Source organism: Dysidea avara, chromosome 15 (genome assembly GCF_963678975.1).
Source record: "Dysidea avara chromosome 15, odDysAvar1.4, whole genome shotgun sequence".
NCBI lineage: Eukaryota > Metazoa > Porifera > Demospongiae > Dictyoceratida > Dysideidae > Dysidea > Dysidea avara.
In genome coordinates this window covers 12702543-12830028 of record NC_089286.1, presented here as the reverse complement: position 1 = coordinate 12830028, position 127486 = coordinate 12702543, and the positions used below count along the sequence as shown (strand labels likewise).

Here is a 127486-nt window from a genome sequence, read left to right as displayed (position 1 = left end):
ATCATGCAAGTTACAGAATGCAAAAACACTATTCCAGTACTGAGATATGAAGTGAAGAGTGAGGGGGTGTAGTCTGTGCCCACATGCCCTGTTTTCGCAGGCCCAATCACAATTTCTCAATCTCAATTATTAATATGGAAGGAAATCACAACAACATAGTGGTACAAACACAAATGGTACTGGTACAACAAGTATAGTGCAAATAAACAAGATTTGTAAGCTAAAAATAAATTTCCAATTATTATTATTATTATAATAAATACACACACAGTTTATTAATGACTGGTAAGAGTCAGTTTCAGCTCAAGCGCTATCCAATACCTGAGAGCTGTAACACGAGGCAAAGTTGTACCAAGTAGAGCAAGCCTTTGCAGATGCAAATATTTAACGTTGTGTAAATCGAGCAAGTCAACGTACTGGGAAAACTTCTTAGAAACTGCACCAAAAGCACCAATTACAATTGACGTAACAGAGGTTTTCTTCTTCCAAAGCCTTTCATGTTCAATTCTAAGATATTTGTCCATCTTTTCATTCTCCTTGGATATGATGTAGCATCTGCTGGGATAGAAACATCAATGAGTTACACTGTCTTGACCAATTTATTAATCACTACTATGTCTGGACAATGGGCAGGAATCACCTTATCAGTCCAGATATTAAAATCCCATAAAAGTTTTACTCATCATTTTCTATAACAGATGGTGGGCGGTGATTTCAACTGGACTCAGTATGATTCAATCCAAACTTTGTACACAGTGACCAGTGAACATGCTTTGCAACAATGTTATGTCTTATAATATATTGAGAAACTGCCAAAAAAACTGCAACCACTGACTAGATGTTCAACTGTTTCATCACAGCTTCCACAAAGGCGACAAAGAGGTGAAGTAGCTGCAGAATAAACATATTGCATAGCTCTAGTTGAAAGGGCCTGATCCTGTACTGCAATTAAAAGACCCTCTGTCTCGTTATCAAGACACACGGTAGTGTGTCGTGCGGCCCAAGAAGCCGGCGCGCAACCCTGTGAGTATATTGACAAGAAGAAAGAAAACGCAATTTTCACACCTCCGTAGCTCTGTGCTGCCTTGATGAAACAAGACAAATTTTGCTGTGTAGATTCCCTCCACCTTCAGCACTCCACATTCCAAATTTGAGCGAAATCGCTTCAGGCATTCCTGAGATATGTGACTTCAAAAATTGGCTTAGTTTCTTTGTTTTTTTTTCTTCTTATTTTTCTTCCTCTTTTCGCACACTTACAAAAACTGCTATAAAACGCGAACGCGTTATCCAATTGCCTTTAAATTTGGCACACAGAAGGGGGGTATAAAGGTGCATCTCGGTACCAACTTTGGCTGGAATACCATACACAGGCAAAGAGTTATGAGTGATTATGCACGAAAAATAACACCAATATGTTGTCACGCCTACAGGGTAAACCGCGTATGGGAAGAAGCTGAAAATCGGTGGGTGAATAGGTTAACTATTGAACCTCAAACCTTTTGTGGTTTGAAAGAAATCGAACTAAAAACCAGGAAGATACAGCGAAAAAATCAACAGTGTGTAACAATTACGCAATCGAGATTAGCTAATTTTTAATTTTATTATTATTATTATGCTTGCCACGCCTACCAGATAAACCACCTGGGGTAATGCTTTGAAAATCGCTGTACAGATGGAGATATCATCTTAGAAAGGCTCTTCAATGGTGTAGAAGAATCAGACTTAAAGCCACGGAGTTATAACACGAAATCCAACTTGGTGTAGCAAGTGCGAGATCGAGATACTCTAATAGAGCAGTCATCCTAATAGAGCAGTCACCCTAAACAGAATTCAAGTAACCTGTATAGAGATCAGCTACAAACAAATCACCCTGTAGAGAGTTCAGCTACAAACAATTCACCCTGTTCAGACATCAGTTAGAAGAAGTTTTCTTGTAGAGAGTTTAGTTACAAACAAATCACCCTGTTGAAAGATCAGCTAGAAGATGTCACCTTGTAGATAGTTCAGTTACAAAGAAACCACCATGTAGAGAATTCAGCTACAAACTAGTGACCCTGTAGATACATCAGCTAGAAGAAATTACCTTGTAGAGAGTTCAGCTACAAAGAAACCATTCTGTAAAGAGCTCAGCTGCAAACAAATCACCTATACAGAATTCAGCTACAAACAAATCACCCTGTAGAGAGATCAGCTAGAAGAAGTTACCTTGTAGATAGTTCAGCTACAAACAAATCATCCTGTAGAGAGATCAGCTAGAAGAAATTACCTTGTAGATAGTTCAGCTACAAACAATTCACCCTGTACAGAGCTCAGTTAAAAGAGGTTTCCTTGTAGAAAGTTCAGCTACAAACAAATCACCCTGTAGAGAGATAAGTAAGAAGAAGTTACCTTGTAGATCGTTCAGCTACAAACAATTCACCCTGTAAAGAGATCAGCTAGAAGAAGTTACCTTGTAGAGAGTTCAGCTACAAAGAAACCATCATGTAGAGAATTCAGCTGCAAACAAATCATGTATAGAGAGTTCAGCTACAAACAAATCTCCCTGTAGAGAGATCAGCTAGAAGAAGTTTCCTTGTAGAGAGTTCTGCTACAAACAAATCACCCTGTAGAAAGATCAGCTAGAAGAAATCACCTTGTAGAGAGTTCAGCTTCAAAGAAACCATCATGTAGATAGTTCAGGTACAAACAAATCACCCTGTAGAAAGATCAGCTATAGAAGAAATCACCTTGTAGAGAGTTCAGCTACAAAGAAACTATCATGTAGATAGTTCAGGTACAAACAAATCACCCTGTAGAAAGATCAGCTATAGAAGAAATCACCTTGTAGAGAGTTCAGCTACAAAGAATCTATCATGTAGAGAGTTCAACTACAAACAAATCACCCTGTAGAAAGATCAGCTATAGAAGAAATCACCTTGTAGAGAGTTCAGCTACAAAGAAACCATCATGTAGAGAGTTCAGCTACAAACAAATCGGCCTGTAGAGAGATCAGCTAGAAGAAATTACCTTGTAGAGAGTTCAGCTACAAAGAAACCATCATGTAGAGAGTTCAGCTGCAAACAAATCACCTGTAGAGAGTTAAGCTACAAACAAATCTCCCTGTAGAGAGATCAGCTAGAAGAAGTCACCTTGCAGGGAGTTCAGTTACAAAGAAATAAACCATGTAGAGAGTTCAGCTGCAAACAAATCACCTGTAGAGAGTTCAGCTAGAAACAAGTTACCCTGTAGAGAGAACAGCTAGAAACAAGTCACCTTGTAGAGAGTTCAGCTAGAAGAAGTCACATTGTAGAGCTACAAAGAAACTACCATGTAGAGTTCAGCTGCAAACAAATCACCCTGTAGAGAACTCAGCTACAAACAAATCGCCCTGTAGAAAGATTAGCTAGAAGAAGTTACCTTATAGGGAGTTCAGCTATGAACAGATCACCCTGTAGAGAGTTCGGCTACAAACAAATCACCCTGTAGAGAGTTAAGTTACAAAGAAACCACCATGTAGAGAGTTCAGCTGCAAAAAAAATCAATCACTCTGTAGAGAGTTCAGCTAGAAGAAGTCACCTTGTAAATAAACCACCCTGTAGAGAATTCAGCTACAAACAAATCACCCTGTAGAAAGATCAGCTAGAAGAAGTTACCTTGTAGAGAGTTCAGCTACAAAGAAACCACCATGTAGAGAGTTCAGCTGCAAACAAATCACCTGTAGAGAGTTCAGCTAGAAACAAGTCACCCTGTAGAGAGATCAGCTAAAAACAAGTCACCCTGTAGAGAGTTCAGCTAGAAGAAGTCACATTGTAGAGAGTTCAGCTACAAAGAAACTACCACGTAGAGAGTTCAACTGCAAACAAATCATCCTGTAGAGAGTTCAGCTAGAAGAAGTCACCTTTTAGAGAGTTCAGCTACAAAGCAACCACCATGTAAAGAGTTCAGCTGCAAAAAACTCAATCACCTTGTAGAAAAATCGGCTAGAAGAAGTTACCTTGTAGAGAGTTCAGCTACAAAGAAACCACCATGTAGAGAGTTCAGCTGCAAACAAATCACCTGTAGAGAGTTCAGCTAGAAACAAGTCACCCTGTAGAGAGTTCAGCTAGAAGAAGTTGCATTGTAGAGAGTTCAGCTACAATGAAACTCCCATGTAGAGAGTTCAGCTGCAAACATATCACCCTGTAGAGAACTCAGCTACAAACAAATATGCAGTGTAAAAAGATCAGCTAGAAGAAGTTACCTTGTAGAGAGTTCAGCTACAACGAAACCACCATGTAGAGAGTTCAGCTACAAACAAATCACCTGTAGAGAGTTCAGCTAGAAACAAGTCACCCTGTAGAGAGATCAGCTAGAAACAAGTCACCTTATAGAGAGTTCAGCTAGAAGAAGTCACATTGTAGAGAGTTCAGCTACAAAGAAACCACCATTTAGAGAGTTCAGCTGCAAACAAATCACCCAGTAGAAAGTTCAGCTATGAACAGATCACCCTGTTGAGAGTTCAGTTAGAAACAAGGAATCCTGTAGAGAGATCACCTAGAAGTATCGCCTTGTAGAGAGTTTAGCTACAAACAAATCACCTGTAGAGAGTTCAGCTACAAACAAATCACCCTGTAGAGAGATCAGCTAGAAGAAGTTACCTTGTAGGGATTTCAGCTACAAACAAATCACCCTGTAGAGAGTTCAGCTACAAAGAAACCATTCTGTAAAGAGCTCAGCTGCAAACAAATCACTTTTACGGAATTCAGCTACAAACAAATCACCCTGTAGAGAGATCAGCAAGAAGAAATTACCTTGTAGATAGTTCAGTTACAAACAAGTCACCCTGTAGAAAGATCAGTTAGAAGAAGTTACCTTGGAGAAAGTTCAGCTACAAAGAAACCATTTTGTAAAGAGCTCAGCTGCAAACAAATCACCTGTACAGAATTCAACTACGAACAAATCTCCCTGTAGAGAGATCAGCTAGAAGAAATTACCTTGTAGAGAGTTCAGCTACAAAGAAACCACCATGTGGAGAGTTCAGCTGCTAAGAAATCACCCTGTAGAAAATTCTGCCAGAAACAAATTGCCCTGTAGAAAGATCAGTTAGAAGAAGTTACCTTTTAGAGAGTTCAGCTACAAAGAAACCATTCTGTAAAGAGCTCAGCTGCAAACAAATCACCTATACAAAATTCAGCTACAAACACATCACCCTGTAGAGAGATCAGCTAGAAGAAGTTACCTTGTAGATCATTCAGCTACAAACAATTCACCCTGTAGAGAGAGCAATTAGAAGAAGTCACCTTGTAGAGTGTTCAGTTACAAAGAAACCACCATGGAGATTTCTGTAATCAATATATGTGACCGGATTTGCGAAAAGGGGTCTTCCACACACATCCAATTCCATAAACGTTGGAGACCATAACTCAGTGTTCAAGTAACATATTAACCTGAAAATTTCACCATGTATTCAGCTATAGTGGTGCTCACCACTGCCCAATTATCAAGGCAATAGCTCTTTCCAATCTGAAGTTATCAATTGTCAAAGTTGGCAAATTGGATGTGTGTGGAAGACCCCTTTTCGCAAATGCGGTCAAATATGTATTATACAGTATATGTAATTTGTACATTTACTGATAAAATATTTAAAGTACATCTACTTCATCTTTTCTTTTTCCTGTAGTAAAGAAAAAAACGTAGGTTAAAAAAGTCCCAAAGCTGGTATACAAATACAAAAAGAAATGAAATCTAATCCAAAACAGCCAAGCTGTAAAAAAAGTGTGCGGCCCTCAGAAAGGCTATGGTGAAAAAAGATGTGAAATCCAAGGTGGCGGCCAAGAAATGGCTGTGATGGTAGGTTAATGGTACAAATTTTAATAATGACAATTTAGGTAAATTTTGTGAAGCGGCACAAAAATTCACCTGAATTGTCTTTATTAAAATTTTTACCATTAACCTACCATCACAGCCATTTCTTGGCCGCCACCTTGGATTTCACATCTTTTTTCACCATAGCCTTTCTGAGGGCCGCACACTTTTTTTACAGCTTGGCTGTTTTGGATTAGATTATTATTATTTGTATCACTATTACTAATTACTGGTACATTACAGTTGTTACTGAATCAATAAAGATCTGTTGCTGGTTATTATTTGATTTTCACACAGTATACAACTGGAATAAAAGTCCTATAAAAAACCAAATACAGTAACTATAAAGTTACATTTAAATAACGTCTAATTAGGTGAACTGATGACAACAAAACAGTCTTTTGTATTGTCTTCACTGAAGTAGCTTGTAAACCAATAGTATTCAGACACTTAGTCAAATTATTTATTTATTGAATTAACCAAACCATACATTTACAGAGCTGAAAAAAAGCATTAGAGATACATGCAGTTACATTAATTAACTAAGCAAGTATCAATGTTAATTGTAGATGTTAATTGTAGATGTTAATTGTTACTATTATTATGATTATTATTATCACATAGGTGATGGACCAAGAGAAGCAAATGTTAGTGCATATAGATCCATAAACTTCTAATACAGAGGAGAACATTCTATCAAAATTCAGGTATAGTGTATGATGGTATGCAACTTGATGCTATCTGCCACCTTATGTACGCTAATTGCTGTACCACTTTTGAAGTGGCTAGGAAATTAACACTGCTATGGTAGTTATGTTTCAGTAGTTGACTTGAAACAATAAAACTTTACTAGAAGCAAAGTCATGTAAAAGAGTTCCAGGAAGCTTTGCATCATGCAGTATGGTAAGACTTGATATCACGGACATCACAGACTTTCCACAAAAGCAAAAACCAGCTTCACAATTGTTGTATTGGTTTTTGCAGAGTACACTACCATGCACTATATACCTCATCCATTTAGAAAAGTTATGGCAAATCAAACTGGATATTCACATAGTGCTATGTTTACATTGCTAACCTTCAAAACTGGTCTGTCAACAAAACAATTTAGCTAAAATTAAACTGGGCATCATACATAGTATCAGGAGCTCATGAGTACAAATAGCTGCTGCCTTCAATGTTTATTAGCACCTACATAGTACTATCCCTGCCAATTGTCGAATAAATATTCTGAGCCTGCAGTAAACAAAATAATGAAATGCATGTCACATACAGCGTTATTCCCTTATATTAGCCAGAATTATTCTTGTAGAGACTTGTGTAAGTGTTGTTTGTTAACTACTTAGAGCATATAAGTACTATTAACTATTACTTTTGTAGGAGCATTGTTGACCAGCATTATTCAGAACACAGAAAGACAATCACATGGAACAATTGGAAATACTCCATAGATCAAGTATATGTATAATGCTTTTTCAGTAACTTATAGTATGCAAACAGGAATTACCAAGACAAACATTGCGAAGATAATTTTGATGGGCTGGAGACAACCAAATGTGTGTACTGTATATAAATGCAATAGCATGCATGTGATAATGTAAATGGACAATCATTGAGGATGCGTATAAGCGGTCAAATTTTGGAAAACCACTTAATACAAATTAAACTTTTAGGTATTGAACAGGGTAGCTTTTGCAAAGATTGTGTTTATAAAATCTGAAGGTGCACTGTTAAAACAGCGATGTTCATAGCACATGCTCGTCATGTAAGTAGCACACGAACACTTGTCACATGCAGTTTGTGGGATTCACGCCACCTGCAGTTGTGTACTGCTAACACGATGTTTATGTGCTAATTACATACTGCTTGTGATTAGCACGTGCCTTTGTTGTTGGAGAAAGGAGGTGACAGCGTCGTCAGAGCTGAAGACGTATTAACTGATTCCCAAAGGTATTCTGTACTAAACTAGGTACATCCTATCAATTTTGGTTGTTTAGTAGTTTTGCGCATTGTTATATCGATGTGAATGCCTCTTCAACTTAATCTTATCTTACATGCTTGTAGATAAAAAGTGCCTTGCCATTATTAAATACCATAAATACAATACCTATTGTATATTATCTATGTTAGGATAGAAAAGATCAATATTTGTTAGGTCATTTTTTAAGAAGGTCATTATTTAGAATAACTGTTGGTAGAGCCAGTTGTTGTTTTCTTTATCTGTGGAGTGTGTAGCTACTAAATTGTTACACAATCGTGTGGGCTGGGTACTAGTTGCTGTGTACCTATCAATGTCACACCCACCGACCCCAAGCTAGGTCAGGTAGTGTTTGGAGATTTGTAACCCAAGGGTAGAAATTTAAATCAGAAACTCATACCTGCTCTAGGAGGATTTACCTGTGTTCCTCCCTCATGACACACAGGTGTTGGTTTACTGAGTACATGGGACTGCACTTGCTTTTGTGTGTGTGTGTGTATGTGGCGTGAGTTTGTAATGCACATGCATGCATAGATATACAACTCCTAATAGGGATTGGAAACAGTGTTACGAGCCAGAAATAGGCTTGTTTCGAATGTTACTGGTGGTTTCCGTAATTTGTATCGTATACTAATTTAATTGTCCCCTAGTGAGGTTTTAAAGGTTTAGTGAGAGTGATTTAGAACTTAAGAGTGAAGTGTGCTACCATCCTACTATCTTTGTTCCACAGCTTGGCATTAGATTAAAGCTTGAAATACAAATGGTTACACTAGACAACAGCTGTGCAGAGTTAGGAGTACAGAAACATGACAGTACAACAACACCTAGCCAAGGAAATACACAACGTTTAAACTAGAGGTGTGGCTTACAAACCATACTGTTCAATTCTAATGACCAAAAGGGTTCTAAAAAGCCAATACCAGAAGGTGTACACAGCTGCTACAGGAACAGAAGCGTACCTTGGTGTAGAAGCAATACCGAAACAACACGATATGGCAAGTTTCTTCTGTGGGAAAGGCCAGTCAGTGACTTCCACCAAAGCAACTTGTATCGCTCAACCTTAGAAAACTTTCATATTCTATTAAACCCCCACTGATAGTCTACAGTAAAGAGGGTGTGTGGTGCTGTTTCCAATCCCTTAAGAGTCGTATGTCTATGATGCATGTGTGTGATTGTGTTGTGCATGCATATGTGCATGTACACCCTTTGTGATCTATGTCCGATTGCTTGCATGATGTAATTGTGGCTGTGGAGCTTATTAATGATTGTTAAGACCACCTGTGAAACACTGATTTCCTCATGTGGCTCATCAGAAATAGATCAATGGATCAATAGATCAAATAGATAAATTTGTATTCTCTACTTATGGCTCATTAGAACATGTTTCCATAGGCGGTCACCAATTCACTATTAATAATCCTTGCTTTTATCTCACAGCCACAAACAATTGTCAGTGTTGGTATGGCTCATTTACAGGTTTACTAAATCACTTAGTCACCTGACATGCTCACTCAGTCACCTACACATGTTCACTTAGTAACCCTCCCTCAAGCAATTTTGTACATGATAAATAACTATAACACGAAAGGCACACTGGAGTACTTGATAATATTGTAATACTCTTCTTCACCATGTTCTGCGAATAATTCTGGACAAATAGTAAACTAAGTAGCGTATCTACTGTAGTTCTAGCCGTTACTCTGGTAACCATTTGAATAATTATTTTTGTGGGCACTGTAAGAAGAAACAGTTCCGCTGTTCCCCATTGCTTTTTCACCCCACCCTAATGCTCTGGCTATAAAGGTGCATACTTTAAACCATAGTCTAAATAAGTTAGCCATCACGACCAATGAGAACTAAGTGATTTATTAACTCTTCTGGCCCTTAGTAACACCCTTGTTGTGCTCAGGACGCTACAACCTCGGTCCATCAGGGTTACTAATTCGCTTAATTCCCTTGGTCTTGGTGTCTAGCTATTATAATGTAACAAAGTAACCTACAGGCGTGCTTTATTATTTGGGCACATGAAATGGAAGTTTGTTTACTTTGGCAACCTTTTTTAGGTTAACAATTTTTATTCTGGTGTGTGTGTGCTTTGTGTATTCTCTCACTGTTTACCTAAAGTTGTTCTGCATGCAGGGCTTACACCAGTATCTGTTGATTTACTGAAGCCTTTTTTAGTAGCCTCTGGTTTGAGACACTGCTGTATAGTGGTTAATAAATGACTAAATATGTTTACCATAATTAAATACTTGCAAATAATACTTTTTTGAGGATGAACAGAAAGGTGCAGGAACTTGCAATAAATAAACACTTTGTTTTGAGCATGTTGACACAGCACAATGAACACAAGACAAAAGAGTCAAGCAGCATTCCAGCTTTGTATTAACTTTGTGTACTGGACATGTTAGTATTTAATCAACTATTTGTAAGTCAACATCACTCAATACATGGTATTTAAACGTTATGAAAAATTTCCTGATTAATCTAATGTCATAGCTTTGATAAACGGATAGTGGATGGTCATCTCGTAGGTGTTCTATTTCACTGATGTTGATGTGTGATGTCTTTGTAATTTCATACGCATGATAATGTGTATTGAAAACTTCTGTGATAAGTAGTTGTGTGACCAGATATATCTTTTTGTCCACTGAAATTATTTCAACTACCTGCCCAAAAGTAGGCAGGTCTTGATTATAACCCACCACTACTGCACAAGAGGGCTTGTATGTTGTCCCTGTGACTTCGACCCAATTCAATCTACAAAACATACAAAACATTTTTAACTACTGTAGATGTGACCTTATTTTCCTTTTCTGCACATTGGTATTTATAATAAAAATCAAGGAAGGGGTCATATCATCTACGGTATGTGAAAAATTCATGAAAGCATTGCAAAGATAATGCCAATTTACTACCCAACACATCACTGTGTCTCGGATGTCTAAACTAGAGGTTTTGACTTCAGTATTTCATAATTAATGCTATGAACTTTAAAGGCAATAACCTAGTTTTTAACGTACGTAACAGATTTGAAACTTTCTAAGCTATTTTGTTGGTGCTCAATAATGACCAAACAACAATCCAAAGTTACGGCTACGAATTGTCAAAGTTGGCAAAATGAATGTGTGTAGAAGATCCCTGTGGTCTTCGATCTCTTTGAAGCTGCCATTAACAGGGTTGGTGGGGAAAAGATTTTGGTGCTGCCATTAAACCTTAAACCTGCATAATCCAGAAAACTGGATCTAACACATGTGTCTTAGACAAAGCACTGTAACTTTCAAAGCATAGGTCCTATTGCTATACAATTTACACTATTCTATTAATGATGTAATAAAGATTAAAATGGTCACTAGGGTTTTATTCTAATTCTAAACTCTCAGCACAAAACTTGCCATGTAAGCAGAGAAATCTAGCTATCTTTATAAAATTATCCACAACTCGATGGTGGCAATTTGAAATGAACTTCTTCATTAAATTCTCTGTCAGGCCATATGACTCACGTGATTAAACCCACTATTGAAAGTAAACAAGAAAACCAATTCATGCAATTGCACATTGCCATCCTTCAATGCTTCATATCAATTAAGTCTTTGTAATTGTTTAACCACCCAGTGAACAGACTTACAACCAACATTTAGTTTTAGGCTGTATGAGTTAAATTACCCCAATTAAAGCTGCCACGAATGCTTGTAATGTATAAATATGCATTCCCCAAAAGTTCTATGTGGATTTAAGAGTTAAGAGAATGAATCTACTCCTTTGTAAATTGGCCTGTGTTACGGTATGTGTGCTGTGAAATTGCTACTTGATGCAGTATATAGGTATATCCTCATAGCAAACAACTTTGATCGTGAAACTTCACAGAAAGAACCCTTTTACTTTCAAAAATAATTTTTCAAATTGCTTTTTTTTTCTACTTCTCCATGTGCAGAAAGGGATGGTTTTTCAAAATAGGTCACATACATACGAGATATTGTGTTTACTTGTTAATCGGTTTGTCTGCAATATTTGGGTTGCTGTATTTCTCTATTAAAAGATCTTTGTATTGTAGATCATCCATCTCACAAGAGGTTACTGTAGCAAAAAACAGTTGATTACATGATCATAGTGGTACGTGCTTATTTTTATTGATACTTAGCAGCCAGAATATATGACACACTACACGCACACACACAACACACACACACACACTACACACACATACATACACTACATAACAATATACACATGCACACAAATGATATGCTGTGTCTGCATGTGCATAAATGATACACTTGTCAATCAATCAGTCAATTAAGTGATGTGCCTTGTACCTGGACCAACTGCAGTTGGTTTGAAGAGAAAATGCAGTGGGTCTGCAAGTTTGTAGCAGATGTATCACTGATGGTGGTGAGCCAGTGACTTGGCAATATTTATAAAATTTCCCGTTATCTTAGCCCATCTCTTGAAGTAGCAGTGTTTGGCCTCGTAGCGCATACACCACATCCTTACTGGAGGATCATATCTGCAACATACACATAATTACTTTTTCCACTCTAGTTTAGGGTAATGAGGTGATACCCATGATTAGTATTCCATTCCTCAGGTCTCTAAAATACTGTAGCACAGATACTCAGATTTGCACATAAAAAGTAGGTTGGTGTGGTTTATTTAGAAACACAGTGCAACAATGACATGCAAATTTATGTGTACAGAGAAAGATGGTCCCATTTCTTACAGTAGACTTGGTTGTTAGAACTAGAAGAAATATAAGCATGTACATAGGTAGTGAAACCTGTCTAATCAGGTCACTGCATAAAGAGGTCACCTGTCTAAACTGGCCATTATAAAAATCCCCACATGTGCCAACTGTGTACAAAGTGACCTACTTAATGCAGCCACCTCCTTAATGAGGTCAGAAAATTTTGTCCCAATGATGACCGGAATAGACAGGTTTCACTGTATCACAAAAATGTTAGATCAATAAATTTGATCAAACAGTAGGTGATTTTTCAATTGTTACAACTTCAAACAGTATTGCTCAAACGCTAGACAGCCTAATCAGCTCATTCAACTCATAATTTTGTCTACAACCAGTATGATACTACTTGTTTTCATCCTTACTGCCTTTGTACATGCCTGTTATTTAAGTGATATACTGCATGTGTGGATAAACCTGAGCATTATGTTTCTTAAAGGCCAAACTTTGGTTTGTGGTCTATGACTACTTTATGGAGGATATTCCAGCCACCTCTCTATAAAGGTCAAACGTTCTCAGCTTGAAGGTGTCAGATAGAGAGATGAATTTCACATTGCCCAAGTTCAATGTTGGAGTAGCAGTAGAAGTTAAGTATACTGCTCCACAAAATGACAGAGTTCAGTTTGTTCTAATGAGAGATTCTGAGAATTACATGATTAATATTGCTGCTCGATATAATACCAAGCAACTTCATGTCAGTATCCCCAAGGAGTTGGAAGATGTGAGAGCTAGTCTGCCTCATGTCGGACGAACAGTTCATTGTGACGTTTTCATCTTCACCCTGGTCATAGGAAGGGCCTGGAAAACAAAACTTGCCCAGCAATGAATTCGTCTGTTCATGGAGAACCAGATAGTGCAAGTTGTGCATCTCAATAGAGGACTGCAGTCATAAGTCATGACCATTTATTGAAGCGCCTGTAGTTAATTAATTTTCTGTAATGCCACTGCACAAATCGATTTTTCTGTTGCTACCACTTTGTATCACTGTAACTTAGAAAGCTCTTGGCTTCTACAGCTGAAATTTTGGTTGGCCATTCCTTTGGTTATCTAGATGAAAAAATGTAATAAAATAGCGTTCAAAAGATGTGCTAACATGTGGGGTTCTTTCTAATCCAGTCACAAATATTAAGTTATATACAGTAACTCACTGGATGATGTAATGAGGAACATGTACGAGATGGTGGAATTTAGGTGTAAGGCGTTGATATGGGTATAGTTTGAAGCATGCATGATGCTCCTGGATCAGATCCCTTAAATATCCAACTATATCCATTGTTGTCTCAGGTGCACTGAAGTAATCTACCAACTCAATCAGCCTCAAGAAATTTATCCAGTAAGGATTATCCTTAGGCACCAGGTCACCAATGATTAGGGGTAGTAGGCGTAGCAAACACCATGTTTGAGAGGCTATAATATACAATAACAATCACAACATAAAATCTGCACAGTATATCATAGTTTACAGAATATATGTATACTGTACCAGCCAGAAACCGGTATTGTGCTATCTTCTTTGCAGTATGGTAAAAAGCAAGTGTATCCATTCACTAGACTGGACTACTGGACTCAAGTTTTTTTTCTTTCTTGCCTTTTATCGCCAGACTTAACTAAAATAAAGGTCTTTTCACACTACAGTCGAATGCGCATCGAAGCCGGATCAAACGATTTCACACCTGAGCCGGATTGACCACAATGCGCATTCATTCCAGTTTCATGTCAATCCACTTCGAGAGGTGAATTGGCCGGACTCAATGCGCATTAGCAAGAGGCGCCGTACAGTCTCCTGATATCTCATGCAAAGCATGGCTATTGCGCCAAGACTAAAGCGACAGCATACCTAGTGTTATACTCGGCTTGTGGAAGTGATATGGTAACCATGAGTGAGTGTAGAAGGAATAGCGTACTCTTCTGAAATCATCGTGCCCGGTACAGGTTTCCTCTTAAAAATTAACCAGCTTCTTGGCACCCAACGTTTTGTAACTGTACTAGCAACATACTTTGCTGCGAATACTTTTCTGACTCCAAGGAATACGAAGAAGGTAGTACAATGACTGACGCCATTTGCTATGACGTACCAAAGGACCTTGGAGTGCAAGCATTGGGAAATCGGAGGTACTTGCTCTAGCTGTTTGAGAAAACTGAAGTACATGTTGATGTATCTCAAGTAAGAATTGAAAATGAAATTTTGTTGTATGTACATTATTATATGCATACCGCAGTGCAGAAGTATCTGAACTTGAACCTGAAAGTGTAAATACATGTAAATAGCAAAATACATTACTTAAATTATCTTACAGGTAAACAATCAGCCAGGACCTTCCAATGATCCCACTGATCATCAAGGGAATACTGTCCTCATTTTGGAACACCATGACACAGACATTCCGGACCCGTTTCCTTTTCCAGTGACCTATGGGTCAACAGTAGACATCGCATTAATGACAGGTCATGAGTCATGACTAACATAATTCAAAAACCTAAGTTTAAGTTTATGTTCTTTGTTTCCTATAAGGAAGACTCGATATATATTATTTGATAAAGCTTCTACTGAATATTCTTGAGCAGGAACATGGTGCTTATTCAATTGATCTCAAGAGCACAAAATTGTAATGAGTTGGCACTGTGTAACTAACTACTTGCCATGGTAGAAGTTTTTGGCCTTTTTCTAACAGCAACAAATGAGAAAAGAATGTCTATTGATATTAACAAAGATTTGGATGATTCAGATGGTATATATATATAGTGTACATACATGAATTGTTATGAATTTCATATTACTCTACAGCTGGAAGCTTAACCATTAAAGTTTTGTACAGCCTAGTTCACATCTTAAAAGATCATAAAACCAAGCCGAACCATAAAAAACTTATGACGATTGTCCCGGTAAGCCACAAACACACACATGCACAGACACACACACACACATTGCACATATAGCAAAGGCACATATCCCAAATACATAATTACATTTGCATTTTAGATTGCTGTTAAGCTTGATGATGTTGCAGCCGAGGTAGAAGAAGCAGCACCCACTTTAGTAGTAACAGGAACTCTTAATGAGGTGAAAGAGGTGGGTGTTGTGGTTGAGCAGGCAATGCTGTTCAAGTGCACACCAGTGGAGGTTCCAGTGTATTTATTGGCAGCATACTATGCATATAATATGCAGTACCCAGAAGGGCTAGAGAGCTTTTATATGTTCTTGGAGCACATTGTGCTGGAAAAGGCCCCTCCAAAGAAAATGCCAGCCAACTTGGCTCACTTTATAACTTATATACATTCACTATAAAAAACAGACAACAGATACATAATATGTATCAGTTTATAATACTTACTGTATGTAATCAACATGGTACACAGGTATGTATGTACATATGTATTATGAAGAAAGAAGATGTGTGAACAATTCATTGTTGCAATGGTGATGCAAGAGACTGCTACTCTGTTACAATAATACAGTTTAAATATTTTTACAATGAATAATACACAGATTTTAATGCTATAAAAAGCTTTCATCATCGAGAGAATGTGTAGACGAATTTGATGGCCATTTCAGTAGCCTCGTGCCCACCCAGGTTTGTGCTAATGCACAAACACCATCTGGTGACAATGTTCAAGTTTCTTGGGCCCAGAAGTGCAATCCAACCAAAATATTGGCTGGCCAATCAGAATCAAGGAGTTGCATAATTGACAAAAAACAGTGAAAAACCATTTGAAAATGGTCAGGAATAAAGTAAAATTCAGAATAGGGCCTTTAATAGATGCAATCTCTTCTATTAACAGTATTAGTAGAGGGTAGTGTTTCATTTCTGGTGAAACGTTGAGTCATGATTCCTTGGCCTTATAAGGTGAGATCAGAAATCACAATGTGACAAACCTCTTGAATAAACTAGGTCAAAAGTTTCCAATAAATGGCTTTAAATTGTTTGCTTTTTCATCTACTTCCAATACATTCATGCGATTGTGCAATTCGTCGATTCTGGTTCCACTTAACTGCATAGCAATTAGCCACAACAAACAAAATAATAGTTAGACACCAAGGCCAAAGGAACTAAGTGATTTAGTAACCCCGATGGCCTGAGGCTGTAGCATCCCGAGCGCAGCGAGGGCGCTACTAAGGACCACAGAGGTTACTAAATTGCTTAGTTCCCGTTGGTCGCGGTGTCTAACTTATTTAGACTATGGTTTAAAGTACATACCTTTATAGCCAGAGCATTAGGGTGGGGTGAAAGAGCAATGCAGAACGGCAGAACGGTATCTTCCTGAAGTCCTTACAGCGCCCACAAAAATAATTATTCTACCGGTAACTAGAGTAACAGCTAGAGTTACAGTAGATACGCCGTTTAATCTACTATTTGTCCAGAATTATTTGCAGAGCACAGAGAAGAATTGTATTACAGTATTATCAAGTACTCCAGTGTATCTTTCGTGTTATAATTATATTTCAAGTACAAAATTTCCTGAGGGCGGGTTACTAAATGAACATGTCAGGTGACTAAGTGATTTAGTAACCCTCTAAATGAGCTGTACCATAGTCTAATTTAAGTTAGCATAATTATTTTATAGCATGTAATTCTTAGTTCCGGACATTTCTGAGATACATATGTACCATTACTGCCAGAATAAGAGAGGTTTCACTGTACATTAAATAAAATAGTTTCATTTTAACAGAACAATATGCCATGCCACCATTCTATACCCATATTTACAGCTCAAGGATGGTTGTGATCCATCAGTTACCATGCTAGTGAGCAACAATCATGATAATGATAGTACACTATTGAATCCAATCAGTGGCTATTACAATATTCCTAGTATAATAAGCCCAGGTTTTTATTTTCTTCCCAGCATTTTTGACCCGGCCTGTAAACGAATAGGGCCTTTATTCAGACCAGGAGTTTATTTTGGATTGGTCCAACCGATGCCCGGTGTTTAATTAAATTCACAATTTCACATGGTGGTAAGTGTTGAAAACAGTGATACAGTGTGTTGACTATATATAAACACATGTAGTCCAGGCTTAAAATGATTGGAAAATCAAGACACACAGTAGTGTGTCGTGCGGCCCAAGAAGCTGGCGCGTAACACCCGTGAGTATATTGACAGGAAGAAAGAAAACGCAATTTTCGCACCTCCGTAGCTCTGTGCTTCCTTGATGAAACAAGACGATTTTTGCTGTGGACATGCCCTCCAACTGCGGCACTCCACATTCCAAATTTGAGCGAAATTGCTTCGCGCATTCCCGAGATATGCGACTTCAAAAATTGGTTCAGTTTCTTTTTTTTCTTTTTCTTCTTATTTTTCTTTTTCTTGTCGCACACTTACAAAAACTGCTATAAAACTCGAACGCCATATCCGATTGCCTTGAAATTTGGCACACAGAAGGGGATATAAAGGCGCATCTCGGTACCAACTTTGGCTGGAATATGATAAACAGTCAAAGAGTTATGAGCGATTATGCACGAAAAATAACACCAATATGTTGTCACTCCTACAGGATAAACCGTGTATGGGAAGAAGCTGAAAATCGGTGGGTGAATAGGTTAACTATTGAACCTCAAACCTTTTGTGGTTTGAAAGAAATCGAGCTAAAAACCAGGAAGATACAACGAAAAAACCAACAGTGTGTAACAATTACGCAATCGAGATCAGCTAATAAAAAAACGACTGCTTGCCACGCCTACCAGATAAACCGCTTGGGGTAATGCTTTGAAAATCGTTGTACAGATGGAGTAATCATCTTAGAAAGGCTCATCAATGGTGTAGAAGAATCAGACTTAAAGCCACGGAGTTATAACACGAAATCCAACTTGGTGCGGCAAGTGCGAGATCAAGATACTCTAATAGAGCAGTCATCCTAATAGAGCAGTCACCCTGAAGAGAATTCAAGAGATCAGATAGAAATAAGAAACCTGTATAGAGATCAGCTACACACAAGTCACCCTGTAGAGAGATCAGCTAGAAGAAGTTACCTTGTAGGGAGTTCATGCAACCATGGAAAGAGATAGTTCAGCTAGAAAAAATCACCTTGTAGAGTTCAGCAACAAAGAAACCACCATGTAGAGAGTTCAGCTACAAACAAATCGCCCTGTGGGGAGATCAATAGAAGAAGTTACCTTGCAGAGAGTTCAGCTACAAACAAATCTCCCTGTAGAGAGATCAGCTAGAAGAAGTTACCTTGTAGAGAGTTCAGCTTCAAACAAATCACCCAGTAGAAAGATCAGCTAGAAGAGGTCACCTTGTAGAGAGTTCAGTTACAAAAAAACCACCATGTAGAAAGCTCAGCTACAAACTAGTGACCTTGTAGAGACATCAGCTAGAAGAAGTTACCTTGTAGAGAGTTCAGCTACAAAGAAACCATTCTTTAAAGAGCTCAGCTGCAAACAAATCACCTGTAAAGAATTCAGCTACAAATAAATCACCCTGTAGAAAGATGAGCTAGAAAAAGTTACCTTGTAGAGAGTTCAGTTACAAAGAAACCACCATGTAGAGAATTCAGCTACAAACTAGTGACCCTGTAAAGACATCAGCTAGAAGAAGTTACCTTGAGAGAGTTCAGCTACAAAGAAACCATTATTTAAAGAGCTCAGCTGCAAACAAATCACCTATACATAAATCAGCTACAAACAAATCACCATGTAGAGAGATCAGCTAGAAGAAATTACTTTGTAGAGAGTTCAGCTACAAAGAAACCACCATGTAGAGAGTTCAGCTGCAAAGAAATCACCCTGTATAAAATTCTGCCACAAACAAATTGCCCTGTAGAAAGATCAGTTAGAAGAAGTTACCTTTTAGAGAGTTCAGCTACAAAGAAACCATTCTGTAAAGAGCTCAGCTGCAAACAAATCACCTGTACAGAATTCAGCTACAAACAAATCACCCTGTAGAGAGATCAGCTAGAAGAAATTACCTTGTAGATAGTTCAGCTACAAACAAATCACCCTGTAGAAAGATCAGTTAGAAGAAGTTACTTTGTAGATAGTTCAGCTACAAAGAAACCATTCTGTAAAAAGCTCAGCTACAAACAAATCACCTGTACAGAATTCAGCTACGAACAAATCACCCTGTAGAGAGATCAGCTAGAAGAAGAAACCATTTTGTAAAGAGCTCAGCTGCAAACAAACCACCTGTACAGAATTCAGCTACAAACAAATCACCCTGTAGAGAGATCAGCTAGAAGATATTACCTTGTAGATAGTTCAGCTACAAACAAATCACCCTGTAGAAAGATCAGTTAGAAGAAGTTACCTTGTAGATAGTTCAGCTACAAACAAATCTCCCTGTAGAGAGATCAGCTAGAAGACATTACCTTGTAGATAGTTCAGCTACAAACAAATCTCCCTGTAGAGAGATCAGCTAGAAGAAATTACCTTGTAGAGAGTTCAGCTACAAGAAACCATCATGTGGAGAGTTCAGCTGCAAAGAAATCACCACTGCCCAAATTTCAAGGCAATAGCTCTTTCCAGTCGGAAGTTATCAATTGTCAAAGTTGGCAAATTGGATATGTGTGGAAGGCCCCTTTTCGCAAATCCGGTCACATATGTACATCTAGTTCATCTTTTCTTCTTCCTGTAGTAAAGAAAAAAAACATAAGTTAAAAAAGTCCCAAAGCTGGCCATAGGCTGGCTTTGGGGTATACAAATACAAAAAGAAATGAAATCTAATCCAAAACAGCCAAGCTGTAAAAAAAGTCTGCAGCCCTCAGAAAGGCTATGGTGAAAAAAGATGTGAAATCCAAGGTGGCGGCCAAGAAATGGCTGTGATGGTAGGTTAATGGTAAAAAATTTAATAATGACAATTCAGGTGAATTTTTGTGCCGCTTCACAAAATTTACCTGAATTGTCATTATTAAAATTTTTACCATTAACCTACCATCACAGCCATTTCTTGGCCGCCACCTTGGATTTCACATCTTTTTTCACCATAGCCTTTCTGAGGGCCGCAGACTTTTTTTTACAGCTTGGCTGCTTTGGATTAGATAGTTGTATCATACATACTATCTGCATACATTCGGATTTGTCTGGACTACTCACATGATTACTAATAGTAGTAACCTTTGTGATTCAGAAGGCTCTAAACTCAAGTATGAAAAAACAGCAGCAACAAAGGAAACAATTAATGCCATTAATAGTGGACTCAATAGCCCAGCCCTCTATTTACGACCAGGCATTTATTTTCCAAAGGTGCTGGAAACCCCCCAGCTTATAATTGAGACAGGCATTTAATTGAGTGTGGCTTTTATACGAGGATATGTGGTACACTTCATGGATCTGCTATTGGTAAAATCATTATGCATTAATTATAGTTGTCATCTTTGTTGTACACGTTCTACTGGACTTTTTACCGTTTCCTTAACTTTAACACTATCGTTTTCTCTGTTATCCATGTTTTTAGACATGTCTCAAGTGTCACTGTGCTTGTCAGACTGCACAACAGAAATGGACCATTACCATGTAATATTGAACATACCATGGCACTAGTGAGATCAAGGTAATGGCCGACATCCCATTTTTGGAATTTACTGATGAAAACAGAAAATTACCAAATAAAATGGAATCGGCCATATGGGATAGGGTCTGACCTATTACCTAACCAACCACTGACACATGTAGCACATTTGATAATCACTGTTAACACATACACAACACATTTTGCCATGCACCAAATGTCAAGGAATACATGGAACTCACCAGGAGGCTAGTTTGGTCCAGTCTTTCGTTGCCAGCTCAGCCTAGCTATAAAATTAATAAATAAAATGCATTACAGCTAGTAATCATATACTAGCAGTAGTGTACACACACATTTTCAACCCAGATTGCATAGATCAGGTTACTACCATCACCTCAAGAGAGGGGTTTCTATAGGGGATATAATTCACCTATTGAAATATTTTTTCGTTCAGCAATCAAAAGCCCCAGGGTGGGGCGTGTCGATGTCAAATCCCCAGTAGGTGTATGGGGACCCCGGGGGTGGGGCTTGATATTGATAGGTATATAATGACTCACTACCGCATGCAACAATTCCTTAGACTGGGCAGAGTCTGAACTAGGAGTGGTGATAAACCTTAGATATTACACCCAGTGTCTCTGCCATAACTAACAAACTGCAACTCACCGAGCCGCCCGCACCTTCAATCTCGGTCACATTTCGACACGTGTGGTCAGTCAGTAATCATTGTAGTGATGTTCGTCGTCACTGCGCAACCTGTCTAATAACACTAAAATAGTGTAATTGTTAGTATGGCATCTTACTTTACTAGAATAATAGAACGACACATCACCATTCCCAGCATCAGCTGTTTGTCGTTCATATAAATTAATACACATTGGCAGTTGACAAAATTTTTGTTGTTACCTTGGTGATGGATTATGGCGGTATCACCTTGGTGATGTATTTTGGCGGTGGTTTTGACGAAAGTGGCAGCTTCCTTTCGCTCTTCCTTTCCGAACATAGAGAGGGGTAGAATTTACCAATGAAAGTGGCGACATGTTTATTAGGGTTTATAGCAACGGCGCCTTGGCTAGTAGACGAGTTTTGGCGAAAATGAAGAACCCACTTCAAGCCAGTCTTAAACCCGTAAGTACAACAGCTTTCCGAATGTGTTTAATATATTTTCTTTACAGTTGTGTTCACAATTTAGTCCCGAATCAGCTGGAAAGAAGCGTTGAGCGAATTTGCGAGATATTAAGGACAGTACAGCCAATACTTACTGGCCTCTACAGATTTGAGAAACACGTCTGCTAAGAAAAGTGTTACGAGCAGCTACACTGAGGTACTGAAAACTGCTGTGCTATATAACTGCTTACATCATCTACCTACAGCTACTGGGCAGATTCTACATGTAATGATGTCATTAGGTAAACTGGAACCAACAGAATCAATATGCCAGTGGCACTGTATAGTGTCTTGGATAGTTACTATTAACCGCAGATGGACACAAGTGCTTTATGCAAGGTAATCACATTGCTTGTGTGCCACATTAGTTTACACCTTGAACTATAGGTACATCTGAAGGACAATTCACCTGTGGATTAAATGGTACGCAAAGTATTTCATTGTGACAACTGATATTCAGTGTTGTCCATTTAGATCAAAAATGACCATTCAGCATCAATGTTAAATTTGTGGCAGTCGCCTTCTGGTTGGGTCATCTGACAAGACATCTCATCTTCTAGTGATAGTGAGAAAGTCTGGGATCATGAGAATGCCCAAAGTTGTCTAGTGAAAACTGCAGTGTCACATATCTGCCTACATTATCTACTTACATCTACTGGGAAGATTCAACAGATGTTACTCAAGAATTATTATGGTACAATGAATCAAAATTGTGATACAGTGATTGATAACTTTCATTAGGTAAAGCGGAACTATAAACAGAATCAAAATTCCAGTGCCACTGACACACTTGCTTTATGTAAAATAATTACTTGTATGCACAACCACATTAATTTACACCTTTAACTATAGGTATGTCTGAAGGACAATTCTCCTGTGGATTAAATGGTAACAAAAGTACTTCATAGTGACAACTGATATTGAATGTTGTCTCTTATAGATCAAAAAATGACCATGCGGTGGTGTAGCAGCATCAGTGTTGAATATGTGGCAGTTGTCTTCTGGTAAAACATCTGGGATCACCTAAACATCTGGTTGGGTTGTCTGAAAAGGTCATCTAAGGTCATTCTCTGGTGAGAATTCCCGAAATCTTGGAACATCTTGAGAGACTTGTGTCACCTACAGCATACAGAATTGTAAACAAATTATATTATGTTCTGTGTATTTTGTAAACATTTGAAGAAGAAAAAATTAATTGTGGGAAACAGAGAAACTGTGTAAAAGGAACGAGGGAAGCATGCTTGACTCACAAAAATTTTTATGTGTGTAACACAAACAATAAATGTGTGCATACTACATGAAAAAATGTGTGTTATCTGTGGTAAATATCCCACATGAAAAAACTCGTGATATACACATGACTGTTTTAACAGTGTGAAGCTCACAATACTATATTGTTTGCAATGTAAATGCACATATTTGTGTGCGCACTGAAGAAATTGTCTTCTTTACCCCATAAGTCCATTTTGCATTGTCAAATATGTTTACTACATCTTACCTTTGTTTAGTATTGATTCCAGCTGAAAAAGGTTTGAACATTATTATTTTGTTGACGGTAAAATAATAGGCATTAACTTTATAAATCTTTTATCAAGCTATGATTTAACAAAAAATATAGTGTAGAAAATAATGGTTTTCCAAAATTGGGTCACAGATTGTTTCAAACTTGTACAATGCAGTTAAGTTCTTTGATGCTTGTGCATGTATATTTACAGGCTGATCAACTATCCATAAGACAATACATAATAAATGAGCTAATGGCAAAGAAGTTGATAATGAGCGACAGCAACAGTGGTGAATAACTCTCCTTAGGGTTAAGGGTTAAATGCTTGTAAGGTTCTTCCAACCATTTAGCAATCAATGGAGACACTGTGCAGACCTTAACACCTTGTAAGAACAATATATTGGTGAGATTAAATGATTTAAAATTTGATGTAGCTCTGCTTTTTTAGAATACAGTAGGACAAAGTATCTAATTTTTCCTGTTTAGTTGAGTGTAGTACTACAATACAAAAAAAATTTAATTTAATTTTTACCTATATAGATCCACCAAGAAATGAGTAATAATGTCAGTCACCCAATAGTATACTGCATAATGTGCATCAATCTCATTAAGTTCTACAGTACAGAATACAGTAATAAACAGTACTTTATATGCACCTGTATCAATATCGCTAATGATGAAACCGAATAAATACAATACGTATATTGGTACTACTGTAACTGGTGTACCTTATAATATTATAAAAAGTCAGTATAAGATTTATACACATTGATGCTCAATCAATCAATGCCTATTAGTAATATCTAAAGTTTATATCTGATTGTGACAAGATTGTATCTATAAATGTAAGATATTAATGATAAAAAATACATCCATTTACAAAGCAATACTGTCTCACAGTCAGGTGGTGATAGGGTTAGTGTAGTGGAGGGAGTATCTACAGATCTACAGGTTGCAGGTGCGTACAATATATATAGCATTTTAACATAATTATACTGGATAATGTAACAGTTTAAATCTTGTTCATGCATGTTTAATTGTACATGATAGCAGAAGATTTTGAGCAAGACAGTAGTGATGATGAATGTAGAAAAGGGATGTCAGACCAGGACTTAGAGACAAGCAGCATTTCAATACCTGAAGAGAATTATCTGAGGGGTTTGCTTAGGGGGAAGAAGATATCCAGAAGAAATGTGGTGATTGCCAGTGTCCTGGGTCGAGGCAGATCAACTTTTGCTGCTCGTGACTTTGTTGCAGGATCATTTGTTTGTGAGTATGCAAGTGTAGTCACCACCCCTAACAACAGTACATGGTCTGAGGATCGAAATGCTGCCCTTAACATTGGTTCCTACTGCCTTGATGCCACCCTAGATGGCAAATGTATTACATTTGATGCATCAAGTAGAGTTAATGACCCAGGAAGGTACAGTGCATCATATCTTTATGTTATTTGTAAATTGTAAACAGATGATTGTAGTGTAAGAAGTGATTAAAGATATTATTTAAAGTCATTTTCAACCAATGTTATAAAAAAGAGCATGCACTAGCCACCATGGATATATGCAGTGATTTGTACAGTGTGTAAATCTTACAAGCTTTAGTCTGCATGGTGCATGCCCAAGAAAATAGCATAGTAACTTCAAATTAATAGTAAAATTATTTTGCTGTCACTAAGTCGAAAAGACACAGTTTCAATCACAATGTATAAAAAATGTAACTGACTAAATATGAACTCTTCCTTGGTAAATTATACAGAATCTTGTTATTATTAGACTTTAGCCAAGTATGCTTTGAAAACACAATTGAGCAGTGCACCAAATTTGAGCCTATTATGTTCAAAATATTACTCTTTCAAATCAACAATATACTCAATTATGAATTGTTTTCTTAAGTATATCAGCATTTCCGGATTGCTGTATTAGAGCAAGTAATTGTTCTATTAGAGTGTCTTGATCTAATATGTTGCAAGTATGAATACCCTAATGGTAAACTTTCAGCCCAAAACTTGATATTTCAGCAGCAATGTTTGTGAAGAAACATACATACCCTATATATACTTATATAAATGATTAATATTTATAACATGATTCGTAACTTAAAGGTGGTTGCTCCTATCACCTTGCAAAAATTGTCACTTGCTTTTCCATTAAATTCACCAAGGTAGATGTGACTCTTATGATTAAATCCACAATCAAACCTAACATATGGTAAGAATATGGAATTGCCAAAGTGCACATCTCCATCCTTCAACACTTCATAGCCAGCAAACCTTTGTAGTGACAGTATTGATTTAAACTTCCTTAACAGTTCAATCAATAAGTTGATTTAAGCTAAAGAATTCTGAAGGAGTCACATTATCCCATTTAAGATTGCCAAATGTGTAACAGAGGCAACTTCATTTAGGTTGGGATATGCATGAGTGATGTATCTTAATGTGCATTCTAGGAGGGATCTGGGGTATGTCCCTTCCAAATTCTTAAGTATACTCTCTGAAATTGAATCAGAAAGCAACCTTAGCAATTTATTAGAATACTACTAAACGTGATGCGTACACCAAAATGCTACCTTTAAAACTCAACCAGGAGACATCTTGCAAGACAAAAACCACTTTACAAAATACAGTAGTACTCCATATAACATAAACTACAACATTAACACTACTTTCAGGCAGCCGGATGCAGAATTTATTTAAAAATCACCAAACTTTGAAGTTCAGTTTGCCTCACTGACCATGGCCGCAAAGTAACAACAGGTCTTTTGGGGTTCTGACAAATGTGTCTTCTCTGTGCCTTGCCTTTCCTTTTATCGTACATTAAGCTGTTCTTCTTCATGAAACAAAAGTTAGTTTTCTATATCAACACTTTCCTTGAGCAGCATTTGACAACATTATTTAAAGTGCTTGAGCTACTGGACACATGTAGATACCTGTAACTTCACAGTAGATTGATGAATTGTTCATTCACCATATCTCTTAACAATCTTCTCTCACTTGACTGTACCACTTACTGGTTTAACTACAGCTCTTGAAGGCTAGAGACTGACTCAATAATACTCTAATACAGCAGTCACTGTAATAGAACAGTCACACATTCACTAATAAAATAAACAAATTGGTATATTATCCAAGCGGTGAAAAGTACTGAAACAGGAGATTAATGTTGATATTGCAGCATATCTCTGTGAGAAAATCCCTACTTTGGCATTGAACAAAATAATTGTTATAACATTCCAATATAGAAATTTTCTTACAGAACTTTGCTGTAATACCACCATTCATCTCTAGTTTCAGTACTTTTATTGCTTGGATCCCTACTTCATTTTTAAATAATCAATTTAAAATGTTTATTAGCAGTCTGACAATTGTATTGTAGGGTGACAGCTCTATTAGGGTACCTTGATCTTGTGGGAATTATATTAGTACACGTTAACCTACACAGTCTGCTTCCTAAGAAATTTTGCTTATCTAAGAGGGTTGCCATTATTTATTTTATTGCTGTATTAATTTATTAGAATGACTGCTCTATTAGTGTATATCGGTGTCAACATTTTATAGCTGATTCACTGGAATTGCAGGTAGCTATTAAGTGTAATAAAACTAGCACAATTGTTTCTATTGCCCAAAGATAGCTGGAGTAATTTGTAGGTGACTACGGCCCTCCATAACTTTTTGGCAGGGCTACAGCCCCATTGCTTACTCCCTTTTCCCCTCTATTAGTCTTTGACATAACTTCCTGCATATATCATACTATGCATGCACTTAATTATGACATTATATGTATTGAATGAAAGGGAAAACCTCTATATGTGACTGGGCCTGCAAAAACAGGGCATGTGGGCACATGAAATTTGCCTACTTTTTCAAACTTTCATCATCTATATATTTTTTATTCTACTGTGCTATGGTCATGAAATTTTTTTGCTTACATTAAACATTTAATTGACTTTATACATAAGGTCACAGAATAAAAATATTCTATTCCAGGCGGAGATATGACTTGTTATGTATAAGGGTGTAGTTTGTGCCCACAAGCCCTGTTTTTGCAGGTCCGGTCACATATTACAGCAAAAAGTGGCCAAAAATTTTGGCTCCGAAAATGTCAAGTTCTGGCATGACGTCCCTATCAGGATGGTGACATTTCTATACGAAAAACATACAATGAACACACAAACTAATGAAATTTATAAAACGTACATTGCAGGACTTGCATCGGTTGTTGTCCGTTGTGGCGACATCTTTCCATGTAGGAAAAACAATGAATACACAAACTCAGTAATGAAATTTATAAACGTACATTGTAGCCATCAGTGAGCTAGAGTGAAACTCAGCAGAAAACCGACTAAACTGTTACCAAGGTTACAACTCTAAAACTTCCCATTTTTTTTGTTTGAAAACTTCGGGAAGTCGGCAGAAAAAGATCATGGAATTTAAAATTCGAAAACTGAAGGAGGAAGTTACTACTAGATACGGCGATAAATAGGTCAGATAAGTGTACTAGTACTGTAACAAATTGCGTGCGTATGAATCTTTTCCTTTTTATAATAGTCCCAGATCGTAGTGTATTTAATTTATTGCCACTCCAAGTAAATTCATTGTTTCGCCTGCTGCTAATACTCTTCCGCATGGTTTTATTCATTATGCTGTTATCTGAACATTTTATTCATTATACTCACGTGATTGCATAGCATCTACCAATGAACTTATATTATTTAGAAGTTCACTGTATTTCAGTGATGCTCTTAACTTACTACTGAACATTTCCACTGTATTCTTACCTCCAAAAGCTGTTGTGTGAAGCATGAATTTTGAAAATTATCAATTATAGCAATAATGAATTTTGAAGAGGCAGGGTAAATTGCCTGCGACAGTAGTAGCACTGGATAAACAGCCAGCTTATCGTGTGCTTTATTAAGTTTAGAAACTAGCCAGTCAAAAGGTAGACTTTCATTAAGTTTGTTACAACACGACCCATTCCAGGTGTTTAGTAACACAGGACAACTGAAAGTGCTAGTTCACTGGGTAGGCATGACAGCATTATGGTATAGTCGAACGCTTTGCTTTGCATTGTGCGTATGTGTGTATTGTTAGTGATGTATTGATAACACTTATTACTAGTCAATTGATACCGATACATTTTAGGTATTTGCTAGATACTAAATTGATACATGTTTACTTACAAGTGTTGTTCACAAGAAACAGATTCTGGTGAATGGGCTGATAATCTTATATATATGTGAGTTGAGTATGTGCAGGGTATGTGTGTGTAGTCTGTGTGGGTGCATGTGCAATGCACTTTTCTATACCACCAATATGAGCTTTACCTGGTAGTAACTGTTACACACAAGTAATTGCTTAGAATCGTACTGTACGGTGTGAATGGAGACTGCTTAACTTTATTAGTCGTGCTATACAATAATTTCACTGCTAGATTTTGCTTCAGTTTTGCAGGTGCCTTGTGGCCTTTGCTACAGTACATGTATTATAAAAACTAGTAAAGCACTCTTCAACACTTTGATACTCCCACGCAAAGTACTATATATTTGCTCATATGGTACAGTTATACAAATACCTGTTATTTCACTAATACAGTGTAGTACAGTAATGTCAGAAATGTTATGAAAACAGCCACACTCAAACAGCATAATTAATCAAAAAGTGTGACATGGAATATACTGTAGTAAAACTAATCCTACCAGTGTGCTTCTTGTGTATGTATTAAGTTGTGTCAGTGCATTCTGCTCTGTTTCATACAGCTGTATGTATATTGGTAGGACACAATAACAGCAAATTGTCATTTTATACTTTCAATTACGTACCTCATCTACAAAATTGTTTATATTAAAGATTTATTCAAAAATATTGTTCAATTACATTGCTTTGTGAGGAGCTATCTGATGGAACGGGTGTGTTGGAATGATTTGCTTGCCTTTTGCTTACAACTATACTGCAACATTGGAGGGAATACTAAAAATGAAATATCAGAAATTAAAGCTACAGATTTCATCGCATCTAATCTCAAGACACGAGCATGCCTTGCTCAGAGACTTTGCCAGGACAAAACCCTGGTAATTTTAAAAATGTGACAATGGGGCAGATAATGTGGTCCAAAATAGATGTGACTACTGTATGTAGCAGATGAACGTAATCATCTGCAAGACCCCATCACTCAGAGAGAAATGGATAGTGTTCCACTAGTATTCTGTAATAAGATAAATAAATATCTCCTAGATCTCTAATGACCAACTTCTAGGCAAAAAGTCAGTAGACTTGCTCTCCGCCAAAGTACTCCCAACTCTGTGTGCAAGGATGGGAAAGAACTGTTATATTACCAGCCATTGTATCTGTCAAGGTCATAGAGGCTTTTGTTGTATTGTAGATTGATTCTCCAGCTAGTGTCAGTAAGTACTATAAAGTTACTATTTGATATTGAGCAGGCAGGTGGCACGAAACTATTTATTTGACTAAACAGCAATGAACTAAGAATGCTTACTGACACCCAAACACTAGTGCCAGCTTCAGTCATTGCTCAGGCTGCCAGACTGAAGTAGAAATTAAATGTCCGCTAGTATAGCTGCAGGTATAGATCCCCTTGTGTTATTGCCTACTCAACTAATGTGAAATTTTAAATTACACTTGTATATACACTTGTGGAGACATTTTTTTCCTTACTTTGGCCCCTTTTCTGTTACACCTTTCCAGCTATAAGTCATTAAGTGTAAGACCTTGAAATTAGTTTAGGTATATAATCCTAAGGCTGCAGCACATGTTGCTGTAGACCTTCAGTGCTGGTCACTGTAAAGTGTAATATACGTCACATACTGAAGGTCTTCAAACTCTGTTGTAACCAGGCACACATACTGAAAGGCGTGTGCCTGGTCACTGTAATTGTGTCAAAAAATCATGTGTCTGTCTCTGTTTATATTTAATGCCCATCAAAGCTTATTAGCATGTGATTGCCCACTACAAATAAGTATTTAACAAGCTTACCTTTTGTGACTAGTTGCTACAATTGTTCAGGTGGCACAGTAAGCCATGCCAGCAGATGAGCTCATGAGCAACATATCTTTTGATGTTTACAACCTTGTTTGATATTATAATGTACTTTTGTATACGTTCATCCTTCACCTGACTTTGGAGAAACAGTAAAACCTGGAATACAAAATAACAGATCAGCGGAATAATCGAATAAGCCAAAATTAAATTCTATAGCTTATAGTAGTATTTGTACCCTCTACAGCACTAATACACTCCACTTTGTAGTAACTCCACTGAGAATGCAGTCGCAAAGACAGTTGAGAGCAACAATAGACCAATCATCACAGTAATCTTTACATGCAAAGTAATCACTGTGTAACAATCTAACTACTCTGAACTACCTTACACTACGCTTCACTACACATTCACTATAACACTATAAGCTCTTTTACTATCCTTGCTTATATCAGCTGTCACACACGAGTAACTGCATGAATTTATTAGTTGTACATATATAAGGTGTTAAAATGAATAGAGAGTTATCTTTATTTGGCTGAATTAAGATGTCTTTGACTTTTCCAAAAACTGGGAACTCGTTGTCATAGTAGCAAATTACCATGTATCCTATGGCATACTTCGTCCCTTTAACTGTCACAAATCTGACCCTACAATAGTTGCATATCTCTATACAATAAAGAAATTATTGCTTTCTTACCTGTGCAGTATGCTATCTCTGTTGCAGTAATGCCCATTCTCTAAAGTATCAAAATATTCTAAACTGCCTGCAACCATTTGTGAAACTAAAGTTGAAATGAAAGTGGGCACTTAAAAACTTTATATGAGCACATGTACACATCACTGCACACACTTGGTAAAATACATAGCAAAGCAATGCCTTTGGTTACCATATACATGACCATTTCTACAGAAGGTACACCTGTAGCAGTGCTGCTAAGGTCACTTGTGAGTAGGACTATAATGCCTCTCATATTTTCAAGGTAAAGCTATAGGCACCCAAAATGAGATATCAGGTTGGCATTTGCTTTCCCAGCTATGTACTTTTACAATGAGGTGCTCATTTGCACACAGTTTTATGTAGACATTTTGTTATACCTTTTCCATGTGTTGCTTGTGATTTAAGATACGTAGAATTGTTAGCCATCCTATAACAGATTTGCTTTTGATGGTGTTGTGCTAAAGATTTTGGAATATTGATATAATTTTTGGCTACATGAGCAACTTGTTTCAAGTAGCTGTGCTTAGATTCATATCTCATGCACCACACTCGAACCAGTGGTCCACACCTACGTAAAGTGTCATTAATGTGTTAGTATATATGCATACATTAGTAAAGTATACCTGCGCATATATGAAGAGATATGAAGGAGGTAGTGTAATTTTGGGGTGAACCGTCTTTCAGGGTACAGCTGACGAAAGTCTGTTAGGAAGTCTTCAATGAGGGTGCCCAAATACACTGTTGTGGACTCAGTTGTGACTGGTGCAAAAATATAGTCTGTGATTGTCATCAACTCAAGATAATGATTCCAGTATTCATCACCTTCGTCAACTAAATCTCCAATTAACAGTGGTAGGTATCTAACTAAGCACCATGTTTGCGATGCTAAATGTATTCGTATAATATTTAATTTAAGTGTATTATACTTATAATAATACCTGATTGCTTGATGTCACTGGCAGTTAAGAAGCCTGTCTCTTTAATCTTGATTGGTTTGTTCATTGTGTCAATGGGCCCATAGCAAAAGGATTCAATTCTCGTGTTTAGTATTGAAAGCTGAAAGTAGGACTTTTCGTAGATCAGTGTCTTGAGCAACATTAACAAAGACAACTGCAACACACCTTCTAAAATGTCATGCATTATGTCAGGTGCAATGCTGTCAGTCACGTGAAAAAAATTGAATTATTAAGGATGGAATTCCTCCTCACTCCATATGCAATGGCATCACTCTTTTCCAAAGGGTTAATGTCATTGTCTCCTGAAGCCCTGTCATCATTGTTGTTTAAAGGTCCTTTTAGATTCTTACAGTGTACATCATTATGCACTTTACGAGTTCTCAGCTGAAAATCACTCTCCTTAAACTGTAGTGTATGTATTGTATGTGTACATGTACACTGTTATGTTGTGTGGCATACTTTTGTTTGCAGATCATCATCTACAGCCATGCAATATCTACATTTCCTGTAAGCAGAATGAAGCTGTTTGAATCCCCCAATCAAACAAGCAGCAGGATTATCAGCAGAGACATTTACCAAGGTGCCTCGACATTGTCTTCTCTGGCCATTGACGATGAATGCCACACCATTCTCCTATAGTGCATATACATAGTAAGCGTATGTATGTGTGTATACGTATTTGTATAGACATCCTTTTCATATTGTTACCAAATTAACATTTTATCAGCTATATACTGTACTTTTTCAATAAGGTACAGTGAAACCTCCCTTATCCGGGCCTCTACTATCAAGGCCTCAGGCCTCTTATCCAGGCAGCCCAAATTAGTTACGTAGTTTGTACAAGAATGAATTAGACAAAAGCATATGCATTTTACATATGAGCGTATGCATTTTTAATCCTACTTTAGCCATACAATACAGCTCATGCATGGCTAAAGTGGGGATTAAAATGTATATACTCAGTTTTTGAGTTGCGTTTCATCTCAACAGCTTGTTTCAGTGCTTTTTATTGTTGCAGTTCCTACTCATACTGAAAACTTTAAATTCTTGTTCTGCTAATAATAACTAACACCTGATAGCAACAACAACATTATTTGTATTGTTAAGTCAGTTACTTCAGCAATGGGGGTAACGCGTTACTATTATTACTTTTGTGGTAACAAAGTGATAGTTACGAACATTTCTAAGATACGGACAGTGGTAGATGCCAGACTGCCCGGATAAGAGAGGTTCCACTGTATCCATTTACACACAGACAATAAGATACTCACGTATACTGCTACAGTGAAACCTGTTAGTCAGTACACTTGCAAATAGGGACACCTGTATAATCTGGACACTTCGTAGTGGTCCCAGCATGTAAACTGACCTGGACAATTTAGTTGGTCCCAAGATGGCCTTAATACACAGGTTTCACTGTATGTGTGTATGGCATACCATGTGCATACAACATTTTCCCAAGGGATGTAACCTGATTACAAATTGTGTGATCCTTATATATGAAATTTGCGTACCTTGAAGATTTGTGTATGTTCATGTGATTGACCATTAATGTATTATTGTTTTATTTTTACCTTCTCAAGCTTGTAAAGAGCATCCATAAATGGCTCTAAAATCACATCTACTCCATATTTTTCTATGAATGATGTCCTGACCACTGCGACCAACTGGATACTTTGTAGAACAGACCGTACTGGATACTTTGTAGAACAGACCGTAGAACAGGTTTCAGATTACTCAGTGAATAGTAAAACACTCCTGCATTAATATTGATTGATGTAATTGAATTTGATGTTTGATGTACGTACCAATTTTGTGCCGACCAGCTTTTGTTCCCAATGGATTGCACAACTCTAAATCATCATAGTGAAGATGTATTTGAAATCCACATGGGTCTCTTTGAAACAGTTTATGACTTTTATATGCTGTCCCATCACAGTAGTCCCTTAATTTTCCATCTGTGCTTTGATTATTGGTGTTGAAAACCTGCAATAACATGCATTCACTACATAACCTGATATGCATGTAGCGGGGTCGTTAATGATTACTGCAGTTAAGTAAATTAAACAGGGCTCACACTTTGTACAACAGAAAATGAAGTTCCAATATTGCATAGTGGCGAGTGGGAAATATTTTGTGGATTGTCACTATCTAGAATTTTTGAGGGGAGATTTTTGAGGATAGTTGGTTGCCTAATACTTCCAACTATACCATTCTGATCCGAGTTATGATAGCTGCACTGAAATTGGAGGGAAATTTTTTGCCGAGAGCTGCCAACCTTACGACAACCACAAAAAAAAATTTCTCTCAAAAATATCCTGCTATATACAGTAGTTCAGGCAAACAGTTATGAATAGTCAAATGTTCAAACTACCAGTCCTGTGTACTGTGTGTACCTGCTCTTGCACTATGTCACAGTAAAGCAACCTTTGGAGTGACTCAATCAGGGAAATGTCATAACAACAGTCATTCACTTCCTTTGATATCCCAGTACTAGTTTGGTCATAATATGTACCCAGCACTCACTCTGTTGGTTCCTATAAGCAAGTGATTAGTGAAAGAGTATAAAACTTTATTGCTTACCAAGTAGTGCAGTTCTTCTCTTATGTACTTGTTCTGTTGAGTTTGTGTTTCAAGATTTTCAAAAGGATTTACCACATTGTTGAACACTGTATTAATGGCAGTCCATTGCTCTTCGCTTAATTCATTCTGTATAAATCACCATGTAATTTTTCCACTACAGTGCCAAATAATGTTTGAACACCATCCATCACACCCTATCACTGTAAACAGCTTGTTAAAAACATACCCTTCACTAAAGAAATACAACATTGTGAGTGACTGATAATGCGACTCAATTAGTAAAACTATCATTGGTGGCCAATTGTTTTAGCTAAAATGATGCACTGCATGCATTTAGCTTGATATTTTGAAGCATTCCTGAGATAACATCTACCTGAGCAAATCCCCCAATTTGTAAGTTAATTGTTGTCCCATGCATGTGAAATTACTACCTGTCATACATCTCTCAGCAAAGCTGAAGAGGCTATTGGTACAAAACTTCACAAAAAGAAGCTTTATTTGCTTTACTTAAATGTGCAAAAGAGTCATATAGTAGTTCTATCGTAATACTGTGTGTTATGCAGATTCTTCAGGAATTTGATACAGTAATGGAAGATAATATGAAATCGTTCATCATGGAGGCTTGGGCATCTGTTCGTGACAAAAAATATTAGCAGTAGCCACAACAGAACAAAGCAATGAACGTGTGCAGAGGATGCTAAGCATTGCAGGAAATGACATGAGCGATGGTATGGTAAAGCATTGTCTAAATCACTATCACATTCTACTATGATCATAGAATGCAAAACACTGGCAGCACTTTGTTGTTTGGTTTATCTTGTGCCAGATACAAGGACAAGGCCTGACCACAATTGCTTTGTGACATTTGTAGCGTTATGTTGATAGCCATGTTAACATTATAAAACATGTAAAACATGTATTTATACAGGAAAATGCTGATACCAAATCTGAGGCTTCTGGATTGCTCGTTCCTCAACCATGCATTATGGTCCGAGGGTCAATGGCAGCACCAAAGGATGAATTCCTTTGCATAGAGAGGGGAGTAATGTGCAAGCTCCCAAACTGCAATGAAAGTCCATTGCTTCTCTTTGCCAGCTTCTACATTTTCCATATGGAATATATATACTCACGGGTTAACTAATGTGTACACCTTTTTAGAGTACACCTTACTAGATAAAGCTTTACCAAAGGATGGCAAAACGAAGGTGAAACATTTTTTGGCTCAAATTGCTCATCATGAACCCTGAGTGACCCTAACTGATGCGTTGATGTATACACTTTATATTTATGACAATATCAATCGATCGTTAATAATAATGCACGTGATCTTAATGCATGGAGGTCGTATCTTTCAGCCGGAGTACGATTGGATTCTAACGTCTATCATATATAAGAGATAAGGTTATGGTTCGCAACTGCGTAAGTCCTAAGTGTTGTAGTGTTATACTTGCGGTGAATTATTCTTGGTCGAGTGAATTTTCAAATTAATGCCGCCCATCTAAAGAAATGCAATCAACTTCAGTCGCCCTGCCCTGGTGATTCCACCGTCTCATTGTGTAACTGGATTATTATTATTATTTGTGTGTGTTGTGCAGAAATCAATGTGGCTGTGATTTGACAAAATGTACAGAGTAGTTTTGATATGGAAAGTGTTGAGCTGACTGAAGTCAACCATAAAAAAATATATTGGGGCTGGATTACTAGTTTCGTTTGCATTGTTCTAAGGCAGTAGCATCTGCCATGAGAGTTCTATCTATGATCAGAAAGTTACATGTCGAAGGAACTATTTTTTTGTATAAGACATATTTGGAATTTTGATTGGGTCAGGCAAAGTTGATCGCTAGTTTCCCGTTTCAAGATTTTCAAAATATCATGTGGGCAGAAGGTCATTATTCATTATGGCTAAAACCTTGAAGAAAACACTAAAATAAACCCACTATTACAATAATGAAATTATTGTGAATATTTGAATAATCCATGTGGTAGAAATAACCATATAATGAAAATTTTGTGGAACTTCTATTAAGGCATGTGGGCGGAAATGGGAAATTAGCAATCAACTTCGCCTGGCCTTAACTGTGTGATGTGGTATACTTACTATCAAGATGAACGATGTGGTGATGTTTAATAAACCTTTTAGTCATTGACCACTGAATGAAACATTTAGCTAGCTCTGTGTCCCATCAGCATGACTCCAATTTAAAGGTTACTTATTTTAAGTGAACAATTAGAATTGATCATGAAGTATAGCTAACATAGTTTTGTACTGATGTGTGTTTTCTACAGTGGTAGTTTCTGTTCACATCGTGATAAGCTCATTGTAGATTGTTTGTTCAATCCGTCTGTATTATTAGGCTAGGGATGCAGCACAAGTTGTTGTCAGACCTTTCAGAGCTGAGCCTAGAATAATGACAAGTAACTGGATTGTCTATGCACACATTTCGAGGTGGGATGTGTTGTATATGGCTAACATAGTGAGTGAATCGATCATTAGTCTTAGCCTTGAACTTGTAAAAATCCCTCAAGCCTACGTAGATATGAGGTGGGGATCTCGTTTGGATGAATACAAATCAAGCCTTGTGCTGCTGCTAATCTGCTACTTTCCCTAGTTACAGTTTTCTTTACACTATTTTAATGTCACATTAGTGATATTAGCCTAGTAGTTATTTAGTCAATTAGTCATCAACCCACACATTAGTAATGAATGTTTAAATGTTAATTCTAAATCAAACAATGTTTTGTTGTTTAGTATTTGTTCTGTCTACTGATCTCTGGAAAATAATAGAATCTGTATTAAGACAACAGAGGAGGGTAGCTAGCTGTGTACCTACACTTTTTAAAATTGTTCATAAATAATTGCCTAAAACCTGACAATTCAAATTCACCAATCGATTATGGGAAGGCACACAGCGCTGGAGGAGGGTACTATCCACCCTTAGATTCCATCAAATTTCAAGGTGAGTTATTTACCTCAGTATGTATATTAGTCCTTGGCGTGTGGTAGTTGGTATTAAGTTGACAATAATAGGCCAATCATACATGCAACTTAACATTAATATTACAGTGGTCATTATAAAGAGGTGGTCTTTGTTTGGAGGTGCTGTTAATTTAGTGATGACCACTAGGTGAAACTTTCTAACACATTCCAGTCCAGTCCACCATTCCATTCCACTGATGCCCCAAGCTGCCTGCATTGTTGCTTGAGTCCGAGTATCTGCAGTCACCTGCAACTGGCCTCAATGACCTGTGACAGTGGTAGCACTGGATAAACAGTTTACTTCAGATACATGTATGTTTTTCCTGTATTTTATTAAGTTTAGAAGTAAACCTGGCAGTAAAGGCACAACTTCATTTGTTATAACATGACCCATTCCAGGTGTTTAGTAACACAGGACAAAGTATTAGTTCACTGGATAGGTGTGACTGCATTACCATAGTCAAAGGCTTTGCTTTTGCATTGTGCGTGTGTGTGTATTGTGTTGTGCTAGTGATGTATTGATATCACTTATTACCAGTCATTATGATACCAATACATTTTAGGTAATTGCTAGATACTAAATTGATGTGTTTTACTTACGAGAGTTGTTCACAAGAAACAGAATGGGCTGATAAATGTGAGATAAGTTTGTGTAGGGTATATGTGTGCGTAGTCTGTGCTGGTGTGCATGTATGTGCGCATGCATGTATGTGCGCGTGCATGTATGTGTGCGTGCATGCAATGCACTTTTCTACACCATCAGCAACACTTATCTAGTGTGACTGGAGACTGCTTAAATTTACTAGAGCCATGCTATATGCAATACCACATGCATGTAATGAAATACACTACAAGTTCTTATAAACAAAGGTGAAGACTTCTTAGGATGGAATGTTGTCACTAATAAATTCGGGCAGTTACTCGTGTGTGATGGCTGGTATAAGTAGCTGTAGCAGAAAGCACTTATAGTGTTGTAGCGATTTTGTAGTAAAGTGTATTAGAAAGTATTTTAGCTTAGTTAGATTATTCTAGAGTGGTTAGTTTTGTGCTAGTTCTATTTAAAGATTGCCCTGAGGATCGCCTTAGTGATGCTCTGTGGAATTGCTACGAGGTGAGTATTGTATAAATGCTATAGACTGTATATATAGTAGTAAAATATTAAGAATGTAATTTTCGCTTATTCCGCTGTTCCGTTATTCCGTATTCCGGGTTTTATTGCTTCCCGAAACTGGGAATCAGGTGTCTTACTGGTAAGACACCCGACAGTTGTTTACAACCACAATGTGGCCTACAGTAATGCAATTAGCCTTTTGTGGACAATTAGTATTTCACACATCAGTAAACACCATGCGATTGTGAGCAGATTATTACAAAGAAATTACACTCAGGTACGCTGTTATCGTGGGTAGCTCAGCGGATTTATAGACCATCGTGGTACACTGAGCCATTAATTCAGTTTGTGGCCTTCGCCATATTAAAGCACGCTCTGTAGACCATGCAAGACAGCCATGTTGGCACTGGCTATTCCCAATTGCTGCCATTCACACGTACCTATAATGCCTCAAACATACAAACCTTCAGTTATTCACGCTTCATGGCTTGCGCGCGAGCTTGCGCGACCACATCTTTTGCTCGCTCAAATACCCTAGGTGTTTACAATGGGAACTCTCTATACTAACTCACTGCTTCTACGCCATTGTCTAAAACACTTAGACACTCACAATAGGCGTCTTCGAGGATTTAAAAACCATTATTGACATCACCTCAGGTTTTTAAATCCTCGAAGACACCTATTGCGAGTGTCTAACTATTACGAAGAGGTCACCTTGTAGAGAGTTCAGCTACAAAGAAACCATCATGTAGAGAGTTCAGCTACAAAAAGATCACCCTGTAGAGAGTTCAGCTAGAAGAAGTCACCTTGTAGAGAGTTCAGCTACAAAGAAACCATCATGTAGACTCTGAGAGTTAAGCTGCAAACAAATTACTCTGTAGAGAGTTCAGCTAGAAGAAGTCACCTTGTAGAGAGTTCAGCTACAAAGAAACCATCATGTAGAGAGTTTGCCTTTAATACACCAAGAGTTTTGTGTGAAGTGATGCATTAAGAATTGTTGCACGCTCCTACAATGACCTCATAATTTAACTATCAACAAGCCACCACCATGCATATTAGCATAGAAAATAGTATAAGAATTGATGTATCGCCTGGTGTTGAGTTCTTGTGCACACTGCATACATGGTTAGACAAGCTCGCAGCGGAGTTTTGAAAATATACACTTCAAACCGAAAGTTCAGGTGACCGCCACCTTAACAAACAAGTATGGAATTTTCAACTAGAGTAGGGACCATAGCACATCAATAAAAAGTACTGAAACAAGCTAGAGCAGTGCACAATATTAAATTACAGTAAAACAATAAGAAGTGTTATATTCCTACTGTGCTTAAGATACCACAAAGAAGAGCACAGTAGAGATATAACACTTCTTATTGATTTAATATTGTGGACTATATATATAGCTACTCAAACTTGTTTCCGTACATTTTATCAATGTGCTATGATCCCTACTACAGTTGAAAGCTCCAAATTGTTGTGTACTTGTGGTTACATAGTAATTGTCTAATCACTGGTTTATCTAATTGTGACCAAATCTGTAAAAACCAAACACAATCATGGGGAGAGGAGGTGGCCACTGTAAGATGGGTTATCTCAGCAGCAAATGACCAAATGCACACTGTATGGCTACAACTACTGTGTTAGTCCCCCCTGTCGAAAGATGGAACATCTTGGCAGGTGGCCACTGTAAGATGAGTCATCTTAGCGGCAAAGGACCAAATGTATGCTCTGTATGGCTATAACTACTGTGCTGGTCCCCCTGTCGAAAGATGAAACATTTTGGCAAGTGGCCACTGTAAGATGAGTCATCTTAGTTGCAAAGGACCAAATGTATGCTCTGTATAGCTATAACTACTGTGTTGGTCCCCTTGTCGAAAGATGGAACATTTTGGCAGGTGGCCACTGTAAGATGAGTCATCTTAGTGGCAAAGGACCAAATGTATGCTCTGTATGGCTACACTATTGTGTTATGGGACCTAAAATACATTGATAGATGATGCACAAAGGGCTTAATCTAGGTTTTACAAAAGTTTAAGGCTTAGGTTCTTACCCCCGTAGTACAAACTCTCTAAAGCACTGGAAAGAATATGTAGTTGTGCTACTTTTTTCACAGATCAGAGTAGTCCACACGAGACTAGTTGTGACACATTATATCTCACCATTTATTGAATTCCCTGGGCAAGTACTTGTTCTCCGTGGTATAATATTGTCCATAGACTTAACCACCCCACCGAATATTTCTTCCTGCTTCATGGTAGTCACATGCAGACATATCTCGTGCCCAACAGTGGCCGGCACAAAATCACGTTTCACTTCGCACGCCGCATAACCAGATTGCAACATTAGCTATATAGCTAACTATGTGAAATAGCTAGCAGTTGTATTGGCTGTTGCCATGCAACCTTCAGAAAAAGTCACTAAAAATGTGAACTAATACCTCTGTCTTATTCTCAGCAGGAGCTCAGTTGTAAGTACCAAAGGCAAGTGGTGCTTCTGAGTTCCTGGCTCAGGTATACATAGATCCCTATACACTAACTTTAATGCTTCACCTCTGATACATGCAAAGCTTACTCAACACATTATTGTAGGTTTAGTCATCAACAAGCATGTTTATGGCTTTGATTTATGTCAACATCACCAGTGACCAGAGACATGAAGTGCACTGGCAAGAAAAATTCATTTAATACCTATGCATGTGACCTGTAAACTACCAGTACTGCATGTTGCTGTGTTTTGTGTTATATATGTGACTGAGAGTGACATGAGGTGCATGTTTGTCTAGATGGTTTACTATAGCTATATGGGCTGGGTGCATATTTAACATTAGCCGACCAATATATTTTTGCTGATGCCAAAGCCATCAACAAGTTAGTCTGGTTATCAAGGATGTTTATGATCTTACATAATAAAGCCATTGACAGTGGGGTTACTGGTCAATAATGAGCAACACCTTAATGACCTAAGCTATTCAGTAGAGTGATTTGAATGGAAGTAAATGCTTTAGTGTAGTCTGTCAGGTCAGTGTTGGGCGTAAATAACAGCTTCAATGATGATGATGCATGTAACTGAGGTGCATGTTTGTCTCTTACTGAAGATGGTTGGCTACATGCAGTGCATTAAGACTGACCAACATATATTATAGTAATAGTTAATCTTCTCTTTTATGAATTGGTTCTGCCCAATGTGGCATCTATGCAAACATCAATATTATTGTTATAAATTAAACTATTATTAATAGGCTTTATAGTGTTACAACAAACATTATTGTGTATAATTACAAGTTGTGGGAACGCATTAATTATAGGATTTCCACTATAGGTAGTTGCCACTATGTATTTGAAATCTAGGTTTGTGAATGTAGCATTGACTTAGTAGTGGTTAAGCAACTGTTTGGCAACTCCTTCTTGGCAACCATCTTTACTTGTTGACAACATCTGATCTAATTTGCTTTATAACCACAAATTGAACTCTCTGCCTTATTGACCCATACAAATTGATACAACAGATCTCCTGTAGGTAATATAGACTGGGCAATATGGTAATGTTGTGTGCCATTTATACCTCAGGTAGTAGTGTCCTGTATTTTATACAAGATGAACACACAACCTGAAGTGACATTTTTAAGGTTTGCGTAACTATGCATGTATGTGTAAATGCTTCTTGGTAGTTATACCACCTTCTAAGCAAGCAGCAATTTAAATTGTTACTGGTTGGTTTGAGATAAGGGGTGCATGTAGCCAGCATTGATGTATATTTTGTATTCAGTAGTGAGGTACACAGATCACCCTTCAGTGATCTTCTTGATACATGCTAAAGCCAACAGCAGGTTAAACGTAATCATCAACTATAGAGTGTTTATAACTTTGGCTGCATGATTAAGCCATCAAAAGCTGGGCTGATACTTGGTCAAAAGTCTACAAATTACACCAAGGGTGAATGACCTAAGCTATTAGCCACCAATTATACTCTGAATCCACTTTAGTGCTGTCAGTCAGGTTAGAGCTGCTGCTATGTGTAAATAACATCTGTATAGTGATTTTTACCACCCTTGGTGTGGATATGGTGAATAATCAACTTTATGTATGTGATTCCCAGCTCAGCTTATGAGTGATAAACATTTTACACACAAGCACTACACTCATTGTAACACACAAACCAGACAAACAAATGATACACACATGTATACAGTCACATGCAGTCGTGCACACAGAGACAGGATATTCAACACATGCACTATCCAGTATTGTACACTCACACAAACTAGATGGCTACACAGACGTAATTGCCTACCACTACACACATAAAACTATAATAGTATTATACTATGTACTACACTTTTGTTTTCATTGTTAGTGAAGCAAACTTGTAGTGAAGCAAACTTGAAGAACATCCCTATGCTTGCTTGGTCATTTACATTTCTATAGCAACTTTGCATGGTGCTTGAACTCATGTATACTAACTTGTTGACAAGTATTTAGTTTATAACCACTAATTGAAGCTATCTGTCTGATTGGCCCATGCAATAATGTTTTTTTCCTGTAGGTCTCCGATATAGGTAGACTGAGTAATACATTTGTTTATACATCACTATAGCTGCTTATCCTCAGATATAATGTCCTTGTTGTATAACTATATTCTATCCAAGATGCACACACAACTTGAAGTGACATTTTTTAAGTTGTCATGGTGATGCATCATGACTGAAGATGTATACGTCCTATCAACTAGTGACCATGCTGTAAACAGGTGAAGACACTGTATAAATAAACAAATGCCTGAAAGGTAATTCACATGTCTCTGATGGCTAGATAGATATCAGTATGTATGCAGTTTGAGAAATTAAATTAATCAGTCAAAGGTTAGGGAGTTTTAAAACATGTCAATGTACAAGTCGGTTATCCAAGTCAGTTCCTTTTATTCACATCATGTTCTGATGGTGGCCTATTTTATATAATCACTTAGTTTTCCTGCATGCAGGTATAAACTGACATGTAGCACTTAAGTCTTCATCCACTTCAAATCTTTAAAAGTATAATGTGCTACCATGTACTATGCAGTATAACTAGTCAGAGATCATATCTACCATTTTAAACCCAGTCAATAACAGTACACTAGCGAGTGAGTATATAGCTGCACATGATTGGTGCATAAGAACAGATGGCCAGATGACCCCTACATGGGGCGAGATCAGTCCAAATGGCCACATGCAGGCCACAACCATAATTGCCACACAAGAACAGGTGGCCAGATAATCAAGTTATGACCCCTACATGGGGCCAGCTCAGTCCAAATGGCACAACCCAGCTATAAACAAAGGATAAAGTCATGTGAAAAGTCATGCCAACAAAAAAAGAGGCAGTCATGAAGCCACCAAATAACATAGACTCCTACATATACTGTATACATCTTTTCTCACATGAAGTGGCTTTTAATTTTGTTTGTTATGGCAGCAACAATGTTACCCAAACACCACAAACTACAATGTATCAGACCGGCCAACATGACAATAATAAATAATATTCACTTGTCAATTAATTATAGTTTAATACATGTACATGCAAACATTAGTTAATATTGATATACACAATGGCTAATGTTATGGGTTACAGTTAGCTGGCTGGTGCATTATAGCAGAGAATCATCATGTATATTGGAGTACAGTTACAGCTGTTGTCCATCATAGTTACACCTGTATGTATAAGCAAAAGTATGATATCATAATACATGCACTCTTACATGCACATCACCTTATTCTCCCCAGACTGATGATAGCTAGATGTACAGATTAATAAAAGGCTTATGCCAAACTGATGAACTGTACGTCCCGAGAATGTTTCTTGGATGTCATGCATAGCTAGCTACATACAAAAGTCAAGCAATGCATGTTCCTACACTATAGCTAGCTGCTATTATGATATGCAATACAACTCAATTATGCATGTAGACTAGTAGTTAGCCTTTACTATTTTTAATGACAATGTTTCTGAAAGCGGCCTAGGTTTAGGTGTGTATGTACCATCAGGATTCATAATGAATCCATTTGGTGGGGACCTCTGTAATGACAACCTTACCTTAAGAGGGAACACAATTTTATGTCCATAATGTGAGCCATCACTATCATCTTCTTTGCTAAATTGGTCCCACCCTTGCGGAAAGTAGCTAGGGTCAAAATCGTTTGAATACAATTTCTTGTTATATTCCTTAAACAAAAACTTAAAAACATCAAACCTAAATGGAATTGTACAATGTGTGTGCTTGGTGCAGTAAGCTTTTAACAACCTATCTAATTCAACACACAATAGAGCTACATACTCCCTAACTATGTCATCCTCGAGACTTGGATGATTGTAAGCCCTGCATGAGTATAATAAAAAAAATAGCCACATTATATTGTCATAATTATTGCCAGTACCTTATCAATCCTGGTTCTATGTTTCTTCCTGGTTCCCACGTAGCCTCTTGTAAGAAACAATTCTTCCAAAATACCAAGTACTCTGTAGATCTCTGTGTGAAGAACATGACAATACATATATTACAGCTATATCTGAGGCTGTACCAGCGTGAGAATATCATTGGATGGTGCAAGATTTACTCGCCAGTCAATGTATTGTATCTTGTCATTTGCAATATTATTAGGAAGAACAAACATCAGCAGCGAGGGTAAGAACTACATATTAATTGATACCTACTGTGATATTAATTTTATTAGATCTTCACACAGTGGCTATCATTAAGGCAGAGGAAAATTACGACAATTTAAAAGCTGGGTTTCAGAATTGCTTCATTGAAATAAATCAGTTTATAGAAAGCCCTGAAATAACAACTGATGGAGTCGATTATGAACTGATTTTCTATTTATGCAGTGACTACAAGGCATGGAATATTGTATTCAATAGACATGTATAATAACCTCGTGTGTCTCCTAACCTTAGATGCTCCTTACATTAATGGGACTAAAGCAAGCCAATGGTACGTTTGCATGCTTGTGGTGCAACATAGACAAAGATAACAGGTTACAATTACACATTATTTGATGTTTTTTTTTTTAACTTCGTTAATGTTATCACAGCATATTTCATACACAAATACTGACTGTATTTATTCCGTCTATGTTTAGGTGTTGGAACTAATAGTCCAAAAATTCTACCTTGGCTCAAATAAAAACAGACCACAGCCCCAAATAGTGAATAACATTAGAGTCATTTATAGATTTGAGGTTCGTTTTGTCTCGTTATAGGGACTTTTTTTAAAATAGTTGTTCCAATACTGAATAAAGACGGGGGGTTAGTATTGGAACACTATTTTTGCTGTGTATGAAGGCACAATACTTCTTTCCAAGTTCAACAACGAACCATTGAAGCTTTGGTGAGTACTTCATCAACTGAATCAGAGAAGGAGCAAAAGAAAGGGCAGTGCCAGCCTCCCCTCCTACACATCCCACTGTCCAATGTCATCCCAGATGAGCTGTGCATCACAGATGTGCTAACCACGAATTTAATTCTTGGAGCAGTAGCATATGTGACCCAATTTCGGAAAATCACCCGTATGGGCACAAATGAAAATGTTCAGGAGAAGCATTTAAAAGTGGTTTTATTGCATTAAAATATAGCTATATCACTCACCATTTACGATGCAAAGGATGGCTGCACTATTATACTTCTTCGAGTTACAGAGACTTTTAACTAGTGCTGTAAGAATCCATTCCATGCGTTACACGGAATCGCTAACAAATGGTCCGATTTGTTCTTGGCGGTAAAAGTAGCTGTAATGGCGGCGACAAAATTGTCTGGGAAAGGAGGACAAAAGCTTTTAGCTGTGCTAAATTCTATGGCTGGCGACGGGTTGTCTCTTCTATCTGAAGACCTTTATCAGTTTGAGGCACTTATTGATGACTACTTTGATGATGACAGCAGAAGCGAATTCGGAAGTGAATGGGGAGAGGATGAGGTAAATTCCTGGAATTATTTCAATACATGGTTTATTTAAAATACAATAGAATACAGTGCAAAGTATTAGTGATGCTTATGTTGACGAAAATGAAGTAGATGGCTATGATAGTGAAGGTACAAGATTATAAGAGACATGCATACAGTGTGTATCAAAATTATAGTGAAACTTTTAATTATATATAGCAAGTTTATTTGAAGAATCCGTTGATATCTTTCTGCCTACACCATCAGAGGTGCGGACTTCTGTTGTGTGCCGTAAGAGTAGCATCAAGCAGCCACCATTACAGCCACGGCCACAGGCTAAATCTGTTGAGCCCACTGAACACAGCATTGTTCAGGAGTCCCCTGTTGATGTTGATCAGCCATCTTGTCTTGATCATTTGATACTTGAACAGTCCTACTGTGAAGAGCCATCTCTTCTCAGCCATTCGTCATCTGATGAGCATGTTCTGGTAAAGATGCACTACCTTCTAGCACAATCATGATATCATGATATTCTTTTTTGTCAATCATTAGGCTCCATTTACGAGTGATCATATGGACACTGATGTAGCTGCTAGTGATGGAGAAGTACAAGAGCACAATAATGCAACATCTCCACAGCAGAGAGCAACACAGAAAAGCAAACAAATGCGACACAAACGTGCATTGAAAACTGATCATGAATTATGTGTCGAGTTTTATGAGAATACCTGTGGGTGTTCGAAGGCTGATGGCAAGCCATGCAGCACGCTGTTTCATTTGGACCATTATGAGGAATTGCGTGCCCAGTCCTACATCATGACACACGATGAACTTGATGATGGGATCCCTCATGACAACAATGCACAACCAGGAGGACACTGTTACTCGTAGCAGGCACAAATCTGTGAAGAGACAACGTGTGACATCTTGTTTCATGCATCATGGCTACAGTGTACGTATGGCAACTTTTGGTTTCCTCTATGGTGTTGGAGAGGGTAAGCTTAAAACCATCAAAAAGTGTTATCTCATAAAAACACTAAAAGGCTTCCACTTAAGGCAACATCTTGGGAGGATAATGTAACTTTCCTAAAGTTCATGGAAAATTATGCAGAGGCCAATGCTATACTATTACCTGGAAGAATCCCAGGATACAAGCGTGACTACCTGAAGCTCCTTCCATGTGACTTGACTAAATTATATCAGCTATAACACAATGGAAATATTACAGTATAATGTAGAACACAAAGTTCAATGTTTGATTACTTCAAAACTGCAGATAGTGAACAAGATGGCTTTAATTAGAATTCCTTTCAATATAGTACAATAGACAAGAATATCGAAGATCTAGCATTCTTTCAATAGGCCATTGAGGAGGAACTAGAAAGGCCAATGATTTCAAAGCTAATTGAAAATATTCGAAGCTGTGGGGTCTCCTTCAAAGTATATCCTAAGAAAAGTGGTGAATAAAAGTTTACCTCATTGGTTGGCAATGATAAAAAAAAACTACTTGAAAAGTAGCCAAAAAAATTGGTGGATTGTCAACCCAAAGACTATTCAAATGATATCAAAGCACTTTGGGAGGTAATTGTACATTGAGCTGCTTTCACACTATTATTTATTATTCTATAGGGCTTTGCAAATCTCTATGAGACTATCGAAGGAAGTCTTGTGTCAGTAAATACACCTAGAATTGAAAAGATGGTATGAATTCTACCAGCTATTGGATGTTTAATAGTATACTGGACAATCTATATAGGGCAGTGATTGGGTAGATGATTTTTTAAAGCTGAAAAAAAATGTGATGGGTATCAGCCAGGCAACATAACTCCTTATATTCACACCCTTGTTAAACATATTCCCGGCTTCATTAGAGAACACAGGTCTATAATGTTGTTTAGTTGTCAAGGTAAGCTGTGTGTTGTGGCATGAATAATGGCTTACACATTGCAATTGATATAGGAGTTGAGAAGTTGAACAATGACACTAAAAAAAACTATTTTAGAAAAAGCAATAGGCACAAGCCAGCATCAGATATGCTAAAAATACAATACAAAGCGAATTCATTAAAGTGCCATGAAAGAATAAAACGAGCCTACACGTAAGTCATCATTAAATGTACATAACAACATAACTACATAAATCTGTTCTTTGATAGAAAACAACGCGGCACAACAAAGAGACAAAGGATGAACAATACCAATTAATTAATGAACATTATGCATGCTCAATTTTGTTATTATTACTGTGTAAGCCACAATTTTAACCCTTCGAGGATCAAAGTCCAATATATTGGACGCAAGTACATGGGCTAGTATAAGCCTCTTTGTTGCAGTTCATGAAGTGTCTTATCTGTTTGGATCGTGTATTCATGACAGTTGTTCATTAGGTAGTCTACATGCCCCCTTAACTCATCTTGCTGCCCTGCAACAGGGATATCAAGAATCGGAAAAGCATTAGTAGACAACAAAGGGTTAGGGCCTCTGTAGCTTTCCAAGTTCATCTGCAGCTGTTTATCAACGTAACTAACTGTGTAACTATGATTACGTAATGTAATACGTAGACACTTGCCCCATCCAGCTACATTTCCTTATTTAACGCACACAAGATAGCATGGTGTAACGTGCCTGTGTGTGGAATTGGACTGGTAGAAAATTAATAATCACTTCTCAATCATTCGTGCCACGGAGCTGTACAACCATACACAGCCTTCCTGGTTGGCCAGGGTTCCATCAAGAGCCCAGACTGCTCGTACAGCTCGCCACTGCTTTAAAAAAGCAGCCAGCAAAAGCAGACCGGTCAACTGTGGCAGTGAAACTTGATAGTGCATTCATTAAGCTTTGTGTTTGTGAGAAAAAATCAAACTTCCTGTCTTGGGTGATAAGAATGGTTTTTGTAGATCCAGTCACAAATGGCGATGTAAATGCTATTGTACGTGATTGCCTTGCTACTTATTGGTAGACATGTACAGTTATGAAGAATCATTGATAAAACACGATCACATCAACCACTGATCATACTACACCAAATGGTTTTTGGTAAAAGTCCATTTTATAGCAACTAATTAATCACTGGAATAGTACAATATTATGTAATATAATACGCATGCAAGTTCTTAGCGTTTAAAATACATTCATCCATGCCATGTCTGCTAACCTTAGAGCTGATCATATATTTCAGTAGCACTGTTCCAGCCATCAATTTTAAGAGCAAAGGGCTTCTGGCTACAACTATGAATTGCAACTCGTGTAGTGTTCCCATTCATGAATGGGTGTAGGCTCAGTGTATTGCAAGTGACTGTAAAAAGATACTGCAAGTTGATTAAATGCAAACAAAAACATTTCGTACTGAAAAATATTAGAGGTATACCAATATGGGTTTTGCCATTTTCCAATATCCATCACCTAAGAAACATATAACCGATAGTCGATCCGATATTTACAAGGCACAGCTTTCAACAAACGTAGCTAGCCATGGATAATAATATTATACCTATCTATGATCTACTGTAGCTCTTTTTTTGCTATTGGACTATGTTTGTGGTATGGCTTCTATTGTGCAACCCAGACAATTAAGCACTGCAAATATTTTTACGCTTGCTCCATGTGTGACTAAAGTCTTGTAACATTCCTGCCTAGGTAAGTTTTGAATGGTTAAGTACATTGCTCCTACAGAGTATTGTGCGTGTTTGAACGGTTGGAACCAGTCAACATTCAAGCATAGTAAGTATGAATATGGTGATGTTAAAAAGCTTGAGTACACATTCCTCCATATCTGGCCATCATATATATCACCAAGGTATCCTGAAGGCATGATATGCTGTCTTACTCTCCACTGTTCAGTCATTCAAAAAGCCTGGTTTTGATACCAATTGTTGCATGGAAAGACATAGTGGATAATAGCTGTAGGTTTTAATTGGGACAAGAATTGGTTGTTGTTTATGTATAGATGTTTTAAGCACTTCTGTATTGCAGGGCTGTCTACGAGAGTGGTGAGGATGCTGAGGGTTCTTTACATGGCAGCAACTCTTTGCCAGTTGGACTCCATTAGCTCTAGTTTCAATGCAATTCTTGTAAGTGTATCTATTTGAGGTTTTCTTTGACAGTTGGACTCCATTAGCTCTAGTTTCAATGTAATTCTTGTACGTGTATCTAAGACTGTACTTGGTTTATGATGTTAGAAAGTGTACTGTTGCGTTCGATATACAATCATTTAACTGTATACACGTGACCATTCATTTGTCTCGCCCCAGACTACCAAGACCTGCTCGTTTACAGAAAGTAACAGTGATTTACACGGCACAGACGATGGTAGAATGTCTATTTCATCGTGAGCATTTAATAGATATTCTAATGCACCTGTCAATGTCAAGCACTACCTACCTACCCCAGATAGGGTAGCTGAAGGCTATGCTTGTGTGTAGTGTTTGTGTGAGTGTGTATTTGTTAATTGTCTGATTGCAGCTTGCTACAAGCTCACTTCTGACCAATTATTGGTTTGCTGCAATTTGTTTAGCCTCTATTTAGGTTGTTTTGGGTGGGTAATAAATCTCATATACTCCACCTTGCTTTCTAATATACTCCACGCCTTCAGGTACAATATAACATATGCTCAAAATCTAGGTTTATCCAATCGCTATGCATTGTTCACGTGCAGTAATTTAACGAACGCTATTACTTTGTCACGTGAGGACGCATAGTTGCCATGACACTAGTATTATCGCAAGAAAACCAGCCGCTTTTGCTGAGCCTACAGCAGAAACAGCCGTAGATGAGGTAAGTAATCTGAGTGTAATGTGAAATAGAATCTAAAGCAGTTACATGGGCACAATGTGGAGTCTATGAAATTTACAAATTCTCAGGCCCTTAGTGGCGCCCTTGCTTTGCTCATGCACTACAGCCTGGGCCTTTGGGTTTGTAAATTTCAGACTCCACATTGTGTCTATTGAAGTGAAGTAGTAAAATACATTCAAACACACCTGATATGTGTCACTTATCTGACATTTTTAACACAGTAGGTTCTTAAAAGAATATTCTGAATATTCGTTCAAAATCTGAAAATAAATTCAAATATCAAAAGTCTCTGTTTGAGTCTTACTTTACACTAGTGTAGCACCAAAATGCATGTTTCACTTTTGCCAATACAGATTTTTTGCCTACAGATATGTCAATACATTACCAATATCCTTCAAATCTTCAGAAGCGCCTCAAATCTTCAATATGGTGTCATAAGTAAGAAAGGAGGAATTGTTGACTGGGGACAGTCACTTGGATGAACACAATGAGCCAAGATTCAATTCCGTACGTCATTGTATCAGTAAGTTATGATGGTTTATGTAAGTACCTGTACATTCTTTTCCTAGACATATCAATTTATTTGCTCATCTGGCTGTCTAGTGCTGTATTTCCAACACTACTTAACTTATGAAGCTGAAACTTAGCTAGTCCATTCCTCTGTCCCTGTAGAAAACAAAGAACAAATAAAATACATGTTGAAAATTGTGCGGATATTGACGGTTTTCTAAAATTAGGTCACATGTTGATATCACGCAAGCCTTTAACAGTGATGGATACAGGGGGGGTTGCAATGGTTTAGCTGAAACCCCCTCTGAGAATAGTGTGTGCCCCAAATTTATTGATGACTCGTTTTATAAAAATTTGGGATATCTAAATGATCAAGTTCTGCCAACAGTTGTTGGTATTCTACTTTGTTCTATCAACATTGTGGATAACGAGACAATGTTGGCCAGACGTTTTTTCTGTGGAATTTGCTACATATCAGCCACTAAGGAGCCAGCACAGCCCTGTGATCTCGTCTCTGGACTCCAATCGTGGTCTGCCTCCATTTAGAGGTCTAACTAACCCTTGCCCACCCCCACCCTCCACCCCTTTGTGAGCACTCGTGATACTACTTCACTCGTCCAACAGCTCAGATTTTCTACCTTATTTGGTGGGAAACTCTACAAGTACTGGAAGTGGTGTAAATTTCATACGCGTGCTTGCTATCCTTGGAGAATTATGTTGGCTTGAATTCTTTAAAACAGTGTATCTTGAAACCCCTAATGTGCAATTTGGATCGTTTTTCCAAAATCCAGTCACATTTGGTTTCTTATGAAGTTTTATCCTGAAAATATTAAAACTTATTTGCATTCCTTTAAGAAGCGTTCGTAAATTGTCACTAGTGGTACAGTGCTTGTTTTCCTTGATCTAGTTTTATTAAGACGTAGTACCAAGATCATGTAGAAATGCACCAGTATAAGATTGTAACACAGATCAAGATGGCAGTTGTAATATATTAATGCTTCACAAGCTACTGGAACTTCTAGTAGAGCTACAAAACATAAACAACAGTCACAGTGGACATCTAGACTGCAATCATACTTCATTGATTGCTGCGTTTAGGTGAATAAAACACATTTAACACTTACAATCTTTTGTCATTTAAGAACACCACAAAGGAAACCTTATATTTTAAGTCTTTATAAAGAGCATTACGAACAAAAATCACCAAATCCAAAGGTTAAAGGCTTGAATAAATAAGTTGATGTCTGCCACCATGTGTGTAGACATTGATAACAGCCAATGTGTGATTGGAAAATATAATTAATTAGAGAAAGATGATTTTAAACGGATATTTTGGGAACAACAGGTAACATTGTTGTTATGCATTCATAAAATACTATACTTGTGGCACAGTAAGACAAAGAAGCAAGGAGTGAGATGGCATCCTTTATTCATTAGATGGGTGTGCTTGAACATCATGCTGACTGCCTTCCAAATGCACTCTATCCAAGACAATTATAATTTTTTTCTTATGGCTGATAAAATGTCAGGTAAAGTATAACTTTGCCTGACATTGGCTAATGGTGGAAGGTATGAAAAAATGAGGGGCAGAGCATGGCTACTTGTGGGTATGCACTCAGAGCATGCTGGGGTCTGGGGGCATGCCCCCCCCTTCCCCCCCCCCAGGAAATGTTTGAAAAATATTTGCTATGAGATTAAACCTGGTGGCACTTTTTCTGCAAAAAATTAAACTGGATTCTTTCAGGAAAGACATACACTAAACACAATCCTTCCAATACATGATCAATTGATGTGTGTATTTCACATTTGGAATGATATTCAATCATGTGATACATTCGTGACATCATAACTGGTGATTATTTGAGGGGCTCAGCTTCTCTCATAGACCATGCATGCTAAACATATTTACATAGTTGACCTTGCTATAGAACTGTGGTCATAATGATGAAAACTGAAAACTTACAAGTAAAATAACAATAAACTTAAGTAATGGTACAGTGTAAATCTCAAAGTGAGTAAATATAAGTATTTCACATTAAGTCATCTGATCACCAAATTCATCATCACTGTTCACTGGTTTAAACCACTTGTCCCACTGCATGAGAGTAAGTTCATCTTCTGAGCTACTGCTTTCATCATCATCTGTTTCTGTGCTACTTTTTTTTCTCAGTCTATAAGGTTTACGAGGTTTCTGATGAACCCTTCGATTGGTATTACATTCTTTCCACCACAGGTTTACAGCTGAATCAGGGGAAAATTTTGACAGAGGTGGGCCTTCAATGAAAATTTCAACTAAGTTATGAAGTGTGGTAATGGAAAGATTTGTTCTGCGTTTTGTTTTAATGGGTCCTAGGGATGAGAATATTTGCTCTACATGGCTATTGCTGAAAGGTAGACTGAATACCAACTCACTTAGTAAAAGTAAGGTTGGCCACCTGTTAGAATCATGACATGTGTGTAGTTTGTACCATATTTCTCTATAGCTGCTGGTGCTGATAGGCAAGAATTTTCAGGAGTACTCAATTATCTCTTCCACCTCATCTTGAACTGAAGAGAGAGAGGCTTCTTTTGCCTCAAGTGGATCTTGGAATTTTGTTACTATACATTCCACTGATTCTCTGACCTCAAACATTGTATAATCCCCACCAACACCATCGTCTTTGTAAATCCAATTTTTTGTGTCAATAAATGCTAAAATAGATCGGGGTCTGACCACATGAGTCGCTCTTTTGTTTTGGTAATTAATCTTTCGAGATCAGCCAGAACATTTTGTTTACAAAATTCTAGAGTAGAAACATTGTAACACTTCAGTGTTGCACCTTGGTATTCACTTTTATCGTCAACAGTTTTAATCCTCTTTCTAGCAAGCTTCACAGTGGGCCATTGCAATGGGTCCTGTGTTTGTAAAGTAGTTAAGGACCTTAAAGATTTTAAGGTGTATTCAATACAAAGAACTATGTCAGTGTTCAACTCCTGTAAACTTAAGCTAAGCACGGCAACTGGACGTACAGCTTCTATAAACATGGCACAACCTATCAAGATCTTGGAATGTCTCCACAACTTGAGATATCCCTTTAGACAAGCTCTGTCTTCACTCCTCAGTGTGACGTCTTCACTAAGCTTCTCTAAATGAGTAATATATACACTGCATCTATCCAACACACGCTGCAAAGCTTTACGCTTGTGATCAATCCGTCGGGTACCGGATGATCTTATTGGAAGGTCTCCACTCACAGGCAAATCAAAGATTACTTTGATATCATCAACAATAGTACTCAATTCCCGTGACTTTTTGGGAGACTTTTTGTAAAGGACATACAATCTCAATAGCATATCTGAAACACTTTCATACAATGGACTAACAAAAGAGTCTTTGCAAGCCAGCTCAAGTCTATGAGAAAAACACCACGACCAGAAAAGCCATGGTAAGGCAGCAATTAACTTGGCTCTCAAGCCATTATGCTGGCCAATGTTGACAGAAGCCCCATCATTGCACCACCAATCAGAATTGGTAACTCACGAACTCCAAGCACATTGCTCTTGTCTTGGATGTCTTCAATACCAAGGCGACCTAATGCCACTCCTAAACAATTTAATAGTCCATCTGCATCACCTTGTGCTGGATTACATACAGCAAAATAACGAGTTACCGATCTTATTTCTTGTAATCAGTAAAGGTCTTTGCTGAATCTGCAGTGCCATACGCAGTGCCTAATTCCACTCCATGATGAATTTCCAGTTGGTGTAATGATGGATATTTCATAAACGGTATACTCTCTCTTGCTATCACATAACAAAGCTCAAATTTCCTATTAAGTTTTAACTTTTTTGTTCATCAATGACAGAAAGACAGCGAGCGATTGTAGAATAGCTGGTGATGGATTCATTACTAACTCGTGCCTGGTCAGTTCTCAAATGTGACATAGCTTGTTTGTGTTGCTCACTTTTCGTGTGGTCTATTATATTGCTTGTCTTCTGATTCGCTGATCCTGTAATCCATGCAGCTGAAAAATGTTTCACAGATTGAATCCTATCTTTATATTTCTGGCATACAAGACAAAATAACTTGCTGACAATGTTCTTGTCCGTCTTTTCAACTTCACAACGCAACCATGACATAGACTGATGTTCCTTTTCGAACTCACGCTGCCACTTCTCAAAAGTGGCTCTTGTAACTTGTCGTCTTGCCTTCTTACTACTACTCCTACCACCACTGGTACTTAAACTACTTGTACTACATGAAGAGTCCGCTCCACTTTCTGTTGCCATGTTTTTTCTAACAAGACACGTGCCAGTTATAGACTGGCTGAGCGAGTGTGGCTTTTAACTCAAACAAGCGCCTGTAACGAAACGGGGAAACTGATGCCACTGAGAGATGCCACATTCAAGTTAACGTGTTTTTCGTTTTAACTACTGTTTCCGCGGAGCTGAAGAGTTCTAGTTATAAATAGCTCCAACCGGTCTGGTAAACACCCAGTGAATTAGCTAATTTAGTACTGATTTATTTTGGCCGGCCCTTTTGTTTGCTAGTATTGTTTTCAGGCGGCCATCCTTCCAACTTGGCGGTAATTTGGCCAATGTCCGACCGTTATAATTGGCTCTGTCTATGTGATTATACACACTGGCATAAACTGAAGCCTGAGTTTGATTCTACAGTGATTAATTACTTAGAAAAGAAGTAAAAATCGACACACTTAAAGATTGGCAAAAGTAAGCAATAAGTTTGACTTAAACACTGGTGTGGAAATTTGAATATTTTATTGATTTAGATTTGCAGTGATTACATTTGAAGAGATGAAGATACGTGAAGATCTTGTGTTTGATAAGACAACTTGGGTGATAACAGGATTTGTAGATTATATTTGGGTATCAGAAATTTATACACCCACTCAGTGATAGCTAGTGAACAGATGAACAATTGGTGCAAATTTTGTTTGCACAGCTGTAGGCACTGGGAAGTTATTACACAATGATTCCTTAAAATCGCCATATCTCCTAACAAAGCTTTGTGCGTCGAAGCCTTGTTTTGTCAAATTCAGTCACATATATTTTATAGCAGATGTCCCACACTAAATAAACTTTGTTCGACACAATTTGCAGTCTTCTAGAACATGACACTTGACGGTAAAACTATTTTGAAAAATACCAGACTAACATATGTATATATGTGTTTCCTGATTTAAGAACAACGGGAAAGAGATAAAATGGTTTCATGTAGTTGAACTTGCGGAAAAGACTGTGGCAGATAGTAGGATGTATTTAGGTAAAAAGCTGTTACGGGAACACATCTGATCGTATTGAGATTGTACTCCAGAATGACAGTTCGGCAAGCAGTACAGGCAAGTAGATAGCACAATAATTTTATGTTAACAATGCATGCATGGCATAGGTTCTCAGCACAAATGTAACTAATGGATTTCCAGCAGTGAGAAAATTTGAAGTGACGACAGTTGACACTGAAGAGCATGTATGTATGTACCGACCGTATATTTACAGTAGCAGTAGAGACATTTTCCCAGATGTCATCCATATAGCTGGTCTTGAGCTTACCTATAAAATGGTTATTTTTATTATGGTTATTTTTATTGACTGAAATGCCACTAAATTCAACCTTTCAGTATCTATTTTCAAAAATTTTCTGGGAGGCATGCTCCAGGATCCCCCTAGTTTCAGCATGCACCACCATATAATCTGCATCATGCCATATAAAAAGGTCCACTTTTCTTCTAAAAGAACCTACCCAGATAAAAGTCTGGCTACACCCTCTCAAGAGCCCCTTTGGTGAGTTACAAAATCTAGAAGGATTTGTTGTCACAGTTTATAACTCACGTCCAGCTAGTTCAGACAAATGGAGAAGTTTCATTTAGCACAGATGGAAGATCTGGTGTTATCCCAAGTGATGAAATTTTGTCAAGATAGCTGGCCAGCCAAACACACCATTAAAGGTACACTAAAAGTTTATTGGAATGTACGTAGCAAGTTGTTATTTTACGATCAATTGCTGTTGCATAATAATAGAATTGTAATCCCTGCAGGTTTGCAGCAGAAAATCCTTGATCGTATTCATCAAGGCCACTAGGGAATCACCAATGCCAGTTGTGTGCATCCACAACGGTCTGGTGGCAAGGAGTGTCACAGCAGATTATGAGCATGGTATATGAGCATGGTACAGAATTGTAAAGAATGTTGTCAGACTTCTCCTCATAGGAGTGAGCGTTGATTCCATCTAAACTGCACAGAAGATTGGAACAGATTTGCTTGAACTGAAAGGTGTCATTTATCTATTGTTAGTAGACTATTAAAGTAGCTAAGCTATCATCTACTACTACAAGAAGTCCATGACCTGGTAAGCTGATCCATGTTTGGCAGAGCTGTTACCAGGTAGTCATTCACCCAAGAATCGACTCACATAAATCATTGTTAGGCTCTAGCTGGCTTAATCAAGTCTGAATTGGGTTCCCAGTACTTTCCTCCTGGGAGCTGATCTTTAGCATGGCCTGGTAAGCTGATCCATGTTTGGCACAGCTGTTACCAGGTAGTCATTCACCAAAGAATCGACTCACATAAATCATTGTTAGGCTCTAGCTGGCTTAGTATCTTCTCCAAGTCTGGATTGGATTCCCAGTACTTTCCTCCTGGGAGCTGATCTTTAGCATAATTTGCTAACTTGCTTGCCATTGAACTGCATCCATTTGACAAACAGTTCAGTAATAAACTCTGATCATTTTCATTCTTCTTTTGCAGATTGGTTGGTAAGATAAATGCATACGGTGATTAATTTTGGCTTTTAAAATTTCCGAACTTGCACTGTACAACCTTTCTTCTGTTTATGTTTACTGTTAAGGGCAACGTCAGGACACTTTCAATTCTAAATAGTGCTTCCCCATGTCCAGAAAAGATTTACCAAGTCTTTAGATTTCGCCAACATCACCAAGTCAGCATAAAACATAATAGCGTCAGCTTTCAATCCAGCATGTACTATAGGATCTTTCATAAACTGATTTCTCTAGTTTGTTCCCATTTGTTTTTTCCTGTAAACTCATTACCAACTCTTGCATACATTTTGCGAATCTGTCCAACTCTAATAGAGTAGTCGTGTGTACTATTAGAGATAAATATGAACATGCTTTGAATGACACGATTCGAAAGTGATATGATTCTAATTATCGTGTTGAAACTACATCGATATATTTTTATTGTTAAATCGATCCTTATAAGTGATATTTTAGCATATATTAATGCGCATGCGTAAAAAAGCACGCGTGACTAGGGTACTGCGGTTTTCCAGGTTCTTGCAATTCAAAACGTGATGCGCTAACAAAGTGCGCAACACACGCACATGCGCAAAAGTTCATTTGGTTATTACTGAAAACCGCAGTAAGATGGCGGGTGTGCCGGGAACTTCCTTGCGAATTAATCATCCAGGTGGGGCCTCTAGCCAAGCAAGCCAAGGAGCCTTGAATATAAGAGGAGTAGTAGTAACTCCTTTGACGACTAGCTCGAGATATCAACAACCCATCACCACTATGCCCGCCGTATTGGTTAGTAAACTTCTGTGTTGAGTATCATGTGCAGTCATTTATTATGCATTATGGGGAAGACTATAGTGTTTTAGTAAACTATTACATCCTTCTTTTGTTGTGGCCAATGTTGAAGGAACACGAAATGATTCTTTAAGTACTTTTTTCAGGTTGGTTGTCGTACTGAGCTGGCGTAACCCTATTAGCTATATTCCTATGAAAAAGTTTGCGGACATTTGCTATACTTTTGTTCATGGCAAAAATGCCAGCTGGAACAGGCATGTCCAATACATTTCGATTGATTAATTATTGTGTACCGCCTGCCTCAAGTCTGTTTAGTAACTTTCCGAATTTGATATGTGTAAAGCAACTCTGCGATAGTAGAAGGAAATTTAAGGTCGTCATTTTAAGGTTGAAAATCTCTTACTTTTCTATGGCGAATTGAATGGCGGATATTTGGAAAAGAACGTTCTGAGCTATTTTGATGTCTTCATAGCCATTAACTTTTAGTGTTACAACAAAACAAAAACACTGAACTAGTTCTGCAGGTTAGTTTGTGAAAATTACAGTGTTCCATGATTGAGCAAAATAATGTCCAACCCATGTAGCAAACTTCTTCATATGTAAAGCCAGATGTAAGTAACTGGCACTGTATCTTGTTGATGGAGTACAATCATGTCTAGTGTCACTCATAGACCACTAGGGGCTGGTTGCACGCAGTACATGGCTGAATTCATTTCATTATTATTCCCCTTCATCATAGTGCATGGTCCGTAATCTTTAGTGTTCCTGTCTCATAGAATTATCCCAACCTAAATCAGTGCTCCACTGTTGATATAGTTCAATCTAGCATTGTCAATAAGTCAGGTGCTTCGTGGTCAAGTGTTTTCATCTAGATTGTTTTGGTCTGGGATGTAATTACTTTAGTATTAGGATTATATATAACTTGTTCGGGAAGAATGACTCAGCATGATTAACAGAATAATGATGACACATTACATGCACAACAGCAACAGTTACTACACACGTGATCATATGATTACATAATGTGTTTTCTAATTAGAATCCCTACTACATATCTACATCCTATTTAAAGTCTCAGTCATTTCTTATACAGTTTTGTACTCAATTCTATGTATTTTGAAACATCATGCATGTGATCACCTTAGGCTGTATACAGTCGTTAGAAAAACATGCAACGATATCTAGTAATATACCAATAAACATGATCAGTGTACTTTCTTGTAACCTCCTCAAGCACGCAGTTTTAGGTATGATGTGCACATTAATCATTTTGATGAACCCGTATTAAAGCAATAATGATTTCATTGCTAATAATTAATAGCTGTTACAAATGAACCTAGCTTTTACAAAGGGAGCCAGGAGTTAGACTTTAAAGCAATAATAATTTTGATCATATAACTAAAGAATGTATTGTATTTTCCTATTCTGCTCCAATATTCCTAAGTATTCAATTAAACTTTATATGTAGCTAAATGATAAGTGGATATTACATGCATATAATTGGTTTTACAGACCAGCTACTTCTACAAGGTGAAGATAATTCCACCTAACCGAAAGAGGGAAGCTTTAATTAGAGAGCTACACCACTTTAATAGCCAATTCTCGTGTGTAATGGACTTGAAAGTGAAACTAATGGATCAGTTTGGGACACAAGTTCCAGCAACAACTACGTTTAATGTTGGGTACTTCGAAGGTCGGCAGTCCATGAAGATGTGGGTCTGTAGTCAGGATGATTTGGATAAAATGTATTTGTCATTTGAATCAGCAAAAAGAGGGATATTCTTTTGTGGTGTGATGGATATGAAGATGGAAGTAATCAGAAAAAAGACACAAGTACAAAGCAAGCTGATAGGGAAGCAGAAATTGATAGGCTTGTAGATGAACTGAAGGAAATTCATTCTGATGAGGACTACACTGAACCACAATATTGCTTGTGGGCACAAATGATTCAAAATGGTATTCATGTAAGTAAACAAGATCCACCACGAATTCCTCTGATTACTGGTGTTGCACCAGCCCAAAAGAAGCGAAAGCGAATGAATGATGTGGAGCAAACCATTATCTCTACACCAAGTGCTTTGGTTAAGGCAGCCTTCAACCCATCACAAGTCAGTACTACACAGTCTCCTTCTTTTCAACAAACTGTTATTGCAAGTACAAGTGAAAGTCAACCTTCACCTGGAAAAGCTGCAGAGATTAGAGGCAAATGCCTTAGTCAATTGAGTGTGCTGAAAAGGTTGTTTGATGATGATGTTTTGACAGAAGAAGAGCTCAAAGAGCAAAAAAGTGAAATTTTTAGGACTTTGCGTAAACTTAATTAAGTGAGAGTAGTGATGACAAGTGTTGTTATCACATGTGATTATATAAACTGTTATTTGTGTTTACAACATTGTTATTGTGTGTGTGTTTACATGTTGTAAATACCAGATGCTTTAATCCATTCTTTACAATCGTTTGAAGATACTGATGAGAATGCTGCATAGATTATTGTATCAATATCTTCCAAAACTTGCATCTCTAATTCCATACTTTTCATTGCAGTTTTAACCTTAGAAAATGCATTTTCAATGGGATTGTAGTCTGGTGAGTAAGGGGGCAGAAAGTGCAAGATAGCACCAGTGTCTTCAATTACATCAACTACTTCTTTTGTGTGGTGAATAGAACAGTTATCCATGATGACTATACTGTTTTTGTTTACTCCATCAAAAGGTATCAATATATTTACCAAATGTTTTAGAATTATATCATAAAATACTTCACCATTCACACCACCCCGCACTATACTGCAGCCTAAAATTCCTTCAATGGAAAGGAATGAAATGACTGAAACATGTTCACCTCTGATTAAAAGCTGCTGATTCCTTGCTGGTTTCCCTCTTATACTGTATCCTTTTCTCCTTAGAGCATCTCTTCTATCAGTTCCTGTTTCATCTAAAAATATCATCATTTCAGGAGTGTAGAGGGACACATCATCAGCATACTGCTTTCTTAAATCCTCATCTCTTTGAATTGCATATTTGGACATCTGTTGGTGGGTGAAGCCAGCCTTGTGCAAGTATTTACAAAGGCAACTTAAGCTCACAACTACACCTAGCTGGATTTCCAACTCCAGTTGGATCTCTCTAAGATATATTCCTGGCTTTGTCAACAGTAATTGAGCTAGAAAAAACTGCACCGGTTCAGTCAGCTTCCTAAATGCATTCTCAGCTGGATATGGTTTCTTGTTCACATCTCCTTTTGTTCTAAAGAGCATGTAAATTCTGTGCACAGTGGTAGGATCAATGCATAAATTACTGGCCACTTCTTTATCAGACAATTTCATAACTTCCTTTTGCCACACAATCCGCCATCTAATATCGTCACTGTAAGCACTAGCGCGAGACGGTTCACAGCTATACCTTTGCCTTATTAATGATGTCATGGTTTACCGGGGGTACCGCGTAAATTTAAAAATCCGCGCATGTGTGAGCGCACAAAGTTAGCGCATGACGCTTTGAATTGCAAGAACCTGGAAAACCGCAGTAGCCACCAAGCGCGCTGAGTAAAATTATATTCGAGATTATATTGTTGGGCGCATATTATGATGAAGAACAAGATTGTTATGGTTGTACCTGTATGTTATGGATGGATTTCAAAAGAAGACTACAAAACTGGTAAGTTTTATAGATTTTTTGTCCACTATAGGCATTGAGTGCAAGTCTTAGCGCAACATGGTAAATTGCCCTTCTAAGCAGAAACGCATTTGTTTTGTCTGAATGAAAATTCCTAGAGCCACGCTTCCAATAGTTGGGACCATAGATACTATATAATTACGTATGATGTGGAAGAGTTTGTCATGAAGTATAAGGGTAAGAAAAAAAGCTGCTGGTCTGTGCACGCTAGGGCCACATCAACTTGAATTGTGACCCTATCTACGAAAACCGTTCTTATCGTCCAAGACAGGAAGTTTGATTTTTTCACACAAACACAAAGCTTAATGAATGCACTATCGTTTCACCGCCACAGTCGACCAGAGTAAGGTGGTCTGCTTTTGCTGGCTGTTTTTTTAGAGCACAGTGGTGAGCCGTATGAGTGGTCTTGGGTCTTGATGGAACCCTGGCCAACCAGGAGATGGCTGTACAGCTCCGTGGTGTTGGACAATGACCTGTGCTGTAAATTTTCTTTCATTTTAGCCAGTTCTGAAACCTGAATGGCCTATAACTTGGCCTAATTCATCCCAGCACGTTTCTTTTCAATTTTTGAACACCATCTTGCCCACCTTCCAGGGCACCCGCCTCTCAACCTTCTGGAGCTCGCCTGATACAGACAACCTCAGTTTAAAAACTATCTAAAATGACGGGAAACTTAGCTGTTGACTACTTCTTTAGTGGTGATCAGGAAGGTAAGAAATTGTTGCAAAACGTATGAAAATTTGGTATGCGTAGCTACCACCATTGGCCAGCTACAGCACACTGAATATTTAAAACCGACGTTTCTCGATACTTTTAAATGGGAAATAAGACCGGTTTTCCCAGAGACAGTCACAATTAATGTTTCTCGGGTGACAGATAGGCAAACATAGGGTCAGTAGGTAAAATTTAAAATAAAAATTTTTTCTAAACTTTGACTAAAGCTAAATATGCCACTCACAGTATATGTAACCATGCAAAAGAATAATACATACTTTTAATGCAGTATTATATAAACACCCAAAAAGTAAAATTAATAGCAAGTTATTGTACAACAAAAAGTAAAAATAGCTAAATCTTTTCTTCCAAATTTGCTCTGCGCTTTGCTGATACGGAAGGCCAGCAATACATTGATGCCATTTCCTTCCACTCACGTGACCAAACACGTCATCTTAAAAGTTAACATAAACATTGTTCCAAGAAATTAAATGGGTCGGTTAGGCCTGAGAAACATGAAATTAAGTTGAAGTGGCCTAGTCAACAATAGGCTGTTCTCAGTGTAGGAAGTTAAGTTGTAGTTGGAACTGATGTAGTCGTTATGCTGCCTAGTGGTATCTGGTTGGGCCTACTTTATTCCACAGGCCGGACTCTGAAAGGTCCGACACTTTGTGAAATCTCGTACGCTCCTGCAGCAAAAATCAGAAATCAAGCTTCTAACTTCCGTGTTTCTCTGTAAATTGGAGATGTTTTCCCGTAAACTAAAGCTTACATGGATGGAAATCAAATCATGGTAGAAATCTGAAAATCTCGTACGTTCTTTCCGAAGTGTCGGACCCCTTGCTGGACTCATGGTGTTTGAAAAAGACAATTATTCTCCTATCAATGTAATCCCCGCTACCAGGGATGCGGGTTGAGGTGGGGGAAGATGGGTTGCATCACAGAAAATTAGTATTCTCCATCTACTGGAGAAGTATTGGTAATACAAACCCCAACTAAGTCTCGACAACTAAGTCTCGACGTTGGTTGAGAGATTCGGGTTGTGAGTTCTAGTGGATTCTAGTAGCTAGCTAGCGTCTGAGAAACTATTTTCTAAGACACATGCTTTTGCTGCAGTAAATGTCTTAGTGAAGACAAACCCCCACCATGTTGGGGAAATTTGGCAATCGATTCCCCCACCATCCCCACCCTCAGCCTGTATCTGTGGTAGTCGGGCATTACATTGATATGCGCATTATCAAGCATTGTCTGTCTCTAATGGAGACATCTTATGTAGCTACTGTAACACTGTCAATACTGCTTTTCTTTATAAATCACGAAAACGGTAAAATTTATTTGAACTCATATGCCCTCATGTATACCAGTAGTGACATAGGCTGTTATTGTGGAGTAGTAACTCCTTGGCATTACTCCAGTACTGGATTTTCAGGCTTCAGTAATGCAGGTAGCTATTGATGTTTATTTAGTTTCGTGCCACACCCCCTGCCTGTAGTGTGCTGGAATAGTATGTAGGTGGCTAGCTGCAATCGTCTTCATTACTGTGTATTGCTGCAGTTGTTGGGAATAAAATTAGTAGCTACCACCACCTCACACTGCTAAAGCTGAATCACCTAGTATGCACACACTTAAATATTCTGATTGATTAGTACACGCATGACCTTCGTGATTTATATAGCAGTTTTTAACTTGATAATGACGCTTCCATCATTACAAGAGCCAGATAAATAATGCCTGGTTTATTGTTACTAATCTATTTCAAGCCTAGTCCATGAGTCCAGTATAACTACAGTATGTAGACTTCCGAATATTAAGTGTAAGAGTGAAGTGAACACATGTTGTGAATCTTGTATAGATCTCTTCATGTTCTTTGGAAAAGATGAGGGAGTATTAAATTACTATATTATGCTGTGGGTCTTATTACATATAGTGGACTCGCATTTGATATGGTGTGCATTAATTACTGCATGCTCTGTACTGATTCTTTTGATGTAGATGTGTCAGAGTGATGTAAATTATAACCATTATTCATTATTACAGAACCAACAATCACTTTGTAAAAAGTTATCTCCAGATTTCTTTGATAAATGTTCGCGAGTCTGTGTATTCAGGCAACAGCTAAATTAAAAGGTAAGTAGTTCATTGTGCATAACACAGATATGTAGTTGTGGACACTACCAGGTCTCTATTTGATTAGGGTACTACTTAAGTTGTGCCGGTTCAAGCAATCTATTAAAAGACCAAAGCATTGGACCAAACTTTATAAGAAGAATGATTTCCTTGCACAGCCTAGTTATTGTCCTCCTCCATGTTAAATATGCAACTTTTTTCTTGAGACCCACAGTTTTGGTTAGAGATAGAGGTGCATCGATATGGAAATTTTCCAATATACCGATAAAAATTACCGATTCCGATATTTTCATATATTGGCTACAAAAATTACCGATTCCAATATTGATACCGATATCTGAAAATAAAAGGTTTTCAGTATGGACACTACAATAAATGTTTTAAAAAATGTGGCAAAAAGCTTAAAAGGTCAAAAAATCATCCATGTTTCGCTTGCGCTAGTTAGTCGCCATAGATACTGTCCGTAGTTACGAGCGCGATATTATTTCTCAATGGCTTTATTTGCCAACTATTAGCAATTTGTCGACTTTTAACTTGACGAATTGGTTAACCTAGCCTTGTACACAATAACAGGAATGCGTGTGCAACCACAAGAGGCTGTTGTTTGTAATAAACAAGCCACCAGTATATCAAGAGGTAAGCGAATTATGTTATGGCCACACCGTCTCATTTTTGTAGACTTTTCACAGATTCTCTGTGTTGGGAAGCAGCTTAGGTAGCTTTGTTTTGAAATCTATATCAAGTGTGTAGTGTAATAGGCAACTTGGAGTTATTGTATCAATTGTCATATTGTATAAAATTACTGCTTACCACTTTACACTTGTGGACTTTTAGTAGGCCCATGACCAATGCTAGATATCAATTTACCATACCATCAACTACTACCACACTTGGGGGGTGTAAAGTGTGTGTTGGATTGCTCTGAAACCAAAGCTGTATGGCACGGGGATGAAAGACAGAATCTTCTAATAAGACACAAAATTTTGAAGAAATCATCCAAGCCACATGATTAGACATCCATCAAAGAATACCAAATGACAGTGTACTGATGACCAACAAGCAAGAGCTCAAGATGCACTACCAATTTATATGTTTAAACAGTACGTGTACTTTCAAAAGAAGTGACAAACACTTATAGCTAGCTACATTGCACACGTAATTCATAATCAACGTACACATATTACACTGTACAGTTAAAATATTCAAAGTGTATGGTTTCTTTGTTAGTTAGTGTGACGGATTGTCGACTTAACACAGTCTGGCTGTACTGGTGCGGCTACCTTTAGCCAACTCTGTAGCAATGGTGACTGGCTTGTGTAATTAACTGAAGTCATACTGGGACCAATCAATCATGTTTATCCACTTTGTAGTACAATGTCATGTAAGTACTGAAGCTTCCAAACAGGCCTCCTGCAAATCTATGATATAGAATGACCTGGACTGGGAATTAAAGAATGTGGCCCGGCCTGGTGGACCAAGTGTTCTATTAGCTAGTTGCAGACACACTTGCAGGACAGTATGGTATGGTATGGAATACATCTAAAGTCCGTTCTTTCAAATATACGACTCAGTACAAGGTCACGGGTCGTTGAAATCAGTCACTAAACAAACTGGATAAATCATGCACCAGCGTCCAATGTGTCACTACCGAAAATTCGCCGAAATACGGCTCTTGCAAACTCTTCAAACTTTTGTTATTGTCCTGGGAGACTTAACTGCTTCATCCTGAAGTGAAGTTAGCGACAAACAGATAAACTACGGACACACCTGCTCGCCATCATCGTCCTTAGCAACCGCACTATGATGCAAACCGAAACACGGATGTTATAGTGCGCGAGTTCTGTTTCCAATCCCTATGTGTATAGTATATCTATGGTCCTACCAAGTCAACTGTAATGTATTTTGGACAATTTTAGTACTTATGTGTAATATCTGCTCATATCTGCTAAAAAGATAACTTTTCACCGATATTGATATCGGTGCACCTCTAGTTTTGGTGAGACCCACCTACAAATAATTACTGTGGTCAAAACAAAATCAGATTGTGATATCCATCATGGATCATCTTCCAAAAAGTTCACCATTTTTTCTGCTGTATATAATAATTATCAGTTATTTGTTTGGGTGCTGGGTACTTACTCTGTAGACCATGTCAAACAAAATGCAGCAGTGTATTTCTTGACCTCATTAATAAAGCCACCTCATTATAGTGACCATGTCTATATAGTAGGTTTGAGACACATGACCTTGTTAAGACCCCAGTAGCAATACATTGTTCTTAAACTGATTACACATTGTTTTTCTATTTACCATATAATTTGCACTTTGTTATCCACCACTTGGTAAGCCATATTATAAAATAACCTCAAAGTATGTTTAAATGTGTGATTGTAACAACTGTTCTTTTAAGTTAGGATGTTGATGGGCACTTTGGTATCACCTTAAGGCTTCCTACAATAGCTGTGGTAGTGTATAATGCATTATAATTGTCCTTTATCCTTGTCAAGTTTACTAATCACACTATATACACTTACTGTATATATCACACTACACTACACTACACTTACTGTATATATCACACTACACTACACTACACTACACTTACTGTACGTATCACACTACACTATGCTTACTGTACCTATCACACTACACTACACTTACTGTACCTATCACACTACACTACACTACACTTACTGTACATATCACACTATACTACACCACACTTACTGTACGTATCACACTACACTACACTACACTTACTGTACGTATCACACTACACTACACTACACTTACTGTACGTATCACACTACACTACACTACACTTACTGTACATATCACACTACACTACACTACACTTACTGTACGTATCACACTACACTTACTGTACGTATCACACTACATTACACTACACTTACTGGATATATATCACACTACACCACACTTACTGTACATATCACACTACACTACATTACACTTACTGTACATATCACACTACACTACACTTACTGTACCTATCACACTACACTACATTACACTTACTGTACATATCACACTACACTACACTTACTGTACGTATCACACTACACTACACTTACTGTACGTATCACACTACATTACACTTACTGTACCTATCACACTACACTACACTACACTTACTGTACGTATCACACTACACTACACTACACTACACTTACTGTACGTATCACACTACACTACACTTACTGTACCTATCACACTACACTACATTACACTTACTGTACTTATCACACTACACTACACTTACTGTACGTATCACACTACATTACACTTACTGTACCTATCACACTACACTACACTACACTTACTGTACGTATCACACTACACTTACTGTACATATCACACTACACTACACTTACTGTACGTATCACACTACACTTACTGTACATATCACACTACACTACAGTACACTTACTGTACTTATCACACTACACTACACTACACTTACTGTACGTATCACACTACACTTACTGTACATATCACAGTACACTTACTGTACTTATCACACTACACTACACTACACTTACTGTACGTATCACACTACACTACACTACACTTACTGTACCTATCACACTACACTACATTACACTTACTGTACATATCACACTACACTACACTACTGTACGTATCACACTACACTACACTACACTTACTGTACGTATCACACTACACTACACTACACTCACTGTACGTTTCACACTACACTACACTACATATACTGTACATATCACACTACACTTACTGTACGTATCACACTACATTACACTACACTTACTGGATATATATCACACTACACTACACCACACTTACTGTACATATCACACTACACTACATTACACTTACTGTACATATCACACTACACTACACTTACTGTACCTATCACACTACACTACATTACACTTACTGTACATATCACACTACACTACACTTACTGTACGTCTCACACTACACTTACTGTACGTATCACACTACATTACACTTACTGTACCTATCACACTACACTACACTACACTTACTGTACGTATCACACTACACTACACTACACTTACTGTACGTATCACACTACACTACACTTACTGTACCTATCACACTACATTACACTTACTGTACGTATCACACTACACTACACTTACTGTACACATTACACTACACTACACTACGCTTACTGCTTGCATCACACATGCACACACATCCACAACACACACACACTTTAAAATATACAGTGTACTATTTTAATTATGTTTTTTTTCCTTTACTTAGTGCTTATTGCAGATAAGGTTCGTCACTTAGGGTTGCTTGTTACAAGGATGTTGTTGCTTTTATAAGTATTCTATAATATACGTAGCAATGACATGTTGGTAGCAACCAAGCCTTTTTGTATCTACCAATTCTCCAGTACATGATGATTTAAGTGTGCTATTGACACCGAGACTGTGTGCTATTGTACATAGTGAGTCTGTACACTTGCTTGTTTAACTCCTGATGCATATATAACACATTCGTACTTATATTAAGTGATTAAAAAAAACAGTGCAAGTTGCATTTTTGATTATTATAATGTATGTTAATAGTGATCTGTTATAATATTTATGATATGAAGCTGTATGGCTTCACGTAAGAAACATTGAACAAGTATTACATAAGCAGCCGTTTGGCACACTCAATTGCAAGTTACCCAAGCAACTTCTGTACTGCAATTGTATATATATATATATATGTAGCAAAATAATTATCTAGTTGCCTCATATGGCTTCAAAAAGTATCCAAATAAGGTGGACAGGTGGCTAAGTTCTGCACTATTCATAACCAAACAGGTGTATGGTATGTATAATTGATGTGTTGTGGGAGTTTTCTGTTGAAAGGTCACTTGATAGAATGGAAAAACACAATTTTTACGGAAATCGATATCTGAAAATGGAATTTCTCCTTGACCACAATTCTTCATGCATACGTAGACACACTATACCTCTACCCATTACTTAAGTTTCAGACCTCAGAGCTGATGTCAAGTTGGAAATAATAGCTGTAAAATCTGCTCCCTATTTCAAGTCCATATTTTGACCACAAGACACACCCACGTGTTCTGTTACACATTTTAAAGTGTCTTTGTGACAGTTGTGACATCTCACACCATTTAAACATGAAAACCATGTAAATTATGTTAAAATTTGATTTAAAACCTATTTTCACGAGGACACACCCACTAGACTCAAAATTTTCATATAAGGTGTTATTCAAGGTACATTATGATAAAATTGAGAAATGAACCTTGTACATCACCAACTGCCTGATATACAGAGCTTTTAGTGATAAAATCCTGCAAAACTGCACTCTTACAAGATAGGGTATGACTTCTGTAGATAATGTAGGTTTCATGATGTAATTCAGGTTTTATCACTAAAAGCTCCATATATCAGGCAGTTTGTGATGTAAAAAGTTCATTTCTTGATTTTATCATAATGTACCTTGAATAACACCTTGTTTGAAAATTTTGAGCCTAGTGGGTGTGTCCTCGTGAAGATAGGTTTTACATCAAATTTAAAAAAATTATATTTGAGTATGATTTTCATGTATAAATGGTGTGAGATGTCACAACTGTCACAAAGAAGCTTTAAAATGTGTAACAGTACATGTGGGTGTGTCTTGTGGTCAAAATATGGACTTGAAATAGGGAGCAGATTTTACAGCTATTATTTCCAACTTGACATCAGTTCTGAGGTCTGAAACTTAAGTAATGGGTAGAGATATAGTGTGTCTACGTATGCATGAAGAATTGTGGCCAAGAAGAAATTCCATTTTGAGATATTGATTTCCGTAAAAATTGTAGATTGTGTTTTCTTCCAGTACATAAAGTGACCTTTCAAGAGAACACTCCCACAACACATCAGATATGTATATACCGTACACCCACCAACTACCTGGCTACATATTACTGTGTGCGTCTGGTCGCAAAACATAACCATTGGCTTTTCCAAGTTCTGCAAATGTGATGTTCTGTTTGGTTATGAATGGTGCAAATCTTAGTCACCTGTCCACCTTATTTGGATACTTTTAGAAGCCATATGAGGCAACTAGATAATTCTTTTGCTACATATATATATATATATATGTATATACAATTGCAGTACAGAAGTTGCTTCGGTAACTTGCAATTGAGTGTGCCAAACAGCATTTATTTCTGCTTACGTAATACTTGTTCAATGTTTCTTATGTGAAGCCATACAGCTTTATTTGATAAATATTATAACAGATCACTATTAACGTACATTATAATAATCAAAAATGCAACTTGCACTGTGTTTTAAATCACTTAATATAAGTACAAATGTGTTATATATGCATCACTACATAATTATGTCACATTATTAATAATGACCATGACAGACACAGGCTGATCACTGCATCATCTCGATCAGTATACCTCTATTGAAGAAACACTATTTCAAAGTCCTTTAGTGTGCAAGAGTTAAACGAGCAAGTGTACAGACTCACTATGTACAATAGCACACAGTCTCGGTGTCAATAGCACACTTAATCATCATGTACTGGAGAATTGATAGATACAAAAAGGCTTGGTTGCTACCAACATGTCATTGCTACGTATATTATGGAATACTTATAAAAGCAACAACATCCTTGTAACAAGCAACCCTAAGTGACGAATCTTATCTGCAATAAGCACTAAGTAAAGGAAAAAAAAAATTAAAATAGTACACTGTACATTTTAAAGTGTGTGTGTTGTGTATGTGTGTGCGTTTGTGATGCAAACATTAAGCGTAGTGTAGTGTAATATGTACAGTATATGTAGCATAGTGTTATCTGTACAGTAGGTATAGTGTAGTGTAGTGTGATACGTACAGTAAGTGTAGTGTAGTATAGTGTAATACGTAAGTAAGTAAGTGTAGTGTAGTGTAGTGTGATACGTACAGTAAGTGTAGTGTAGTATAGTGTAATACGTACAGTAAGTGTAGTGTAGTATAGTGTGATATGTACAGTAAGTGTAGTGTAGTATAGTGTAATACGTACAGTAAGTGTAGTGTAGTGTAGTGTGATACGTACAGTAAGTGTAGTATAGTGTAATACGTACAGTAAGTGTAGTGTAGTGTGATATGTACAGTAAGTGTAGTGTAATGTGATATGTACAGTAAGTGTAGTGTAATGTGATACGTACAGTAAGTGTAGTGTAGTGTGATACGTACAGTAAGTGTAGTGTAGTATAGTGTAATACGTACAGTAAGTGTAGTGTAGTATAGTGTGATATGTACAGTAAGTGTAGTGTAGTATAGTGTAATACGTACAGTAAGTGTAGTGTAGTGTAGTGTGATACGTACAGTAAGTGTAGTATAGTGTAATACGTACAGTAAGTGTAGTGTAGTGTGATATGTACAGTAAGTGTAGTGTAGTATAGTGTAATACGTAAGTAAGTAAGTGTAGTGTAGTGTAGTGTGATACGTACAGTAAGTGTAGTGTAGTATAGTGTAATACGTACAGTAAGTGTAGTGTAGTATAGTGTAATACGTACAGTAAGTGTAGTGTAGTGTAGTGTAATACGTACAGTAAGTGTAGTGTAGTATAGTGTGATATGTACAGTAAGTGTAGTGTAGTATAGTGTAATACGTACAGTAAGTGTAGTGTAGTGTAGTGTGATACGTACAGTAAGTGTAGTATAGTGTAATACGTACAGTAAGTGTAGTGTAGTATAGTGTGATATGTACAGTAAGTGTAGTGTAGTATAGTGTAATACGTACAGTAAGTGTAGTGTAGTATAGTGTAATACGTACAGTAAGTGTAGTGTAGTATAGTGTGATATGTACAGTAAGTGTAGTGTAGTATAGTGTAATACGTACAGTAAGTGTAGTGTAGTGTAGTGTGATACGTACAGTAAGTGTAGTATAGTGTGATATGTACAGTAAGTGTAGTGTAGTGTGATATGTACAGTAAGTGTAGTGTAATGTGATATGTACAGTAAGTGTAGTGTAATGTGATACGTACAGTAAGTGTAATGTAGTGTGATACGTACAGTAAGTGTAGTGTAGTATAGTGTAATACGTACAGTAAGTGTAGTGTAGTATAGTGTGATATGTACAGTAAGTGTAGTGTAGTATAGTGTAATACGTACAGTAAGTGTAGTGTAGTGTAGTGTGATACGTACAGTAAGTGTAGTATAGTGTAATACGTACAGTAAGTGTAGTGTAGTGTGATATGTACAGTAAGTGTAGTGTAATGTGATATGTACAGTAAGTGTAGTGTAATGTGATACGTACAGTAAGTGTAGTGTAGTACAGTGTGATACGTACAGTAAGTGTAGTGTAGTATAGTGTGATACATACAGTAAGTGCAGTGTAGTGCAGTGTGATACGCACAGTAAGTGTAGTGTAGTGAGATACGTACAGCAAGTGTAGTGTAGTGTAGTGTGATACGTACAGTAAGTGTAGTGTAGTATAGTGTAATACGTACAGTTAGTGTAGTGTAGTGTAGTGTGGTGTAGTGTGATACGTACAGTAAGTGTAGTGTAGTATAGTGTGATACGTACAGTAAGTGTAGTGTAGTGTGATACATACGGTAAGTATAGTGTAGTGTAGTGTGATTGAGATCAGTAGCAGTGATACATACATCACTGCTACAGATCTCAACACCTTTCCATGTTAGTTCCCTTTTTGAGATTGCTTTCTGCCACGAAGAGACCCATCTACAGACTTTGATGTAGGGTGGCCTCATTTATCATCCATATCTGCAGAGAATAATTTAGAACAGCTGTGATGGTTTCATGTTGCTTGCATTCATCTCCCTTTAAGTGCAACATTTAGTCGGCTTCAATATGCATCAACCACTGAGCCCTCTAAGTGCTAACCATATGAACTATGGAATTGAGCCACTGCTACTTAGCACTAACACTATGCATTGTAGCTAACTCTGGTCTGTCAATCTTGATGTAGTGAGACCTATTGACTGGCTTGGCATGTAATGCCATACTGATATCATTAGGTATCATCAAAAACAGCCTTACTGCTAAAATATGCACTCTGTGAGCTTTAATGTATTCATTGTTAACCTTGTGATAAACACAACTGTTGATAATTACAAACCATAAACACAACTGTTGATAATTACAAACCATTAGCACTTATTTAAAAGTGTGTAATGCATTGTTTAATGTCTATCAACTGGTAGTACTGAATCAATGTGTATCCTGCAAGACAACATGCTTTAAGCCTAAATTGCTATAAAACAGGCTTGCTTCTTCAGTGCTATGAACAGTACAATAGTTTTAAGGGTGCTATGCATTCACCTACTGATGTATGCTACAGTACCGCTCGCGTGCAACTTCACAACGCACGCGTTTAGCGTGAACCCAGCACGCGTGATCCACTGCACGCACACGCGGCTTGGCTTAGTAAACACGCAACTACACTAGTGGTTTACAATACGCAGTATGCGTGCAGCTATAGCACAACACGCGTTTAGCAAAAGATTGTTACGCGTTTAGCAAGGACACGCCACTCATGCAGCCCTTCACGCATTCAGTCACTGTCCTTCATTCCGGCACAGCACGCGTGTCTGAATTGAACGCAGGTACAGTTTAATAGATTGTTATAATATTATTATAGACCATACTTGTGATGCACCACGGTAATAATACGAGTATCAACAACTTATTTACAGTCTGTTTTCTCATCCTCTACACTGCAGATCCCAGGCAGACGCCCATCAGACGCTAACCGTATGGCCTCTCAGTGTGACCAACTCGATGATACAGAATGAAAACAGCTGAAGCTAGACACTAGGACTTCAAGAGACTATTCAACTACTTTTAATTATAATGTACAACTGTTTTCACAATAATGTATTGCATTCTATAAATAACACATCATCACGTGACTAATCACGTGGAAATTGCATTGTTGGCCACGTGTATCATTACTGTCTACTCGACTGTCTAGATGGATTTGGCCCCAAGAAGGAGCGGCAGACGAAGCACTGTGGAAGGTACATGGTCTATTATACTAGCCTATTTTTATCATGTTCATTTTTGTTACAGAGTCTGGATCGAATAGGGCAAATGATGCTGCGGCAACCCACGCGGTAGTGGTTTTTGACTCGGACAGTTCGGTATCCTTGATACCGCGAAGTCGTTTGCTGTGTCGAGACGGGCAAACCTGTATAGTGAAATGGCCCTGTGGGAAATTGACAGGAAAGATCGTGTTTGAAGGTAAAACAGGCTACAGTAGTACTGTAGTATATTAAAGGAAAACAATTGCAATCAGTTAGCCAGGGATCATATTAAAAAAAAAAACCTACACCTGTCAAGTTTTTCATTGTGCTAGGCACATCTTTTTTATTGATAGCTGATCTATTATTTCCGGCTGCATGGTATGTAAATAACTATGCTAACCTGCAGGGGTATAAAAACAAGAGTGGGAAAGTGTCTAACTGGAACATTTTCAGCCAAATCAGCTTTGTCTAATTAAAGCATGGGTAGTACATACAGTAATTAATACAATTTTTTTTTCTAAGGGACGGAAGAACAGTGTGAGGAAAAGGAAGCGGAAATGAACGATGATGACAACAATAGTGATGAAGATACCGAGGCGAATGAAGATGCCAGTACTTCACTGTCACAGGTTGCATTTTATTTCACAGGTTAATGAGAATGCAAATAAAGAGGAAGTAAATGAAGGTGACGCATATCATCCAAAGAAGAGGAGGAGGAGGTTGGTGGTAAGTTATTGTTATACTCTTGTGCTTTCTGGTGGTATTGTGCCATGTATGAGCCTAACATTTAAATTTAAGAATTGCCTATTGAAAAATCTGTTACTGATTTTGTATGTTAAATACGTTTTTCAGGTTAAATTATCTCATAAGCACCATATCTTTGATCAGCACTTCTAACTTCCTGCTATTTAACACTACTCACCGTGTAGCGATTCTACCAAGAACGCTGAAGCAGGACTCGAGCTGTGGCAAACTTCTTCGCGAGATGAACACAACACAATATCCACTGTTAAACAATCTAGCTATAGCCTAAACTACTTTACGATATTCCTGTTATACTTGCTGTACTCCACTATCTGACATAGCCACCTTCCCGAATTTATTAGAGTTGCACAGGGCCTAATAGAAATTAGCAAGCTAAAAAGTAATTCTCCTTCGAAATCAATAGTTTAATAATGCACATAGCCAAACCTTAATTCTTATTCCCCAGCCATTCATCACCAGCTTAAAAATAAATGAAACTGCTATTTTTAGCTTAAGGCCCTGTGCGACTCTAATAAATTCGGGCAGGTACCCGTGTCAGATAGTGGAGTACAGCAAGTATAACAGGAATAGCGTATAGATTTGTTAGTAAAATACATTAGAAAGGAGTTTAGGCTATAGCTAGATTGTTTAACAGTGGATATTGCATCGTGTTCATCTCGCAAAGAAGTTTGCCACAGCTCAAGTCCTGCTTCAGCGTTCTTGGCAGAATCGCTACATGGTGAGTAGTGTATTACTGTGTTAAATAGCTTACTGGAAGATTTGACATTTGGTCTGGTCTGGGTTTTCATATTCCCCTGTTTCAACTGTACACAATACAAATTCACATAGTATTGTGTGGCTAGCTTTTGAAATAGAGTGATTATGATACATCGTCTTAACCACTACACTAACTGATAGATGTATATGTGTGTTTCAACTGTATACAATACAAATTCACATTATAATTGTTTGATACACTTTGTTTCAGAAGAATGACAGTGCTAAGGACCAGGTAAAGAAGAAGAAAGACAAAGAGGTATAACCTACGTAATGAATACAAAGTATTTATGCTGTAAAGTGTATGTGCTACATGCAGAAAAAGATGAAGAAAACAAAAGAAAAGAAGCAGAAGAAAGCTAAACAGGTATAAAAGCATGCATATCTATAAAGGGTAGTTACCAACTGCAAGTGTGGCATTTTAGCCTGCTGTAATATCTGTGATTGGATGTCAATTGCCACTCTACTCTTCTTTTTTTGTAGTCTTGATTCAAATTCAATAAATATTGACTTTACATTTTCATTGTAGGATGATTTTGTGATTGACGTAGGAGATACACCTCCATCATCACCTGGATCAATGCCTCTACCACAGCCAGAGGTTAGATGTGCCTAGAAATAGACATGTTGAGTAATTGTAGTCAGTTACAGCAGCGAGAATATACAAAAATGTTGAAATTCTTTCAACCAGAGTAATGCCTTTCCCACGCTGCAGTATGTAAAGTGTGTCATGCTGTACCAGACTGTTTGGGAAAGCAAAAATGATAGAAAAAACTGGTCACTCTCGCCAGGAGCTTATAAGCGCCTTCGGCACTTATGAGCTCCTGCTCTCGCACACATTCCGTGACAACTACACTGTATATTCACATTCTTCTATAGATTCTTTGTGTAATAAAGGGTTGGATCTAGTGTTTTTAAATGCCATCAGACAATGTTTATATTTTTAGTTTCTGAAAGTGTGCAACAGTGAACACAATGCCATAAAATAATGTGTCTCTGGACGCTAGTGTTTTCTTTAGTTTGACATTAGGAAAGCATACACTGTAGTTATGTTCATGAAGCATCTGGTTACATCACCCTTATATGGGAGATATACTAGGGTGACTTCACAAAAAGTTATCCCATGAGAAAATATAGCATATCATCACAATTGAGCGTACGCTAAAAAAATTTTTTTTATTCTCAAGATGTACGCGCTTATATGGGAGCAAAACATTTAGCGCTTCAGCATGCAGTGCCCATGTATCTTTATCCACTTTACCGGTTTTAACAGCAACAGTCGGCAAAAGATCTATGTTGTATGAAAGGATGAAAGCTAGGCACAGCGATTTTAGTAGTACAAAATACAATTTAAAAAATGTACACATGGCTATAGGGCATAACATTATATACTCACAGTAATCATCCAGACATGAACTTTTCTCAGTTTACCGGTTATCTTATGATAGGATAGCTCTTTGTTAACTACTGCTCTAAATTCTAACTTCCTAGTCCATGGTTTTAATAGTACAAATAATTTAAAATATATATACGTTGTAGCTTACTTCGTGAACTACTGCAAATTACTAACAAAAGCGGAGTGTGCTATAGAGCGCCTATATCATAATTATTACAGTACTACTCAAGCTTGATGAATTTTGATCGCTTACTCTCAAGTGTCTACTCTGTCTCTATACAGGTCAGATATCTTCCTAGCATATTCCTATCTGTGTTTAGGTTATGGTTATGCGCCTCAAGCCTACTGACGATTTTTTCCGCCTGTCCGGCCCGTATCCCGCCATTGTTTAATAATAGGCAGGACCATCACGATGATGTACAATTAATTGGTTGCGTACAGTTGCAGTCGTGTACATTATGCATATGTACAATTACTTAATTAATGCACCTATCAATGTTAAGCTCCACCTCCCCCAGTACGGGCAATGTGGGGCATTAGGAGGGAATTTGAACCAAAATTTTGCCCGAGGGGTGGGGAATTTGAACAACCATTTACTAGATCTGTGCTAAGAAACACCAAATCCCAGGTGGGGATTTGATCTGGCTGCCAGGGCGTAGCCAGACTTTTTTGTTTACCAGGGCTATTATTATTATTATTATTATTACTGAGCAGTCAGCCCTGCTGGTGTGCTCAGGTTTGCACAATCACATACAATTATTACAATAAATGTTCTATTTCTGTTCTGAAAATGTCTATGTCTGTAATTTCTATGATGTCTGTTGGCTATACATCTGAGTGTGTCATGCAATAGACAGCTATGGTAATGGGTCTTAGCAGTGTACAAAGCACACTCTGTGAAATGCGAAGCATGAGCCTCCTAGGGGGCATGCCCCCCCAAGAAAATTTTGAGATTTTAGATGCTTCCAGATGCAATTTCCATCAAAAATTGCACACTTCAGATGACATTTTCAAGTAGATAGCTACTTAGAGGGCCCCATACTTAGCTACCATATCAACTACCACGCTGCAGTCACTACATGTGCTGCTTATCAGATCAACACATTCACTATTAATCGTGCTAGACTCGACAACATTCTTTCTTTTCTTGTTTTGACCATCAAAAAGGGTTAGCTGGCCTACATGGTTTCGCTTTGACATCATCAACTCTCGCGATTAAATTGTAAATATGATTGTGGGTTTAATTTTAGACCTGACCTTGGATAAGACGATGCACTCGGATGCAGACAACCAGACCAAATGTGTTTCTGCTGTTGCATTGTAAGTAACCTTGTTGTGAATGTGCTATGAATATAATTTTATCAATGTTTCGGCTTGATTAAGCCCCTTTGCACTTAACTTTTTCTCTGTCCTCAGTAACCTGGGCTTAGTTTTACTTTACCAGGGCTTAAGCCCGTGTTAGCCCGGGTGTAGCTACGCCCTTGCTGGCTGCTTGCCCCCACATACGGCAATTTGACTTACCACCAGGTCAAATCCCCACCCTCCCCGTACTTGGGGGGTGGGGCTTGACATTGAAAGGTGCATAACTATGTGATTACAGTAAGGCCCCTGACCACATTAATCACGTTTCATGGATTTTGAGCGGCCTCTGGCAGTGAACAGCAACTGACTTGTTAGAGGGCCTCTCCAAACTGATTTTACTATGCTTGACATCATGTTGACGCTATAACTTCAGACCCCTGATAGTATATGATTTGTAATTCCTAGTACCCCAGTACGGGATATGTTGTAGGCATACTAGGATCATTTCCCACTCTAATTTCTATCTTTTTTATTTTTTAATGAGCTCATTAAGTATACCTGATGTTGACTGTGGATAGCAGTAGGATGAATCCAGTACATGGTACTGACAAAGATCTGAAATGCATATACGACAGAACACTAATGTCAAGTTTATCCACTCTGTTATGTCAAGCAATTCTTATTGTGTGAATGCGATCATGCACCCACATATCTAAATTGTTTATGTTCGTTATGATGCTTTAAAATTGTACACAGTAGAGTTAACTTGGGTGTAATTGTGTGTATGCTTGTGCTTGGTATAACATATTACAATACTGACAATAATAAGCAATTGATCATTGAGTTCTTCTCTTTTTTAGTTGTCTACCAGAGGTTAACGGAAGTTGTCTACCGGAGGTTGATATATTTCTCTGTCTGCAATATGAAGTAATAAATTACATTCACATGTTAAAGATTTAGACGTACGTGTAAGTTCTTTTTCTCCGTGCAAAAGCTTTTAGCTTTTTGACTCTTTGCTCATGGTCTACAATATCCCTGGGTGCATCCCACTTGTTTGATGATTTAAAATATATTGTTTTGCAGATATCATTTTTTTTCTCCACAGCTATGGATTCAAATTTAAGTATTGATCATTAATTGTGACTAGCTCTGCAATGATAGTCTATATTTCCTTCCCAACTGCATGTATTTGACAACTTAGATTAAATTTTGGTTACACTTTACCCCCAGTGTTCCACCACTACCTTCTTTTATTTATAAAGTAGTTGATTTAACAGATGACGAGTTATAAAAAAACTAGAAGGCAACTAAGCCCATTATTGCAGATCTAGTCACATTTGTTGTTACTTACCCTGACATGAAAACTGCTTTATGTTTTCATACTTTCGAATAAAGTGGGGCACATGGTACATAAGAATGTGCATGTACGGGGTCACGTGATCCAACCCGTAGCTGGAGTGCAAATCTCTCAAATTGGTAAAGTCGTCTACCCACTCCTTTGCCTGCAAAATTAAATAAACAAGAACTGGACATGGGATAAATAAAGGGGAAGGCAAGCCCCCTACTCAGAGAGGGTAAGCCCCTCCCTCATGCTTTATTAAACACTACTGGTAGCATAAAATTAAAGTACTCTTATACAACAATTCTAATAGTGCAGTCACTAGATTAGTATTTTTAAAAGCTGCCAATTGCTATTAACATTTACTATAATCAATAAAGTAAAACATTGCAAAATACCACTGCAAAGATTTAAGGATTAAGCATGCCTTTAGATAAAAAAAATCACGTATTTGGTGCACAATTTTTATTGTTAAATCACTCCAGGCTTGTTATGATGTGCATGCATCGATCATCATACCCATACAGGCATGCACATTTCAACCACATATGAAATTTTATGTACAGTCCTACTGTTAGTTACCATATTGTGCAGTATGTCATATTGAATAAGTGGATTCCTTTGGTTGATTATACCATACATGTCTTTGAAATCCTGAAGAAAAAATACAAATGTTAAACTGCATAGTTTAATCTTTATGCATGCTTACTGTCCATAATTTTGCAACATCTTTTGCCCTGCCAGATGGTTGGCATAGTGGAATTTTTGATGGAAAAAACTTGATCAAATTCTTTTTTCGGTAGCCCACCAAAGAGGTAAAGGAATATGTACCTGGTTTGGAGGTCTCTTCATTGTTTTCCCATACACTAAATGGAATACCACACCGCCTTATATTTGAAATCACAGCATTAAGCATCGGCCCCTCCATCAGCTTCCACTGCAGTCGTTTACTTTTCTTGTCCTCTGCAACTGCCGTAGAAATAAGATTCTTCAACAGTACATCTGTAATTCTCAACAAAATATGTAGTTCATCGGGGATTATGTGATCTGTTTCGATATTAAGAAGTGGTGGGTTTTGACAGCAGTATTCCTTTCTTTGATGGTCATCAAGAATAGATTGCAGTGTTCTTTTCCTCGTTACAAGATATTCGCTATCATTTACATCTGTGTCCCATCTGCAAAAGACTTTAGTAATTTTTTTACTTTTATCACGCATATACCTGTTGGGTTTGTCAACTTTACACCATACACAAGCATGCGTCGAATTGGCTTTCTTTAAACCCATCAACAGTAGAATCATCTAAGATTTTGCCACTGAATTAAAGATGCTAAGATGATATTACAAACGTACCTTATAGTCGCTGCAAAGAAACATTTCAACGTCATAAATTACATCATTTATTACAATGTGTGGATCATTTAGTAGAGCATTTATTTTGTCCAGTGATCTTTTCATGCCTTTTGCTATATTTTTATAGGTTTCAGGTGCCTTTATCACTGACAGTACATGGACATCTATAGCAAGTATATGCCATAATTAAAATTATTATTGATTAGTGTATGCATTATTAATGAGCAGATTATTTTTGAAGAATGCATGGATTCTTGTCAGCATAACAAAGCCTAAAGAGCAAAACTTTTTGAATGTTAAACTGATCACAACTTAGAATATGGTGATTTGTGTATGTAGACTAAAGCCTACATCGCTTTTGACATTAAGATTACACTCAGATTGGACAAAAGATTACACTGACTTTAGATAGAGTGCAAGAAAGAGTAAATTTTAAGGGATGCATGAGCTATTACTGTATAGCAATTATATTTTTACAAAAAAATATTTTGGAATGTACTTAACGTAGTACAAAGATCTTGTATACTCACCTGAGATGCAGTAGTATATAATAGGTATACCAAATGATATATGCAGGAAAAATTAATAAACACATGTATATTTAATCCTGTATTATACTATTCATTTTACAGAACAAGCCATGAAAATCTCCAAAAATGATCTGCTCTCACTATACACTGAGTAATGTATACCATAATATGTAAACAAACATGCCTGCATGTTTATATATATTATAGTGTATGATTATGTTTATATGCCTTTCACACATATGTATGTCTCCATGTCTTCACTTATACATGAATATGTGCAGTATTACTTTACTGCATGCACTACAAAATATACATTGTATCCATACTTGATTGGATGAACTCCTCCCCACAAAGTATTGTAAATGATAATATACAAAAATTTGATGTTCGACTGTATTTTGCTCCATCCAGTGATATCTTGACCTTTATCATGTTGTTGGAGAACTTTGTAGGGTCTTTGTTAATCTGTGTGATGTAAAAATACATTGTATCTAATAATGTAATTCATTTCAGTTTATGAAAATCTTGTTTATCACTTGACTATACTGTTGTACGTGTGAATGTCAACAGGTCCTGCACAAGCTAGGTTTAAGTTTTCATTCTGTTAGTATGTTAAATTTATTTAGCAAGGACATAATGCCACTTATAATGCCATTTAAGTGAATGATGCATGTTAATCTCAGTGAGGTTTAGGTCAAGTGATGGTAAAGGATGTAATGACAAAACCCCTGTAAATCATTTGGCATTAAAGCACTATGCATGCAGGGTTATGCAGTGCTTAAAATTAACTCTTTATACCACAAGTTAAAAATTTCTTGTTGAGAAACAACACAGACACATGTTACTGTATTATATAGACTTATAAATGAAATTCAACAAGATGTGTTGTGTGATAAACGCCATGCATGCATGGAAACTATTATAATCCCATACACTGTCGCAATGTCATGATACCAGTAATAGTGCAACCCTTGCCTGTAGTTAAATTAAATTTTATTGCCATAAACTCCTCTGCAGTCAGCTGGTACGCGGGTGTGGTCATGTGCTTTCAAATGGAGATTGTAAGACTCATTGTCACATTCACATGCAGTGATGTCATTTTTAATAAAAATCTAGTTTTTCTGTGTTCAGGTTGCTCAACATACATGCACTGTTACTAAATATACACTTTGTATAGACTTACCAATCTTGTAGCCGCCTCAGTCAGAAGCTCAACAAAGTCACATTCAGCTCCTTGTATATCATCATTGTTTGTGCTGGTTATCGGTAGTATATTTATGTCCTTTTTAAGGTTCACAATCTAAGGTAAAGATAATGGTTCATGATGGAAATACTTATAGTGCCCACATACATCATAAATTACTGTACCTCGTATGTTCGTGGCAGGGATGGAAATAGTGAGGCTATCTCATGGTAGACTTTCATTGACACATTATTGGTCATTAATGTGTGCAGAAGAGCTTTCTGTGTGTCTGTACTAATACACCTTTTATTGACAAATTGGCGGCTTGCATTTCCCAGTCTTATATTGATGTCTTTTCCTTCATTTATGTCAGTAATAATCAGCGTTTTTGCTTTTAACCCAATTTCTTCTATCCCCTTCAAATACTGGGTTGCCTGAGCCTTTATCGAGGCCAGCTTTCGCTGTTTTGTGCTTGGCTTCACCTTGTCATAGGACAATCCTGCAAGTTAAAAGCATGCAAACCAGCTAGCACATGCACCTAATTATTTCCATTAGCTATTCTATCAACTCTACTCACCTGGAATTTCTACGTGTCGACTTTGAAAGCATACCTCCCTTTCAAACAGCGTAAGTTTATGTCTACCAAACTGCTTAAAGGCAGTTTTTTTTGCCCCTCTTAAGGAACTATATTTTCGTTTTATTTTACTGGCTTCTCTCTTCAGTCTGGCTTCGATGCTGCTCCCCACTGACGAAAACATGCCTGTATTGGAAAGGCTAAAGTTTAGCAGTTCGGCATAAGTCGACAATCGGCAGCCTAATGCTGCTTGCAGTGAGATTTTTGCATCCCAGTCGTAGTACAAGTAATTTGGTATCACTATCATTGCAATGGGGTTCTTTCCCAAGGAATCCTTGTATTGGCGGTGGTCTCTCGAGTCACTTGGGATAATTTTCCCCTTGATCTTGCTGTCAATCCGTTCAAGTTTCCTTTTATCTTTTGCTTAGGGGATTCAGACGTCTGACTTCCTAACACACTAGTCATAATGTAGCTATAGCTGTGAACAAACGAGCATTCACGAAAATGCGACCTACAAGTGTTTGTCCGATGTTTTTATAGTGATTTAAACCCGCCAGTCAGCTAATCCCGCCATTTCTCACACCTAAATTTTGAATTCTCTTCTGTGTGCAAATCGTACCCTTTATCGTTTACCCCCTATTTGTCGACAAGCCTGTATAGTGAACGCTCATGAGCGGCTTGCTATCGAGCCAATTCTTGATCAAATTTAAGCGCTAGGGCCTGCATGCTACTGTATAATAGCTACCTACCACCAGAGAGCAGCACCTACAAACTGCTAAGTCAAACTGAAAATCAAGGAGTCAACAAACCAAGTACAGATCAAATCTGCGTTTCATCTGTGCCTCGATTTTTGTCAGCCTATACATGTATATCTAGCCACGTAAAAGTCTAGTAATAGTCAAGTCATAGCTGCTTCTTAGTGATCAATGTATTAGCTCGCTGTTCTGACCCATATAAATTGGAGCGCACCGGCTGTTCTTAGTTTCTGTAACGCTGCACGCTGAAGATGGATGGTACTCGACATCTAACAATTCAAGGTACCAGGAGAAAGCGAGTAAACACAATGGCATTGCTGCAAGGAAAGATAGATGTGAGATCTGCAAAAGGTATATAAAGCTATAGATTTTTTTTCTGGTATATATAGCGATATGATCAGTGTGCTTTTCTAGCGCGGACGATTTGATAACAGTGAGAGTGGAAGTCATCTCCCTGGGGATGAAATGGTATAAAATTACCACATAAAATCATTGTATTGCAACAAGACAGGGTGTATAGCCACACCAAGGCTACAGCTCTAGCATGTACACTCTGCAGCCCAGCTATTAAAACAGCCTATCTCAACAATTTTCAACTACCTTTAACTTGAACTTTGTATGGTTGCTATATAGGCATACCTGCAGCATGTATACATATGCTGCAAAGCCAAAAAAAATAAGTAGAATATTAATCATAATTGCAGTACTCTATGGTCATCGTGTTAGGCTAGGGCTGGCTATACATCCTGTTATTATCATATAAATCTTTACAATTGCACACATGCATGGTTCAATTTTGCTGTTGTATAAGCAAATGATCAAAACATTTGTTTAGAGTGATATGCAGACGACCCCCACTGCAATAGACCTGAGTAGGACAACAGCTTCCACTTCTAAGGGTAGCAGGACAACAGCCCTCATGTGTACTAGTACAGAAACAACTGATCACACCTCTACACGCTATTATGAAGTAGAAAGAGTACTGGCTACTGAGAAGAAGGTATGCCAGTGTTCAATGCATGCAATTGTATAATCAATTTCCATACCAGAAGAATCAGCAGAGACGATTTCTGGTCCAATGGAAGAATTACCCAAGAGACCAAGCTGACTGGGTACCTGAAAGGCATTGCACTGAGGAAGTACTAAGGTAAATTATTTTATAATCTTATAGGTTCTGTCTCATTTATGTCATTATTTCAGACAATTTTACATACCAAATATCCCAGAAGCTGTAGTGAATGATCATGCTGATAGATTTATAGTAGCAATAGATAGGAAATTAAACAGTTCAGTAGAAAGTAGCAACAAATATATTAGGATACCTTTTATGCATGCAGTTTATTATAAATTATTTGGGAACAGGACAGAGCTTAGGCAAAGGGATTTTAAAAGTGAGTATTATGATATATAATGAAATGTTACGTATATTTGTAAATAAACAAGATTGTAAATAAAACATTACATTATGATATGATGTCAGTTCTTATCTATTCAAAAATGTATTGTGGTTGCTACAAGACATATGTACTTATCTATCCAGAAACCAGACTAATAAATGCATGTTCCATCATAGTAGCTACACATAGTCTGAGGTAATAGACTAATAAGTGAACATCTGGATTTTGTATGTATGGCATGAGGGTACACTGCAATGAATATATGGCCAGTGTAAAACGAGCAGCAAAATGTAAACAAATTCAACTATACTTAGGCAGCTTCTATTCTCTCTGTGAAATGAGCACCAAAGTGTAAGCAAATTCATTTCAAAGCCACTTATGCTAGAAACCTTCCATGTATTTTATACTTCTATTTTCTCTTGAAGGCAATTTGTCTGTAGATTCTAATACTCAATTTTAAAAGACTACAACAGAGACCCAATGCACATGCATACAACAACAAAAAAGGACTTATATTTTAGAGACAGCAATGGTACATTTAAAAATAAACATTTTGTAGAGATAATGTATGTAACCTTAAGTAACTTTAATTGTGCATAGTTTGTAGTAAAGTCTTGTGAATTGATTATTTAATGTACTGCAGAATTATGATGTGATCAACAGGGATATATTCAATAGAGATAAAAAGGTGCTACCAATGCTAGGCCCTGCCAATGTACATTAATCAGAACTTTTACACTAAAGTCATGCCCTGCGGCTGTAGGAGTCAGGTTTCACAATTAACCTTTCAGTCATTAACATAATGCATGTGATGTAAACAGACATTGACACCTGGCAGACCAGATGGCAATCAATTATAGTTATTGCCCTCAAAATGCACAACCCAGGATGTTTTACTCCTTTAATGATTGTGAATACTGAAACTGTTGTTCATTTGCCCGCCAAGACCAGACTGATGTGTCTCTGGAGGTACATTTGCGCAAGCAACTGATGTAAAGTTGCAAGATATGTTATTGGTGTCCTAACCCACTATATGAAGATTAATAGTCTATTATAGCAACATTGCTAGAATTCTGAGGAACTGGTACATGGTACACATGATTATAAGGTTATTGCACAGTGCTTTCAGATCATGGTTCTTGAGTGAAAACTGTACATGTTATGCCACAGAGATTTCCCTTCCAATTGTGTAGCTAGATAAATTAATCACAAATTCTCACCACCACTAAGAATGTAAAAATGGTTATTACAACACTATGACCATGGTGAGTAAGTAGGCCAGCCTCTTGTAGCACATACCTACTCCTTAAGGCCACCAATTTAATTTGTCGTGTACATATAAAGGATGAGCTATACCTTCTTCATGTGTTGACATGAAAAGAGCAAACATCATCACACCTATACAATATCAAAGGACAAAGGTTGCTATAAAGCTACACAATGTGAGCACATAGTCTATATGCAAATCTGTCATGTTTGATACTATCTTGCCTATCAGTACTCAGTAGGCCTGTATAAAATGTGAGCGTTACTTTGAGGGCTTCTGGCCAGACACATTCATTATTACAAGCTATTGAAGTGAACCAAAATTGTTAGCATTACTAGCCACCCCACATACCAAATAACTAATTTACTTTACCAAAGAAGCCATTCTTATTTACCACAAAAGCCTATCATACTTACTATAGGAGTCATTCATGTAACACTGTCATTTTACACAGCTGTATAGAGAGTTAGACACCCTTCCTATCTCTATTATCTCTAGGTAACACTATAGAATTAATAGTCCTTACTATTGTTGGTACAATAATTGCATTGATTTATGGTGTTTGTATGTTAATGATCACATGCTACCAACATTGGTGCAGCCAAGAGTATGAAGACTGTGACCACGACCAAGAGGATGATCCATAGACTGTAGACGTTGAGCTTATACATCAATTGATTGATTAAATACTGTGTACAACAGCACAGATGAATCAATACAGCACAGGAAAAAATTGTGTTTATACATGTACCATACCCAGAGGTGATCGAGAGCATGCTTGGGACGGTACTAGTAGTCATCCATTTGACCACCAATTCACAGATACAGTTATAGCTTCATTTTTTTTTTTTAGAAATATGAGATTGATAGTTCAGAATCGCTGCTGTTACAGTTTACAAAACCTTCTCCTTCGTGACCAACTGGTAGCTAACCGGCTTAGTCTGGCACCACCCTTTAGCTAATTATAATTCTATATCAAAGGAGCATCGTCTCAGACACCAAAAATACATACATGGGATTCGCTGGTGACTCTTACTCTTGATGTATAGCTAGCTGGCATGACTGACTAATCTGAATAAATCCACCAGTGCAGCTGCTTGATATTAAACTTGCAAATTGCGGAAACCTGGTGGCTCATGCATATGATGGACTAACTTGACTGGCTTCTGGAGCTCCAACCTCTGGTAAGCAGTCCCATTAGTTTTGAATGTCCTAGAGGAACTTATGTAATAGTGGATAGACTATACATAGACTATACTTATGGATAGGTGGATATAAATGAACACCTTTGAGCTGGGACTTGTGCACTCTTTTATCGTAAATGCCAAGCATTCACCCTTTACATATGCAAACAAGGACATTTGATGGCAGAATTATCATATTTTTCAGTTGTCTGGTTTAAGGGTTAACAGCAACAATTATTGTCTCACAAGTATATGAATGTTGCATTGCATGGTAGCTACCTATAGCTGATGTACAGGATCAACTTCTGTGATAAATGCTAGCTAATATCACTTTATGGTAATGCTCTGCACAACCTTTGATCTTGCACGGTGGAATGTAAAACATCAGACTTAATGTAACATACCCTATACTTGTTATGTGTTCACTGTAAAAAAATTTTCACTACTTTTTCTGCCAGAATACTCACTACTTTTATGTAGTGACATTCACTAATTTTTGTAGTTACATTCAATAATTTTTGTAGCAAACATCACTATAAAAGTAGTGAGTATTGCGGCAGCGTAGTGATGTTCACTACTTTTTGGGTTCTATGTTGACAGTCTATGTATGTGCTGAGAATGTTTACCTACACTATAAGTTAAAATGCTATAATGCTTGTACTGTGGATTGTGTGTTAATGTACACCTTAGTACAGTATAGTGTTACCAATTGGCAAAAAGACTTACTGATCAATAGTATTCAGTGCTAAAAAAAGGATGCTTTTACCGGTCACAAAAGTAAATACCAAAGTTTTCCCTTGAACATGTGGTTTTACAGGAATGCAACTCAAATATAGTGCAATACAAGCTCTGTAAAGGATGATCATTGGAGTGTAATTTTGCTTCAGGTCCTGGCTCTTTACCTGCTTTCATCCTGAGGTAGTAGCAATACAGGAAATACATTCTACTGGTGAATAAGCTTGAGCACTAGCTCTACTGCAGACTGCAAAGTCCTATACATTGTTAACAAGCGTCATATAGTTCATGGAACTACCCATAGCCATTCACTGTCAACTTTTTAATTAGACATGCCGCTAACCTATACATTTGGATGATGTGTTGTTGTGCATATCAACCATTTCTTCAACCGCTATTGCTGTAAAATTGCTTAAAGTATTTTTTCTTATAAGATTAAAGTGAAACATGGGCTTTTGTATTCCATAATTAAAGCATTGCATTTGCAAAATATAGTTCTCACTATATAGAAACTATAGCACTGTGGTCAGCAATTACCACACTACAAATCACCTCAGGAACATCACTCATGCCCATGTTACTGCTATAGCATTGCACAGCGAGTACAACATATAAAATTTACAGCATAAGTTGTGAATGTTTGTAGGACCCGTGGGTCAGGTTGAAAAGGCTGATTGCACTGTTTTATTTTTATAGGCATTTTCTGTAAGCTAGCTACATGGCTAAATTTCTCATTATTAGTGAAGCATTTTTCAAATAGTTGAAGTGAGGTGTTGTAGTGGTTTCGACAGGCTTAAATTATTTTTGTGTTAACTGTTGTGATCCACTACAGTGTCTATGACATTAAATTTAATATCCACACATAATCTGTATTCTGCAATTGATAAGGGGTTATGGTATGTACATACAATGGCTGAAACTATTAAATGAAACATGCGTATTTGATCGTAGTAAGTATGCTGTATGTCTAACAATTCCAGTGTGTTGTATGCATCTTGTGTATGCTGATTGCAATGTTAAGTGTTCGTACATGTACCTCACAGTTAAATATTGTTTCCTACTGTAGGTGCCATATACTGCAGACAGTAACTACTAAAGTAAGAATCTCTCGTGAAGATTGACTGCACATAATATACAGGTTTTACATACTTCTTTGGTAAAATTATCTATCATCGTCATGTGTGTGGTGTAAAGTACATGGTGTATTGTATTGTATTGTATTGTATTCTTGCTGTACAGTAACCAGCTCTGAAGGTCTACAGTATGTATTTTTCCGACATTTGACCCATTACTTTCTATTCCATTATACTGTGAAGATAAATCTTTGAGCTTGGGTACATTTGATAATACAGGTTACATAATAAAAATATTGCTATCTGTAACACTACACACAACACTCACCTACTCAAAGAAAGTATGCAATGCACAGTCAACTCCATTCAGTGAGCCAGCACTGAGATGCCTGTACACAAAGTGATTCGACTAGACACCAACCCTACATAGTATGTACATGTATTACTCATTGTGTAAAGGCGCATACATACTTTAATTCCTGTGCACATAAGACCAATTTCAACCTCGGACACGAGCTACTCATGAAAATCAGTGCAAGCTGCTACATGGTCCACTTCATGATCACATTACCACCACTTATGGACTACACAGAAACAGTATTTTAAATACCTCAAAGTATTTTCACATCGTAGATGGTTTAGCACCAGACATAATGCATGACATCTTAGAAGGGAGTTTACAATATGAGGTCAAGGAATTATTGAAGCACTTCATTTACGTTAAGAAATATTTTAGTCTAGACTTGTTAAATGATAGTATCCATGACTTTCCTTATATTTTTTCTGATAAAGCAACTAAACCAGCAACAATTGCTCCAAGTGTTCTGGCATCAAGTGACCATTCTGTTAAGCAAAAAGGTAGGCACGTTTAAGCTTTGTATAACTATTATGATACGTTATTTCAATATAGCTGCAGAAATGTGGTATTTGGCTCGGTTACTACCACTGATAATAGGAGAACATGTACCAGAAGATGATGACAGATGGCAACTGTTTTTGGTATTTTTGACTATCATGGACTACGTATTTGCACCAGTTATCAATCATGATATAATATCATACGTACAGCTACTTATAGCACAGCATCATGCAAGATTTCGAGAACTATATCCTGAGTGCTCTATCATTCCTAAACAACATTATCTTTGTCACGTAGTGGAATGGATGGAGAAGTAAGTAGGGGTCACAGACGGCTTATATGAAATGTATACACACAGGTGTGGACCCATGACAAGATATTGGTGCATGCGATTTGAGGGAAAACACAGTTACTTCAAAGATCTGGCTCAGCAATTTAAAAACATTTCTAAGTCACTAGCTTGGCGTCACCAGCAGCTGGTATGTTATCACCTAAGTAAACCAAAATCCTTGGTGAAGGAAATGGAAGCATCAGCAAAAAGTATACAAAAGTTTTATTCACATTTCATGACTCTAGTATATACTCTAGGCCAGCAATGCAAAGTTAATGAGTTGTCATATGAAGATATACTGGTAAATTTTTCACCAGCCACTTACTGTCTAATAGTGTGGCACTATACCTACCAACCAACTGCAACTTCTAACTACTTGTTCTAATTTAAGTTCATGAAACAGATTCTAACTGCAGCTTTTCTTTGTTCTTGCCTGAGTGTTTATTTATACTTCTTGTTTTCCTTGTCTTTTAAAACAACTGCTGGTGGAATATTTCTAGCTATAATACTTGTAGTGTAAGTTATGTGTTGATGGTTTAGGGCTAGTAACAAGGCCCTATCCTTAGTAAATAGTGAGTGAGTCAATGTTCTAAGTGTAGTGAGAAACCTGCATTTAAAGGGTACCTTTTTTAGCATGTTTTATTATTGCAATGAAAATGTTTTTATACACAAAACCATTGTTCAGTCATAATGATATAATGACCAAATCCGCCCGCCCGCATCCTTATTTGGCTATGATTAGGACCAGAAACCAGAGTGTCACTTGGAGTGGCCTTACACCTTGCCTCACTCGTTCTTCCAAACTTGCAAATAATATTATCAGCATAACACACAAACTAATAGGTACTGACTTCCCCTTTTTTCTCCTGTTTTGCCTTGCCATGCCCCCGATGTGTTTCTGTTACTTTGTGGTCGCATGTTTAATAGACAAGGCCTCACATGTAATTATTGTACTCATACTTCATTATGGTTTCTCTCTCACTCTCTCTTACAAGTCACCGTAAACAATGGCATATGCCCTCACACTTCGCCTCACAAACTTGGTGACTTGCATGGTGTAAACAGTAACTAAGAACAAATCATCAACACAAAAAGTAGTCTCTTACCATAAGAGCACTGTAGAATAATACATCCAAACACGTTCTTAACAGCAAAATGTAATAAAAAATCTCGGTTGGACAAACGTTTCCAATCCCGGTCCTTACAACTCATTTGACTCTAATATTTTCGTGGAGTCTCCCAGTTGTGAAAAGGTCTTGACGTGACGAGGCATAGTCGAGGACGTGGAGGCAGAGTTGATAAGTGGAGGCAGTTATCAATGGAGGTGAGTTCTTTCTAGAAGCGGACGATCTGTGATGTAACGAGGTATGTATTTTACTTTTGTCCGAAATTTATATAAAAGTCTTAGACGTGGCAGGCGGTATTGTTTCGGAGTGTACCCGGAGAGACGGTTACGAAAAACAGTTTAATAGTGTGGTTGAACTTTGGGCATAGACAATAAACCCCCAAGCTTCAAGAAGTTCCAACAGAAAATCTGGCCTCTGTTCTGACACTCTCATGGTGATAGACACCTGGGCAAATTCTTACCACCATAAGAATGTGCTTGGAAATGGCCTACTATCACCTTTATTCACTCCTCATCGAGGCATGCTATGGACTTGGCTTCTGCTAAGGGTGCTTCAATTAGACCATTTCGTTGTGGGAAGAGGTATTCATTAACTTTGTGAACTTCAATTAAGACACCTGGAATACGTTGTTTTTAACCAATCACCAAAACTCAGGCTACTGTGCATTTTATGTCTTTTTCAAAATTCTGGTGTTGTGCAGCCATACCATATATTCTAATAAGCAGTATATACCAGTAAATAGACCAAACCCTGCCCTACATGCTAGTGGTGGTCTGGGATTACTTCGTCAAGCTGGGATGGAGTAGTGGAGCAATAACTCTGCCATAGGTTTGTGGTTAAGAGATAGGTTTATTGCATAATAAACTGGTTAGGACTCTTCTTTGTGTTGAGAATTAACACTTTAGGTAGTAGCTATGAATGGGTTCCCGAGGCAGTCGTTCTGATAGGTGCTTTAATTTGTTGATGTTCATGTTTTTAATCCTTTTGCTTCCTCTAACAGTTTTGCCTATTTATCTTCCCCCTTTAAAAAATATAACTGAAGACATTCAGCATTGTGCCTATGGTCAATGTGTTCAGGAGGTTGAACATACCCATTCCAAGTGTTTTAACTGTGACTGGTGGATTGGCCCATGAGGCTGCCATCTTTTATATACGTACATCTGGTTGCCCTGTTGTCTGCAAAATAGAAGGATGGTTACTCAGTAATTCTAGGTTGGCTTTGATGTTGCTAAACTTATCGCTATTTCATTCTGCGATTCATTGTATTCGTGGGGCAAGGTCATCCATTAATGTTTACTCTTGGACTTCACTGCCAGTGGATCTAGTGACAGTGGAGTCCCAGTTGTCAATTCAATTAAATGTTGTCGTGCTTTTTAGTAGTGTACTGTTCATTTGTCCAACGTGCCATCTGTGCTGGGGGTGGTCGGCATGGACAGTCCACTGTAATGTCACAGTCCAGCTAGTAGATAATTTGTGCAGTTTACACGATAGAACTTAGCCAGTTCAGTGTGATCATCAAACATTAGATGAGATTATGTGTTAGAAGTCCTTGCTTTGGTAAGAAAATGCAAAACTTGCCACTGTCACATAATGGACACTTTTGATCGGCCATGTAGCCAGCTTTGCCATGTACTGTACTATGTATAATCCACTCATTGTTCTTAAGCACTAAACTGGCTAAGTTCTAGCGTGCAAACTGTGCAAGTTATGTACAATCAATTGCACATGTGTTTGAGTATTGCATATGGCGTGACTCATTCCGTGCAGCTCTCTAAAGGAACAGAAGCACTACAGACTATACTAGTCTACCTTTCTTTGTTTAGTTTAAGACTGTTGAGTGCTCTTTCTGTGACTGCAGATTTCTGTACACTCTTCGAGACTGGTTCATGGAAATATGCAATGACCACAAACGCATGTGCAGTCAACTGTACTAGCTGGACTGTGACATTACAGTGGTACATAAGAATCTAACCAGGCATTAATTGTCTCCATGAAAATATTCAGGGTGTCACAACAGGTTTACTACACTAGGCCTTCTTATAGATAAGTAGAGAAGGATCTGGCCAAGTCCACGTATTTGAAAATACTAAATGCGAATGTTTTCAAAGCTGTCGCCCCCTTTCCTACCCTTCCCCACTGAGTTTTGCGAGCCAGCCAGTTTTTTCCTTGTTGTGTGTGGGTGTGAAAAAACCGTCTGGTAACAATTGCCACCATTTTGTTGACAAGTGCAACTAATTTTGTGACATTTTCCCACAATAAAATTATTGAACATTCTTAGCAACAGTTATTTTAATCCGGATGGTGTTGAATCATTTTGTCTGCGGACTGTTTTCATTGGCTCTGCCCTAATTTTTGGCAGTGTCAACAAAAAGTGGCAATTGTTACCAGACAGTTTTTTATGCCCACACACAACATGGAAAAAAAAACAGCTGGCTTGCGAGACTACTCCCCACCCTCATACATACCTTCAATAGTTTCTTTGTATCATTTTGTATCATAATTCTGCCATTGTTAGGGATGTGCCCACAGTGGTCGGCAGTTGTCGGGATTAGCCACCACTCAAGAAAAATAGCCCTCGCTTATGCTAAAATAACCACCACTTACAAATCTTATGAAGTTAAAGGCTGTATATTTACTGTACTGTACCTCCTTTTAGAAACAAGTGACTTTCTATTATTTTGGGTCTAAGTTTATAACCTGGACTGCAAAACTGCCTGTCTACTTTATAAGATATTCCATGCGTTATGGAAAAGTGTGTGCCAAATTTCCACAAGGGGTAAACGACTTTATTTCTGATGACATTGGAGAAATTTCAGCCACACTGAATGAGAGAAACCATGATTTGCAGGCTTGTTATTTTGAGTCTATGTTTTTAAGGGATGACAACACTTATACAAACTTTGTGTTAATGCCTTCCGTAAAGATAGCAGCTTCAAAAACAACAGAGTCCATCTTAAAGAAATGTGGAATTGATTTTTCAAAGTCTGCTGATACAGTTGATATTCCACCTTGTTCTATACATGAAAACCATGAGTTTATGTTGCCTTTTTGTAAAACAAACAAACACCTCCAGGAGTATTATGGGAAAGTAATGACAAGTGGTGAAGATAGTCAAAAGGCCGTAATTGAAGCAGATAAAAGTTTTTTGAGTGACGTGGAAAATGGTGCCTCCTATCACAACACCAAATTTCATTGCATGGGGCCACCCTTTGCCAGTGATGCAGATTACATCGAAGACGTATGGGTCACTCGACTTTATTACTGCCTAAAAGACAATATGGGGTCACAAAACCTTCAACTGTTACCTTCTTTTCAGTATTCCAGAAATTTTGGCAAATTTCAACAACTGATTTCAGATCAAGAGCAAGATAAATTTTACCTCTTTAGAGCTGTTCCAGATTTCATAATTTTGAGAAACAATGGCGAAGATATACCACCCACTGTACATGTTATCCCTGAAGTTGTCACTGAAGTAGCCCCTGACGTAGTAGAAGTTAAAACCCACCCAGCCACAAATAGCACGGATTCCAGAAATGAATTGTCACAAGTAGCAGCGTCGCTACACAGTGTTGCCATTGCAAAAATCCTATGTGACCTGAAAGATGGCAAGAACCCAAATGAAATTAAAGGGAAAGGGCTGCTTATTGTCATGAGAAGAAACATTTTATCTTTCGAATTGAAGGCATCCATCCTGAATGTTGATTTCGCAGGGCTGAATATCACTTGGAAACAGGTAAAACGTGATGATACTGAAGAAGGTCTCCCACTTAAGATGGTTTGTGCTGCCATTTATTCCCTGTAACTGCATATCTCATGTGTTGGGAGTAACTACAGGGGTGTATTTATACAAGACAAGTTTTATTTAGCAAATTGTAGTAGTACACTAGTAGTATTTGCTGTATTATTATATAAACTTATGTAATGTACAGTATATAGATGCGTGACTTTTTCTGAAGTGACTGTACAATGAGAGTGCTACTATTGTCCTAGTGTCTGTGTCTATCCCATGTCTGTCTGGCCGGGTTGGCTGGCTGAAAATGTCTGGCCAATCCTAAAGCAGCAACTACCGCTGACATGTCTTTGACTTGAGGTCTTGGTGGATCACAGTTTGTTTACGAATGTAAATCTGCACAATATATCACACACAGACAAGTTGAACACATACTTCACTACTCAGTACGTACACATACACACTACATGTACATTAAAGCAAAGGCCGAGTAATTTGTGCTTGAGAAAACAAAATTTAATAGTAATTGTTATATTTATAATTTAAGTGATTGTACACACTACACGCACATCACACTATGAGTTCAGGAAATAAATCTAGTAGTTCGTATTCTCTAAGTTTTCTGACAAGATTGCAGCACAGCATGTTAATCAAACCAACGTACTGTACTAACTTGTACTTAGTTCAGTGGTGTACAGTCAATTGAATGCTTCACCATCTTGTCTATTATCTTCAGGATGTACACATCTACACTGTACAATGATCACATAGTAATAAGATGCTAACGCAGCATACCTGAAAGATACAGTGAATCAAGGTGACAACTGCTCAATCATTGCACAAGTGTGGTTTGTGTGAGAATTTAATTCATACATCTTTGGTAAGTGTAAGATAAAAAAAATATATTCATGAGACCAAGCCATGATAAGCTTGCCATAGTCCTTACCATATAAAGGAAAAATAAATTAGATTTCCATGGCTTCTGTCAGCACACCATGTTTTTGGTGGGTAATGCACTCTAGAAAGTTACAAGTGGGCAAGCACTCCCACAGTGTGCAGCCAAAATAGTGTGCTTTGCCCACTTTAGTTTTAACGGTGCAGTACTCCGTCATTTACAACATTGTGCATTAGATGTCTCCATGGATGAACTATTCTCAGTAAATCAGTAAAGAATTGCACAATGAAAATACATTAGCACTCTCTATATCTTTTGTGCTATCGACAATAACATGGTAAGTATATGATGCAAAAATGGTGCTAAAGATCATGCAACTTGACTGATTGTGAGCCACTTCAAGTGATCGATTAGGTGGGCTGTAATAAGTGCAGATCAAACCACATGTACAAGACTGTAGTATATGTCATGAGAGAGTTTTGCTCATGATCAGAGATAACTGTGGAAGAATCAAATTTGTGAGGCAACTAACACAACTTAACATGCATGGTATAGAGCCAAGTAACGCAACTGCGTAGCATTGCGACCCATGGCCATCACTGAAGTTTCAAACCTCACAGCATCCAGCTGCAGGTAATTAACTAATAGCTTCGACTTCAAGCTGCTTGTGATCTGACCACAGGACACACCCATATATTAATTTTGGCATTTTAAAAGTTGTTTGTGTTTGAATGGACATACATTATAGATCATTTAGAACTGTTAAAAATGCTCAGAAGGCTAACCCTAACGCTAACATGGGACACGCCCATCGACTTTGAATTTTTTGTATATTATGGTCTATTTTAAGGTTTGCAATGTTTGATTGTTGTCAAATAAACCTCTTAAGTGACTGATATTATTTTTGTAACATATCCTAGATAATGCTTCACAACAAACTATCACCTATAGATCTACAGTAGTTAGACCCTGTTTTGGAGCATTGTAATTTTAGAGGAAGAAAAATCACTTAATAGCTTATAACTCGGACATTTTGCAACGAAAAATGTTTATTTACACATCAAACATTACCAGCCTTGAAAGACACGTTCTACAAAAAAATTGAGGTTAGTGGGCGTTTCCCTGCCGAGATAAAATTTCAGACCACAATTTAAAAATAAATGACACCTGAAGCCTAATTTTGATGCTATAAATGTCATTAAGAAGCTTTACTATTGTGATGTAATATGTGGGCGTGTCTTTTGGTAAGAATCCGAGCCTTAAATTTGCAAGAAAGTGTGCTTAAAACTTCCGTATTGGCTGAATGGAAAAAAAGGATTGTCTTAAGGCCTCAAATTATGATGAATGATACTGATACTTTATTAATACTATGTATGCGTAAAATAATAAAACCAATTTGCAATCCAAAGCTTCTCATTAACATACTAGAAATTAATTCTGAAATAAATTTAAATCTATTTTATCAAGTACCCTAATATAAGCTTTTAATAGATCCTTCCAAACCACATAAAAATATGTATGCCACACCCCCACTAATGACCATGCCAGATATTGTGCTGTCACTGTTGGGTGGTTGTAAATTATCAGTATTTCCCAGCAACATGTAACTATATTTAAGATTTATAGTAGCCACAAAAATAGGATATTCAGGAAGCCAAACAAGTCAATTTGCTAAATATGATATTACGCACATGACACTAATAATAAGACTCATGACCCGTAATAATTATTATTAATTTTGTACATACGCATACAAACAGGAGCCCATGAGTAAGCATGCATCTTGGTTACATCATACATTTGTAAGTTTGTACATGTTTGGGTACTTCACACAACGATGCAATACATTCCATATAACCAGCGGAGAATTTGGATTCTGATGGTACTCAGTGAGTTAGTTGCATGTTCCTTCACTACTTTCGGGTAAGGCTCCTAATACAAATTAGACTCATGATGATGATGATGATAGAAATCCAGTAGATACAGCACCTGAGTATGGGCATGGTGACAGGTTTGGAAACTACAAATACGTAGTCACTAAAGCATATAAATGCTTTCAGTAAGTAACTACATACTTGTAATAAGCAATCCTTTCCCCATAAAAGAAGACATAGTATTATCCGCTGAGCACCTAATTAATAGTGATACACATGCCATGTGGATATACTGAACGTGCAACACTGCACATGTGTAGTGTAGTGTATAATATGTGTTCAGTGTATGTATGTGTGTGTGTGTGTGTGTGTGTGTGTGTAGTGTATATCACCGACCACTAAACAAACCATATACCACAACACAAGCCATATATACCAGCAATATCTGTCATTGTTCTTTTGGTTTGTATAGGTAGTTATGCACTGAGTTGTGACCCAGAACATCAAAGGTGGCTTCAAAAGTCTGAGTTGAGTGTCCTACCACAGATCTAAGTATCACAGAAAAAAATCACATCCAACATTAGCCACTATACTATACTATACTACACAAAGACACTTACACCACACACATATACACCCAGCAAACCAATGGGATGCCTGTACACCAATCAGAAACTTGAGTCTGTGGGAAAACCTTCCTGGGGCAGGACTAGTAACACATAGAGGATTGTCCAAGTCTCAAGGAGAGGGGCTGTGGAACCCAAGTCCCACAGCAGTCCCAATACCACTAAGTGAGAAAATGACTGTTGAAAATTTGCTTCCCCTGGTACTCATTAATGTACAGGTGAGTAGTAGGTCCCCAATATATATGCAGCTGGGTAGACTGGAGCAATGCAAGTAAAGCTTCTTGCTTAAAGAAGCATAAATTGGCATGACTGGATATGGAACCTGGAACATTTTGATTGCCAGGTTCAGGTGGCTTCACAAGGCACCTCGCTACACACACACACACACACACACACACACACACACACACACACACACACACACACACACACACTTGTCTTGACACTGCCCTCATCAGTCACGTGATCCGCCCACTACAGTGGAGGAAGCAAGAACTCTGATGGTCACTTTGGTGGAATATGCTTCTTCAGGTGGACTTTTAGATCCCCAGCACTCTTCGTGCATCTTTGGCAATGATGACACACTATACACACACACACACACACACACACAAACAGACTTTACATGATAATTAAGCTTCATCACAATGCCATACACTTTTGCATAACCACAAAAATAAACAAAATCTATCGTTCCAACTACAGCAGTATGAACCACTGAGTACTTCAGGATCCACATTGCATATAAATGCAAAATGACACTCAGGGAACAACACATCATGAAAAGTGGAAATACCAACTTCTGTTGTCATCTGCAGCGTCAGTCATGGTGAACAAATCCTTTAGGGAGCATAGCATGGTATGCAGACAATAGAGGATATGCACAAGTTATTATTCGAATGAAAAATGATCAATTAGATGCCAGCGGCGCCAAAGTTGATGGTGAATGAGTCTCGTGAGCCCATATAAAAGTGCGGGTAATACATGCGGCTCAGACAATAACTCGCTACTTGAGTTACGACGTAGAGCTTCCTACCCACCAAACCTTCCTTTCCAGGTAGTAGGATACATCTGTCTGAAAGAAGCGTTCCCAACAGGTCTACTGTCTGCTTATCGAAGCAACCCGTACTTTTTGCCATAGGCCACAATACATTGGTTCACCGTCGTGACGCAATAAAAAATCACGTGTCTATTAGAATATTTATGGTCAAACAAGTTGTGCATATCGTCTATTAATCCTAATGAAAAAAACAAAACAATTATCAACTCAGAATTTGAGATACATAGACTAAAACAAGTATGACCCACTCTATGAAAATGAACTTAAGCCGTAGTAACACACTATGACTTATGTTACTGAAATATTACAGATTGGGTTTAGCTGCTGTTTTTCCAATGGTTACTGCAGTTTTCATAGTCGAAAGAGTAATTCATTTGACTTTTATATACTAGTTAAAGCATCGCGGCGGGTGCACTACAGGAAATAAAGCATGAGGGTGTGGTTTATTTCCTGTAGTGCACGAGCACACACGGTGCTTCAACTGGTTTAATGTATGAATCCGGATTTTCAATCAAGAAGAAACAGCGAGAAAGTGAAGGAGTACAGTTTATCACAACCTGGGGCAACGGTGAGAAACCACTAACAGCTGCTTGCAACTGTAGGAGAGGGTCGATTTGTAGTATAGAGATGGATGCTAAGCAATCTCACTGGCCTCAGGCAGAAAGCTTAAGGTGAAGAGAAAGACTAGCAATTTTAAGATATTAACAGCTACTTGTGTATCTGCATTTTTGCATGAGTTTCCATCTGAATTGTATGATTATTGTCCAAACTGTGCTTTATTCCCCACTAAAAGTGTGCATTATTTTCCTTTGTTTGGCAATAAAGTACACTTTGTGTGCAGTTGACACAACCTACGAAGACACTGGAATGACCACAACCACCCTCATTAACTAAGCTGTCAACACCATTACCATAGAAATTAACAACACATTAATGTATGATACCCTCTAAGTTCAAAGGGGAAAAGTGTGCTTTATATTCCATAATGTGCCAAGCTGTGCTATATTCTCCACTGAAACTGTGCTCTACTTTCCTTTGTATAGCAATAAAGCACACTTTGTGTGCTCACGACACAACCCACGGAGACATTGGAATGACCACAACCACCCCCACTAACTAAGCTGTCAACAACGTAACCATAGAAATTAACAGCCACATACACAAATGTTTTAAATTCCAATACAATAATCATGATTCAGTCTTACATTGTCCACTAAAACATCCACCATTATAAGTCCAGTTCAACTAATTCTTGCTTATAGACTCAGCAGCTGTTCAATATTATGGACGCCTTCACAAGTAGCGTTGATGGCCACACTTGCGCGAACAACCAAATATATACAACAGTAGCTGTTAATATCAATACTAGGATCGATAATCTTCTTCAGTCTTTTTCTTCGCCTTTCTGCCAAAACCCGAGCCAAAATCTACTCGACAAGTTCTGTAATCCATCTGAAATGGTGAGAACGTTCGGAATCTATATCCGTACTACAAATTGACCCTCTCCTATAGTTGTGAGCAACCAGTAAGTGATTTCTCGCCATCAGTTCAACGTTCCAGGTTACGATAAACTGTACTCGCTTACTTTCTTCTTGATTGCAAATCCGGATTCATACATGTACATTAAACCAGTTGAAAGCACCGCGTTTGCTCGTGCACTACAGGAAATAAAGCACTCAGGTGTGGTCTCGTGCTTTATTTCCCGTAGTGCACTCGCCGCGGTGCTTTAACTAGTATATAGTTCCATGCACACAAATGTTTGAGATTCCAGTACTATTACCTTAGTTGTCAAAATCGATGTGGCGACTATTCGAAATCCACAACCACTTGAGACTCAAAAACAAGGATCAGACATTTTCTGACCAATATTAGCATATGTTTGACCAATTATCACTTTGTTCAGACGTAATGTCTGAACCACTAAACCCTTAAAGGCGCATAGGCTGATATATTGAGCAATACGCATGATTGTAAACAAAGCGCTGTAATTTTTGAAGCATTTATTGTACAGCTACGCAATTAACATCATTACGCTCATGATGTAATAAGGATTAAAATGATTTCTAGGGATTTACCCTACAACAAACGAAAAGGACTAAAACTCGCCAAGAAAATTTCAGTTTATAAGCACGCAAGTCGTTTACATACCTTTAGAAAATGATCCGTAACTCACCGCCAGATGCTGGTTTTGGGCTAATGGAGTTAGGCAGGCCAAGTTACCTGACCATATAATCTTGTTTTGTTTGAATACGCATTCCACAAAATTCCCGTGCATATTTAAGGGTTACAAGCTGATTTAAGTTGGCCTAGTGCATTAGGAAATTGGGTGTACTAGTGTAGTTATCTAGGTTTGGGTAGTGATTTGTTGGGAATTTTGTCACTTAATGAATTACTAATAGTATTTCAGTACACTTTTAGACATTATAATAGTAGTGTCCGACCAACATAGAGAATGTCTGAACACTTTGGGACTTGTTCAGACACTTTGTCAGGACAGTTTTAAAATGCAATTTCAGGCTCTGTATAGTTTATAGACACACTGTAACCCATACTAGGGGGTGTTACATAGGCGGATCTAGGAGGCACTGTCAGGGGGGGCCAAGGGGGGGCAAAAAGTTTTAGTGTACAACAGTGTCTATTCCACTAAGAGGAATTCTAGTACACAGGTTATACTCAGTTGCATAATTATATTCAGTATAGCTGGATGAATGATAGACATACAATTTTAAGATTGTAATTAGAGAAAAAATTTTAAAATTAGACCTCCTAGGTTTGAATTTGGGAGCATTTTTGGTAACATTTAGCTAAAACGTGTATGCTTGCAATGTATAAGATTAGTTAACCTATCTGAGATAAAACCTGTTTGATGGTAAAGTGTACTAAATCAAAATATAAAGGTGTAGCTAGTATTGTTATGACATTAGAATTGTGACTGTTCTATTAGAGTAGTGACTGCTCTATTAGAGTATCTCGATCTTGGCACAATAACTTAAACTTACTTTCTTTACAGTGTACAGTATAATTGTAAAGTATATTTATAACTGTTGTCTTCTATTTTCCCATTGGCTTTCTATACTTCTGAATACAGTGTGAATGATTCCAGTTTCTGGTATCAATATAGTACTGTGAGTCCAAGGGGGGCAAGGGAAGGGCCAGGGGGGGGCACAGCACCCCTTGGCCCCCCCTCAGATCCGCCTATGGGGTGTTAGTTTTTATGGTTTTGTCTACTATACCAGTTAGGCACCAGAAGGTGAACACAATAGGCAGATAGTCTTGCATGGGCAGACCGCTATCTCCCCTCCTATTTTAAATTATGACATCAAATTGGTCGGTAAGATAGGTTCTGGTGAATAGACTATATGTGTGCCGTAAATAATTCGTAAATATTCTATTAAACACGTGATTTTTATGACATCACGACGGTGAATGCAATGTATTGTGGCCTATGGCAGAAACTTGAATCGGCTTCAATGCGTAAACAGTAGACCAGACGTGAGTGTTTCTTCCAGTGCAATAAATTCTGCTACTTGAAAAGAAGTGACTGTCGAGTAAAAAGTATTGCCAGTTGCTTAAGAGGTGAGTTATTGCTCGAGCCGCATTCGCTACCTGTACTTTTATATTGGATCACGTTAGTCATTCACCATCGAGTTTTGCACCGTCTATGCTTAATTGATCATTTTTCTTCGAATAATACAACCCCGCATATAGTCTGTAACCCGACACATAGTTGTGTTTTCCCACTGAAATTCGCAGGATTTGTTTTCATTGGCTAACTTTATGTTGTCATGGTAGAACATAACTTTTTCATGGCATGGCTGATATCTCAAAACCAGCCCATCCTTTTCTAGTTACAGTTACATGGTGGAAAAAGGCGGTAGAATGGCCAGAACAACTTAGAATTGGGTTATTCACCAGACCCTATTTCTCTGACAGATGTTATAATTAAAAGGGGGAGGGATATAGAGGTCTGGCCAAACGAGACTAGTAGGCAGAGGTACTTAATTACTACAGCCTAGCTACTTTTCACAGTGATATTAAATACAGTATATCACTGCCTTTCCCCTTCACCTTAATTGGCCTTGGGCGCTATATTAAATGCCTCAGAGATAGTGTAAGATAATAGGTGAAACTAGGTCCTTTACTGGAGGAGCAAGGGCAAGACTCAGACCCCGGGCATCACAGTAGTAACATAAAACTTACAACTAGATGCTATCATAAATCCAGCTATCCGTTTCCTGGCGAACTCCGATATGTAGATCCATCACTCTGCGTCATCGTCCATCGGGAAACCTCGTTCGTCCATCTCCAGCGCGTGGCCTCATCGTCCATCTTGTTCGAAGAATGTGTATGCGCCTAAACAGTCCTTTATGTGCGCTTATTATGGAAGTGGTGGTGTTAATGCTGTTTTACGCATGCGCATTAAGAAAACAGTCTAAATACCTACTATTATAACACCTATCTTAACTATGAAGGTAGGGTAGCTTTTACTACTACAGTCCGAACTATTTAATTCTACTATCGTGGTATTTCTCGCTAGTTTTTTTATATCTCTAATAGTACACACGTGTGTTCTATTAGAGAACCGCAACTTGCAAAAAAATACATGCGATTCTGTGATATGGCTATAGTGTAAGCCAAGGGTAATTATTGTTTATGTCCATTTACCAAATAAAGGACAGTGTTAATAGTAAGATTGCGTTAAAGTATATGACTAACTGTATACAATGTGTCACAGGGTACTGAAGAGACCATGGAATCAAATAGTGATCCTGTGGGATACTATGATGGCCCAGATCCTATGGAGGATCGATACCATGATGACGATGATGATGATGATATGACCACCGTGCCAGTTTGTTCGTCACAAACTCATCAGAAGGTACAAATATACTAACTTTTTGTAATACATCGTAAAGACCACCTTGTTAGTATGTAAAAGTCAGTGGTGACTGTAGTATATAGCTTAGGTCCAACAAATGCACTCTGATGTACTTGTAAAGGCCAACCTGTTATCGAGGTAATTTTGTCCCATAAGTTTCCATATTAATGGAATTCCTTGTATACTGTAAGTATAACCAAACACTGATACTGATTCCATATCATGAACCCTAATAAGGATTGTCCATGTTCTTGCAAGAACTCGCACCTTTATTATTAGTGATGTGCCAATACCATTTTTCACAAGCCGACCCAGATGTAATTTAGGGAAACTGGCCTATAGTGAGATTTTGCATTAGAGGTGTAATTTGCAGAAACCAACCAGTCTTAACTGATATTTAGGCATTACACTGATCCAAATCATGATAATCAGATACCATGGTTGTAGGCCATTTAATTGTGCTACATGTAGTAACAGGTGGTAATGTATGGTCTTTTGTACCACTCGCTACATACCCAGCCATTTTAATGTGCATGTGTGTGAGTTATTACTTCATTTCTGAACAGTAACAACCCAAACTGGGCTGTTCCTCCTTGAAATGGCAGATGCCATTCCGTCATACACAATTGCACTTGAATTTTCAGTAATAAAGAATTTTTTTCATAAAATGTGTCTTTTATGGTTTAATTAAACCCTTTAAGGACCGGCGCCGTAATATTACGTCCTAAATACGCCTTGCTTGAAAGCCCACTGCCGTAATATTACATCCTAGTGTACAAGTTGTAAACAAAATGTTGTAATGCGTCATCACAACACACTATGTGTAAGAAACCAACACCATCTTATTCGCCGATTCTTTCCATGTACTGTATAAAGCCACTTATTTTTGTCAACCTAAGCCAGAAGTAGGTTACAATTACACTTACCTTATACAAATCGTACCATATCTTCTGTTCTGAATGTTATTTTTGGATGAAACAAGAACTACAGTGTGCATTATTTAAGGGCGAGTCGAATGATATAAAGGGTCACGTGATCCGGCTTAGTAAAACTAAAATGGCTGAGCCTTTCATTTAATGCACACCGATTTTTCTTCGTGAACCAGCACCTGAAAGTTGCCTTGTTACTCGAGAAACATTAGTTCTATACTTTAGTAAGTTGAATGATGTTGTACAGTATTGTTAGGCGAGTTTTCTAGTATAATTTGTTGTAGCATTGATTAGCTCTAGGCGCTTTGTCAACTTAGCAAAGTAGCTTTAACTTTTTAATAATCACGAAACATAATATTTACACAGCGTGCGGGATTGGGGATAGTTTCTAAATGATTTTTCTTGCTTTGGGTCACATACGTGGGTAGAAAATCTTTGTTTTGTTTCAGTAGTCCAAGGATGTGGGAGTCTCATGTGTTTGCTTAGAATGCGGTAGAGATAAATTGACACGGTTTCTTAGTACAGTGTAAAATCACTTCCTATGAATACATGCAATCAACTACAGGGATGAAACAACCTTGAAATGCCAACTTTCTTACTTAAAGTACAGTGCTGGTTACTATGAGTGCCTGTAATGTACTTTCAGTGTGATAGTTGTATAAATCTATTCCTAGTATATTGTTGTTGCAACCTCAAAACAGTCAGTAAAAAGATTTGGAAGTATCAATATACAGTAGGTCCTAATGACTATGTCCTGTTTATAGGGTACAACCGTGGATTCTAATGCTCACCATGTGGATAACCAGATGGCCATTGGGAAATATTTGGTGGAGTTGGGAGAGTATCAGGTATGTATATATTAAATAGCATGATATGAATCAAAACAAGATGCATATTTCTTTTTTTAAACCTCTCTAAACCAACACAGTGGCTCTTGAAAATGCATAATATTTTACATTTATTTGTTTAAACATACTAAACTCTAGCCTTTGTTTCAGACCTACATGTAAATCTTTGCTTAATACTTTTCTAAGAAATAAAAACTTATCCAAATTATTATAGCAGTGCTGTAATAGTTATATGCAATAGTTGGTAATGAGTCCGGGTACAGCTACATGTGTGTGTGTGTTGTGTGTGTGTGCGTGTTGTGTGTGTGTGCGTGTTGTGTGTGTGTGTGTGTACATGTGTGAAAAGGCCTTCCTAGTAGATCTATAACTGAAACTGAAAACACTGCAGTAGACTCTCCATTTAATGCATATCTTGATAGTGGGCACTTATCCAAACGAAATTTAAGAGCAGAAGAGAATTTTACAGTTAAGAATCTACTATGGATTTTGGTAGTTACATTTCAGCTTGAATTGGCTGCAGTTTAGGTATGTGGAGTGATTTTATCAATAGGATGCTTTGTAGCGTAGCCTAAGGTGTAGCTAGGCACGCAACCAAATTAAAAAAAACTCTGCAATGTTGGTAGGTGTTAAATAGAATCTTGTTAGAATGCACCAAAAACATAGCTTAGGCGACCTAATATGCAGTTGTAGGCAAAGGAATTGTTAGTTCTACACAATGTGCAATGGTTAGGAAAACCTTATTACAGTAGGTTCTGTTTGGTGCACCCAGAGCTCAAAATAACAGTCGGCATTCGGCAGTTTTCCGGCCAAAATCATCCTACAGCCGACCAATATTTGCCATGCCCGGCAGTAGCTGCCGAGCATGTATAAAATTAATAGAAAAGCTTCATCAAGTGCATTTAGTGTTATAACTCTTGTTATACGTTATATTAACACGATACTATTTATTGTAGTACCTTACCTGTGTGAACGATTAGCCGAGCGATTAGCTTCCTTCATGCATGGCACAGTATAAATTAGCACTAAAAAATTATATGCGCGCTTAAGCATTTATCTAATTAGTGCTTACTATGAGTCGAGTGAGTGATGAAGCGCACGTGGCGCGAATTAGATACACCTTCGAAGAAACTAGGTGTGTTTCTTGAGACTTTCGAGAAGTGGAAGTTAAATTTTGATGCCCAGTACAGCACTGCTACATGGCTAGACTGCACCACGGCTGTAGTGAGTGGCCGAAAGTATGCCACATCGCTAAAGTGCACCATTTCTACTGAGTACTCTGAGCGCATCGATTCTCTCAGGAATTATAGCGATAAATGGATAGTTGGTGCTAACGCTTTCCGTACCAGTAACATCGTGGACCATGCTAAAAGTAAGCAGCACAGCACCGCAATGGCGATCCGGACACGTGAACTTGCAGCTTCGAGTGGCAGTGGCCCCTCCAGCTACGCGCCCATTGCACAAGCAATAGAAAAGCTATCAGATGGAGAGATGCAACGCTTGAGACGAAAATTTGAAGTAGCTTATGTAATTGCCACAGAAAATCTTGCCTTTCTGAAATATCCAGTATTCTGTCAACTGGAAAAGAAGCATGGGGTGGATATTGGACAATCTTACCTCAATGAAAGATCATGCAGGGAATTTATTCACTACATTGCTGAGGCTAAACGGATGAAATTAGTAGAGGAAGTGAACTCAGCTAACTTTTTCTCTGTGTTGCTAGATGGTGCTACTGACCTAGGGAATAATGATAATGAAGTGGCTCTGGTTGTATGGTGTGAGATATCTGCAAGTGATGAAAGACTCCACACAAGAATTGCTTACTTAGGTGTTGAAAGACCCAAGAATGTAACTGGAATTGGCCTGTTTGATGTATTGGAGACAAGTTTGAGGAGAATAGGGATACAGGAATTGACCGAAGAACACTACAAAAAACTGGTTGGAATTGGCACAGATGGGGCATCCAATAACATTGCTGCTCGAGGGTTGAAAGGTCTTGTTGAAGAGAAATTGGACTGGATATACTGGATGTGGTGTGTGGCTCACCGTTTGGAATTGAGTACAAAAGATGCCTTAAAAGGAATGTGCTTTGATTTTGTTGATGACATGCTAATCAAGCTGTTTTACGTGTATGAAAGATCCCCAAAGAAGTGCAGAGAGCTAAGCGAATTGGTGGCAGATTTGAAGGAGTTTTTGCAATTTGATGACCTCCATAAAGCCAAAGGTGTTAGACCGATTCGAGCAACAGGCACACGTTGGGTTTCTCATAAGTTAAATGCAATGAAGAGGATCCTGTCTAATTATGGAGCATATACAAATCACCTTGCTACACTGTCAGAAGATACATCTGTGAAAGCGGTTGACCGAGCAAAATTAAAGGGCTATTTGCAGCAGTGGACAAAGGCAAAGTGTCTTTTGGGGTGTGCTTTTTTTTGTGGATTTACTGATGCCTATTTCAATTTTGTCCAAAACACTGCAGAATGATGAAATTGATATTTTGGAGGCTTTAACTGGTGTACTGAGGACCCTTAAGGAAATTGATAAATTATTGACCAAACCAGTGGGCCACATACAAAAATGTTCTTCAAAGGTGTGAAGATGAAGTTTACCAGCTACAACAACTGAAAGGCTTTACATCAGCAACACAATACTTTGAGAATAATGGAGCTACTTATTGCAGGAATGTTTCTGACTGTGTCAAATCACGACTAAAGTGGTCAGACGTAGACATGATGAGGTCCATGATTGCTGTACTGAACCCACAAGGTTGGGAAAAGCTGATGAATGATGATAATTCGTTGGATGAAATTAACATCATCATCCAAAAATTAGAGATTCCTCTCAAGGGAGCTGGGGCTAATGTTGATGACATTCTCCAAGAATTTGCTGCCATGATTGAGTTTGCCTGTGAGTATATAGCAATTCACACATTGCACTATCAAAGTGTGTGGTGGAGACTATTCAATAGTCCTCAGAAGAAAGATTGGGTAAGTGCCCTTCTTCTGGTCGAGTTACTTTTTTCACTTCCTGCTTCTAATGCTAAAGTAGAGCGTGTCTTCAGTGCAGCAAATATTATCAAAACGGAAAAACGCACTGTGCTTGCTAACAGTTCACTGGATGATTTATTGGAAATAAATTGTGATGCTGTCAGTGTGGCAGACTACATCCCTGACAAAGCAATCCAGCTTTGGTGGGATGATAAAGTGAGACGCCCAAACCAGAAACCACGCAAAAAAATACAGAAGGCAAGATACCGGGGCTAATGAGACCGAGAGTCAGAGCGAATCAGACGATGATGATGATGATACTGACTGGCTTGAGGAGTGGGATAATCTGATAGAATCTGAATCATAGAACACACTGACCAGTACAACAATGATATACACATTTTTATTAACATCTACAATGACAAAACATTGTTTCAAAATTTAAAAAAAAATTATCCAAAATGTAACTGTTTTGCTGATGTCCTTCTGGTTTTAAATGATTCCTAAGTAGTAGATATTTAATATTACATACAGTTCCTGAGTGGTTTCTGAATAAAAAATATTGTACTACCTACATAGTACTACAGCATACGATACTAGCTATAAACAATATTTGAAATCAAGATTGAGATAAAGTCAAGTATTTTTTTGTTGAAATTGCTCTCAGATTCAATTTCAGAGGGTTTTATTTTCAAAGATTTCCTAAGGGAGGAGGCAGCCCCCAGACCCCCCTAGCTTAGTGGGCTTCGCACACCAATGTATGCTATACCGCATGCATGAACACACACACTTGCATTGACATACTGTTAATTGTAGCACTGCAGACCAAAAGTCATTCACTGCAGAGCAAAATTTATTTTGGTCTGCAGTTACTGCAGTGCAGAAATTTTATGTTATTTTGAGCACTGTGCACCCTAGTTAATTGGTTTCATTCCGGCTTTTAGCACTACCTGCTACGGCGCTTGTTAATACAGAAGTAAAACATTTTATAATATCACCATTTCTAAGCTTAAGCAGTTCTTGCAAAAAGGTATATCGTCCCTCCTTTGTTGCCCAGTTCCTTTTTCCACTACTGCATAGGTGGCAATTTACGGTACAACTGTCATGTATAAGTATATGTAGTCCTACAACATTTACTAACTTTTGCTTTTTTCTTCTATCCGATAGCTTTTTACAGATGAGCACAAGTTACAACTAGGTTGTGAAGTTTGTAGCGATGGTCTAATGGCGATAGAGCTGACTAGCAGTCGAGCGTAAACATGCTTGCAATAATTTAGAACATTGTGGCGGTACAGTAGGTACTGTGTAGCTGTTTACGAAGCTGATCATTCTTCCCTCGGCTATCCATCACACCACAATTCGGATAGAAAGTGCCACCCTTTGTTACAGCCTACCACTACACAATTCTAATAAATTCGAGCAATTACCGTACAGCGGGTTATTGTTGCGAGTCCAAATTTTTGCGAGGCTGCTGAAATAGCCTCTAGCATAAATTTCTGCGATTGCTAAATCTGCGAAACACAAGTGATTTGTATAGCTTTTGCATTATTTGTTACAGGTAATGCATAGCGAAAATTTTGTTTGTCAGAGCTTTATTCGCAAAGTTCACAAAAATTTGGACCTCACACATATAACCCGCTATACGGTACTCATGTCAGACAGCAAAAGAACCCCTAGAAAATGGGTAGTCAACTCTATTAGAAAGTAATGTAGCTATGTAGTTGGATTGTTTTGTGGGATTATCACCAAAGACTAGCTCTATCCAGATAGTGTTTGGCAGAGTTGCTGCAAGGTGAGTAGCTAGCAGTGATTGTAGGATCTTTACTATTCTTTGCATGGTTTGCTGTACTAAACCTTGAGCTAATACCATGTAATCTGCTAAATATGCACACCCTGTGATAACATATTTTCCAACCAATGGAAGGGACCACAAATTAATGTGCGGTAGGCTGTTGTTACAGTAATTGCTGTATAGCTGGTACTCCAGCATAATTATAAGTTACAGTGAAACCTCACTTAGTGGCCACCTTTAGTAGGTCCCAGACACCGCTCTGATACACTTTTTAACCTCAGTAATAAGGCCACCTCATTATTGAGGCCAAGTTTATTGGACCCAGAGGTGGCCCTATTAATGAGACATTTCAGACAGTAGTAGGTACCAGACAGCCCAGATAAGAGAGGTTCCACTTAAGAGCTATATCACTGCTTGAAATGTGACGATATTACTAAATATCACGATATCCATACATGGGTGGTGCAAAGTATTATTTTTAACCAGGCGCGTGCCCACAACCGGCCGAAGGCCGGCTGTGGGCACGTGCCCGGTTTACTGAAATTGTTTTACGAAAAGTGTGTGTGTATGTTTGTTTGTCTGTCCACAGCCGTACTTGTGTGTGAAGGTAGCTCTGTGACTAAATAAAGCCTATGTTAAGCCTTAGCTCGAAGGCTTCACCCAGCGGCTTTCTGCAAACTTTATGGGAGACCTTTCCAGTAGACTTTTCTGGCGTTGTACAACTGAAAAACACCGCAGTAGGCCTAGCTGGCTCTCAGGTACGGCACATCTCTTCCTCTAGAAAGTGGGCATGACCCGTACCTATGCAAAAGAAAATGAAGAGCAGCTTCAAGGCTTTGTTCAAATAAGAAGATACTTCTGTGCGTAAAGTGTTGTTTAAAGTCGTTTATTACAATTATGCTTCCTTAGAAACACTTAGAAACATATTTCGGGAAATACAAGTATTTCATGAATTACATTGGTGAATGGTGATTAAGTCCAGGTAGAGCTGCACAGTGGCGCCTGGTTTTTACATAGATCGTATATTCTTCGTACCCGGGATTGGAAACTTCAATAGCTTGCGTAGCACAATCCTCACCCCGGTTGTGTTTAACACCTTAACGTGCTAACCAAAGTGTCACGATTAATATCCGTGAATATACGTATGGCGCCATTTAGTCGCGGAACCATGCCATTTCTTCATGGAGTTTGAGCTGTCTTACAGTGATCTTTACGGTAATATGTCGTTGTTATCGAGTTGAAATGTGTTCATAATGATATTACTATACTTTAAAAGTCGGATTTTCGCCGTGGCGAAAGAGTCATGAGTGCTTCTTTTTTTGGAATAGAGTGTGTACCCAATGCTCGCCATTAGAGGCATGTAGAATCATGAAAATATATCCGCTAGTGTATCTTACATTGTTGTGCGTCCCTGTACCATTAAAAAGACCGAAACATGCCGAATTCTTGTTTTAGGTCTCTATTTTGTAGTTTTACAGCATGTGGTTTGTGTACCCTTTACTGCAATTGTGTTGTGCTTTACAAAGATTTTTATAAACAGTATTTTAGTGCACAGCCTGATTTATATACTTTAATGCTTTTTTTTTGCTTTTAAACAGAAATGTTTATTCCTGGAGCTCAAGAAGATGGGTCGTAGGTTTCATCTTGTGCAGCGGAAGAATTATTCCAGGAAGAAGGCTAAACCATCAACTAAGCCATCAAAGAATCCAGCTGCTATACCTGCAGGTACTACTAAGGAGTCCGTATTAGCTACACAGCCTTCTGCTGGCTGTATTGATGAAACTGGAAGTAGCGTTCTGACACCTTTGGATGACAATGTCGATGAAACCAGCAGAGACTGGAATACAGCCACAAGCACTGTTGAGTTGCCTCCCAGGAAGAAAGCTAAACTAGTAGAAAGTCCAGTTGCTATACCTGCAGGTACCACTTATGAGTCTGTAAGTTCTATACAGCCTTCCATTGGAAGTAGCGTTCCGGCACCTTTGGTGAATGACGATGTTATTGCTGAAAGCAGTATAGACCGGAACACAGCCACAAGCACTGTTGATTTGCCCCCAAATGATCAAACAGGGAGTGCCGATGATGTTGAAATACCTTTGGCCACGGATGATCTTGATGATGGCAGCAGAACAAAACAGAATACTAGTACAAGTAGGGTGGAGATGTCTTTTGGTAATCTTAATGAAAAAGCCACCTGCACAGCTTTATTGAGTGATGCTGAACATACTGTGAATGGTGGTACATTGACAACTGAAGTATCCACTCAGACAGATCTTGTAGACATTTGTGCAACTGAACTTGAGTCATCTACCAGTGGTGTGTTCACAGCTGAAGCTTCCACTCAAACAGAACCTGTTGACATTATTGAAAGCACAGGTGGAGGTCAGTCAGATTCTGTAGCTACCACCAGTACAACAATAGCAGTTGGTACAAGCCAGCAAGAGATGCCTTATATTATGTGTGAAGGGAATGCTGACGAGAAATTTTTACCACTGGTCAACAAGCACGAAGGGGTTTTCAGGGATGCAACAGGTACATACATGCAGTATGTATTTATGTATACAGTTGATTTTTTTGATAGGTAACCACGTGGTAGCATATTATGATTCTTACCAGAAGACGATACGACACGTTCGCTGTCTGTGGAAAATTTCCCCATCATCACCATCAAACCGATGCACTCACTGCAGAAATTTTTGTGACAATATTCTACGAAGTGGACTAAGCAGACTTTTGCAACAGACAGAAGGAGACAAGCAGAGAAAATGTTATGTCGATAGCCACACTACATATAAGAATTTGAGTACATCTGAGAAACATCTCAGAATGCGTAATGTGCATTCTGCTTATCGTGTGAGCAAACACAAAGTATCTGAGTTGCAGTCAAAGTTGGATAAAATGATAGAGAAAGATTCTGTTGATGTGGACTCCACAACCCACAGAGGGCTATTGACTATAGCAAATGCTCAGCCAAACACGAAAGAAAATTCTGGAGAAAGTTTCTCATCAATTTTCTGGGAGCAGCAGTTGAAGGCTGCATCAGTCAAAGGTGCAAAAGGCATGAGGTGGCACCCAGCTGTAATAAGGTGGTGTCTTTACTTACATCACAAATCTAGTGGGTGTTATTCAACGTTGCGAAACTCTGGGGTCCTCAAGTTACCTTCAGACAGAACACTAAGAGACTATCGACACGCGTCATCCTCAAAGCCTGGCTTTTCTGTTGAAACAGATTTAGAGCTGCTGGATGTTGTTGCTCAGCAAAGACCAAAGCACCTAGCTAAATATGTCGGCTTGGTGTTGGACGAGATGCATATTAAAGAAGGTTTGTATTTCGACAAGCACACTGGCAATTTAGTTGGTTATTCAGATCTTGGTGAAGTGAACAACTTGTTATCAGAATATGAGGATCATTTTGACAAAACTGGTGCCACCCCTAGACCACTGAGCAAGTGCATGCTTGTGTTTATGATTCGGGGCTTGTTTACAAGCATGAAGTTTCCTTATGTCCAATTCCCTGCTGTCAGTACAAAGGGTGCTGACATCTTTCCTCTGGTTCGTGAGGCTATCAGACGGTTGACAATGCTTGGCTTGACTGTGGTTACTGTTACGTGTGATGGGGCTTCTGATAATCGAAAAATGTTTTCGATGCATAATTCTGACAGTGCCCTTTCTTACAAGACAGTTAATGTCTACACTTCAGAGCGGCGGGAAATATTTTTTATTTCAGATCCGCCACATCTCATCAAAACCATTCGAAATTGCTTTGCTAGAGGAAAGCTGTGGGTATGTGCTTTATACAAGGTTGTTATGTTTATTTTATTACATGCATTGTTTGCTATATGTAGTGTTGCGGTCACAAGATTGACTGGAATTTGATTGTGGATTTATATAAGAGGAATACAGGGGCTATCACTACCACACCTGGCTTGTCATTGGTACCAAAAATCAAGTACGAACACATATACCTCACCAACTTTTCTAAGATGAGAGTTGATTTAGCAGCACAGGTGAGTCTACATACTATAATAATGCTTGACTTTCTTGAAATTAATATGTGCTTAATAAGCATTTAACACAAAGGGAAATCGCATATAGAAAATAACATGAATTTTACCAGTACAAATTGTCTTGTGATGTATAATCAATGTAAAAGTTTTGCAAATGTATACATTTCCTAAATGAACATTACTTAAATACACTATTTGTTTGAACAGGTACTCAGTGAGTCAGTTGCTAAGGCATTGTACTTCTCGGGTAATGAGGATGCTTACGAAACAGCTTATTTCATTGACAAAATGGATAAGTTATTTGACATGTTGAACGTCTCGTCGTTTTGTCAAGGGAAACACAACAGAAAGCCTTTTCAAGATCCCATCAGGGGGCCTGGAGATTTTAGAATGAAGGTAAAGCAATACCTCTAGTAAAACACTAACATGCAAATGATATATTTTAGTTTCTTAAGGAAATTCTTGGTTATTTAAATCACTGGAAGAAGAGCGTTGATAAAAGAAGGGGACCGTTTGATGCAGCTGAGAGACGGCAAATGATGCTAAGTGATGTTACACTTAATGGAATTAGAATTACAGGTATGGGCTAAATATTGATGAATTTTTTTTATTTGTTGTATTTGTAGTGCACTCTCTATTGGAATTGATACCATTTCTTTTTTCTATTCCTGGTGTAACTTGCTTTTTAAGTGAGAAGCTAAGTCAAGATGCCTTGGAGAAGTTCTTCGGGTGTCAGCGTCAAAAGGGTAGAACAAATGACAATCCAAAAGTTCATGAGTTCTTGTGCAACACACAGTCACTAAGAGTGATCGATTCTATTAAAGTTGACACGATTACTGGAAATTGTCGGGGAACAAAGAGGAAGGCATATGATTTGGAAATGGTAGACTTAAACAAACCCTTAAAGAAAAGACGCCGTCATTATTCTGATTAAATACACTGTACATGCAGAACACTTTACTTTAAAAAATTATTATTGTTGTAAATATTTCATGGTTGCTTTCATTTTCAACACATTATTGAATTACATTAAAATTTACATCTCATTATTGAATTACATTAAAATTTACATCTCATCTGTAAAAAGTTTACTTCGCAAAGGTTTAGATTTGTCTGTTCCCTTTTTTGATGACTGTTTGTACATCTCCATCAGTGACTTAGCGAAAGAGAATCCGCGGATCACGATCCATTTGTCAATGATCTTAGTTAGGCATTTGTCAGATTTACTTTGGTCAACCAATCCCACAGCCAATTGCCAGTCAAACAGTAGGTCCTCATCACTTAAAATAGAAGTTGCGATCTTCTTCTTAAATGTTTCATTCATATCTCTAGTTTTGTCAGCTCGAAGGTATTTTCTAGTAACCATTTCTATGTCACAAAAACATTGATATGCTAGATCAGTAATCCTTGTAAGCCCACCTCGGTTAAGAACATTGATCCACATTCGTGTAGGGTCAAATCCAGATTGCCCCTGCTTGTCAACTAACTTCTCAAGTATGGGAACAAGGGTGGCATTATTGCGGTCCTTCTTCAGGTGATGTATGACGTATCCACCAACATAACGTATAACATTTTCATCTTGGTGAGTGAGCTCACTTGCATTATCATCATCAGTCGGCTCTGTGACTGGTACGGTGAAAGATCTCTTTATGATAGATTCAAAAACTTGATCCGTAATATGTTGGTACAAAAGAGGTGTGGCCTGCACCTTAACTTGCATTAAAAAACGCTTCCATTTGTCATTGAATGGGAGTGAGCTTGTAAGCTGATGATATCCAATCCACAACTTTTCTTTGTCTACTCTGGTAGTAGCATGCTTGCTCTTGTCCACAATTGCCATCAAGGAAGTGACTAACCACCGACAAAAGCCTTTGGCAGGCTCAATTGGCTGAACAAAAAACACCACCAGACACCTCGCAGCTTCAAGACATTCCCGTGCTTCAGCAGTTGGTATGGAAAATAATGGGTCTTTCATAATATTGGAAATAGCATTGTGCACTTCACTGTGACTGGCAGCAATCAAGGGGTTACTAAAATAATAATAACAAAAAAATAACAATTACACACAGCTCTAGATACAGTGCAAAACACAAATGTGGACGTACTGTGTCGGCTCCTGTACACACGAACTGGTAAAGGGGCCAAACGCCACAGAACGTGCCATAGAAACTCGAGTCTTACCTCCACACGTGCACTAAGATACAATCGATTGTGGTAAGAAACTAGTAAGGCTGCTTCGTGGTCCGAGTTGTGGTCGGGGTGCGGAGTAAAGTGTGAAAAGCTGGTAGATTCCAATCCCGGGTACGAAGAATATACGATCTATGGTTTTTAGAAGTAGCACAACATCAACTTGTTTCAAAAATACATAAATGGCTCTTTCTTTGGATAGATGTGATTAATGTTGGCTAACATTTTTGTCATAAGGTTTCATAAATATGAACTTACACCAAATACATAGAAATCTTGAAATATGATAAAACGATGTTACAATTTGAAGACGATATCAGAAGCAAATATCACGATGTACAGTACGATAATATCGTGATATTGCCCAGCACTAGTTCCACTGTAATATTGTATAGGCAATTCTAAATTCGAATGTGCAGTAAAGAAAGAAACACTAGTTCATTAGCCTTGTCCACCAGTCCAGTGATTGTATACGGTACAACTGTTTTACCCTCTACATAACAAAGTGTTATAAAAAAATGTGGGTCACATATAATATCCTAAACTTGTTATTAAATTCTTTGACTTGTTGTACTTACACTGATGATGTATGCCTTTAGAAAGAGCAGTTTGGTTTACTGAAGGGCCGGTTAGATGGATTAGAACGCCAGGTACAAGTACTCCTGGCCTCTGGGGTTGCCAGAGCTATAACAGCTCCTTGTGGGACAGCATTGACCAGGCTGGGTGAGTATGTATAATAGGTATTACTTCTTACTGTATGTGAAACTATCATTTCTCTAGATCCCTACACACAAGCACTGACAACTACATCGTCATGGACAGCACATCAATCAACAATAGCAACATCTATAGTACCTCCACATACGACGACGACAACAACATCTACAGTACTTCGATATACCATATCCACGTTACCACAAATCACAACACCTATGTTATCCTAATGCACAACGACGACAACAATTATGGTACCTCAACACACAACAATGACATTTACGGTGCCACCATCAGATACATGTATCACACCAGTGCCACCATCAGATACATGCATCACACCAGTGCCACCATCAGCTACATGCATCACACCAGTGCCACCATCAGCTACATGCATCACACCAGTGCCACCATCAGATACATGTATCACACCAGTGCCACCATCAGATACATGCATCACACCAGTGCCACCATCAGCTACATGTTTCACACCAGTGTCAACAGTTCAGTCTGAATTAAGTGAGCAGTACTCCTTAAAAGTGTGTATGGACATGACAATTATTTCTTTCTAGTTTCTTGTACAAGTGGAACACCGCAACAGGCCAACACCCCACTTTCTTCCCCAGATAGTACAGCAAATGAGGTAGTGTGATAATATTATTGTGAAAATTAACAGTAATGTACATCTATTTTTTTTCTATTTGTAGCTCATACCAAGTGAGATATTAGTGCCAATAGCCATGAAGCACAAGTCAAGGGCCAGATTGGCAGTGGCTATGACAAACCGTCTCTTTGACAAAGAAATACGTATAAAGAGCAATTGTAGAGGCAGGGATAAGCCTGCCTTAGATCCGATTAAACTAATGTATGTCCGAAGAAAATCATACGAATACTTCCAGGCTGTTATAACAAATAAGGAGAACTGGGAGCAAGAGTGCATCAAAGCAATAGACAGTGATGCTAGGGCAATTAAGCGAAGCATGAGAAATAGGCAATAATATTTTACTGGTTTTCTTTTAAATAATACTGTCATTTGTGATAAATTTTTGTCATCTTTCAGTTATTATAATCTATTACATTATTATCAATGCAAATGTCACCTAACCTAGTGGCTATTAAAGACGTCATTGCTCTGCTTCAGAGGAGGTTGGGCATGCACACACGAGTGCATAAAGTATAACCAAGCCTTCGGTGAAATTTAAATAAGTACTTTATCATTCAAAAGTGTGCTTCACGGTTAGTATATTTAACCGGTCTGCCCCACACACGTAAATCTCTCCATGTACAGTAAGTTAGTCGGTGAAATCAATGCATTGCAGTCTTGGGACATATTATTAGCTTGTAGCTGAGCCCAAAATTCATCGAAGAATGTATTATGATATACAAAAAGCCTCCTATACTCGATCCCATGGAATTAAAGAAAGGGAGGTTAGTGTGTCCTCATGGAGAATCAGCAGGAAATAGGCCACCTTTCCACTCAGTTTTCTTCCGCTTGTCACAAGAGGCACAAGAAAAACTAGTGTGGCTGTTACTAAACAGCTTTTATCACTTTATTTTAGTGTTGGTATTAGAAATATTCAATTAAAGGTAATAATTTTCAGTAGCGCTTATATCGTGTCCAACCTCCTCTGGCTCTGCTTTGAGGCTTCTCTCGTAAGATCATGAACTCTCCTCTGCCTTAATTAGCCACCTTGCATGCTGCCAGATTACTGATTTGCTGCAGTAGACAGTTTTTCGTGTAAGGGTTTTAAGTTTCACCTCTTCAGCATGTCATTTTCAAATGCCGAGTTCCGCAGTCGTAGTGTTACCTTGCTAATGATCCGCAATGATTAAACAGTAAATAATTGATTTGCAAAAAGTATGGGCGACACGCATTTACACATGCCAACGTGTAGGACTGCACACTGCTGTACAGTACATTAAGGACTGCACAACAAAATTTCATAGAATCTTTGCGTTATGTAATCTGGCATGCTCTTCACATAATCTCTACCACAGCTCAGTGCGGTACAACAATTATTTTGGTGCAACAAAATTTTGGCAATTCTACTTGAGAAGAATTTTGACAAACAATACAGCTGTATGTTGTCATATTGCATTATCTCTAAAAATTTGTTGGACAAGAATGAATCGAAATCATATAGGCAAACATATGCCTCCTTCAGCTAGCACTGCCAACATAATTATCATAATGGCATGGATTCCTGGAAGTCTATATCTTGTGTCATTTATTAAGCAACAACCTTCATTCTAAGGAACATGCCTGCTAGCACCGGATATGATGGTTGCTAGGAATCCCATAACGAACATTGCTTAGGGCTCCGCTATTTTGCATATGCTAGGCGCAGACCACAACATGATGCTCCAGTATGATGGTTGCTAGGGGGCCCAATACGTGACGGTTGCTAGGGACCCCAATACGATTGTTGCTAGGGGCCCCAGTATGATCGTTGCTAGGGACCCTAACAGGGCCCAAAATGATGGTTGTCAGCCAGCAAAATGTAGTCTGGCGGTGCCCGACCCATCACATAAAGTAAGGGTCTGGTGAAATACACATACCAAACCATTTCTGGAGGAATTCGATTAGACAGTCTCACGTGGCATTTGTTACGCAAGATGACTACAGTTGCATCCCATTGCCTAGTGATAACAGTTTGAAGTACGAGCATAACGTCATTGGCACACAGTAATTGGTTAGCAAGGAATTTCTAGGGCTACAAATAATTCAGTATGCATATTTCACCAGACCCTTACTTTATGCGAAGGGTCGGGTGCCACCAGACTAAGCAAAATGATGGTTACCGGGGCACTAACATGATGAGTGCACAGGTAATATAGCCTGGTAAATTCAAAGTTTGAACATAATACAATAACTTATCAGCAGTAATTAGGTAGAGGCATACATAGCAGAATTATATTGATCTGTACAGGGGTGTAGTTAATTGTTAGGTTCATGCACGTCATGCCATTGCAATGCTTGTAGGGGTCCCTTAATTAACCTCAGATACAGTAGCGAAAGTTTCCCTGCATATATTGTACTACTGTAAGTACATTACACCAATGCACAAGCAGAATGTTGTGGCTATTAACCAAGATGAAGATATACAGTACTGCATTAGAAGTGAATGGTTATCCAGAGCTGTGGCACATTCGAGCATGTCTGTTTTGTGTAGTCATGTGGTCATCTGCAAATAAGAGATTAGTAAGGCACAATACTACATAGTCACTGTTGGCATTTCTAGTAGCAACAACACATCAATTTATGACATCAGTGACAATCATCTACAATACCAATGTCAGCAGACCACATTACTATTTGTAGCGTACTCTCTTTGAAAATGCTTTTTGGTTGTAGATTGATTGATTATACTCTCGTTACAGTTCTCTGATTGTGCATACGTACATGAGCATTTTTCTCTGGTTCCTTGCACAAGTAAAGCCAAAGACCATCTGTCGTAGGCACAATCCCCAGATGCTACAATGAATGAGATAGGTTGCCATTGATATTGTATAACCATATCAATGATGGTGTAGCGACCAACCAGCTATGCAGCTAGCTGCGCATGATGGCTGTAATGCTAATATGATTAACTCGACAACACGCAGTTCCTTATATTTTTATGTATTTGTAGCTCATGCTTAGGATTCTAGTGCCTTTGAGAAGTACAAGTCTAGGGCAAGAAGACTAACATACTTTTCAACAAGGAGACTAGGAACAAATGTAGCTACAGAGGTTGAGATAAGCCAGCTTTAGATCTTGAGAAGCTACAGTATGAAGTCAAACGACTGCCACAAGGTGACAGTGGCCAAGGAGAAAGAAAATGGGGATCAAGAAAGTGATAATCCCACCCCTAACAATGTATCAAAGCATTATTCAAACTATACAATAACATGAAAAGCAAGAAAACCAGCAAAAAATGATACAGTGTATATGCCCTATTTTGTGTAATGTGTTCTGTATATAATTATTGTGTTTAATTCCTCTCCCATCACTGTCGTTGGGGGTGGAATTATGTGGAAATTGAATCACTAACACTTGCCATAATTACTGTATATGGCTTAATAGAAGTGTTGTGTTTTAATTGATACACTGTATGTTTATGATACTGTACAATTCATATCAAAACCAATTAGCAGAAATGTACTGTACATGTGGTTAAGCTTAAATTAAGCCAAAATTATTCATAGTTAGCCCTAAAAAACCCATTGCTAATAATAGACCCTGCTACAGTTTTCGTGAGTTGGTCAGCTGAAACTTCTAATGTGGTTATTTGGTTGGTTATAGGAAGCCAATAATCAGTTATTCGGGTCAAAGCCCTAAACATGCTGGTTGCTAAGGACATCACTAACATGCTGGTTGCTATGAACATACTACAAGCTGGTTGCTAAGGACATCACTAACATTCTGGTTGCTAAGGACATCACTATCATGCTGGTTGCTACGGACATCACTAACATGCTGGTTGCTACGGACATCACTAACATGCTGGTTGCTAAGGACATCACTAACATGCTGGTTGCTATGGACATCACTACAAGGTGGTTGCTAAGGACATCCCTAACATGCTGTTTAGGACTCTACACTAGGAATCCCATTTCACCAGTGCTGGAGGTTCTCTGTATAGACAATTCCCTACATGAGAATACACCACTATTATAGGTGATAGTTTCAGTAAAAACCTGCATTGTTTGCACATTTTCCAAATTTCTTTTTATAGTCTCAGCATTATCTCCAGTGCCTAAGAAATGGATCGATCGATAATCTAAATTTCAGCTAATTCTGGTGAGTAGTTTTGGAATAGTGCTAGACAGTAGGAAGAGTAAGAAAATCAATTTGTACAGCGACTATACTAAAAGTAAATTATAGGCGCTTACATTCGAAGCTGTAACTCTTGTTTGCTTTACCCTGCAGTAGTGATGCACCGATGAGATTTAGCCGATTATACGATTAGCCGATATTCACATTACTATAACTGCCGATACCGATAACCGATCTGATGTTTACTTTTAAAAAAAATCAACATGAATTTGGTAAAATGGTCATACACTATTTTGGTCTACTTTTTAATGAAAAAGTATCATTATGGTCATTAAAATATATCGGCAAAATAATTACCAATACCGATATTGAAAAAAGTGGCCAATAAAGCCGATTATCAACTGATTATCAGTGTACTACTCTGCAGTGTTGGAATTTAGCTTAAAGGATTCAGCAGTGAAATGTATAAAGAAGCACATGATACACTGTAACACAAATTATGCAATAGTGAACTGCTGCTTTGGTAAAAACTCTTATCTTGTCATGCAAAGTTAACTGCATAATTTATCTGATTTGCTCTTATTCACGTGATATCACCAGTGAAGAAATTTATGTCAGTGAAAACTGTCTTGCAATCTACTCATAGGAGGTTGGATACGCCATAAGTGCTACTTAAATTATATTGCTCTAAATCACATTCTTTTGTTGGCATTTCACATAACTCTCAATAGTGCAATACTAAACTGAAAAATGGTGGGGTTAACTGGGGTTCATTTTATATTCAGATCATGCTATTTCGTAAGAAATTTGAAATAGCCTGGCAGCCCATCATTGGTTGGTTTTCATGCCAGTCCTGTGCAGAATTGTTGCACGACTGAAAACCAACATGCAATGTACTGTATGTACAATGCAGTGTTTGAGCACTAAGATGCACCCAAGTATTCAAGAATTACACGGCAAAACCTCCTGAGGTTGAACGTCAAAACCTGGTACTGTATACTGGTTCAATTAAGTGATACAGTAGGTGTAGGAACTTTACTACATCAATTGCAGCCTTGATATACTTTCTAGCCAATAACACAACTTCATTCTATTGCAGCCCATTTCAAAACCAGGCCAGCTGTCGGCATGTTCCTGGTTTACTGAACTAGTTTTTTGAAAATTGTGTGTGTGTGTACTTGCAGTACCTATCTTGTTTTTTTCATATACACCCACATGAGCAAACTATAAAGTATTAAAAGCAGCCTGTATATAATGAATTTTCTCTCAGGTAAGCTTTGGTTCGAAGGTGAGTTTCTTTGAAGAATTTAAAAACCGGTGCAGCGACTCTCCACAGACTTCAAGACCGGCTTTCCTAGTGAATTGTTTAGGTGTTCTACAACTAAAAACATTGTGGTAAGTCTCATAGGCTCCGGCATGTGCGTATCTTGCCATTCTAAAAGTGGGTGTGACCCATACTTACACCAATGAAATGGAGAGCAGCCTGGAAACTTTGCTACAAAAAATTTCAAAAAATAATATGATAGATAGACTACAAAACAGCTGAGAAGATACTTTTGTGGGTAGTGTGTTGTTTAGAGTGGCTTATTTAAAATAGGCTTCCTTAGCAGCACATAGCAACGTATTTCAATAACTACGGGTAATGTATGAATTAAGCAATACATTATAAGATGAAGTGATTCAAAACTAGTGTTGTAATAGTTATGCATTGGCAAATAAAAATTAAGTTCAGGTAGAGTTGCATTGCGTCTGGTTTTAGAAGTAGCACAAGATCAACTTGTTTTTATTCAAGAGGTGGCAGGTGGCCTGACCCTATTCACTGTAATATGTAGCTCTACCACACTCTTGCAGTTTTTATAAAATAATTGGTAGCAATAAACCACGAGTAGTCATGTACAATGCAAACTTTACATGGTCATATTCTAGTCTCATTCGGGCCCCAGACTACAAGGGTCTGCTGACACGTAATAGAAACTCTTGGCAGTG

At 37.9% G+C, this 127486-nt stretch overlaps 7 protein-coding genes and 5 long non-coding RNA genes across 17 annotated transcripts; 6 read left to right on the top strand and 6 right to left on the bottom strand.

Moving 5' to 3' along the window:
- Nucleotides 1-10205: 10205 nt before the first annotated feature.
- LOC136245536 (uncharacterized) lies at nucleotides 10206-12968 on the bottom strand. The gene is made up of 3 exons (XR_010695919.1): nucleotides 12118-12968; nucleotides 11788-11878; nucleotides 10206-10561 (listed from the first exon to the last, which is right to left on the bottom strand). It is a non-coding gene; the product is annotated as an uncharacterized lncRNA (long non-coding RNA).
- A 2246-nt stretch (nucleotides 12969-15214) lies between these two features.
- On the top strand, nucleotides 15215-15934 carry LOC136245534 (uncharacterized). The gene is made up of 3 exons (XM_066037060.1): nucleotides 15215-15271; nucleotides 15328-15425; nucleotides 15523-15934. Exons 1-3 carry the CDS (start codon nucleotides 15232-15234, stop codon nucleotides 15826-15828), a joined length of 444 nt encoding a protein of 147 aa, XP_065893132.1. The 5' UTR covers nucleotides 15215-15231; the 3' UTR covers nucleotides 15829-15934.
- Nucleotides 15935-21644: 5710 nt separating this feature from the next.
- Nucleotides 21645-22682, top strand: LOC136245535 (uncharacterized). 2 transcript variants are annotated; one of them, XR_010695918.1, is made up of 5 exons: nucleotides 21645-22115; nucleotides 22163-22311; nucleotides 22361-22493; nucleotides 22542-22577; nucleotides 22629-22682. It is a non-coding gene; the product is annotated as an uncharacterized lncRNA (long non-coding RNA). The 2 variants fall into 2 exon arrangements; XR_010695917.1 differs by having other exon boundaries at nucleotides 22163-22493.
- Nucleotides 22683-30895: 8213 nt separating this feature from the next.
- Nucleotides 30896-32952, bottom strand: LOC136245310 (uncharacterized). Its single transcript, XM_066036793.1, has 7 exons — nucleotides 32783-32952; nucleotides 32306-32728; nucleotides 31991-32252; nucleotides 31745-31935; nucleotides 31347-31431; nucleotides 31113-31296; nucleotides 30896-30982 (listed from the first exon to the last, which is right to left on the bottom strand). Exons 2-7 carry the CDS (start codon nucleotides 32505-32507, stop codon nucleotides 30896-30898), a joined length of 1011 nt encoding a protein of 336 aa, XP_065892865.1. The 5' UTR covers nucleotides 32508-32728; nucleotides 32783-32952.
- Nucleotides 32953-34015: 1063 nt separating this feature from the next.
- LOC136245537 (uncharacterized) lies at nucleotides 34016-34815 on the bottom strand. The gene is made up of 3 exons (XR_010695920.1): nucleotides 34720-34815; nucleotides 34132-34309; nucleotides 34016-34081 (listed from the first exon to the last, which is right to left on the bottom strand). It is a non-coding gene; the product is annotated as an uncharacterized lncRNA (long non-coding RNA).
- A 1396-nt stretch (nucleotides 34816-36211) lies between these two features.
- On the top strand, nucleotides 36212-38525 carry LOC136245533 (uncharacterized). The gene is made up of 3 exons (XR_010695916.1): nucleotides 36212-36325; nucleotides 37656-37863; nucleotides 38447-38525. It is a non-coding gene; the product is annotated as an uncharacterized lncRNA (long non-coding RNA).
- Nucleotides 38526-44582: 6057 nt separating this feature from the next.
- LOC136245912 (uncharacterized) lies at nucleotides 44583-45505 on the bottom strand. The gene is made up of 3 exons (XR_010696175.1): nucleotides 45407-45505; nucleotides 44742-45348; nucleotides 44583-44683 (listed from the first exon to the last, which is right to left on the bottom strand). It is a non-coding gene; the product is annotated as an uncharacterized lncRNA (long non-coding RNA).
- Nucleotides 45506-62158: 16653 nt separating this feature from the next.
- LOC136245309 (uncharacterized) lies at nucleotides 62159-63172 on the bottom strand. Its single transcript, XM_066036792.1, has one exon. The coding sequence runs from the start codon at nucleotides 63170-63172 to the stop codon at nucleotides 62159-62161; it is 1014 nt and encodes a 337-aa protein (XP_065892864.1).
- Nucleotides 63173-76176: 13004 nt separating this feature from the next.
- On the top strand, nucleotides 76177-118916 carry LOC136245421 (uncharacterized). 2 transcript variants are annotated; one of them, XM_066036944.1, is made up of 15 exons: nucleotides 76177-76286; nucleotides 76339-76509; nucleotides 76815-76888; nucleotides 76941-77018; nucleotides 78025-78072; nucleotides 78133-78180; nucleotides 78343-78414; nucleotides 107137-107280; nucleotides 108974-109057; nucleotides 115432-116365; nucleotides 116415-117616; nucleotides 117679-117840; nucleotides 118048-118236; nucleotides 118287-118419; nucleotides 118467-118916. In XM_066036944.1, the coding sequence occupies exons 1-15, from the start codon at nucleotides 76241-76243 to the stop codon at nucleotides 118772-118774; spliced, it is 3693 nt and encodes a 1230-aa protein (XP_065893016.1). In that variant the 5' UTR covers nucleotides 76177-76240; the 3' UTR covers nucleotides 118775-118916. The 2 variants fall into 2 exon arrangements, with proteins under 2 accessions (XP_065893016.1, XP_065893017.1); XM_066036945.1 differs by lacking the exons at nucleotides 76177-76286; nucleotides 76339-76509; nucleotides 76815-76888; ... (3 more) ...; nucleotides 78343-78414; nucleotides 107137-107280 and adding an exon at nucleotides 108327-108433.
- LOC136245425 (uncharacterized) lies at nucleotides 80473-92000 on the top strand. Of its 3 annotated transcripts, none has more exons than XM_066036951.1 (5): nucleotides 80473-80529; nucleotides 81372-81438; nucleotides 87079-87243; nucleotides 87293-87390; nucleotides 91893-92000. In XM_066036951.1, exons 1-5 carry the CDS (start codon nucleotides 80480-80482, stop codon nucleotides 91945-91947), a joined length of 435 nt encoding a protein of 144 aa, XP_065893023.1. In that variant the 5' UTR covers nucleotides 80473-80479; the 3' UTR covers nucleotides 91948-92000. The 3 variants fall into 3 exon arrangements, with proteins under 3 accessions (XP_065893023.1, XP_065893022.1, XP_065893021.1); XM_066036950.1 differs by lacking the exon at nucleotides 91893-92000 and adding an exon at nucleotides 87444-87717 and having other exon boundaries at nucleotides 87296-87390; XM_066036949.1 differs by lacking the exon at nucleotides 91893-92000 and adding an exon at nucleotides 87444-87717.
- LOC136245423 (uncharacterized) lies at nucleotides 118692-120162 on the bottom strand. Of its 2 annotated transcripts, none has more exons than XR_010695852.1 (2): nucleotides 120022-120162; nucleotides 118692-119870 (listed from the first exon to the last, which is right to left on the bottom strand). XR_010695852.1 is itself a non-coding variant. In XM_066036947.1 (2 exons), exons 1-2 carry the CDS (start codon nucleotides 120002-120004, stop codon nucleotides 118907-118909), a joined length of 1023 nt encoding a protein of 340 aa, XP_065893019.1. In that variant the 5' UTR covers nucleotides 120005-120162; the 3' UTR covers nucleotides 118803-118906. The 2 variants fall into 2 exon arrangements, 1 of the variants encoding a protein (XP_065893019.1); XM_066036947.1 differs by having other exon boundaries at nucleotides 118803-119870; nucleotides 119946-120162.
- Nucleotides 120163-120971: 809 nt separating this feature from the next.
- Nucleotides 120972-121835, top strand: LOC136245424 (platelet glycoprotein Ib alpha chain-like). The gene is made up of 3 exons (XM_066036948.1): nucleotides 120972-121260; nucleotides 121314-121384; nucleotides 121449-121835. The coding sequence occupies exons 1-3, from the start codon at nucleotides 120993-120995 to the stop codon at nucleotides 121737-121739; spliced, it is 630 nt and encodes a 209-aa protein (XP_065893020.1). The 5' UTR covers nucleotides 120972-120992; the 3' UTR covers nucleotides 121740-121835.
- Nucleotides 121836-127486: the final 5651 nt, after the last annotated feature.

Excerpts from the sequence above, each read along its gene's own strand:
- LOC136245425 (XM_066036949.1), top strand. The coding sequence starts at position 80,480 with ATGCACTCGGATGCAGACAACCAGACCAAATGTGTTTCTGCTGTTGCA. Across the intron at positions 80,530-81,371 it reads TGTGTTTCTGCTGTTGCATT|TTGTCTACCAGAGGTTAACG; the intron begins GTAAGTAACCTT and ends TCTCTTTTTTAG. Across the intron at positions 87,244-87,292 it reads TACTGGCTACTGAGAAGAAG|AAGAATCAGCAGAGACGATT; the intron begins GTATGCCAGTGT and ends TTTCCATACCAG.
- LOC136245421 (XM_066036944.1), top strand. The coding sequence starts at position 76,241 with ATGGATTTGGCCCCAAGAAGGAGCGGCAGACGAAGCACTGTGGAAG. Across the intron at positions 76,287-76,338 it reads CAGACGAAGCACTGTGGAAG|AGTCTGGATCGAATAGGGCA; the intron begins GTACATGGTCTA and ends TTTTTGTTACAG. Across the intron at positions 78,415-107,136 it reads TGCCTCTACCACAGCCAGAG|GGTACTGAAGAGACCATGGA; the intron begins GTTAGATGTGCC and ends AATGTGTCACAG.
- LOC136245534 (XM_066037060.1), top strand. The coding sequence starts at position 15,232 with ATGTCTATTGATATTAACAAAGATTTGGATGATTCAGATG. Across the intron at positions 15,272-15,327 it reads AGATTTGGATGATTCAGATG|CTGGAAGCTTAACCATTAAA; the intron begins GTATATATATAT and ends ATTACTCTACAG. Across the intron at positions 15,426-15,522 it reads AACTTATGACGATTGTCCCG|ATTGCTGTTAAGCTTGATGA; the intron begins GTAAGCCACAAA and ends TTTGCATTTTAG.
- LOC136245423 (XM_066036947.1), bottom strand. The coding sequence starts at position 120,004 with ATGGCACGTTCTGTGGCGTTTGGCCCCTTTACCAGTTCGTGTGTACAG. Across the intron at positions 119,871-119,945 it reads TGTGTACAGGAGCCGACACA|TAACCCCTTGATTGCTGCCA; the intron begins GTACGTCCACAT and ends TTATTATTTTAG.
- LOC136245424 (XM_066036948.1), top strand. The coding sequence starts at position 120,993 with ATGGTACCTCAACACACAACAATGACATTTACGGTGCCACCATCAGAT. Across the intron at positions 121,261-121,313 it reads AACAGTTCAGTCTGAATTAA|TTTCTTGTACAAGTGGAACA; the intron begins GTGAGCAGTACT and ends ATTTCTTTCTAG. Across the intron at positions 121,385-121,448 it reads CAGATAGTACAGCAAATGAG|CTCATACCAAGTGAGATATT; the intron begins GTAGTGTGATAA and ends TTCTATTTGTAG.
- LOC136245310 (XM_066036793.1), bottom strand. The coding sequence starts at position 32,507 with ATGCATGACATTTTAGAAGGTGTGTTGCAGTTGTCTTTGTTAATGTTG. Across the intron at positions 31,936-31,990 it reads ATCTCTTCATATATGCGCAG|GTGTGGACCACTGGTTCGAG; the intron begins GTATACTTTACT and ends CACTTTACGTAG. Across the intron at positions 31,432-31,744 it reads ACAAGCAACACATGGAAAAG|TTTCACAAATGGTTGCAGGC; the intron begins GTATAACAAAAT and ends TTTCAACTTTAG.
- LOC136245309 (XM_066036792.1), bottom strand. The coding sequence starts at position 63,172 with ATGACATCATTAATAAGGCAAAGGTATAGCTGTGAACCGTCTCGCGCT.